The sequence below is a fragment of the Schistocerca nitens genome, chromosome 4, assembly GCF_023898315.1.
Source record: "Schistocerca nitens isolate TAMUIC-IGC-003100 chromosome 4, iqSchNite1.1, whole genome shotgun sequence".
NCBI classification, from domain to species: domain Eukaryota; kingdom Metazoa; phylum Arthropoda; class Insecta; order Orthoptera; family Acrididae; genus Schistocerca; species Schistocerca nitens.
The window spans coordinates 281,397,366-281,541,544 of record NC_064617.1 but is presented as its reverse complement, the minus strand read 5'-3'; the positions used below and the strand labels follow the sequence as shown (position 1 = coordinate 281,541,544).

Below are 144,179 nucleotides of genomic sequence, written 5' to 3'. Positions count from 1 at the left end.
GAGCAACGAGCATTCCTCGTGCAACGAAGTACTCTTGAATCGTATCTTATGATGTACTAACAAATAATTGAAAGAACAAATAGACTTCGTATGAGAACCAAAAATAGTAGGAGAGAAATTAATCTATTTTTTTTTTAATCTTTGAACCCTTAACATGTCGCGATCACGGCAATGAACATTGGAGATGCTCGCGAATGATGAGTGAAACCAGTAATAAAAGAATACACGAATTGTGGTATATTTGAACATCAAATTAATCGGTGCGTCGGTGTCATAGGATCCAGCGGGGAAATAAAGAAAAAGACGAAGGTTGATAGTACTTTATGTTGACACTTAATTAACCGACGTATGACGCCAATGTCAGCGTCATTTTAAATGCAATCGTGCTTCCAACTCGAGCACCTCTCCGCCACTCAGGTCGTTGTGTTACTGACTGCATTACGTTTAAAGTCGTTCAAGTGGTCCTCGGTTTAACTTTCGTATGTCAGAAACTGCAAGCGGCTCGGAAGAACAGTTGAACGGAACGGATAGTGCCTTGAAAGGAAGATAAAAGAATTAAACCAGGCGACGCTGAGGGAATTTGTTTGGAAAACAAGACACTTAAAGCAGTAATTCAGTTTTGCTATTTGGGAAGCAAAATAACTGATAGTGACCGAAGTAGAGAGGATATAAAGTGTAGACTGTCAGTGGCAAGAAGAGCATTTCTGAAGATAAGAGATTTGTTACCATGGAATAATGATTTAAGTGTTAGGAAGTCTTTTCTGGAAGTATTTGTATAGAATGTGGTCATGGATGGAAGTGAAACATGAAGGATAAACAATTTAGATTAGAAGAGATGGCAGCTTTGAAATTTGGTGCTACAAAATAATGTTGCAGATTATGTAGGTAGATGAGATAACTAACGAGGAGGTACTAAATACAAATGGGAAAAAAATCAGTTTGTGGCCCAACCTGTCTAGAGGAAGGGATTGGTTGATAGGACACATTCTGAGACATCAAGGTATTGCCAGTTTAATATTGGAACTAAGTATCAGTGTAAAAATTTTAGAGGAAGACCAAGAGATGAATACACTAAGTAGATTTTCAGAAGAATATAGGTTGCAGTAGTTATTCGGAGATGAAGAGGCTTGCACAGGACAGAGAAGCATGGAGAGACATATCAAACCAGTCTTATGACTGAATACCACAACAGCAACTACGTGCTTCTACTTACTGTCCATGAGCTACTTATAACTAAGCAACTGCATTTCAATATTTAGGAAAATATCAGCCCAAAACAACGAGCTAACTGTTTTCTAAGTGGCCTGCAGTACAGCAGATGAAGAGAAGCCAGCATGAACCCGCATTCAGGCATTCCCGTAGACTCTCGGCTAATTCCGTTCACGAGGAATCAAAGTCCATTCCGTCTCCAGGCACATAAACCCTCCCTGCCAGTAGTGCAGTTGCTAGGCGACGAGCCAGCTCTACCCTGCTGACGACAGCTCTGTTTTGTTTGTCCAGGCTCCACAAGGGCAGCGGGCTCCCTTATCTCAGACAAATATTTATGCACCAGGCTTGCGACCAGTTGCATGTTTTCAGAAGAAGGGACTGTCACGTAGACACCAGGCACGTTTCTTATCTGGTTTCCCTATTCTGTGACGAACTCTGAGAGCTGCTGCCTATTACAATGAAAACTGTAGTTCATACCGAGAGACAACGTCCCTGTGAGTTTGCCTCCTGTCTATCAGGGCGTCCTCGATTCGACTGGTCAGTGGTAGATTCAGAAGCCTTCTTCGTGTGTACAACACTTATACTTTTCCTATTCACCATTCTAATGCCGGCCCCTGGTAGCTGAGTGGTCAGCGTGACGTAACGTCATACCTAGCGGCCCGAGTTCGATTCCCCGCTGGGTCGGAGATTCTCTCCGCTCAGGGACTGGGTGCTGTGTAGTCCTTACCATCATCATTTCATCCCCATCGACACGCAAGTCTCCGAAGTGGCGTCAACTCGAAAGACTTGCACCAGGGGAACGGTCTACCCGACGGGAGACCCTAGTCACACGGCATTTCCACTTCCATACCATTCTAACACTTCAAATGGCTCTCATTTTCTATCTATGGGCGGTTTCGCTCCTTTAGTGTAGTTGGTTCCTAATCTACGCAGTACCTAGTTCTCCGGTAGTTCTACCCAGGAGTTTATATTTTGACTGTACCGTTTCCTGTCTATCGCTTTCATTGCTTCTGTATATACTTTCTCCAGTTAATTTCTAGCTTCGTGGGTGCACAGCATACTATTTAGTTCCCTTTACTGGTCAGACCTTCTACATCTACATCTACTTACGTACTCCGCAAGTCATGGTCTGGTGCGTGGCGGTGGGTACCCTGTAGCGCTACTAGTCATTTCCTTTCCTATTCCACTCCCAAACAGAGCGAGGGAAAAACGACTATCTACGAGGGGCGTTCAGAAAGTAAGCTCCGATCGGTCGCGAAATGGAAACGACTATGAAAATCCGATAAAGTTTTGCACAGATGTGTTGGGTAGTGTCTCTAGTATAACCCCAGTTAGAATCACGTCGCTCTTCTCATTTCTGAGCTCGCAGTGAGTGCGTAAAGATGTCTAGAAAATAGTGTCTGCCGCCAAGTACGAGGGCCTGGTGAGAAATTTCGCCTGAAGCTATGCAACTAACATTACACAACTGTTGTGCTGTTTCTTCTTCAAGACAATTCTCAACCGCATTCTGCAGGGGCAATGAAGATGCTCCTGCATCGTTTTCAAATGGAAATGTTAGATTACCCACAATACAGTCCGCAATTGTCTCCCCCTGAGTTTCATCTCTGGTCACATGAACCGCTGTCTTTGAAGACAACATTTTGACACAGACAACGAGGTGTAGGCCAGCGTGGAGAATTGGCGGAAAGCACTGGCGGCTGCCTTCTATGATGAGGCTATTGAAAAGTTGGTACAACGCTATGACAAAAGTCTAAGTCAGAACGGCGACTACGTAGAGAAGTAGCTGAAAGGTGTAGCTAATTGTTACAAGTAAAACATTTCTGATGTTCACTGTGGTTTCAATTTGGCAATCAATCGGAGCTTACTTTCTGAACAGGCCTCGTATATGCCTCCGTATGAGCCGTAATTTCTCGTATCTCATCTTCGTGGTCCTTACGAGCAGTGTATGATGGCGGCAGTAGAATCGTTCAGCAGTCAGCTTCGAACGCCGGTTCCCTAAATTTTCTCAATAGTTTTCCTCCGAAAGAACGTCGCCTCCCCTCCAACGACCCCCATTTGAGTTCCCGAAGCATTTCCGTAGTACATGCACGTTGTTCGAACCTACCAGTGACAAATCTAGCAGCCATCCTCTGAATTGCTTCGATGTAATCTTTTAATCCGATCTCGTGCGGATCCCAAACACTCGAACAGTACTCAACAATGGGTCGGATTAGCACCCTTTATGCGGTCTCCTTTACAGATGAGCCACACTTTCCTAAAATTCTCCCAATAAACCATTCGCCTTCCCTACCCCAGTCCTCACATGCCCGTTCCATTTCATGTTAGCTGAAGCGGTTATTAATACCCAAGATGAATACTCATAACTGTAGTTGTCTGCAGTGTGATTTCAGTTATGGGAGTGTCGGTTCTGACCTCCAACGCAGAGGGTTGAGGCGTGGGTAAGGGGATGTGGTGGTCTTCCCATCGTGTGACACGTCCACGGTGGCGTTAGCCGGAATTGTGACAAAATTTAGTCCCAGTCTGATAACATTAACCCACCTTATACTCACATGAACTTCTGAACTCTGGCCTTTTTTCACATGTGTGGACACAGCACTGTTTGAAGTGTCGCCGAGAGCGAAGGTGACGAAGCAGGGATCCATGCTTTCGCACAGATGTAGGTTGTAGGCTCCTTTGAGACAAATTTCACACTTTTCCGTCGCAGTGGGGGTATATCTCTTCTGAATAGCACGTTGCAGGGTACCCCAGATATACTCAATAGCCTTCACGTCTGAGAAGTGTGGTGGCCAGTGGAAGTGTTTAAACTCAGAACAGTATTCCTGGAGCCACTCTGTAGTAATTCTAGACGTGTGGGGTGTCGCATTGTTCTGCTGGAATTGTGCAAGTCCGTTGGATTGAACAAGGACGTGAACGGATGCAGTGATCAGACAGAATGCTTACGCACGTGTCACCTGTCAGAGTCGTGTCTAGACTTATCAGGAATCCCACATCACTCCAACTGCACACACCCCACACCATTACAGAGCCTCCACCAGCCTGAACCCTGCTGACATGCAGGGTCCATGGGTTCATGAGGTTGTCTCCACACCCGTACACGTCCATCCACTCGATACAATTTGAAACGGGACTCGTCTGACCAGCAGTCCAGTCATCAACAGTCCAATTTCGGTGCTGACGGGCCCAGGCGAGGCGTAAAGCTTTGTATCGTGCACTCATCAAGGGTACACGAGTGGCCCTTCGGCTCCAAATGCCCATATCGATGTTTCGTTGCTTCGTTCTCACACTGACACTTTTTGATGGTCCAGCATTGAAATCTGCAGCAATTTGCGAAAGAGTTGCACTTCTGTAGCAGTTAACGATTCTTTTCAGTCGTCTTTGGTCCCGTTCTTGCAGGATCTTTCTCCGGCCGCAGCAATGTCGGACATTTGATGTTTTACTGAATTCCTAATTGTCACGGTACACTCGTGAAATGGTCGTACGTTAAAACCCCCACTTCATAGTTACCTCGGATATGACGATGTCTGGTTTGTGAGGCGTTCAACAGCGCGGTCTTCAGCGCCCGTACAAAGTCCCAATATTGACAGAGTCCAGCATTGACACAGTCCAATTTGCCACTGTCACGAATGACGGTGATGAAATGATGACAACACAAACATCCAGTCCCCGGGCAATGAAAAGCCCCAACCCGGCCGGGAATCCAACCCGCGACCCCGTGATCCAGAAGCAGCAACGCTAGACCACGAACTGCGGACCGCTACCTCGGGGATGCTCACTTTAATCTTGGTAATCTGCCACTGTAGCAACAGTAACCGATCTAACAACTTCGCCGAACACTTGTTGTCTTACACAGGGTGTTACAAAAAGGTACTGCCAAACTTTCAGGAAACATTCCTCCCACACAAATAAAGAAAAGGTGTTATGTGAACATGTGTCCGGAAACGCTTAATTTCCATGTTATAGCTCATGCTCTCTTTACGGATGAGGCTTCATTCCAACGTGATCAAATTGTAAATTTTCACAATCAACATGTGTAGGCTGACGAGAATCCGCACGCAATTGTGCAATCACGTCATCAACACAGATTTTCTGTGAACGTTTGGGCTGGCATTGTTGGTGATGTCTTGATTGGGCCCCATGTTCTTCCACCTACGCTCAATGGAGCACGTTATCATGATTTCATACCTGTGCTGCTAGAACATGTGCCTTTACAAGTACGACACAACATGTGGTTCATGCACGATAGAGCTCCTGCACATTTCAGTCGAAGTGTTCGTACGCTTCTCAACAACAGATTCGGTGACGGATGGATTGGTAGAGGCGGTCCAATTCCATGGCCTCCACGCTCTCCTGACCTCAACCCTCTTGACTTTCATTTATGGGGGCATTTGAAAGCTCTTGTCTACGCAACCCCGCTACCAAATGTAGAGACTCTTCGTGCTCGTATTGTGGACGGCTGTGATACAATACGCCATTCTCCAGGGCTGCATCAGTGCATCAGGGATTCCATGCGACGGAGGGTGGACGCATGTATCCTCGCTAACGGAGAACATTTTGAATATTTCCTGTAACAAAGTGTTTGAAGTCACGCTGGTACGTTCTGTTGCTGTGTTTCCATTCCACGATTAATGTTATTTGAAGAGAAGTAATAAAATGAGCTCTAACATGGAAAGTAAGCGTTTCCGGACACATGTCCACTTAACATACTTTCTTTCTTTGTGTGTGAGGAATGTTTCCTGAAAGTTTGGCCGTTCCTTTTTGTAACACCCTGTATAGGCGTTGCCGACCGCAGCGCCGTCTTCTGCCTGTTTACATATCTCTGCATGCCTATACCAGTTTCTTTGGAGCTTCAGTGTTTATTCACGCAATCAATGTTTCGATTTTTTTTTTTTAATTTCGAGGACGATTGTTATGAACGTTCATTTAAAAGAGCCTGGATAATTTTGTGTTCCACGTAGGATGTATACCTCAGTTCACCGGGAATGCTCTGAGAAATTAATAGGATGGATATCGGTAGCGCAAATGCAGACCTTCGCAGAGAAACGCCACATAAAATGCTCTCAGAAATGAATAACGAAAAATATAGTGATAATTTCACATGCAGAACACACTATAAGCCCTTTGATTTATTAAAAACAGCACTGAACAGCAGTCCGGTCATAATACAGGAAATTGACTAAACAAAAAAATCTGTGTTTTACAAATCCGAATTTTTACCTTCGCCTGCGCGTTTAGAGTCGTTAGAGTGTACCTATCACGCTTGGCAACGTGAAGCTGATATATGCATTCGTAAATCTTCGTCCCTTTTCAGCATTTTCGTAAAGGGACACTTTTGCACCAGTCGTTTATGTCCGCGTTTGCAGAGAGGAGGTGCATGCAGTTAGGCTTTGTGTGGGCGACTGCATTCCGCCGGAAGGTCGTTATTCCGTCTGGGGCTGTGGCGGACGCTAATTTTAGTGCCTTCCAGAAGGGTCGTCAACCTCCGCGCTGACGAGGTCACCGCCGGCGAGCCGTGCTTCTCTTGTTTTGGTTCGCCGCTGCTTCTAGCGGAGACAGCCGCCGGCTCGCCGTAAATACTGGAAACCTCCGCCCTGGAGGGGCAACCGTGCCGGCAGGCATATGGCGCTACTGTCGGGCGAGAACACGGGGCGTAGACTGTGTGACCGAAACTATCCGGACTATTTGTCGACAGTTGGCTTTAGGAGAGGAAAAGGCACTAGAAAGGCAATTCTGACGTTGCGGTCGATAATGGAAGCGAGGCTAAAGAAATATTGAGACACGGTCATAGGATTTGTCTACCTGGAAAAACCGTTCGACAGCGTCGCCGTCTCCGTCGGGGAGACGCCAAGCACGAAGTGATGCAGGCTTGTTCACAGCTGACAGCGTGCCTTCGATTACTACCACAGGTCCCACGCAAACTCAGAGAATGTTTCCCACTGCATAACACTGCTCCGACCAGTCTGCGTCCGTGGTGCGCTGCACGTTTCGAGCCGCCGTTCACCTCGATGACGGCATTTGTGTAGCAAAAATGTGCTTACTCGAAGAGCCGACGCGTTTCCATTACTCTACGGTCGAATCCCGGTGGTCCCGTTCTCACTGCAATCGTAACTGACGATACCGTTGGATCAACATTTGAATACATAGGGGTGGTCTGCCGCGAATCTCCATGTTCAATAACGTACGATGAAGGGTGTGCTCCAAAGCACTTGCGAGGCGCCGGACCTGAGCACTTTGGCTGAGATGCCACAGATCACCATCTAACCTACAGTTCTGGCCATTAAAATTGCTACACCAAGAATAAATGCACATGATAAACGGGTATTCATTGGACAAATATTTTATACTACAACTGACATGTGATTACATTTTCACGCAATTTGGGTCCATAGATCCTGAGAAATCAGTACCCAGAACAACCACCTCTCGCCGTAACGGCCTTGAAACGCCTGAGCATTGAGTCAAACAGAGCTTGGATGGCGTGTACAGGTACAGCTGCCCATGCAGCTTCAACACGATACCACAGTTCATCAAGAGTAGTGACTGGCGTATTGTGACGAGTCAGTTGCTCGGCCACCATTGACCAGACATTTTCAATTGGTGAGAGATCTGGAGAATGTGCTGGCCAGGGCAGCAGTCGAACATTTTCTGTATCCAGAAAGGCCCGTACAGGACCTGCAACATACGGTAGTGCATTATCCTGCTGAAATGTAGGGTTTCGCAGGGATCGAATGAAGGGTAGAACCACGGGTCGTAACACATCTGAAATGTAACGTCCACTGTTCAAAGTGCCGTCAATGCGAACAAGAGGTGACCGAGGCGTGCAACCAATGTCACCCCATACCATCACACCGGCTGATACGCCAGTATGGCGATGACAAATACGCGCTTCCAATGTGCGTTCACCGCGATGTCGCCAAACACGGATGCGACCATCACGATGCTGTAAACTGAACCTGATTTCATCCGAAAAAATGACGTTTTGCCATTCGTGCACCCAGGTTCGTCGTTGAGTACACCATCGCAGGCGCTCCTGTATGTGATGCAGTGTCAAGGGTAACCGAAGCCATGGTCCCCGAGCTGATAGTCCATGCTGCTGCAAACATCGTCGAACTGTTCGTGCAGATGGCTGTTGTCTTGCAAACGTCCCCATGTGTTGACTCAGGGATCGAGGCGTGTCTGCACAATCCGTTACAGCCGTGCGGATAAGATGCCTGTCATCTCGACTGTTAGTGATACGAGGCCGTTGGAATCCAGCATGGCGTTCCGTATTACCCTCCTGAACCCGCCGATTCAATGTTCTGCTAACAGTCATTGGATCTCGACCAACGCGAGCAGCAATGTCGCGATACGATAAACCGCAATCGCGATAGGCTACAATCCGACCTTTATCAAAGTCGGAAACGTGATGGTACGCATTTCTCCGCCTTACACGAGGCATCACAACAACGTTTCACCAGGCAACGCCAGTCAACTGGTGTTTGTGTATGTGAAATCGGTTGGAAACTTTCCTCATGTCAGCACGTTGTAGGTGTCGCCACCGGCGCCAACCTTGTGTGAATGCTCTGAAAAGCTAATCATTTGCATATCACAGCATCTTTTTCCTGCTGGTTAAATTTCGCGTCTGTAGCACGTCATCTTCGTGGTGTAGCAATTTTAATGGCTAGTAGTGTACTTTAGAGAGCAGACCCTCTTGGGGGGCGGGGGGGGGGGGGGGGGGGAGGAGGTGGGGTGTGAATAGAAGACAGATAACGTCCGATGTGTAGACGCATTAAAGCCATAATCAGCTCAGCAGCAGCCATGAGCTTCCTCTCCTGGTTGCTCTCTTTCAAATACTTACGTTGGATTTTCTTTCTTTTGACCTTTACGTACTCCGGATATCTTTCTGTCTTCAACAGCGCGCAGATTTCATAACAATAAAGGAATTCGCTCCACATGAACGTCGAAACGAACTGTTTTTACCTTCAGGTATAAAATGTGTTCTTGAGTAATACTTGTCTTGTTTCACTGAAAGCACATTCTGTTGTCAGGATTCGTCGTATTCTGCAAATGATCTTCCTATGCTCCATTTTATTGTCACGTATCGTCATCGTTTTGATATGCTTACTAACATAATTTCGCTAACGGCCTTGCAGCAGCAGTAACGCCGGTTCTCGTCAGATCTACAAAGTTAAGCACTCTCGTGCTTGGCTAGCACTTGGATGGGTGACCGTCCGGCTCTGCCGAGCGCTCTTGGCAAGCGGGATGCACTCAGTTCTTGTGAGATCAATGGAGAACCTACTAGTAGCGGATGCGGTCATGAAAACTGACAATGGCCGCGAGAGCGGTGTGCCGACCACATGGTTCAAATGGTTCAAATGGTTCTGAGAACTATGGGACTTAACATCTGTGGTCATCAGTCCCCTAGAACTACTTAAACCTAACTAACCTAAGGACATCACACACATCCATGCCCGAGGCAGGATTCGAACCTGCGACCGTAGCAGCCGCGCGGTTCCGGACTGCGCGCCTAGAACCGCTAGACCACCGCGGCCGGCTGCCGACCACATGCCCCTCCGTATCCGCATACTGTCGGATGAGGATGACACGGCAGTCGGTTGCTACCGCTGGGCCTTCCATGCCTAGTTGAGCTTTTTAACTATAATGATTTCGGGGTTAACTTTAAGTTCAGTCTCCGAGATTGTGTAGGTGATTATTCCTTCGAGGGTGCTCTTGTAGGCTGCTGCCATCCCATATGTCAAACGAAGTTCCACTTCTTGTGAGCAAATGAACCGAAACAGGATGCTCAGCGCCAGCACCACAAATATATCGTTCTGCTTTTACGAGGAGTAGCCGCAAAGTTTTAATTGTCATTTAGATGAAATCGTGAAACTTGGTGACGGTTTTCCCTGCATACATCTCCAATTGCAATACATTTTACCAAACAACAAATGACCTCGTAAATCACCTCCTCATGGATCCGGAAATGTCTGCCACGCAGCGGTTTCTTATCCTAAGAAAGGGGAATAAGTCGCTGGATGACTGAGGCAAAATTTGGCAGCCAAAAAAATCAGCATGTGTGTCTGTGTCATATGCAGAAAGAGCTGGAGCGTTGGCATGAAGTGGCCGGCGACCTTCACCGGGTTCAACATGTCGTACATAATGTTGAAAACTTAATCATGATTAATGTCCACGAGCACACGCCCTTGAACCGTTCCCACAATTCGTCTTGACAGCCTCCAGTAACCTCGCTAGGAGCTTTCCACATTATGCTGCTGTGACGGTTTGCCCTTTACGGGCTTAATTTCTTAGCACCACACTATGGCCTTGCAAAGAAACATTCAGTGTCACCTTTCCCGATGACGGTTCTGTAATCGCATTTATCGGCGGTGGTGAATCTATGTGTTTCCACTGCTTACGTTGGTCTTTTGTCTCCAAGTCACAGTGATACAGCACTCGTCCATGGCGACAGGCGGCTAAAAAAGCCATCTGGATTTGCCTGACACATCTCAAACATTTCTTCTGCCACCTCGGTTCGTCGAGATTATTGAACTGGTATGAGCAGCCGCAGAACACAGTGGTCGGCGAACTATATCAGGTTTAAAATGTCGTGCATCCGATGACTGTTTTTCACTTCTTGCACTGTCGTTTCGAGTGGGATACGTTGGTTTTCGTGTACCAGCTCATCTACTTGTCTTGTGAGTTCCGGGTCTTCGAAGAGGGAAGGGGCTCCAATTTGTTCTTCGCCGTTCAGACTCCTTTGACTACAGCGGAAACGCCTGCGGTGCCAAAATATGGTTTAATTTTATGGTACACGGCCACCAGCACAGCGTTGATTGTTGAATATTGTTCCCTCTTCAAACGCACAAAATGAACTATAGCGATTTATCTATGATCTGCAACATTTTTTTCTTGGCTTCTCAAGCGGCATATTGCGGATCTTTGATGCTGGATTTTCAATAACTATCGAGACTGCAGTCCTCCAAACAAACAAGTATTAACTACCGGATGTGACATTATTTTTTGAGGTAATTAGCATATATAGCTAGGGGAAATACAGATAATGCCTGTGTGAAAATTAGAGAGACCTTTGGAGAAAAGAGGAACAGTTGTATGTATATCAAGAGCTCAAATAACAAGCCAGTACTATGCAAAGAAAGGGAAGCTGAAAGGTGGGAGGAATATACGGAGGTTCCTCATAAACGGAACAGACTTGAGGACAACATTATATTCTTAGAATGAGAAGAAGATGTAGGCGAACAGGAGATCAGAGATATAATACTGAGAGACGAATTTGACAGAGCACTTAAACGCCTAAGTGGAAACAAGGCTCTTGGAGCTGACGAAATTCCCGCAGAGCTACTGAGATCATTGAGAGGGAACTATTCCACATTGTGTGCAAGATATACAGGGTATTCTTACTTGTAGAGGGGAGTGAGTAGATAATATTTTGAATTGGAATGCTGCAACCATTTGGAAGCTTCTTGGTGACGCTACCGCTTTTACAAGTAATTCATTAGATGTGACCAAGTACATCACTTGTTTTACAATTCCAGTCATTAATAGCCAAAGAAATTCCTCGTGTACTCATTGTCGGGTCCTCTTCAAAGTGATGCATTACGGTTTCTTCCAGTTCGGGTGAGCTGCGTCTCCTTGGAGCACCACATTCACGCCTGCTGACGGTGCAGGTACCCATCCTCGAAGCCGTTTGGTAATTGTGGCGACAAGGGTATGCTCGGACATTGTAGAGAACGATCTTGATAAAGGCAATGAGCAGCTCTTCCAATACCGTGAGCTTCGCCGTACACAAGGATCATGTCGGCGTATTCTGCAAACGTCTACTCAGCCATGTTGCTGTAACACACACAGACACGCGAATGAGGCTCGAACCATATAACACAGGTAGGAAGACGTCAAATGACATCAGGCGATCCGACTTAACCACCCCCCCCCCCCCACCATGACTAACCTGTTGCACGGAAACGGTACGTTTCCGGACGTGGGTTCCTGTTCAAAATATTACGTACTCACTCCCCTCTACAAGTCCTAGAAGTTTATAATGGCAATTTCCGAACATCCTGTATGAGACACCGAAATACCTTCAGAATTCAGGCCAAATGTAATAATTCCAATTCCAAAGAAGACAGGTGATGAGTGGTGCGAATACAAGCGAAACATCAATTTAATAAGTCATGATGGCAAAGTATTGACAGGAATAGTTCACAGAAGAATGGAAAAAGTATCAGTATACGTTCTGGAGAAATGTAATACTGACCCTACAACTTGTCACTGAAGCTAGGTTGCGATCTGGGGTGCTGGGATCGCGTTGCGAACGGGAGACTGAGCACGGAGTGTGGGTGAATGGTCCACTTCACGCCCGAAGGCGTCAGTGTCACAGTGATTCTTGCAACAACATTTATTTCTAGAGTAAAATGTACAGAAATGTGTAAGTGTCTTCAGAGCTGCGGCTGTGCGTAACCGCGTGTGCCACGAAGTAGTGCCGTTGCCTGAACAACGAGACGTCAGTGCCACGGTCGGGTTCTTGCTGGTGGCAGCGGTAGGAAGAGGAGGCGTCGCCTGCCCAGACAACGCAGCTTCCACCACAGCGCACTCAAAGACAGCTCGTCGCGCGATCAGGTAGAGCCTGCCGACTGTGGTCCAGAATGTTGGTTGTCGTGAAGACTAGAGCCTGCCCTTCCGTCATAGATCGACCAAGACTACAGCGGGTACTCACGAGTCAGCCATGAGGCTGCATGAACGCACCAAGCCTGATCGGCGTGGATATGGCTGCCTGCAGATCATCTGCGTTAACCCTTAGCGGAGGAGGGCTGGCTGCAGGCCACTCTTCTCATCTGCCGTGACCTAGTGGACGGCAACGGCAGACTACAGTTCTGGCATGCTTAACGTTGGGACGAAGTCAGCAGGCAGACCTGCTGAGCAGGCAGGCCATCGTCGATCAGCTTGAGATGGTTCACTGAAACTCAGTAGACTGTTATTCTCTCTGGTTCTAGCGACATAGAGAGAATGCTGGACAGGCGAAGTATCATTGAATAGGTTGATGTGGTTTCACTAAAACTCAGTAGACTGTCATTCTCTCTGGTTATAGCGACATAGACAGAATGCTGAACAGGCAAAGAGTCATTGATTAGGTTGATGTGGTTTCACTAAAACTCAGTAGACTGTCATTCTCTCTGGTTATAGCGACATAGAGAGAATGCTGGACAGGCGAAGTATCATTGAATAGGTTGATGTGGTTTCACTAAAACTTAGACTGTCATTATCTCTGGTTATAGAGACATAGACAGAATGCTGAACAGGCAAAGAGTCATTGATTAGGTTGATGTGGTTTCACTAAAACTCAGTAGACTGTCATTCTCTCTGGTTATAGCGACATAGAAAGAATTCTGAACAGGCAGTCAATGATTAGGTTGATGTGGTTTCACTAAAACTCAGTAGACTGTAATTCTCTCTGGTTATAAAGACATAGACAGAAAGCTAAACAGGTAAAGAGTCATTGATTAGGTTAATGTGGTTTCACTAAAACTCAGTAGACTGTCATTCTCTCTGGTTATAGCGACATAGACAGAATTCTGAACAGGCAGTCATTGATTAGGTTGATGTGTTTTCACTAAAACTCAGTAGACTGTCATTCTCTCTGGTTATAGCTACATAGACAGAATTCTGAACAGGCAATCATTGATTAGGTTGATGTGGTTTCACTAAAACTCAGTAGACTGTCATTCTCTCTGGTTGTAGAGACATAGACAGAATTCTGAACAGGCAATCATTGATTAGGTTGATGTGGTTTCACTAAAACTCAGTAGACTTTCATTCTCTCTGATTATAGCGACATAGACAGAATGCTGAACGGGCAAAGAATCATTGATTAGGTTGATGTGTTTTCACTAAAACTCAGTAGACTGTCATTCTCTCTGGTTATAAAGACATAGACAGAAAGCTGAACAGGCAAAGAGTCATTGATTAGGTTAATGTGGTTTCACTAAAACTCAGTAGACTGTCATTCTCTCTGGTTATAGCGACATAGAAAGAATTCTGAACAGGCATTCATTGATTAGGTTGATGTGTTTTCACTAAAACTCAGTAGACTGTCATTCTCTCTGGTTATAGCGACATAGACAGAATTCTGAACAGGCAATCATTGATTAGGTTGATGTGGTTTCACTAAAACTCAGTAGACTGTCATTCTCTCTGGTTATAGAGACATAGACAGAATTCTGAACAGGCAATCATTGATTAGGTTGATGTGGTTTCACTAAAACTCAGTAAACTGTCATTCTCTCTGATTATAGCGACATAGACAGAATGCTGAACAGGCAATCATTGATTAGGTTGATGTGGTTTCACTAAAACACAGTAGACTGTCATTCTCTCTGATTATAGTGACATAGACAGAATGCTGAACGGGCAAAGAATCATTGATTAGGTTGATGTGGTTTCACTAAAACTCAGTAGACTGTCATTCTCTCTGGTTATAGAGACATAGACAGAAAGCTGAACAGGCGAAGAGTCATTGATTAGGTTGATGTGGTTTCACTTAAACTCAGTAGACTGTCATTCTCTCTGGTTATAGAGACATAGACAGAATGCTGAACAGGCAAAGAGTCATTGATTAGGTTGACATGGTTTCACTGAAACGCAGTAGACTTATTCATTCCTGTTCCAGCGACATCGACAGAATGCTGAACAGTCAGAATGCAGTAGACTGTCATTCACTCTAGTTCTAGCGACATGGACAGAATGCTGAACAGACAGACCATCATTGATTAGATGATTTCGCTGAAACGCAGTTGACTGCCATTCTCTCTGGTTCTAGTGACATGGACAGAATGTTGAACACGCAGACTGTCATTGATTAGGTTGATGTGATTTCACTGAAATTCAGTAGACTGATATTCTCTCTGGTTCTAGCGACATGGACAGAACGACAGCACGGCTGCATGTGTCTTTGAGCTCTGAAGGCCTTGTTCTTTAAAGGGCTGAAACCGTGCCTGTGATGTGCAGGCTCTACATGTATGAGTGCTTTTATCCTCTTTCATCAGATACATCAGAGCTCCTTGCCTCGCTGTGGTAATTCAGTAATTATTCTGGGTCGAACTCATGTTCAGCTCCCTGCGTCTGATTTTGCACTGGCGCTTGAGCAGTGTAGTTACTTAGTGTTACCTCACAGTGCCTTGCCACGTAACAGATAACATTTGTGTTTTTGCCCGCCTCACTCTGAAGTTGTGTGGCACGCTCTGCCTCTTTCTCTGGCCCTTGTTACCTTGGTGGTACTATTTATTGATATTCCGACTGACACACCGGTCCAAAGCTAACCTTCTCTTATTTAAGCTCACCTTACAGAATTAAAAAAAAAAAAAAATCAAACATGTGCGTCGGCCGCTGTGACCGAGCGGTACTAGGCACTTCAGTCCTGAACCGCGCTGCTGCTACGGTCGCAGGTTCGAATCTTGCCTGGGGCATGGTTGTTTGTGATGTCCTTAGGTTAGTTAGGTTTAAGTAGCTCTAAGTCTAGGGGACTGATGACCTCAGATGTTAAGTCCCATAGTGCTTCGAGCTATTTGAACCATTTTTTCTAACATGAGCAATAAAATTATTCTGCTTCGCAACAGTTTATAGGGTTTATAAATTTCGAGAAAGCTTTTGACAGTGGGTACTGGACTGCTCTCTTTGAAATTTCAAAGCTAACAGGGATGAAATACAAGGACCAAAAGATTATTTACAACTTATACAAAAGACAGACTATTGTTACAAGAGTCAAAAGACATGGAAGGGAATCGGCTGTTGAGAAGGAAGAGGGACAGGGCTGCAGTATATTCCCGATGTTATTCGATCTGTACATTGAGCGAACTGTGAAAGAAACCAAGGAACAAAATCTTGCGGTTTGCGATGACATCGTAATTCTGTCAGGGACAGATAGGTGCTTGGAAAAGCAGTTGAACGTAATGGACAGTGTGTCGTAAAGTGATTATAAAATGAAACTCAATCAAAGTAAATGAAGTGAATTGGAATGCAGTCGAAGTAATGTTAACTCATTCTTCTGTCGCTTCTACGTAGAACAAAATAAAAATTGAAACTCACAACACTGTGTATGTTCTATAGAAATTAATTTGTTTGATTAACTGGTTTCGGCTTATAGGGCCATCATTATTGGATAGTCAGTTAAAGTCATATGTTGGGCTTGTTGTTGTTGTTGTTGTGGTCTTCAGTCCTGAGACTGGTTTGATGCAGCTCTCCATGCTACTCTATCCTGTGCAAGCTTCTTCATCTCCCAGTACCTACTGCAACCTACATCCTTCTGAATCCGTTTAGTGTATTCATCTCTTGGTCTCCCTCTACGATTTTTACCCTCCACGCTGCCCTCCAATGCTAAATTTGTGATCCCTTGATGCCTCAAAACATGTCCTACCAACCGATCCCTTCTTCTAGTCAAGTTGTGCCACAAACTTCTCTTCTCCCCAATCCTACTGAAGACCTCCTCATTAGTTACGTGATCTACCCACCTTATCTTCAGCATTCCTTTGTAGCACCACATTTCGAAAGCTTCTATTCTCTTCTTGTCCAAACTATTTATCGTCCATGTTTCACTTCCATACATAGCTACACTCCATACAAATACTTTCAGAAACGACTTCCTGACACTTAAATCTATACTCGACGTTAACAAATTTCTCTTCTTCAGAAACGATTTCCTTGCCATTGCCAGTCTACATTTTATATCCTCTCTACTTCGACCATCATCAGTTATTTTACTCCTTATATAGCAAAACTCCTTTACTACTTTAAGTGTCTCATTTCCTAATTTAATTCCCTCAGCATTACCAGATTTAATTTGACTACATTCCATTATCCTCGTTTTGCTTTTGTTCATGTTCATCTTATATCCTCATTTCAAGACACTATCCATTCCGTTCAACTGCTCTTCCAAGTCCTTTGCTGTCTCTGACAGAATTACAATGTCATCGGCGAACCTCAAAGTTTTTACTTCTTCTCCATGAATTTTAATACCTACTCCGAATTTTTCTTTTGTTTCCTTTACTGCTTGCTCAATATACAGATTGAATAACATCGGGGAGAGGCTACAACCCTGTCTCACTCCTTTCCCAACCACTGCTTCCCTTTCATGCCCGTCGACTCTTATAACTGCCACCTCGTTTCTGTACAAATTGTAAATAGCCTTTCGCTCCCCGTATTTTACCCCTGCCACCTTCAGAATTTGAAAGAGAGTATTCCAGTTAACATTGTCAAAAGCTTTCTCTAAGTCTACAAATGCTAGAAACGTAGGTTTGCCTTTTCTTAATCTTTCTTCTAAGATAAGTCGTAAGGTTAGTATTGCTTCACGTGTTCCAACATTTCTACGGAATCCAAACTGATCTTCCCCGAGGTCCGCTTCTACCAGTTTTTCCATTCGTCTGTAAAGAATTCGCGTTAGTATTTTGCAGCCATGACTTATTAAACTGATAGTTCGGTAATTTTCACATCTGTCAACACCTGCTTTCTTTGGGATTGGAATTATTATATTCTTCTTGAAGTCTGAGGGTATTTCGTTTGTCTCATACATCTTGCTCACCAGATGGTAGAGTTTTGTCATGACTGGCTCTCCCAAGGCCATCAGTAGTTCTAATGGAATGTTGTCTACTCCCGGGGCCTTGTTTCGACTCAGGTCTTTCAGTGCTCTGTCAAACTCTTCACGCAGTATCTTATCTCCCATTTCGTCTTCATCTACATCCTCTTCCATTTCCATAATACTGTCCTCAAGTACATCGCCCTTGTATAAACCCTCTATATACTACTTCCACCTTTCTGCCTTCCCTTCTTTGCTTAGAACTGGGTTGCCATCTGAGCTCTTGACATTCATACAAGTGGTTCTCTTCTCTCCAAAGGTCTCTTTAATTTTCCTGTAGGCAGTATGTATCTTACCCCTAGTGAGACAAGCCTCTACATCCTTACATTTGTCCCCTAGCCATCCCTGCTTAGCCATTTTGCACTTCCTGTCAATCTCATTTTTGAGACGTTTGTATTCCTTTTTGCCTGCTTCATTTACCGCATTTTTATATTTTCTCCTTTCATCAATTAAATTCAATATTTCTTCTGTTACCCAAGGATTTCTATTAGCCCTCGTCTTTTTACCTACTTGATCCTCTGCTGCCTTCACTACTTCATCCCTCAGAGCTACCCATTCTTCTTCTACTGTATTTCTTTCCCCCACTCCTGTCAATTGTTCCCTTATGCTCTCCCTGAAACTCTTTACAACCTCTGGTTCTTTCAGTTTATCCAGGTCCCATCTCCTTAAATTCCCACCTTTTTGCAATTTCTTCAGTTTCAATCTGAAGTTCATAACCAATAGATTGTGGTCAGAGTCCACATCTGCCCCTGGAAATGTCTTACAATTTAAAACCTGGTTCCTAAATCTCTGTCTTACCATTATATAATCTATCTGATACCTTTTAGTATCTCCAGGATTCTTCCAGGTATACAACCTTCTTTTATGATTCTTGAACCAAGTGTTAGCTATGATTAAGTTATGCTCTGTGCAAAATTCTATCAGGCGGCTTCCTCTTTCATTTCTTCCCCCCAATCCATATTCACCTACTATGTTTCCTTCTCTCCCTTTTCCTACCGACTCCCTTTTCCTACCTACTTGGACTTGTAAGTCGAAAACCGGCTGTTAATTCCTCTTGAGCCGCGCGGGATTAGCCGAACGGTCTCGGACGCTGCAGTCATGGACTGTGGGGCTGGTCCCGTCGGATTTTCGAGTCCTCCCTCGGGCATGGGTGTGTGTGTTTGTCCTTAGGATAATTTAGGATAAGTAGTGTGTAAGCTTAGGGACTGTTGACCTTAAGTCCCATAAGATTTCTCACACATTTGAACAGTTTTTGATTTCCTCTTGAACATACACAACATTGTAGTTTTCATTTATTGGTGGATGTGAATGAAGCTATGCTGTGGGAATTAGAAAAAAAATGGTTCAAATGGCTCTGAGCACTATGGGACTTAACATCTATAGTCATCAGTCCCCTAGAACTTAGAACTACTTAAACCTAACAAACCTAAGGACATCACACACATCCATGCCCGAGGCAGGATTCGAACCTGCGACCGTAGCAGTTGCGCGGCTCCGGACTGAGCGCCTAGAACCGCTAGACCACCGCGGCCGGCTGTGGGAATTAGACTAGGATATGAAACAGTATGTCCTTCGCGTAGGTCACACTGGTCACAGTGCCGTCGACACTCACCAACTGTGATTTGTGGTTGTACCCAATAGCACCCCACACCCTATGGCCTTGAGTTGGCGCCGCACGTCTTTTGCGTATGCTGTCACTGTGATGCCGCTGTCCCTGCATGCGGCACACCAAAATGCGGCCATCAATTTGCAACACACAGAACCTGGATTCGTACTGAAACACTACCTGATGCCATACCTGTCCACAGTGATGGCGTTCCATACACCACTGCCGTCTAGCATGATTCTGCACACTCGTCAAAGGTAGGCGGAGAAGTGGACGGCGCGCACGTAACACACGATGTAATAAACGGCGAGCGGGCTGTCACCCCTGGAAGTGTACGATGTGTTACACTGGTCCACTGTTACTCCAGAGCCGAGGAGAAAGCAGATCTGTACTGCAATGCCATTTGCATGAGATATCGATCTTCTCGGGGTGTGGTCTGGGTGGTGGGACCTGACCCATCTCGTCATGCCCGTGAGAACCATTCTGCAAACGGCCATTCCACTGCCGACACACATCGTTCCACAGGAGCAGCAATTTCCCGGATGATGCATCACATTGTCACACACCAATAATGCGCCCTCTTTCAGACTCACTGATTTCAATGTACGTTTCGTGCATTCGTATGCGAGGCAGCCTGCACGACTGCTCAAGTCACACCGATCCACTGCCTTCGGTTTATAGCGACAAAGAGAGCCGCAGGTACAGCTGACCTGTACATGTCCTGTGAATATAAACGTCCTATTTCTAGTCGTTCAAACTATTCCGTTTCTCCTTTCTTTCTTTCTTTTATTTTTTTATTTTATTTGGATGTGAGTGCAGTTCGTGGTAGTTACACAGATATGAAGAGGCATGTTCAGGATAGACTAGCATGGAGACCTACATCAAACGAGCCTTCGGACTGAAGACCACATGTTGTTGTTGTTGTGGTCTTCAGTCCAGAGACTGGTTTGATGCAACTCTCCATCCTACTCTATCCCGTGCAAGCTTGTTCATCTCCCAGTACCTACCGCAACCTACATCCTTCTGAATCTGTTTAGTGTATTCATCTCTTGGTCTCCCTCTACGATTTTTACCCTCCACGCTGCCCTCCAATACTAAATTGTTCTCCCTTGATGCCTCAGAACATGTCCTACCAACCGATCCCTTCTTCTAGTCAAGTTGTGCCGCAAACTCCTCTACTCCCCAATTCTGTTCAATACCTCCTCATTAGTTACGTGATCTACCCATGTAATCTTCAGCATTCTTCTGTAGCACCACATTTCGAAAGCTTCTCGTCCAAACTATTTATCGTCCACGTTTCACTTCCATAAATCGCTACACTCCATACAAATACTTTCAGACACGACTTCCTGACACTCTAATCTATACTCGATGTTAACAAATTTCTCTTCTTCAGAAACGCTTTCCTTGCCATTGCCAGTCTACATTTTAATATCCTCTCTACTTCGACCATCATCATTTTGCTCCCCAAATAGCAAAACTCATTTACTACTTTAAGCCTCTCATTTCCTAATCTAATTCCAGCAGCATCATCCGATTTAATTCGGCTACAGTCCATTATCCTCGTTTTCCTTCTGTTAATGTTCATCTTATGTCCTGGTTTCAAGACACTGTCCATTCCGTTCAGCTGCTCCTCCAGGTCCTTTGCTGTCTCTGACAGAATTACAATGTCATCGGCGAACCTCAAAGTTTTTGTTTCTTCTCTATGGATTTTAATTCCTAATCCGAATTTTTCTTTTGTTTCCTTTACTGCTTGCTCAATATACAGATTGAATAACATCGGCGATAGGCTACAACCCTGTCTCACTCCCTTCCTAACCACTGCTTCCCTTTCATGCCCCTCGACTCTTATAACTGCCATCTGGTTTCTGTACAAATTGTAAATAGCCTTTCGCTCCCTGTATTTTACCCCTGCCACCTTCAGAATTTGTAAGAGTATTCCAGTCAACATTGTCAAAAGCTTTCTCTAAGTCTACAAATGCTAGAAACGTAGGTTTGTCTTTCCTTAATCTATCTTCCAAGATAAGTCGTAAGGTCAGTATTGCCTCACGTGTTCCAGCATTCCTACGGAAGACCACATACCAGCAACAATAATTACGACTTTACCCCCGCTCAGTAGCTGGCAGAATCACAGTCACGCGCCGCTCGACGAGGCCGAGTGTCTACCGGTGCACGGGCGGCTCTAGCAGATGGCTGGTGGATGACCTTGGCGCGCCCTGGAGGGCGGCACGCGACGCCTCCGCGGGACAGACGCCTGTGGCGCAAACAGCGTCGCGACGACCGGCCGCGTCGCGCTTACCCAACGGCGTGACGCAACGGCGCGCCGCCAGCGGTCACCGCGTCGAGGACGAAGCCTCAAGGTGACGACCGCGGCTGCCGTTCCACTCTTGCTGGTCCTCCCCTCGCTACTAGCTTAGGGTCGGCCACATTCCGTACGGTTGTACATCCTTTCACAGTCATTGATTCGTGTCTACATATACACCATTCATACTCTTCATGTCACCTTCGTGCATCAACTCTGAATGCTGTTCATTAGAAAATGTCTTTCGAATCATTTATCATCATGTGAGATATCAGTCGTTGGCAAAGTGTGAAGACATACAATGCAAGGGTTTTGTCTGTTACAAATGCCATCATGGACTTTATTACATCAGCAGGGTGTGGCAGAGGGAACAGCCAGTATTCAGGGATTAGACAAGAACGCTCATTCGAAGTGAAAAACTTATGGACGTTCTATTCCGGATGGTTTCCGGCCGGCCCTGTGGCCGAGCGGTTCTAGGCCCTTCAGTCCGGAATCGCGCTGCTTTTACGGTCGCCAGTTCTAGGCGCCATAGCTTGGAGCAGCGCGACCACTACGGTCGCAGGTTCCAATCTTGCCTCGGGCATGGATGTGTGTGATGTCCTTAGGTCAGTTAGGTTTAAGTAGTTCTAAGTCCAGGGGACTGACGACCTCAGATGTTAAGTCCAATAGTGCTTAGAGCCATCTGAACCATTTGAACTGATGGTTTCCGAGGTAGAATACTTTTGTAAGGAATATGAGTGGACCCAAAATTGAACCCTGTGGGACTACGTTTGTCATTTTTTCCACCATTACAACTGAATAGCCACTAAAATCGCCAGACCTTACACCATTAGAGTCCGTCTATGCCATTGGATCAAATCTACAGCGTACTAACTAAAAATGAATACATGATATGAACTGCATAATCAAAACAGCGATGCTGCTACATTTATCAGCGAAAATGCAGAGACATTCAGACAAGCAAAACAACATGTTCTCTCAAAAGCGCGCAAACTCATTGAAGGTGCCGGTACGATATTCCAGCATTTAGTTTGAACCGTAGAACAGTTGCAATGTAACGTGAGTGACAGTGCTCAGAGGTGGATGGCCAAAGAAACTAGTACACATGTGTAATATCGTATAGGATCCCCGCAAGCACACAGAAGTGCCGCAACACGACGTGGCATGGCATGGATTCGACTAATGTTTGAAGTAGTGCTGGAGGCAACTGACACCATGAATACTGCAGGGCTGTCCACAAATCCGTAAGAGTACGAGGGGATGGAGATCTCTTCTGAACAGCACGTTACAAGGCATCCCAGATATGCTCAATACTGTTCATGTCTGGGTAATATGGCGGCCAGCGGAAGTGTATAAACTCAGAAAAGCGTTCCTGGAACCACTCTATGGAAATTCTGGACGTAAGGGATGTCGCATTGTCCTGCTGGAATTTCTGAGTCCGTCGGAATGCACAATGAACATGAATGGATGCAGGTGATCAGGCAGGATGCTTACGTACCTGTCACCTAACACAGTCGTATCTAGACGTATCAGTGTTCCCATTCACTCCAACTGCACACGCCCCACGCCCTTACAGCTTCGTCCATGGGTCATGAGGTTGCATCCATACCCATACACGTCCATCCGCTCGACACAATTTGAAAGAGACTCGTCCGACCAGGTAACACGTTTCCAGTCATCAACAGTCAAATGCCGGAGTCGACGGGACCAGGCGAGGCATAGAGATTTGTGTTGTGCAGTCGTCAAGGGTACACGAGTGGGCCGTTGGCTCCGAAAGCCCATATCCATGATGTTTCGGTGAATGGTTCGCACGCCATTTATTGATAGTCCGGCATTGAAATCTGCAGCTATTTGCGGAAGGGTTGCACTTATGTCACGTTGAATGATTCTCTTCAGTCGTAGCTGGTCCCCTTCTTGCAGAATCTTTTTCCAGCCGTAGCGATTTCGAAGATCTGATGTTTTACCGGATTCCTAATTTTCACGGGTCACTCGTTAAATGGTCGTACGGAAAAATTCTCACTTCATCACTACCTCGGAGATGCTGTGTCCCATCGCTCGTGCGCCGACTGTAACAACACGCTCAAACTCACGTGAATCTTGATAACCTGCCATTGTAGTAGCAGACTCTTGTCTTAGTGAGGCGTTGCCGACCGCAGCGCCGTATTCTGCCTCGTTACGTATCTCTGCATTTGAATGCGCATGCCTGTACGAGTTTCTTTGGCGCATGCGGGGTGTTGGATTATCTGGAGCAGAGTTGAAGGTCAAAACGAAAGGCTCAAACGACTATACGATGATATTGGATGCGAATTTGTCGACGTTTTCTAGCGAGTGGAGAGTTGTAGTGTTCACCTTAATAGGTCAGGCGCGCAATATACACAGGAAAGAGAGTATGCGTGGTGTGCACGTGAAGTTTTTTATGTTAGGGAAACCTCTCCCCCCTTGGAATCAGAGGTGAACTTCCTGCCAAAAGCGAATTTACATCATTAACAGATCGGATATAGAAAATAATATAGTACTATGTAAGTAAACTGCAAGAGCATTCAAGGAAAGGTTCCAGAATTAGTACTGCTAACTGAAGGTTATAATGCTCAGATAGTATTAGGAACAGAACGTTGGTTGAAATCAGAAGTGAACAGCAACGAATTCTCAAGCTCAGATTGCAATATTTTTCGTAAGGATAGGTTAGTCGCCAATGATGGCGGTGTATTTTTTACACTAAAGAATTCAATAACATGTAGCGAGGTTATCACAGATTCCGAATGTGAATTAATCTGAGTAAAGCCAAGCATCAAAGGTCGGTCAAGAATGGTAATCGGATGCTTTTATAGGCCGCTAGGGTCCTGAGATATAGTACTAGAGCGCTTCAGAGAAAACTTTCAGAATATCGTTAGTAATTTTTCCACTCGTGCCGTTGTAACAGGAGGTGACTTCAGCTTGCCAGATAGTGATTCGGAGAATTATGCTGTCATAATTGGACCCAGAGACTGGAATTTGTGTGACATTATTCTTATTGTCTTGTCTGAAAATCGCTTTGACCAGATAATTAGAGAACCAACTCGTGTACATAACGTCATAGGCCTACTAGCAACAAACAGACCTGAGCTTTTAGAATCAATTAACGTACAGTAAGGTGTAGGTGGTCATAAGGCTATGGTAGCAACAATGACCACGGGTTTCACAGCCGTCCGGGGTGGCCGTGCGGTTCTAGGCGCTACAGTCTGGAGCCGAGCGACCGCTACGGTCGCAGGTTCGAATCCTGCCTCGGGCATGGATGTGTGTAATGTCCTTAGGTTAATTAGGTTTAATTAGTTCTAAGTTCTAGGCGACTGATGACAGAATACAAACTGTAGAGTGCCTGGGTAGTCAGCATCATATAGTGTATTCGACGGCTGAGGCTCTAGATGTGGATCACAAAAGCTAAAATTTAAAAAGGATCTGAACGATCACCGCGAAAGTTCGCAACTTGGTCCCTCTTTTCAATCATCGTACGAACGTCGAAATGACAGATAAGCCTTAGACTAGTACATTCCGAGTAAGGTCTTAATGGATGGGAAACCCACCATCGTTTAATAGCAGTGTTAGAAAACTGCTCCGTAAACAAAAAGAGCTTCATCTCAATTTCAAGAGAAGACAAAAACTAGCTGACAAATAAAAGTTGAAAGAAGCGAAAATGAGCGTAAAGAGAGCAATGAGAGAAGCGTTCAATGACTTTGAAAGTAAAATTTTGTCAGGCGATCTGAATAAAAACCCTAAGAGCATTTTAGTCTTACGTGAAATCAATAAGCAGTTAGAAACCCTCTTTTCATTCACTCAGTAACCATAATGGCACCGAAACTGAAGATACAGAGATTAGGCCGAAATATAGGATTCCGTCTTCCACAAGTGTTTCACCACGGAAGATCGCAACTCGGTCTCTTCTTTTCAATCATCGTACGAACGTCGAAATGACAGATAACCGATCGTGGAACCGAAAAGCAACTACAATCGCTCAGTAGTGGAAAAGCATCAGGACAGATGAGATACCTATAAGATTCTACAAAGATTACGCGAGAGAACTTGCTCACCTTCTAGCAGCAGTTTATCGCAGATCGCTTGAGCAACGAAGGATACCAAGCGACTCGAGAAAGGCACAACTAATTTCCGTTACCAAGAAGGATGGTACGACAGATGCACTTAATTATAGACCAACATCGTTGGCGTAAATCTGCTGTCAAGAATTATGACTTTTTGGAGAATGAAAATTTCCTCTATAACATTGGTTCTGCAAACAAAGATCTTGCGAAACTCATTCGCTCAGTTCTTACATGAGATCCACGACGCTGTAGACAAGAGCGCTCCGGCCGATGCTGGGATACTTGACTTTAGGAAGGCATTTGATGCCGTCCCGCACTGCCGTTTGGTGAGCGTCAGACCAGATTTGCGACTGGATTCTAGATCTGCTTCCAGGTAGAACTCAATATGTCGCTCTTAACTGAACAAAATCGACAGATATAAATATCGCGGACGCATTTACTATCTTCATGTGCTCAACTGCTTAATATTGTACGGAGTGTCCCAAACAGGATGACCTGATTTTAACTTGTGATAATATTGAGACAAATGTCACTACGTAAATGAAACAGCGCTAGATGTACTCGGCCTGGTCTACGCTCTAACAAGGGAACCTCCCCATCGCACCCCCCTCAGATTTAGTTATAAGTTGGCACAGTGGATAGGCCTTGAGAAACTGAACACAGATCAATTGAGAAAACAGGAAGAAGTTGTGTGGAACTGTGAAAAAATAAGCAAAATATACAAACTGAGTAGTTCGTGGGAAGATAGGCAACATCAAGGACACTGGAAACGCAGGAGCGCTGTGTTCTCGTGGTAACGTGAGCAGCTGCGGAACGAAAAGTCCTTGGTTCAAATCTTCCATCGAGTGAGAAATTTAATTTTTTATTTTCAATTTATGTGACAAACTCTTATGTTTTCATCACTTTTTTGGGAGTGATTATCACATCCACAAGAAAACCTAAATCGGGCAAGGTAGAAGAATATTTTCACCCATTCGCCAAGTGTACAAGTTAGGTGGGTCGACAACATATTCCCGTCATGTGACGCACATGCCGTCACCAGTGTCGTATAGAATATATCAGATGTGTTTTCCTGTGGAGGAATCGGTTGACCTATGACCTTGCGATCAAATGTTTTCGGTTCCCATTGGAGAGGCACGTCCTTTCGTCTTACTAATCGCACGGTTTTGCGATGCGGTCGCAAAACACAGACACTAAACTCATTACAGTGAACAGAGACGTCAATGAACGAACGGACAGATAATAACTATGCAAAAATAAAGAAAGTAAAATTTTCACTCGAGGGAAGATTTGAACCAAGGACCTCTCGTTCCGCAGCTGATCACGCTACCACGGGACCACGGCACTCCTGAGCGCACGTAGTCCATGCTGTTGCATATGTGGCCCATGGACTACTCAGTTTGTATATTTTGCTTATTTTTTCACAGTTCCACACAACTTCTTCCTGTTTTCTCAATTGATCTGTGTTCAGGTTTTCAAGGCCTATCCACTGTGGCAACTTGTAACTAAATCTGAGGGGGGTGCGATGGGGAGGTTCCCTTGTAAGAGTTGCAGAAAGAAATCCGCTAGATGTCGCTACGAGCGCTGACCTGGAGCGTGCAGCCAGTCTCGCGCAATATGGCGTCCGCGCAACAGAAGGCGTATTGTGTTACTGAATTTATTCGTACTCAGTCAGTGATCGCAGTTCAGCGGGCGTTTCATATTCGATTTCGTGCTAAACCACCACAACCAAAGAACATTCTACGGTGGTATAAACAGTTTGAAGAAACAGCCGGCCACGCGTTCCTGAACGAACGGGACAATCATATCTTGCAGTGCTACGGAACTGGTTATTCCCACAACTTGACTCTGACAATTTCATCCGTCAGCAAGATGGAGCACCACCGCACTGGCACAACAACGTGCGCAGTTTCCTCAATGCCAACGTGCCTCAACGTTGGATAGTGCGTACAAGACCGCGAGACCAGGCTCTACACTCTTGGCCTCCTAGGACCCCTGATGTAACACCATGTGATTTCTTCCTCTGGGGATATGTTAAACAATGTGCTTACGTTCCTCCCTTACCTCGTGACATTGATGAACTAAAAACTAGAATATCAGCTGCTGTAGCTTCAGTGACAGAACACATCTTACACTCAGTTTGCGATGAATTCGGCTATTGGCTAGATGTCGTCCGTACAGCTAATGGAGGACATATCGAACATTTATGACGGAGTTTTATAAACTTCTGTCCTTTCTGAGTGACTTAGTATGCAATTTGTTGGTTTTAAGCCCTTCTTCCTAATAAATAATTCTATTTAAAATCGGGCCATTCTTTTTGGGACACCTTGTATAATTTCCAGAGTATTCCAAGAAAGTGTGACAGGAGCGTTATTGCGTACAGCGTATATTAACAAACTCGCAGTAAGCGTCTGAGGCTCATTAAGGCTGCCCGCAGGTGATACGATTGCCTGTAAGAAAGCAGCAACGCCAGAAGACAGTATCGATTTGCAGAACGGCCTATAGAGGATTGATGGATGGGGCAGGGTCTGGCAGTTGACCCTGAACGTAAATAAATGTAACGTATTGCTCATACAAAGGAAAAGAAATCCACTACTGTACAACTAAACTATTGATGACCAATTGCTGGAACCATTATCTACAGTAAAATATCAAGGAGTAACCCTCCAGAGTGACCTTAGGTGAAATGACCACATAAAACAAATAGTAGAAAAAGCAAATGCCAGACTGAAAGTCATTTGAAGAATCTTAAGGAAATGTAAGTCATCCACGAAGGAAGTGGCTTACAAGGCACTTGTTCAGCCTATTCTTGAGTACTGTTCATCAGTTTGGGATACTTATCAGATAGCAGTGATAGAAGAGACAGAAGATCCAACGAAGGGCGGTGCATCTCGTTCACCTCTCGCCCTGATGCAAACAGTTATTTGGCTTGGCACTGATGGATACAGTTTTTGGAGGGATATCGTGCCAAGTTCTGTCGAACTGCCGCGTTAGACCGCCAAACTCACGAGAGGGCTCGTGAGCACATGATTCTCCATTCTAAACTGTGCAGAGATTCCGCGATCTTGCTGACCAAGGGTTTGGCAAGCACGGAGACAAGCAATAGAAACTCTGGCAGTGTGCGTGTGGGCGTCATCGTGCTACAACTTAAACCCACGGCAGCTTACCTTGAAGGACAACGCAACGGGGCGTAGATTATCGTTGTGCTGGAAAGCTGCCGCAGGTGACATTATCGCTATGAAATGAAATGGCATCCCAGACCATCGCTCTTCGTTGTCGTGCCGTATGGCGGGCGACAGCCAGACTGATATCCCAGCGCTGTTGGGGACGTATCCCGACAGGTCTCGTGTTTATTGGAGCTCAGTTTGCAGCGGGCCTCTTCACTGGGGACAATCTGCTCCAATCAGTTCTTTACCAGGCCGAAGACGTGGTGCGTCGTTTCTCTTGTCTTAGATTTTATGACACTCGCCCAGGAATTAATTCTTTTCACTGACAAATTTCAGACAGTCTTACGTGATAGTTTGTGTGGCTGTGCAATGTGTAAATATCCAATAATGACACAGGATAATGTTTGAAGAGATTCAACGACTTCAGATGCTTTTTCACGCTACATGTAGTGCGACAGAAGACCACGTTATAGATCCGTTTCAAAAACCCTTTTCAGGGTGACCAACGTAGTTGTGATATGCATTAGCAGATCCAGGGTTAGATTCCGGCGGAGCAGGTGTAACAATTTGTTACTATCTCTCTTCTCTCTCTCTCTCTCTCTCTCTCTCTCTCTCTCTCTGTCTCTCTCTCCATCTCCACCCACCCCACCCCCATCCCCAACACACTAGCAAGGTACAACTGTTTCTCATCCCCGTTTTAACTTGCCAAATATACCTACGATGTCAATAAGAATAGCAGTGAAATAAATGAAATATTTTAATGTTATAAAAAGACATCATTTTATTGTAAAAAATATACAAAATGTTTTATACTGTAACAGTTATAACTAATAAATTATTCACATCAATGCTTACTACAGATTGAGCAATACGTCCAAGAAATTGTGCGAAAAGTATATATCAGATCACACGCCCATCCAGGTGAGCTGGTCCGCACTCAAGAAATCGTGAAGCGTCCTGTGTCAAACTTGGCTTGCAATTTCTTGAACTGCTTGCCATTTTCAAATCATTCCATTCTCCAAGAGTTAGATGCGAATATTTGCACTGAGACACGTAAAAATATAAACGCTTGTACTAAAACTGCGTTTTATGAGCGGACGACGGGCTCATAACTCTCACAACAACCTTCTCGCTTTGGATCTGTTGCAACCATCAGCACACCATCATATCAAAAGGAACTGTTTGAAAATCACGATCTGAGATGAATTATTATGTCCAGGCGTTAGTTCCACAAAGACTTTTCAAGACGCTTAGTGTAGTTTTCTCGATGGTTGTGCTATGCATCAGTACACATCTGTATCAAATGGCGAAGTTCAGAGACTTACAACGATAGCAGGCACATGTTTTCTAATGTGTAGCACGACAGACAACGGGATGTTTCTCTCGTTAAGCTTTTTCAGGGTATGTAGTGTTACATCGCGGTGCCTGCGGTATGTATCAATACATCACAATATCAAAAAGTGATACTTGAATATCTGCAGCGACCTCAGATGCCTCTTACCTCGTGAAGCATATGACAATCGTTCAGGCTGCGACATTACGCATCCTTACGTAAGTGTATTTGTGTTATTAATAGCCAGGTATTAACTTACCCATTCAGGAACGAAACTGATTTCGTTTTTGTGAATGGTTTTTGCATAGAGTGGGAATGCTGAGCAGCCAGCGATACTCCGAATTGTCAAGGGGTGGCAACACATCAGTTCAAAACACCCGAAAAATTGAAAACAATGCATTTCGGACAATACCAAAGTTAATACAGGGGAATTACGAAATAATTTTCACTAAAACCGAATTATCTTACGTAAAGTGTTCCTCGTCATTCATTGCGTAAAAGCAAAGCGAATGAGAAGCTGATTCTCATTACCCGCAAACGATCAAAATGCCACTTGCTAACAAGCGACTTTGAACTACCGATGTATGAATGTCCAGGCTAAAGCTGACTTCAAAAAGAGATTTCAGCTGCATTTCTTACAATTGCAGTACATGTCACACAAGTGTAAAATGCCTGAAAACATTGAGCTGCCCACACGGAAGTCATTTAAGTCTGACACCAACAAAGTATTGCGAAAATTAAAGTACTAACCAGAGAAAAACTATTTTACATCTGCGGCAAGTTTTTAAGAAGTGACACTAAATTCCTCGGATGCGAGTAGCAGAGCGAAAATCGTCACAACACGCGTAGCGCCATCGAGATATTTCGGAATGCTGAAATGCACTACTCAAAAATGATACTACGCCCACAAATACATTTCCCCGTAAATGCTGCGGAAACTGGGGTAGATATTAAATGTGGAAAATGGATCCACAACAACTATCCAACGACCGTTAAAGTTACTCTTGTAGAACCTCCACCCCTTCCCACTGGAGGAGAAGGACAAGGACTAAGACAAGGAGAAGCTAATGTGTCAGGAGAAGGAGGAGGAGGAGGAGAAGGTAATGTGTCAGGAGAAGGAGGAGGAGAAGGAGAAGGTAATGTGTCAGGAGAAGGAGGAGGAGAAGGAGAAGGTAATGTGTCAGGAGAAGGAGGGGGAGAAGGTAATGTGTCAGGAGAAGGAGGAGGAGGAGGAGAAGGTAATGTGTCAGGAGAAGGAGGAGGAGAAGGTAATGTGTCAGAAGAAGGAGAAGGTAATGTGTCAGGAGAAGGAGGAGGAGAAGGAGAAGGTAATGTGTCAGGAGAAGGAGGAGGAGGAGGAGAAGGTAATGTGTCAGGAGAAGGAGGAGGAGAAGGAGAAGGTAATGTGTCAGGAGAAGGAGAAGGTAATGTGTCAGGAGAAGGAGGAGGAGGAGGAGAAGGTAATTTGTCAGGAGAAGGAGGAGGAGGACGAGAAGGTAATTTGTCAGGAGAAGGAGGAGGAGGAGGAGAAGGTAATGTGTCAGGAGAAGGAGGAGGAGAAGGTAATGTGCCAGGAGAAGGAGGAGGAGAAGGAGAAGGTAATGTGTCAGGAGAAGGAGAAGGTAATGTGTCAGGAGAAGGAGAAGGTGATGTATCAGAAGAAGGAGAAGGTAATGTGTCAGGAGAAGGAGGAGGAGGAGGAGGAGGAGAAGGAGAAGAAGGAGAAGAAAATGCCTCATCCAAATTCTAGGAACTTCCTGCAATGGACCAGAAATTGCAGCATCGTTCATTTCGGAAAAGATAACGAACTAATTAAGATCTTGTAATGACTACTATCCTGCTGTAGGGTCTACACAGTGTTATTGTTATTATTCTTATTAATCTTAGTTAATTATTATTATTAGTTGCAGTGTTCAGACACAAAACATTGACAGCTTTAAGTCTTCTAATTTCTACCACTTCAGAAGTAAGGAGTCCAGAAATCGCGTGATTTACAAACAATAAGCGTAGAGCATGCGATTTAATTTGGTCGATTTTAAATGGGGGTGCAGGATATGAGTGAATCAAATGTGATGTAGAGAAAGCATGTTTAGTAGCTACCCTCAATGTGGATGGTTAGCTTTCTTTTCTCAGGTAGCACTTACAATGCACTGAGAAGTGCTTCATCATTCTATAAGAAAAGGTTGTTTGAAACAGGTAGCACCAGTTGTTTCAATGATTCGATAGCTCGTGGTTTAATAAACTACCTACTAAAAATAAATATCATTTCTCTTTCATAATTTTAAAAATACAGGTGTTCGAAGAAAATTCTTTTTTGATTCCGAAGTTTAGGCGCTGGTGTAGACCATGGTGGGGGAAAGTTTGGAGTGGTACTTCATAATGCCTGATTGCGCTCAGGGCTGATGTGTGTCAGAAAGGTTGGAAACCACTGACATAGATAAGAGACGGATGGCTGATTTTTTAACCACGCTTCTTCCAAGTATGAGGTAAGTGTGTTGAGCAGTATGTGTCGTGAACGATGAGACAAGGACGCAGAAGTAGGCTGAGAAAGTCGAAAAGAGTCATCTGAATTCAGAAAGAATACGAGTTTCCACGCGATCCGAAACGACATTTTTACTAGTTACATCGGTTACTTCTCAAGACTTAACGACAAGGTGTGTACAGGCAGAAATCGAGCAAGAACGACAGACGCGTGTAGAACGAGCAGCACACAGTACTGAAACCAGAGAGTGACCTTTCGTGCTGGAATAATGACAACTGGACCGCAGAAATAGCGCGCGTGGCGAGGAAGTTAGGAGACTTTTTAATAGCCATTGTAATCCCGAACAATCTGCCGGCGAATATTAAGTGCGGCGATAAAGCGCCAAAGGTCGCCGCGTGGCCCTGGCTGACACGTGTGGTACATTCGGTCCTGTCGTAAGGACGGCAGCTGGCGTCAGCGAGCACTGTTCCCTCCTCTGTGCACCACCGCCGCTTATTCAGTTCAGCGCGCGTCTCTTACCGCTCAGGGAACACAGACTGTGCAATTATTTCTAACACCCCGATATAAACTTGTTTTCACAGTTTGATGTATTTCCTAACAGTAACGCATTCTGAATAAAGCAACTAAATTTTCCGGATGAGTCTGCGATTATTTTGATTTTGTTGTGTTTATACATACTTTGAATTACACTTACTAGTTGCCCGCGTACACCATTCATTTCTCATAATTTAACTCTGTTAACTTTATAAAAGAATTCTCAAGGTCATAAAGGCTATGTGTTTTTCAATAACTTGGCCGACTTGATAAATACTGTCTAAGCAAAAACTTCTCATCCGAAACCCATTCTGTTCTTAAGAAACGTTCCGCATATTGTATCTTGTATCCAGAGTTCAGAAAACTAATACCCCGATAACTGTCACATTTTCTGCCATCTCCTTTCTTAAATAATGGGATAACATCAGCTGTTTGCCAGTTCTCTGGTATGTTGCTGTATTTCCAATAAGCATATAAAAATTCAGTACTTTTATGAACAATGATTCCCAGTATTTCATTTGCCAGAAACATCTCTCAAGGAGTGAGACAAGTGTGTCCTTTGTCACCCACATTGTTTAATATATAAATAGTTGACGTCATAAAGACAAGACAGAATAAAATGGTACACTATTATTAGCTAAATTACAAAGTCATAAATACAATCCTCTTTGCAGATGATCAAATTATCTTATTGAACTCAGAAATTACAGAGAGCAGCTTGGTCCTTGCACAAGGTAGCAAATGATTATAGTATAACAACATCTAAAGGTAAAACTGAGATAAAGGCAGTCCACAGTAAGGAGCATTTAAGACCAAAAATAATAAAGAATGATAAACCGCTAGCAAAAACCCATACTTTTAAATACCTAGATGCGAGATTTCATATATCGCATACAATGATCAAGGATATACAAATTGAAAAAAAATCCAACAGTTGGTAAATACTAAAAACCGCACTCTCCTTAAAAATACTAGAAAAGAGACAGTATTAAAATTTTATCATGTGATCGTAGTACCAGTTCCAGTGTATGGATAAGGGACCAACCGCAAATCAAAGGAGAAGTATTGAGATAGCAGACATGAGACTCGTAAGACCTCCACCTGGTTACAAACTCATAGATCGGATTAAAAATAGTGAAATAAGGAATGACGTATCAAAGGCATACGTCAGAAACTAGAGCAGTACAGAAAGAACTTGCATGAACAATATTAGAAGGACGAATACCTAAACTAATATTCAAATATACATCTCAAGAGAAAAGAAATGTTGGGCATTATAAGGAGAGATGGAAAAATAAACCGCACTCTACTTGGAATTGGTACAGGCGGTGATATCTAAACGAAAACTGGATGTGATGATGACGGTGAGTTCGTGACCGTTGTAAATATTTCGTCAATAAAACTGACTATATCGGTCAGTAAAATTCCTTTATTCATTGCGCCGTTTCGGCAACTGCCGTCAGCAGATACCAAAAAGCTTAGGACAAGCAAAATAAGGTTAGCGTCAGTATTAAAACCTATATGCAATCTGGACGTCACCTCAACTTGATTACCCATAGGTTTTTAACACTGAAACTCAACCTTGTCTGGCAAGTTCAAGACCCCACAATCCCGTACGCGTCTTTGGTGAACAGAGAAAAAAATTGAATAGCGGCCACTTTGGTGGTTAACTTACGGGCTAAATCGTTTGGTTGCCATTCACGGTCTCTAAAATTCTATAGTTAAAATAAAAATTGGCTAGGACGTATGGTTTACAAAAATAATTTACATTCTGCTGCATACGGTTCGGAAAACGAAATATAGATGGAAAAGCACTTCTTCCAGGCTACTGTAATTTATGTAGTTCACTAGGAAATAACTCCCCTCGAAATGTTTCGATAATGGAAAGTGGTTTTCTCTTGATCGGAAATCTCGGTTCAACACAACATCTAACCATTTTTCTAAAAGCTGTGGCTTTGAAACAGGAAACATGCAATTAAAGGGTCGTTTATTATATCATCACGTTATAGGCCCATTTATCAGGCAAGTGCAGTAACACACAAAGCATCTAAAACTTACACGAATCTATTATTGGCAATAACGGTCACTTCATCCAATTTATTTGTGCAATTAAACGCTGCGCAAGTCCTCACATGCTTTTCACGTGAACTGGAATGCGTAGACAGTATAATTACGACTAACAAATGCGGTATATATATCCCCCGATAACTAAACAATGTTCGATCTGTGTCCTTAAAAGCCACAATAACCTTCTGCGTAACAGGCTTTTACTACCAAAATAGAGTCCAGCGGAAGGTTCAAAATATCCCGCGGCTGAGCGCCTTCGCGGAGTCTAATTATGTTTAAAAGGTCTTTGGACAAGATATAAGCTTTTTGATATCTGATGACAGTAGTAGCCGAAACGGCGTAGTGACTAATGGAGTTTTATTAAGCGACCTAGACTGTTTTACTCACAAAATAGCTGTGACGCATTCACGTTGCCTTTGGTTTTCCCTTGTCCTGCAACATATTAGCTAGTGCTCTCAGGTGTCAGCGTCACACCAGTTGAAGAGTTGTGTTAATTTACTGCCACATCCGTGCTTACTGACTACCAGTGAGGGAAAATTAACGGTTCTTGAATACGTGACGGACCTGTGACACATGAATAGGCTGCCTATGACCTCCGTATGTGGACTTACAAAAGCAGATGGAGGCAAACAGAATACTTCGTTTGCTGCACCAACCGTGAGTGAAAAGCAACTTTAATCCTGAAAAATCAGTAACTTAAGCGAAAATGACTGCTGTGCGAGGGAAACTGCACAAATACAAAGTCTGAAAACTAATGACTCCTATTTTTTCGTTGTGTTCTCAGTGTCGGTTGAAGTGTTACGTCACGCATATTACTCGGTCGACTTCCCAGATTCGATGTCGGTGCGTGAGAAACAGCGTGTTGTAATCGAAAGAAGGGATTCGAAGAGTTCGTCCACACGTGGAGCACCCTCTTCTTCAATACGAGCCCTGCGACATCTGCAACAATCCGACACCTTGGGTTCACTGCCATCGATCATCCTCTATACAATCCCGACTTGGCCCCATCCGATTTTCATCATCATCATCATCATCATCATTTAAGACTGATTGTGCCTTTCAGCGTTCAGTCTGGAGCATAGCCCCCCTTATAAAATTCCTCCATGATCCCCTATTCAGTGCTAACATTGGTGCCTCTTCTGATGTTAAACCTATTACTTCAAAATCATTCTTAACCGAATCCAAGTACCTTCTCCTTGGTCTGCCCCGACTCCTCCTACCCTCTACTGCTGAACCCATGAGTCTCTTGGGTAACCTTGCTTCTCCCATGCGTGTAACATGACCCCACCATCTAAGCCTGTTCGCCCTGACTGCTACATCTATAGAGTTCATTCCCAGTTTTTCTTTGATTTCCTCATTGTGGACACCCTCCTGCCATTGTTCCCATCTACTAGTACCTGCAATCATCCTAGCTACTACAGATTTTCATCTGTTTCAAAAATTTTAAGAACACCTTCGAGGACATCACTTTGATAATGACGAAGCAGTGCAAGCAGAGGTGGCGCTGTGATTCCGTCAACGAAGTGAAACATTCTACAAACTGGTCTCTGGTTGGGAGAATGTGTTCGTCGTCAGGGTGACTACGTCCAGGAATAAATACGAAGACATGAAGGAGATAGGTGTAGAATGGTAATAAAGTATTTTGTAAGAGATATCAAGCAAAAACTTCAGAGGCATTACTTTTCTCGTAAATCATCAGTCATTCCCTCATAAGCAGTTGAATGAGACACATATGTGGTGGAGTTTGGCATCCTCTTCCGGCTTGATGACGACGACGGCGGCATCGTGGCATGGGCTCTGCTACACACTGCAAACTTTAGAAAGCAATCTTCTTTCGTGAGTGTTCAGTTTAGGACACTGGTCCGAGCTGGTTTAAAGGCGCTCAAATCCAGCTACCTGGAGAAACACACGTGATCACCAGCACCGATGTCAGATCACCTGAAGTGAATATAATCTCCATCAAGTCTGTTTGTCGTTCTCAAACTATTTTGATGTAAGTCGGGAACTATGAGGTCGACATAGTTTTATTAAAGGCGCGGATTGACTGTCGGATGCTACAGGAGATCGAGAGGTTTTGATATCTTTCGTTGATACCATGGCAATCAAATAAAGACTGCCACTTCTTCTCATGTAAACATCCTCCGCGACACTACATTTTTGTACAATCCACCTTTCCAGGTAAACTTCTTACGCATTCGACTGTGTTTGTTAATTACGCTAAAATTGTGAATGTCATGTGATTAGGGCCTCCCGTCGGGTAGGCCGTTCGCCGGGTGCAGGTCTTTCGATTTGACGCCACTTCGGCGACTTGCGCGTCAATGGGGATGAAATGATGATGATTAGGACAACATAACACCCAGTCCTTGACCGGAGAAAATCTCCTACCCAGCCGGGAATCGAACCCCGGACCTTAGGATTGACATTCTGTAGCGCTGACCACTTTTTTTTTTCTTTTTGTAATCTCATTGTAGTCGTTTTCGTTCGTTGCACCTGCTCGGGGTGAATGTCGCAAGACAAGTTCTCTGAGTTTCTTTTAGCAGGTTAACAATGGGATCTGTACTAACTTCGGTGATACCATTTACCGCAAAAAATTGTAACATTTTGTCTACATAATCGTTTTTATCCAATTTATATTTTGTACAACTGTACTGACTTTATCAGCTTTAGTTATTAAAGCTTCATTATTTTTCAATTTACAACAAGTATCATAATTAATCACTTTCTTTTCTTTAGCGCAAATGCTACTCATAGCTACCATTTATCGTTCTATAATGTTGTTACATTCATCAGCTACCCTAACTTATTGGGCCTTATCTACCTTAGCACTGTCTAGACCACAAAGTTGTCTATTACTATAGAGACGCTAAGCCTATGGGCTACATTGTACTTTAAACCTTTCTGTAAAATTAAGCTTTCTTCCTCCGAAAAGTTAATTTGAGTCTTATTTAATACTTATTCAAAAAATTGATGCCGTGTTTTGTTATTTACTCTAACTTCATCATTATTTATTGGCATTCTGGTCCTAGGTTTTGACAATTTCTTTTCGCGTCAGGTTTCAATTTGACATTTACGAGTATACAATGAATCGCTGATACCGTTCCAGATAACATCAACTTGAAAATTAAAATTTTCTTTAAAAGCCTTAGTTAAAACAAAATATAAATCGTAAGCTTCTACATTCAATCTCCCTTTCTTTTTATACAGCTCAACTGTTCTGTCAGGTAAAGCGTGTTGCACTGTTTTCTTCTTAACTGAAGCCGTTTCTTCGCATTGCTTAACGTTAATGACAGCTTTAAAATATTCTGGCATCAGGTTAAACTTTTCTCATTGATTATTAAAATCAATGACCTTACCTGTTTTTAAATTTTTAAAACTAATATCCATATATTTGCTGACAGCCTTTGATACATGAGCTGGCACATATTTCAAAATCTTAAACGTGGCTGCGATTCAGCAAGTGTTAAATTTGAGGAGTTTGAAAAAAATTAGGCAACCAGTTGCAAACCAAACGTTTATTGAGCCCTTGATCTTGGTTATGATATTTATAAAAATTTCTTCGTCAGAAGGAGTGAACCCTAACAATGAATATAAACAATCACAAACTATTTTTACATACATAAACAAAGTATTAATATTAGAAAAATATTGGCGAGGTAAGAGTATTCACTTGTTATATCACATGGTCGTAAATTACATAGTCTGACGTCGAGTGGCTCTTGTCACACATAAAACTGATATAAAGTCCAGAAACACCAAAGGCCACAGCTTAAGACAACGGCTAGATTACACTCAGCGTACATCAGAATAAATGCACAAATGTATGCGCCCACTGGCAAAGGCTCTTGTCTACATTAAATTATAACAGGAGTCCAAAGTATAAAATATTTGCATAACTCAAGTATTCACTTTGCCAGAGACTAAGGCAAACTGTTCAAAGGTAGTAGCTCAAGTGATAAGGGTTCGCGAGGGTCTCCACGTCGGAGGTTCCAGTCATCCCTCGGGCACGGGTGTCAGTGTTGTCCTTAGTTTAAGTTAGATTAAGTAGGGTGTAAGCCTAGGGACCGATGACCTCAGCAGTTTGGTCCCACAGAAACTACGGCCAATTTCCAAATTTTGAAGTGATAAGGAAAAATTGGGATGCAGAGGGCGCTAAATACAATGTTGTGCAAAAGTAAATCAACAAATTGAAATATTGCAAGGTTGCGTTTATTTTGCCACAAAGCAGTTTAAAAAGGTGATAGTAAAGTAGGAACAATGTAAAGAAAACGAAACGTAAACAACTGCAACTTGGATAGCTTGTAGACAAAAATGTTCTTCGTGTTAACGGAGTTGAACTTTTCCGAGTTAGCCAACCCAGTCGTCGCACGCGCAAATGCAAGTGTCCCGCCAGATAGAATTACTGTCAGTTGTTCTCTCATTGCATAGATGATAGTGTTCGAGACTGCTCAGTCTTTGGCTCGGGTTGGACCCTTACTGCCACACACACACACACACACACACACACACACACACACACACACACACACCTCCCCCTCCTCCCTGTGCAATTTTTGTATCACTGTCTCTTTTGATTTCAGGAAACCAAACGAGGAACACGTTTGGCGACTGCGTCTGTTGCCGGCCACTTGAATTTGCGCGAGTAACGGCCTCATTGCGTAACTTCAATGGAAATTAGCTCGGAAACGGCGCAGTGCAACGAATTTTTTCCTTAACATTTACCTCTCAATACAACCTACTTTTCAACAGCCTTACAAGCTTTCCAGCCTGTTTCTGACCACCCTGTGCGTATGCCAGTGGCATTCAAAAGATAACGCAACACTCTTTTTCTAAAAGCAGGTTGGTTTTATTCAGGACTCCACCAACCATATTATTCCCCACTCTTTTGGCTGTAAAACGGAATTTTTCAATGTAATCTCTGTTCTATGCGACCGACTGACGTCATCTTACTAGGAGAGCCTGTACGCGCGCATTGAATCACTCTACTCGTCGATCTGGGAACCAACGTCTTACTGCATTAACAGCCTCCCCCTCATCCATGTACTGCTTGACGTGGAGTGCTTGCTTCATTGGGCCAAACAAGTTAAGTCGGAAGGTGAGAGATCCGGGGTGTTGGGTGGCTGAGGAAGGTCCCACGAATGTTTGTAAACTCCTCTCGTACGCGCAGACTTGTGTGAGGTTTTGCGTTGTCACGGAGAAGGAGAAGCTCGTTTGCTTTTTGTGACAACGAAAAAGCTGAAGTCGTTTCATTAATTTCTGAGGATAGCAAAATAAACTACCGCGATTTATCATTGACCACGAAGGAGGATATCAAACAGAATAACGCCTTCACAGTCCCAGAAGACATTCACCATGACTTCACTGGCTGATGTGGTGTGACGTCACTCCATGGATTGTTTCAGGTTCTAAGTGATGAACAAAAGTTTTGTCACCTGTGACGATGTTCGACAAAAAATTGTCGCAATCAGCCGCATAACATGCAAGCAAACCCGCACAGGTGGTCCTTCGTTGTTCTTTATGGTTTTCTTTTCCGGGACAAAAAACCCAGCGGGCACACAACTTTGAGTACCGCAACTGGTGGACGAATGTGTCAGCACTATCAACAGATGCCTCCAGTTGTGAGGGTCGATCACCTCAGATGAGAGTGTCCGCACGTTCCGCCATTGCTGGCCGGCACGCGGGAGATTGGACAGGTTTGCGCGACCTTGTTAAGATGATGGCACACGTCTCGCCCAACAACTCATCGTGCTTTTGTTAACTGTCAAGTCTCCGTAGACTTTCTCGTAGCGCCTTTGAATATGAGCGATGCTCTGGTTTTCCTCAGAGGAAACTCAATGACAGCTTTCTGCTCGGAATGAACCTTCGTTAAGGCAGACATTTTGAAGGTAGCGTATAGCGCCACCACCGATAGGAATTTAATGAAAATATAGGGGTTGAAGCCGGAATATTCCACGATGTCCCGCAAAAAATTCCAACCGAAATTGTCGGGGAAAAAGGTATTGCATTACTTATTGAACGCCTCTCGTAGATGCAGAGGTCACATATCTAATAGTGGATGTGGAAATTCTAAGGAGGAACAGAACGGGAGGAAGTTATACGTCGGGCGAAGAAACAGACAGTTGCGAAGCCCGCAACGTTGCGTCCCGGCTGTGGGTGGTGCACGGCGCAAGCCGTTGTTCCGGTCTGCATGGCGCGACCTCCGCAGAGCGCGTCCAATCGCCTGGCGGCTGCACGGGTCGAGCACATTCGGGGCATGGCCGGGCCGGGGCTCGAATCCCGGCCCCAGATTTACGATCTGGCAGCTCTCCAGGCAGGCCGCCGCGCCGCGCCGTCGCCTGCCCTCGCTTCGTGTCGCTCCAGTAGCCAAGTGTTCGTGCCGATGTTGGCCGGGCTGCTTACAGCATCGCCCTGTTCACTTTCCTACTGGAGGCAACTCTGTTCCGAGACACGTCAGTGTAGTATTTTGAACAGCTACATCGACATCAATATCTACACTGCAGTCTTCTTCTCCTCCTCCTCCTCCTTCTTCTCCTTCTCCTTCTCCTTCTTCTTCTTGTGGGTAACCCCTCCATGGATTGCATTTTCCTCTTCCCAGAACTTCATCCATTCTCTTACTCTCTCCGTATCCTAGTCTCCTGTGTGCTCCAGTGGTAAACCTTTTCCTGTATAAATTCCTGTCGTCGATTTCCGGCCTATTGGTGTCGTGTGTGTACTTGCTACTCCGGTTTTTCTGTCCTTTCTCCTTGAACCTCAACTCTAACCAATAATTCCTGTCTTTCCTCTTTTCCTCCCCGTTGTTCCCCATGCTCTTCTCGTCATTCTACCACTTTCGCCCTGACCAGATGCCCAGCGAACTACTTTGCCCTTTGCAGTCTGATTTCTTCTAATATTGTCCTCATCCTCTAGTATATTTCTTCCCTACGTTCTCACATCTATCTTTCAGCATCTCCTTTAGCACCTAGTATTTTCCTCGGTATTTTGCTGTCTTCTTTCTGTAATTGTTTTCTACAATGCATCCTAGTGTTGTCATCTCATCCGCATATAGTTCCGAATTCCTCACTGTTGTCTTGTAGCGCCAGACCTTTGTGTCATTACATGCAGGGTATATCATAATTAATGGCATAAACGCCAACAATTAAAAGTACACGACACTAGAAGAAAAAAATGACTCATTAAACGAAGGTCCGCAAACAAACTGGTTTCGAGATAATTACGACTTTGCTGTTACCAGAGACCACTGACTTGGTTCCGTATAAACGACCCCAATGTTAGGAAAAGGTAACAATACTGTGCAATATTTCTAAAAAAAAATCGCCCGAACGGGTAATGAAGGCCCAAAGGCACCGACCGACCGGCGTGTCATCCCCAGCCCACGGCCGTCACTGGATGCACATATAGAGATTGATGGGGCCAGTACACCACTCTCCCGGCTATACGTCAGTTTACGAGGATGGAGCCGCTACTTCTCAATCAAGTAACTCCTTAGTTTGCCACACAAGGGTTGAGTGCACGCCGCTTGCCAACAGCGCTCGGCATACCTAATGGTCACCCATTCAGGTGCTAGCCCAGCCCGACAGCGCTTAACTTCGGTGATCTGACGACAGCCGGTGTTATCACCGCGGCAAGGCCGTTGGCACTATGCAATATTAAGAAAATTAATTAGCGGTACTTTGGTAGAAGTACAAGTGTTGTGAATGAACAAATAAACAATGACATTATCGTATTCATGGTTAAAGTGTCGTCCTCGTACACGGATGCAGGCCTGTATCCGTCGCCGTAGTGAGTTTCGAATCTTTTCAAACAAGCCTGAATCAGTACGACATTCTTGATTAGCAGTGACAAGTCTCTGCTTCAGTTCTTCAACTGTGTTCACCAGAGAGGCGTACACCACTTGTTTATGGTGGCTCCAAACACTGAAATTCTTGGGTTTGAGATCAGGCGATCTTGGAGGCAACGCTGCAGGTGATACTCGCACAATCCATCTTTGACCATATCAACGGTTTAGATGTCTCACCACAGCAGTCGGTTCTCCGTCATCCATGTATCATACCCTCTGACGTTGCTCGAAGGGCATATCCTGCAACATAATAATGGTGTGTGACGAGGGCCTCCCGTCGGGTAGACCGCTCGCCTGGTGTAAGTCTGTCGATTTGACGCCACGTCGGCGACTTGCGCGTCGATGGGGATGAAATGATGATGATTAGGACAACACAACACCCAGTCCCTGAGCGGAGAAAATCTCCGACTCAGCCGGGAATGGAACACGGGCCCTTAGGAGCGACAGCCCGTCGCGCTGACCACTCAGCTACCGGGGGCGGACATCCTGAAAGATGATACCACAGAAACCAAAAAATGTGTTCAAATGTGTGTGAATTCCTAAGGGACCAAACTGCTGAGGTCATCGGTCCCTAGACTTACACACACTACTTTAAACTAACTTAAACTAACTTATGATAAGAACAACACACACATCCATGACCGAGGGAGGACTTTGACCTCCGGCGGGAGACGCTGCGCAGTCCGTGACACGGCACCTTAAACCGCACGGCCACTCTACGCGGCCCGCAAAACAAAGGTGATTCGAGTTTGTTTGGTAACGTGTACGGAACAATTAGCCGATCACCTACAACCCCAAACAGTATATTCAAAGAGAAACGTCGCTGACGTGGAGACTCATGCACAGCGTGTGTGATGGAGCCTAGATGCCCCCAAACGTAAGAACTGCCATAAACACAGCACCACTAGTGAAAGCAGGCCGAAGTGCATTAACACACAACCCCGCTTCTTCCGTACATAAGATGTTACTGTTGAACCCAGGTTTCTCTAGAGCTTGTTGTCGCATCCATTGTCAGAATGTTACTCAGGGGCAAAAGTCTACATCAATAAGAAACTGAACTGTTTGGAGATGGTAGGGGTATATTGCACTATGGTGCACTATCCTCCAAACACTACAGTAGCTCATTCCACAAATGTGTGTGACAAGTCACCTTGTCGAGATTCTTGGAGAGTGTTCGACTGTTTGCAAATGGCTCTGAGCACTATGGGTTCAAATGGTTCAAATGGCTCTGAGCACTATGGGACTAAACATCTGAGGTCATCAGTCCTCTAGAACTTAGAACTACTTAAACCTAACTAACCTAAGCACATCACATACATCCACGCCCGAGGCAGGATTCGAACCTGCGACCGTAGCAGTCGCGCGGTTCCAGACTGAAGCGCCTGGAACCGCTCGGCCACCTCGGCCGGCAACTGTTTGCAGCACCACATCTTCAAGCATAGGTATAACTGGTGCAGGCCTACCCGCTCTCGGAGCATTTGCAAAGATTCCAGTTTCTCGGAGTCTGTAGCCTTCCAAACTTTGACTCTCGGGGTGCCTTCTTGGCATAAGCGTGCAGCCTTCCATGCATTGCCATTAATCCTACCATACATGAAATGCATGTCCGAGTACTCTTAGTTACTGTGATGTTCGATGTTACTACCGACACTTGTACAACAACTGAGATGAGTCGTGCTCTGCCGGCCGGGGTGGCCGAGCGGTTCTGTGTCTGCAATGCCAATTATGTTCGGTGATCTCGGTGTCCATTGATCGTCCAGTGATTCGAGCACAGACTTTTCTACATGTGCGTGATACTCCAGTCCGCCATCAACAACGGAGGATGAAGCGTTGATAATGCCAGCCACTCGTGCTGGCGAAACGTCAGCAAAAGTCATCAAACGTCGCCTGAAAAACCCGAGACAGAAGCAAACAGGCAGTTTGTCAACAAGTGGACACGAAAGCTTCAGAAATTTCGTATTCAGGATTATCATCACTATTAATCGTATGGAAATCACGCATCTCTTTAGAAATACAAATACAATGTAATACGGCGTGTACGTAATTTACAAATTAACAGACATAAGCTCCTTGTCTTTGAGAGAAAAGTGCTTCGGAAGATCTTCGGTCCGGTTATGGATGCAGATACAGGGGAATGGAGGATCAGATACAACCAAGAGCTTGAGGAACTATACCAGCAGCCCAACATAGCAGGAGCTGTCAAAGCCAAACGAATGCAGTGGGCCGGCCATGTGGCCCGGATGGAGGATCACAGATGGCCTCGGAAGCTCCTGGATTTCACACCTACAGGAAAGAGACCGCCAGGGAGACCCAAGAAGCGTTGGAGAGATGGACTCCACGAAGATTTAAACCAAGTGTCAATAGATGTGGACGGATGGCGGATATCTGCAATGGACAGAATACAGTGGAGGAGGAAACTTGTAGATGCGTGCGGTCCACTGGGCCTGATCACATAGTAGTAGTAGTAGTATTATCTATGTAAATAAGAATGTAAATGATCGTTTGTTCATCGGCGGTCGGAGTGGCGGAGCGGTTGTAGGCGCTTCAGTGTGGAACCGCGCGACCGTTACGGTCGCAGGTTCGAATCCTGCCTCGGGCATGGATGTGTGTGATGTCCTTAGGTTAGTTAGGTTTAAGTAGTTCTAGGTTCTAGGGGACTGATGACCTTAGAAGTTAAGTCCCATAGTGCTCAGAGTCATTTGAACAATTTTTGAGTCGTACTCTGTGTGCTGTACAGTCGTGTCCATTCTGTTTACTACCGCCGTCTCGAAAATATAAACAAAGACTAAACCACCGACTGGCATGCTGTGTTTACACAGAATCACTTCGGTAGTGGCTGATAAGTACAAAGTCGCAATGATCTCGCAACCGGTTCGTCTGCAGACGTTTGTCTACTGAGACATTGTGTGAGAATTCTGCCTTGTGCAAGACACCTTTGGAATTTTGTTTTATCCAGACATGTTTCAGCACTTTTTGTGTTATTTTCGGTGGCCTACTTTATTTATTTTCTGTAGAACCATAATTACGTATTAACATTCAGAAGAAACATTTGGTACAACGTATTTATATTTGTGAATGAGGTGACTTGTCGAATATTATATATGGTTTGTTTGCAGTTCACAAAAAAAATTGCTCTGAGCACTGTGGGACTTAACTGCTGAGGTCATCAGTCCCCTAGAACTTAGAACTACTTAAACCTAACTAACCTAAGGACATCACTCACATCCATGCCCCAGGCAGGATTCGAACCTGCGACTGTAGCGGTCGCGTGGTTCCAAACTGAGGCGCCTAGAACCGCTCGGCCACTCAGGCTGGCTACAGTTCACAATTGAGATATATATTACTGGGCTGATGCACTGTATGTTGTTCATTTAAAATATGTCCAAAGTTCTGGTTTTATAGCTTAATTGAAAAAAGGGTGGCTGTATGCATTAGTTTATATACGTGGGCGGTTCAGAAAGTAACCTCCGATTGGTCACAGTGCGGGTTGTGGGGGGAGTAGCGACGCCATCTGTGCGTTCACGCACTCAACAGGTCAGTCGGCATCAAGCCGTGGTCGAGTGAACGTCGTACCTGCGCTAGTTTAGTTTTTGTGGCAGTTTGAAATGTGTGCTGCAATAGAAAACCCCGCCAAATGTGAAGTGCGTGCTGTCATAAGGTTTTTTACAGCCAAAGGATATTCTGCAGCAGCTATTCATCGTGAGCTTTGTGCCATGTACGGACCAAGAGTTATGAGTGAAGGAGTTGTCCGTGAATGGGTACGTTTATTTAAAAGTGGACGAGAAAACGTTCATGATGAAGAGAGGAGTGGTAGACCATCATTGGTGACTGACGAACTCGTTCAGACAATTGATGCAAAAGTTCGTGAAAATCGACGTTTCTCAATGTCGGAGTTGTCTACTGGTTTTCCACAGATTTCTAAGACTCTCTTGTACGAGATAGTGACAGCAAGATTGGGTTACCGTAAGTTCTGTGCACGATGGGTGCCCAAAATTCTTACCGACCACCACAAAACTCAAAGAATGGCCTCTGCATTAGACTTTCTGTCACGTTATGAGGACGAAGGAGAACCATTGTTAAACAGAATCGTGACCGGTGACGAAACCTGGATTAAGTACGTGAACCCTGAGACAAAAGAACAATCAAAGATGTGGGCACATTCAAATTCGCCTACCAAACCAAGAAAAGCCTCGCAAGATTTTTCTGCCAGAAAACTGATGGCAACGGTGTTTTGGGATGCCAAAGGGGTGTTGTTGGTTGAATTCATGGAACGTGGTACGACCATTAATCAAGACGTGTACTGTGAAACAATAAAAAAGTTACGACGGGCTATACAGAACAAACGCCGTGGTATGCTGACTTCCGGTATCGTTTTTTTGCACGATAACGCCCGTCCTCACTCTGCTCGCAGAACAACGGCCCTTCTTGAGTCCTTCAAGTGGGACGTTATCAACCATCCACCTTACAGCCCAGACCTGGCGCCAAGTGATTATCACCTCTTCATGCATTTGAAGAAATGGCTCGGGTCACAGCGGTTTGATGACGACGAAGAGCTCAAAGATGCGGTCACAGGCTGGCTCCAGGCACAAGCGGGTGATTTTTATGCAGAAGGAATTTCAAAGCTTGTGAAGAGATACCATAAGTGCCTCAATCGCTATGGAGACTATGTAGAAAAATAGTGCAAAGATGTAGTTGTATGATGTATATATTAAAATATTTTTGTTTAACTTGGTGTATTTTTTTAAATCAACCGGAGGTTACTTTCTGAACGGCCCTCGTATTTTACATGACGCTGTTGAATGTTTATGTTGGAACCCGTTAGTGAGACATTTTTGCTTCTAGTTTCACGTACTTTCAATTGCTTGAGTTTACGCCATTAATTGTGATGTATCCGGTATTATATATCTCTCTGGTGACAGCAAATGCTAACCTCATCTTCTTCATTCTCTTTACACTACAGTAGAATAGAGAAAGCTTTATACATTATCGACTGAGTGCAATACATTCTCTGAAATTTTGAAGGCAACAGGTATAAAATACTCGAAGCGAAGAGATTATCTGGAACTTCTACAGAAACCTAATTGTTTATAACAGTCGAAGGACATGAAAAGGAAGCAGTAGTACTCAATCTGTAGGTTGAGGAAGCAGCGAGGGAAACCAAGGAGAAGTCTGAAAAGCGAATTAAGGTTTCACGAAGGAAAAAAAAAAGAAGCATTGAGGTTAGTCGATGACACTGTAATTCCGTCAGGAATTGGTGACGTTCTATTTGCAAGACCGGTGCGCCCGCTTCAACCTTCGCGCGGTCTGGCATCTAAAACATTGTCCTGATAGCGCTAAACTTGCTATCATTGACGTCACAGGTGGTAGCGTAGCTAGTCAGGGATGGAAGCAGCAATCACTCGAAGTCACCACTAGGTGATGACCGAGGAGTATTCGATAGAAAGCAGGTGGACTTTACTTTAAGCGGCTGCAAACCCCAGAGAATTTCGTAAGTATCGTATGCAGCCGAGAAACCATGCATTTATATATCATGCGTGGATTAAGTTGACACGAAAGTTTTCTGAGTTACGTACCGCGACATAACGTAAAAGGCAGTACTGGGAAAATCAACGTTTCGGCCACGATTACAGTGGCCTTCTTCTGAGTCTACTGACGCAGTACGATACAAATAAAACTTTTACGTCAACTGACTCTGGCCGCGGACGCCCACGCAATTATATGTGTGGATTAGTTTCAGCTGCTCTTCGCATCACATACTGATGATGACCTATCGATACTAGTGACATATACAGGATGTAACTAAATTTCCTTTACAGAAATTGAGGACTTGTATTAGGGACCAAGACGGTTAAGCTTAGCTTTGGAATTCATGTCCGGAAACGTGCCTTTTTCCTCAACACGAAAAATAACACGACATGCGTTGCTCCCTGAGTCCTGCAGCTTGTCTTCTGGGTCCACTTACGTGTAGGGCTCCGTGTGGCGACCACCGACGTCAACAGAAATACGATACCTTCGTACTAAATCTGGAACACACGATCACCAACCGTTGGTCCTCCAGCATCTGCTGCAGCCATAAACCGCGCCAGTGGGTCTTCCTTGAATGCCTCAGGGGTCTCGTACATCAAAAATTTAATGAGACCCCACAGTGGTGGATTCAAGTCCGTAGAACGTGCCGACCAGAGAAAAAAAGTCTCTCAAACACCACAGTCACAACAGCAGGTGCAAAACTCTCTGCTCAGACAACAAATTCAAGTGAATGGCATGTAAACGAACCTGTAGTGGGCGTGAGACAGCAGGTGATAGGTGAATGACGTACATAATACCCTAGTCAATGGCGCCGAAAATGCGGGAGATTCGAACATGCGTTCTGGTACTTTGAGAGAAGCGGGAAAACAGCACGTTTCCGGACATGAGTCTCTATGCTAAAGTTAATCCTAATGGTCCTCGCTAAAAGTTCTAAAACAGTAGTAGCCAACCTAGAGTAATTACCCTGTGAGGCGTAAAAGGTAATTTTCTGAGGGGTAAAAACAAAAGGATTGGATTGTTTCTCGCCCACGAAACCGAAATATTATTAAAAGATCATTACTGTTACACTGTTTCGTAAGACTCTAAAACTGGTTACGTAAGTCACCAAAAAGCATTTTTTTTTTGTCTCCAAATACTAGAAGTAGCGTGTGACACAATATGGTGTCATACATCACACATGAAAATGCCTCCTCCTAGTCGTAAGTAGTTCCCGCAATAAACCAGGAACTGATTCATAACTTAGTGGATTTTCCTTCGTGGGGCCCCACAGCTAAGAAGAGTTTTTTGAATAAATTTCCGCCAGTTGAGTGTTAATTGTTCATTTATTTTTCATAAACGTGATTTCGGCTTTGTACCAATTCTCAGGTGGACGTTGAAATATTAAAATATGTCTGACGTGTCAAGGATGACATGTCACAGACACGTCAGCATATTTTAATATTTCAACGTGCACTTGAGAACGGCTAAAAAGACGAAATCAAATTGCTTCATTGTTCACTTCGAAACGGATAAATGGATTAACTGAGAGCACAAAACAACAGTTAGTATGTAATGGATACTGCATTGCTGTAGGTCCACTGTATTATTATTATTATTATTATTATTATTATTAGTGGTAGTGGTCATACACAACGCGCTGTCGGACTGTGGTCTTCAGTTTCAGTTCAGAAATAAGGCATGGAGCCTTCAACTGACTTAAGAAATGTAGCTTATCTTTTAAAAAAAAGGTTAAAGATAAGCAGTACCGATAGTCTCATTAGTTTGTGGTTAAATAAAAGACCTACATGTCATTTATCCTTCGTCATTTTAAAAATGTGTGTTGCCAAAGGATATTCTTTTTCATTCCACATTTTACGCAGACACTAATAAGGACGATTTTGCGGGTAGTAACTAATATCTGATTACACCCAGGTGTCACGCTGTCAGGCAGGTAGGGTGTCACTGTTGTAAAACGTGAGTAAAGTGAATTTAGCTACTACCTGTATTTCTGTGTATACATGATGCAGAAATCAATGCTGTGACGGCTAATGAAATAACGCATATCTTTGCATTACAGCATTTCCATGTACCATCACTGTACGTTAAAACATGTGATGTTAAATTGAGAGCAGACTGTTCATTGTCCTAGTTCAAATGGTGACCTGTTCTATATTTTAACTCGAAACCTCGGTGATTGTGGTGGTAAAACCACGCAGTACAGTGCCAAATGACACATAACCATACATCTCGTTACACGAAAACTGGAACTTTTAGAAAATGGACACCTTCATTTTAAGTATGGGGAGGTTATAATTAAAGTGCAGGTGTTGACAGAGGTCCAGTGCGATCTACAATTATCGTATGGCAGCGAAACTTGGTGGATTTTCTAATGCCTTAATGCTCAGCCGATTTACGGTGGAAAAAAAATTAGTTCCAGTGTTGGCCGCCGGGTGCAAATATGGCGCTGTACTTAAAGACGTTTAGAAATGTTTACATATGCAACGGATCAGGAACGGGACATGGGCAGGAAACGTCAAACAAGCTATAAAGGCATAATGGTGATTTTATTATCAACCGCCGCTTGAGCAGTTTGTTCAAGACGAGCACCGGAGACGTCGAAAAGATGCTGTACAGTGACAGATCTGCGCCTCGTGGCCAAACTTGGAACTAACTTTTTTTTCCAGCGTATATTGGTTTCGCATTAACGCATTAGAATATCTACCACGTTTCGCTGCGGTTCAATAATTGTGGCCCACACTAAACCTCCGTGAGTACCTGCAGTTAAATTATTACCACTCGGTACATCTGTGTACATTTATTATCATCTCTTTTTTTCTGACTTATCTTTACTCTTGATTTTAATTTCCATTTGAAATATATCTCAACTTAAAACTAATTTTGGTTGTAGAGCACCGACAACGTGCAACAACTGATTAATAGTTCGTCCTGAAAACGCAATATAGCCGTGTGATCATGAACTAAATGCTTTGGTAGTTGACAACTGTTCTAAAACGCGTCCTTCCAGATTTAGTTTCTTTCGTTGTTTCCGTGAATTTCTTTAGGTAAATGCTGGAATGATTCCTTTGAAATGGACGCCGCCGAATTCCTTCCTCGTCCTTCATATTCCGAGCTCGTGATCTGTCACCAATAGCCACATCGTCGACAGGACATTAAACGCATGTCTCCCTTCACGAAATGGCCAATGAGTGGGGCGCGCCAAGTGTATTGAGACCAGTCTCAGAGCTGGACAGGAAAAGTGTCTCATAAGCTCCCGCGAGCTAGCGTCCTTGGCCTTCTATAAGCGAAATGCTATTCAAACTCTTCCAGCGAGACACTACAGCAGCCTGCTGCGCCAGCTCAACCGTTGAGTCACGCCTGCATTCCGCAGCCAATTGCAACCGGAAATTGTATATCAGACGCTGTCGTGACGAGGACGTTACGATCGGCCGAAGGCTGCAAGGGGATCTGTTGCAGCATTATACGTTGCCTCAGTTTCGGGCGGTGCAAGTAACATTGCTGTGCTTTGTCGGTACTTCCTGTTTACAATTACCACTAATACATTAGTTAAAAGCACTAAATCGTAGCTTTCGTGGCTCAACATATACGACATTTCATTCACACATAACACAGAATGTGCGCTGCACGCTGTCACAATCGCAGGATTCTTCACTGCTGGCAGTGTCTTGGACAACGCCTTCAGTAACTTTCACAGCTTCCCCGAGGAAAAATGCGACCCTCTTATCTATTGTAGAAACCATCCCAGTACAGTCTGATGCCATCTTTGTATGTACCGAGAGGTTGCAATAAAAGTTTCCTTGACATCTTGGGTTGTCGGGTGTTCTGCTGGATATCAGCGTCGTACTTGCACGATATTTCGGTCACGTAGCTCGTAACCTTCATCAGGTGCGACCTGAGACTGCTCCTCGAGTGGACCTGGTCCAGTATTTATGCCTGTGGCATAAATACTGGACAAGGTCCACTCGAGGAGCAGGCATAAATACTGGACCAGGTCCACTCGAGGAGCAGTCTCAGGTCGCACCTGATGAAGGTTACGAGCTACGTGACCGAAATATCGTGCAAGTACGACGCTGATATCCGGCAGAACACCCGACAACCCAAGATGTCATTAGATCGCCGGGAAAGCCTGAAGAGTTACATCAAAAGTTTCCTTATTTAACACGGGAACTAATTACCGTACAAGTACCAAACATGGTAGCATTAATGTCAAGGACATCGGAAAGAGAAGTAATGCAGAACCAATACAATTGAAACACTTTTAATTTGCTGCTACGGTACATCATACCATTATATACCGGAACCTTTAATACTACAAGAGGGCCTCAATAAGGAGCCCATTAGCGTCCAAAAGAGTCTGAAAGCGCAGGATTGCATTCTGCACAGTGGAACGAGGCATGTCCGTGGGCATGCTGTCTACCTCTCTTGATATGCTGCGCTTCAGATCAGGGCATGTGTGAATGTTCCCCTGATAAACCATGTCCTTCAGGGAGCCCCACAACCTGAAATCACAGGGAAAGAGATCAGGTGATGTCCAGGCTAAGTATTTGTAAACCATGAGCTGATAATTCGATTGTTTCCCAATGTACTTCGAAGAAGCAGGTGAATTTCATGAGCGATCTGCGGTGGGGCCCCATCTTACACGAAAACTGTTGAGTTCAATGCGTCTCTCTCCTGCAGGGCGGGTATGACACGCTGGCGAAGCATATCGCAGTAACTCTGGCCAGTCACACTGTACGTCTTCGGTTCTTGAGCACCAATCTGTTCAAAAAGAATGGGCCAATGATGAACGTAGCCGTGAAGCCACACCATACTGTGACACGTTCACCATACGGAGGAACTTCATGCACAGTGACTGGAGGTGAAGATCCCTATACTCGGCAATTCTCTGTGTTCACCTCATCGGTCAGAGCAAAACGAGCTTCGTCTGTCCATACGATGGTCCAGTGCCCGCCGTCGTTAACTTCAATCCTTGCGAGAAAGTGGAGAGCGAAGTCAAGAATCCTTGTCGCGCTACTGAGCGAGACTAAACTTAAACCGCACAAACAATTAAACTTTCCTGGCTATTGTGTCTATCGTACCGACCGACCGGGCGACGCCGTGGCAGGTGGAACTGCAATCGTCATACACAAAGACATTGAGCACACAAACATAGAGCTCCCTGAACTGGAAAAAAATCGAGGCTACGGCCGTCAGAGTCAAGTTCAACGGGGCCTACACCACACTGATATCGGTATACAACAGCCCTGTAGGCATTTCAACACGCGATATCAGCACATTACTCAACATTTCACCGCGAGTAATAGTCGCTGGAGATCTGAACGCAAAACACCCAGAATGGAATTCACGCATACGAAATCCCAACGGCAAAAAACTGTACGAACATACACTAGGCAGAAACTACATTATACTAGCGCCGACTGAACCGACGCACATTCCCTATCAAAGGGGACACAGGCCAGACGTGACAGACATGGCCCTCATCAAGGGCATTACAGCGACACTCAACGTCGCCGTTGAAAACGATCTGCCCTCAAACCACCAACCTGTAATACTATACATTGAGGAAACACTGCAGCACACGGAACAACGCAAGATGTTGGACTACGGGCGTGCGAATTGGACATTGTTCAAGCAAACGCTCGATAGCCACATCTTACCTATACACGAAATTAACGAAACAGCACAAATTGACGAAGCAGTAGAAACCCTCACCAACGCCGTCCAGGACGCAATGGCAGGCACCATACCTGATCGCACCTCACAACAACGCAGTGCGGCCCTGTCCCAGGAAATCCTGGGCCTAATCTCAATGAGGAATCGCCTCAGGAGACAATGGCAGCGCACCAGGCGTCCGTACTTCAAACGGCACATTAACAGACTACAGGGCATCATACACGATAAAATACAAACACATAGAACACAACAGTGGAACCATAAACTCGAAGGGCTGGACACCACACGACCTGGCGTGTGGCAACTAGCCCGACACTTCACCAGGGAGAAAATATACACCCCAACGCTTCAAGGGCCTGACGGACCTGCATACTCAGCGGAAGAGAAAGCAGAACTAATGGCCCGAACACTCGCAGCGTCATTCACACCGAACCTGGTACCGTCAGATCCAGTGTTCACACTTGCTACTGACCAAGAGGTTACACGCATTCTAGCCCAACCATCGCGCGACGACATTCGACATGCTAGCACAGCCGAAGTCTCCTGGGCTATAATGCATTCCGCTGCTAGGAAAGCCCCTGGCCATGATGGCATTCAAAACCGTGTCCTCCAGGAGTTCACGGATAAAGCAACTGAGTACCTAACACACATAACGAATGCCATACTAAAACACTAACACTTCCCCGCCTTTTGGAAGACGGCCAAGGTCCTGATGTTCAGGAAGCCGGGGAAAGACCACAGCCTCCCACAAAATTACCGACCCATCAGCCTTCTGAGCTCGCTCAGTAAGGTTGTTGAGAAGGTGATTCTCAAACGCATCACTAGGCACTGCATAACAAATGACATCCTGAGACCGGAGCAATTCGGCTTCAGGAATCACCACTCCACAACACAACAACTCCTACGGGTCGTTGAACATGGCTTCAACATAAACAAAGCTACAGGGGCAGTGTTCCTGGACATCGAAAAGGCTTTCGACTGTCTATGGCACAACGGCCTCATCCGCAAACTCAGCGACGCGGGATTCCCCGACGGGCTACTGCGCCTAATACACTCATACCTCACAGACAGGAGTTTCAACACTGACGTGCAGGGAAAACAATCAACACGACACGGTATACATGCGGGAGTACCCCAGGGAAGCATCCTAGGGCCCCTACTGTTTAACCTCTACATAAACGATCTCCCAACCACACACAACACAATGATGGCAATCTACGCGGATAACACAGCCATCCTTGCGCAAGATTGGAAACCATCAAACATTACGTCACGCCTACAGACTGCACTCAGAGTGGCCGAGCCTTGGTTGGAGAAATGGCGTGTTAGAGTTAACGTTGACAAGTGCGAAGCCGTTCTGTTCACTAAAAGACCGAAGCAACTGCGCAAACACCGCTACTGCAGACCAATAACTCTACATGCACGTCCAATACGTTTCCGCGAGAAAGTCAAATACCTCGGTGTCCGGCTGGACCGGAAACTACTCTGGGGGGACCACATACAACACATGACCAACCGAGCTAGCGCGAGGCTCAAACAGCTCTATCCTATGCTCAACAGGCGTAGCACACTGAACAGAAGGGTGTCGAGGTCCATGTACATGACACTTATCCAACCCCTGATGATGTACGCAGCTCCCGTCTGGGGATACGCTGCGCCTACACGCCTGCGCCGTCTGCAGCTCATCAAAACAAAGTACTCAAAATCATAAGCAATGCTCCACGATACACACGCATCGCGGACCTTCACCGGGAATACCGACTTGAGACTCTCACGGAGGTAATCCACAAACTCACCACAAGACTATACAGAAACTCCAGAACCCGTTTATTCTGAATCTGGGGAACTACGACCACAACCATAGATGGAAACATAAAAGACTAAAAGACATACTTGCAAGGACATAACATCAATGGCCAAGCATACGCAAACATAACGGCACAGACGAGCCCCTGTTAATCAGACTCATTTACTGGATATCCAGCTGAAATACACTGCCGAATAACTGGCACCACACAGGGAAGCCGTACCGTACACTGCATGCAAACAAGCTCCACACATCCCCCACACAGTGAGATGATCTATGGCCGATCTCCCACTACTGTATAACGATCTTGATTGTTCCAGGAATGTAGCAGCTGCAGCAACTGGGACACATCGCCATCGCTTGTCACGGTAATGATGCATGATACCTATACTAACAAATCCAACCTTGCATGAGCTATCGCAGCTAGTAAGCCACTACTGCTCTTACTACCCATCCCACTGTCGCAGAGGTTTTTTTTTCCACGGCACGAGCCATGGCACTTTTTTCCCTCTGCTCTTCAAATCACTACCCTCACTCGCGTTTCGTCCACTATCTATCACCTTAGCCTTACCCAGACACACGGACAACATCACAGCCCAGCATCCTGTGATCCACTTACTACACAACTAACATGTTTACGGAGGTGACAGTAGAACTTTTGGTTTGGTCACTACGTTGGTGCGGGCGTGGAGGGGCCCCTCTCTACTTTAAAGGTGATGTACGAGATGGATCTTGCACGGATACCATTTGCGAATGGTTCGAAGCACCTCCGTGCAGTGCACCACGGGATGTTCAACTGTCGTGACACAGCACGCGTACTGCCTGACGATCGGTAATTGCTCGCAACGTTGTCTACCAAAGTAACAGCGATTTCATCAACCACTTGTGGAGGTCGGCCTCTTCCCGGAGCGACGGTCAGTTCTCCAGCTGATTCGAGCTTCTTCATCATGCTCCGCACAGCAGGTGAAGAGAAAGAGGATCCTTCCGTAATCCTTTCAGCCGGTGATGTTCTCGAAGCGCAGCTGCAGCATTACTGTTGTTTTGGTAACAGAGCTTCGCCAGTAATGCCCTGCTCCTTTTCTCCAAGCTCAGGTGACACGTCAACAAGTGCACTGCGGCTGGTCAGGTGTTTGAGGCTATGTGTCACGATGACTGATCATGGCACCTAGTGGCCAAAGTTGGAATTGGACGGTGCTGCTGTAATGCATGAAAATCATGCAGCCATACTCTGGACATTAATGCTACCAAGTTTGGTACTCGTGCGGTAGTTAATTTCCGTGTCATAACGTGTTAAACAGGGAAAGTTTATTTGTAACTACCTGGTATAATTCAACGCCACTTCCATATCCTTTAAAAGCTGGAAGGAATGCCGCTGGTTATCTATACTGCATCAGCCCCGACCCATTCAAAACCTCCCACTATATCGACTATGCTACTGACACGGGATGCTCATGCAATGCAAATCAAAAAATTTGGCAAATAACAGCCACAGCTCTATCATATAAATCACTGAGTCACCCTCATCAACTAAATTTTGTAAATTATTAGATTAGCAAGAATATCTAGATTCTCCAAGTTCTCTGATATTTCATAGCAATCTTGCACTCTGAAATGTTTTCCAATATCTATTTTCTGCCCTCGCTTAGAGTGTCGTTTTACGTAAACTCTTTAATGAGGTACCTAGTTAGAAAAATCACTGTTAACTACGCCAAGCGCTCCATGGAAACCTCAATATGAACAGCATACCACTAGTAACTTCATTGCACTCATGTTGACAGGTGGATCTATGTGCAGTTCGGTAGTAACCTATCCCATATGTTAACTAAGACAAAGTGGTATTTATAATTTAAACACGTGCACAACAAGCTGTTGATAAATAAGTTAGTTTTGTAATGACTTGGCGAAATGGTTCGTCCTGGAAACGAATTCAAACCCAGCCTCTAACTGCAACCGTAACTATGCCAAGCTTTCTTGTCTGGCCGAGACTCGAACTCAACGCCGATCGTCATTCCTGACGTGGCACAATGAGACGCGAATTATTTAATTTTCGGCCAGCATTAACAAGTCTGAACTTGAAACTACATTTTTCTCCTGTATGGGCATTCCAGTCAAGAAACACTTGTCCTTGTTGACTGACCACGAAAGGTGAAGAGTATGCTTTTATTCACAGGCAACAAAGAGTGAGTGTGTTTGTTTAAACTCGAAATAACGCGCTACAAAGTTTTTTTGTTGGGCGAGTATTTGAATACAGCCCATGATCGGATTCTTAGCCAAGCACGGTCAAACGTTAGATGAATTTTTTTCACAAGTAGCAAGATGTTTCAACCTGGAATGTCAATACAATGGCTTACCCTCATTCAAACCAGGCACCTGCTTGCTGTTTTTTTCTAACAACGAATGAAGTTAAACATCGGTTTCTTGCACCACTAGCGAGATGTGGACTTTTTTTTGGCTAGAAGTACCTTACGAAAAGTTCCGTGCTAACTGGGAGTCTAAACAACGCGCATATCGTTGCTCTTGACTACACACAAAGAGATGTTAACTATCGAATTCTTTTTCGTCAGTAGCGAGGTTTGTGCATGATAGAACTTGGAATATTGTGATGAAAAGATCTGAGCATGACGGAGTCGAAACCGGCACGTCTCCTTATTCTACATCTACATCTACATACATACTCCGCAATCCACCATACGGTGCGGGTCGGAGGGTACCTCGTACCACAACTAGCATCTTCTCTCCCTGTTCCACTCCCAAACAGAACGAGGGAAAAATGACTGCCTACATGCCTCTGTACGAGCCCTAATCTCTCTTATCTTATCTTTGTGGTCTTTCCGCGAAATGTAAGTTGGCGGCAGTAAAATTGTACTGCAGTCAGCCTCAAATGCTGGTTCTCTAAATTTCCTCAGTAGCGATTCTCGAAAAGAACGCCTCCTTTCCTCTAAAGACTCCCACCCGAGTTCCTGAAGCATTTCCGTAACACTCGCGTGATGATCAAACCTACCAGTAACAAATCTAGCAGCCCGCCTCTGAATTGCTTCTATGTCCTCCCTCAATCCGACCTGATAGGGGTCCCAAACGCCCGAGCAGTACTCAAGAACAGGTCGTATTAGTGTTTTATAAGCGGTCTCCTTCACAGATGAACCACATCTTCCCAAAATTCTACCAATGAACCGAAGACGACCATCCGCCTTCCCCACAACTGCCATTACATGCTTGTCCCACTTCATATCGCTCTGCAATGTTACGCCCAAATATTTAATCGACGTGACTGTGTCAAGCGCTACACCACTAATGGAGTATTCAAACATTACAGGCTTCTTTTTCCTATTCATCTGCATTAATTTACATTTATCTATATTTAGAGTTAGCTGTCATTCTTTAAAAAAGCACTCCGTCTTGAGGCCACAAGTGGCCCATCGGGACCATCCGACCGCCGTGTCATCCTCAATTGAGGATGCGGATAGGAGTGGCGTGTGGTCAGCACACCGCTCTCCCGGTCATTTTGATGGTTTTCTATGACCGGAGCCGCTACTATTCGGTCGAGTAGCTCCTCTATTGGCATCACGAGGCTGAGTGCACCCCGAAAAATGGCAACAGCGCATGGCGGCTGGATGGTCACCCATCCAAGTGCCGGCCACGCCCGACAGCGCGTAACTTCGGTGATCTGACGGGAACCGGTGTATCCACTGCGGCAAGGCCGTTGCTTGTCATTCTTTACACCAATCACAAATCCTGTCCAAGTCATCTTGTATCGCCCTACAGTCACTCAACGACGATACCTTCCCGTACACCAAAGCATCATCAGCAAACAGCCGCACATTGCTATCCACCCTATTCAAAAGATCATTTATGTAGATAGAAAACAACAGCGGTCCTAACACACTTCCCTGGGGCACTACAGATGATACCCTCACCTCCGATGAACACACACCGTTGAGGACAACGTACTGGGTTCTATTTAAGAAGTTTTCGAGCCACTCACACACTTGGGAAACAATCCCATATGCTCGTACCTTAGTTAGGAGTCTGCAGTGGGGGCACCGAGTCAAACGCTTTCCGGAAGTCAAGGAATATGGCATCCGTCTGATACCCTTCATCCATGGTCCGCAAGATATCATGTGAAAAAAGGGCGAGTCGCGTTTCGCAGGAGCGATGCTTTCTAAAGCCGTGCTGATGCATGGACAGTAACTTCTCTGTCTCAAGGAAATTCATTATATTCGAACTGAGAAAAAGTTCGAGAATCCTGCAACAAACCGATGTTAAGGATATTGGTCTGTAATTTTGAGGATCCGTCCTTCTACCCTTCTTATATACAGGCGTCACCTGCGCTTTTTTCCAGTCGCTCGGGACTTTACGTTGGGCAAGAGATTCGCGATAAATGCAAGCTAAGTAAGGAGCCAATGCAGTAGAGTACTCTCTGTAAAACCGAATTGGAATTCCATCAGGACCTGGCGATTTATTTATTTTCAACCCATTCAGCTGCTTCACAACCCCAGGGATGTCTATCACTCTGTCCTCCATACGGGAATCTGTACGAGACTCAAACGGCGGTATGTTTGTACGATCCTCCTGCGTGAAAGATTTCTCAAATGCTAAATTTAAAATTTCAGCTTTCGTTTTGCTGTCTTCCGTTGCCAGGCTAGACTGATCAGTGAGTGACTGGATGGAAGCCTTCGACCCACTTACCGATTTTACGTAAGACCAGAATTTCCTAGGGTTTTCAGCAAGATCTTTTGCTAAGGTATGACGGTTGTAGTGGTTGAATGCTTCGCGCATCGCTCTTTTTACAGCAGCACGAATCTCTACTAACTTTTCCCTATCCTCATTCTCCCGATTTTCTTGTACCGCGAGTGCAACTGCCTTTGCTTCCTGAGCATTCTCCGAATTGTGCTGTTAAACCACGGTGGGTCTTTTCCGTCCGTAACCCACTTTTTCGGCACATACTTGTCCAATGCGTGATTTACAATGTCTTTAAAATTTGCCCATAATTCTTCCACGTCCATCGTACCGGAAGTAAATGAAGTCGATTCATTTACTAAGTGGGGTGCTAACAACTGCTTATCTGCTGTTTCTAGTAAGAATACTCTCCTAGCCTTCTTGACCGACTTTTTAACTTTCGTAACCATAGTCGCAATGACAACATCATGATCACTAATCCCTGTCTCAACACTGACACCGTCGATGAGGTCTGGTCTGTTCGTGGCTATCAGATCTAAAATATTTCCATTACGCGTTGGCTGTCGATTTAGCTGCTCAAGACAGTTTTCGGATAATGTGTTCAAAAGTAATTCACACGACGGCTTGTCTGTGCCACCTGTAATGAATCCATAGACATCCCAGTCTATACCAGGTAGGTTGAAGTCGCCTCTGACTAATATAGCATGATCCGGGTACTTCTGCGATACAGAATGTAGACTCCCTTTGAATGATTCTAGAACTGCCACGGTGGAACCTGGTGGCCGGTAATAACACTCCACAATTAACTTTATTTCCCCTAGCCCTGTTAAACGTGTCCAGATAACTTCACAATCACACTCTACTTCGACCTCAGTAGACACAATATTTTTGTCAACTGCAATGAAGACACCACCTCCTACGGTGTCTAATCTGTCTTTCCGATACACGTTCCAACCCTCACTAAATATTTCAGAACTTCCTATATCAGTCCCGAGAATAATTTGCGCGCTACACGCTTCCTGGAGGGCAGTAAATTCAGGAAATTTATTGCGAACACTCTGAAAATTTACTGCTAATATCTTGATAGCTGAAGTGTCTTTACACTGAGCACGTCCTGATTTCCCTGCCTGCACGTCGACTGGTGAGTGTTCATCATGACACCTCGCACTACTTCCTAGCATAAAAAAACCCCCATGTGCACGCCATAAGTACTCTGCTACCAGAGTAGCCGCTTCCTTTGTGTAGTGCACCCTTGACCTATCTAGGGGCGTCCTACAATTCCCCACCCAATAGCGAAAGTCTTTAATCTGCAGCCAAGACCGTCACAGAGTCGACGAAGCCTCTGGTTGAGACCCTCACTCGGCTTCAAACCAAAGGACCCCGATCCACTCTGGGAACGATGCTGCAAATAGAGAGCTCTGCTTGCACCCCGCGTGCGAGGCCACGGTCTTCACCAAATCCGCCAGCCGCCTGTACGAACTGAGGATCGCCTCAGAACCCAAGTGGCAGGCATCATTGGTGCCGACGTGAGCAACTACTTGCAGACGACTGCACCCCCGTACGCTCGATAACCGCAGGCAAGGCCGCCTCCAAATCTTGGATGAGGCCCCCCGGCAGACAAACCGAGTGCACGTTGGATTTCTTTCCAGCCCTATACGCTATTTCCCTAAGGGGCTCCATCACCCGCCTAACGTTGGAGGTCCCAATAACCAGCAAGCCTTTGCCCCGTGTGCCTGCTCGGGCCCTGCTGAAGGAGCGGCCACCTGCCCACTGACAGGATGAACGGGCGAGGCCAGCCGGACAGCCTCCACATTGACCCTCCGCCTCGAGCGACGCGAACGCTTTGCAGTCCGCCACTCACCCTGAGGTGAGGCCGGCCCCAACGTGCCGGGTACACCAGAAGGTGCCTCGGCGGCTGAGTCAGCGGACACGTGGGGTGTCTCAAGCGACGCGCCAGACCCTCCGCCGTCGCTGCACCTCGAGGCAGCAGCCTGAAGGCGGCTGACCGTGGCCAACAGCATGCTCAGCTGCTCGCGAACCGCGGCCAGTTCCTCCTGCCCCCGCACACAGCACGCACACACCCAATCCATCCTACTGCTAGTATCTAACGACTCTGCGAATTTATACTCTACGGCTATCAATAAGCAATATTACTCCTCTCAGATTCGAAAATACGCAAGGATTTTATGTAATATGCAAGCGCACAAATACTCGGAAAGAAATTAAGAATCAATTACAAAACAAATATGAAAGCTAAATATGCGACTCGCCACTACACTGCTGCTGCACTGATACTTCACCAGCGGCTGCTACGTACGAAGAGACGATGTTACCAAATTTGCTTTCATCAGTAATTAGGTGCGCGTGTGGCAGAGTTTGAGATGTCATGATGAAGATTATTGTGCCACATCAGGATTCGAACCAGGCACTCACATTTCGTGGAAACCTTGAAGAGTTTGGAATCTTGGGGAAACAGTGAAATGATGGGACTGAACCGTTCGGAAGGGCTTAAATAGGGCGAAAGTGAAAATCCGAATTCATTAAAATCCGTTTGGGTGTACCGTCACGTTAGCTTATCAAGCACTTAACATAATAAAATAAGCCGACGTTTCGGTCGGTTTGACGCGACCTACCTCAGGGCAAAGACTAATTAGCTGAGGAGTGGCTGCTTCAGGGTATCGCTTTTCTAACGGTGTCCCGTAATTCGAATACTTCTGAGCATGATGGTATATAAAGTAGTTGAATGGAACAGAAAAAGATGGAGGATAAATTACGGTTGCCAGCATAGTAGGGTGTTGCTATACGAAAATCAGTTGGCTACTGGAAAGCGTAATTTGTGGGACATGTACAATGGAAAAATTTTAGTTTAGCGATCTAAGGTTAATGACTGCAATAGCTAAAGACCTCTAAATGCGTTGTCTCACAGTAACGTTTATGTTCTTTGAAACGTCACTGTCCGAAATTATCCCAGTCACTTCTCTAAATGCACCCTGAAATTCTTTATGAAACTTAATGATTCTGGTAGGACGAAGTGAAACGCCGCAACAAGCAGAATTCAACTTTGCTTCATAGTAAATTCCGAGACAGTTAATATTTCAAATAAAGCAATTTCCATTCATAAGTAACATTAATTATGCAAATGCTTTCATTATCATATTGCAAGTCTAATCAAGACATTTAATTATGTAAACTTATCAGTAAATTGTGTTTGCGTTATTAATCTGACAATAACATGAAAAAGAAATAAATTATATTCGCTGTTAAATTAGTAAAACTGTTTGGGGCCTTCATCAAGGGCACACTGACGTCAGTTAACAACAATAACAAAATGCAGAGAGTATTAAAGAACACACATTTGTATTGCAGTTATCCTGTAAATAAAATGCAGGCATCCCTTTCAGAGATGAAAGTACCAAAGATGTTCCACGCGGCAGATACTCCTGGGTCGGACATCCACGATAGCATCCAGTCGTCTCCAGAATGACTGTGCAGACTCAGTGCGGACGGCCTTCTAACTTGGCTCTCGATATGAAAAATTTTCTAGTAACATTCGAAAGCTCGATGTAGCAACACCGGCTCTGAGATGTGTGAGCGTACTACATCTGCTAAACTTGGCTCTGAGCACTATGGGACTCAACATCTTAGGTCATAAGTCCCCTAGAACTTAGAACTACTTAAACCTAACTAACCTAAGGACATCACACACACCCATGCCCGAGGCAGGATTGGAACCTGCGACCGTAGCAGTCCCGCAGTTCCGGACTGCAGCGCCAGAACCGCACGGCCACCGCGGCCGGCTGCTAAACTTGCAGCGCGCCTGAAGATTATTTGCAAAAACAAAACATTTGAAAACTGAAATAGCTTACATTGTACAAGGCCACATTTGAGTGCAAAATAACCCTGATTAGGGTCAGTGTTACTGTTAGTTACAATCCATAACAGCTCGACAATAGCTTTAAATACAACATTTATTTTTCTACATCGCGATATGATTTATTTCGACTGTGCCAGAAACCGTCTTCAGATGCAAAATAGATAGAAGAAATATTGATCATGAAAATTTCTACATACAATATGTGCAAACAAAAAAAACAGGAAATGACAAAGCTCATAACATAAAATGTCGATACAGAGTGTAACACGTCACATGTTGCACAATTAAGTACTGAGTCATGGAAACTACTGTGTCTTTTGTGATGTTGCCATTTAAGACAAAATAAAAGAGTGCATCTGCTACAGGGCACCACTGTATGCGCAATTACAAAATAGAATTTATCATGTTAAAACAAAGTTGCACAGTATATAACATAATATTAGGAGGTTAACTCGCAATAGTAAGACAGTTCAAAATTGAACATAATACACCAAAGAGCCAAAGAAACTGGCACACCTGCCTAATATCATGTAGAGCTCCCACGGAAGTGCCGCAAGACGACACGGCATGAATTCGACTAATGTCTGAAGTAGTGCTGAAAGGAACTGACACCATGAATCCCGCAGAGATGTCCCTGAATCCCTAAGAGTACGTGGGTGTGGAGATCTCTTCTGGACAGCACGTTGCAAGACATCCCAGATATGCTGAATAATGTTCATGTCTGGGTAGTTTGGTGGGCAGCGGAAGTCTTTAAACTCAGAAGAGTGTTCATGCAGGATATCTGTGGCAGTTCTGGACGTGAGATGTGTCGCATTGTCCTGCTAGAATTGCCTGAATCCGTCGGAATGCACAATGGACACGAATGGATGCAGGTGATCAGGCAGGATGCTTACGTACATATCACTTGTCAGAGGCGGATCTACACGTATCAGGGGTCCCATAACATTCCAACTGCACACACCCCACACCATTCCAGAGCCTCCATCAGCTTGAACAGTACTCTGCTGATATGCAGGGTCCATGGATTCATGAGGCTGTCTCCATACCCGTACACTTCCATCCGCTCGATACAATTTGAAACGACACTCGTCCGACCAGGCAACGTGTTTCCAGTCATCAACAGTCCAATGTTGGTGTTGACGGGCCCAGGCGAGGCGTAAAGCTTTGCGTCGTGCACTCATCAAGGATATACGAGTGGGCCTTCGGCTCCGAAAGCCCCTATCCATGATGTTTCGTTGAATGGTTGGCACGCTGACGGCCCAGCATTGAAAAACGCAGCAATTTTCGATTGGGTTACACTTATGTCACGTTAAACAGTTATCTTCAGTCATCGTTGGTCCCCTTTTTGCAGGATCTTTTTCCGGCCACAGTCATGTCGAAGATTTGATGTTTTACCGGATTTCTGATATTCACGGTACTCTCGTGAAATGGTCGTCGGGCTGTGTCCCATTGCTCGTGCGCCGACTATAACACCACGTTGAAACTCACTTAAATCTTGATAACCTGCCATTGTAGCAGTAGTAACCGGTCTAACAACATTGCAAACACGAGTTGTCATATTGGCGTTGCCGACAGAAGCGCCGTATGCTGCCTGCTTGCATATCTGTGTATTTGAGTACACATACCTATAGCAGTTTCTTTGGCGCTTCAGGAAAAAATGTAGGAAGAATGTATGAGACGCTAAAACAATAATTCTGATGTGCAGTCTGCTAATTGATAATGGAAGGTGCTCCTTAGTAAATCACTAAGTAACGAAACAATTAAAACGCAATGTATAGAAACAACTGTTGCTCCGTCAAAAAATTGATTGCACATCAGTAAGTTACGGAATAAGTTAACAAATAAAAGGCGAAAGACAGAAGGAGACAGAGTGGACGTTGCACCACAGATGTGTTTTATTGCAGCCACCAGATATCGCTTCCTTCTGGCTCACCTTATGTTGTTGCCACTGGTCGCCGACGTACTGTGGCCAAGTGAAAATGGGTCCATGCGGATGCAGTCTTCTCGTCTTCACACGAGGCAATAAGCACCAGAATCGCTCTCGTTTCTGCAAGACGCTGTGTCACATTTTAACACGCGACGTAAAAGCATCAGATCACTACAGCGACTCCATAGAAATGTTAAAGTACGCGTTCTGAGTAAACTCGCATTGTTCTCCGAAAAATATTGTGAATGAACACTGCAAGCTTTATCGGAACGAGTATTTCAACATTTTGAGGAGCTTTTGCAGTGACCTAATAAAAATGGTTCAAATGACTCTGAGCACAGACTGAAGCGCCTAGGACCACTCGGTCACAGCGGCCGGCCGCATACAGAGGCTTACTACAATCTTCCCTCGTTCAGCATTTGTCGAAATGAAGAGCGACAGTTGCAGTCGGTGAACGGATTTCGGCCTCTCGTGGAGTCATTGTTAGGAAGCGTCACCACCACCATCATCTTGATAAGAGGTGATACACGCTACTACGTGGTTGCCTCTAAGTTCACGAGTGAACATGCTGTAATGGTCCACTTGTATACAGTTCCTTCATTCTTCCTAAAATATTAGTCTAAGTCAGTAGTAACAGAAAGAGCCACCCCTTACTACCAGTATTCCCAAAGCCAAGATTAACACGCTGACCCGTTGAAGATAGGATATAAAGGCCACGAAAAAGAAGAAGAAGCAAGGACAGTTGTTTATTCTCTGGAATTACAACTTTTACTTCAATTTTTTGCGGAGAGTCTCTGCGTAGCGGCGAAATAGTATCATTATACGTTCAGATGCTTATTTAGGGTCTCGCAAGGGAGCCTAAACATCCTTCATTGTTTCTATTTTGCTTCTTTTCTCTTAGTTCAGAACACTTTCTTCTCGTTTGAATGCTTGATCTGTGTTCAGTATTTGATCGGCTATCCACCCGGCCATTTTACCACTAAATCTCAGCAGGGGGCGATGTGAAGTTTCCCTTTGTCAGTAACGTATTTTGTGCGTGTTAAATAGTCCCTCCAGAGAAATTTTACCCAAGGCGCATGAAAACGGTGGTTCACTGATGCGTAACTATACAGACAGATTTATATTTTATGACAAATGTTGATGGTGTTGGGACAGCAACCAGCTACAAATTTAATTTCAGTTCCTTTATTAAAAGGGTACCGTTACCGGTTTCGAATCGTTGTGATTCATCCTCAGACGATTTACACGCTTCCTTTATGACATGTGGTGTGGTTTTTACAGATTAATTGTCCTAAAATATAAATAATACATAATTATAAACATGCCACACACAGATGGTTGCGTTACAGATTTTCATTGCATGTGAAATGTCGGTTTGTTTTCATAAGTGTTTGTTATGAAAACAAACACTCCAAACCGACATTTCACGTAAGTCACATGCAACGAAAATCTGTAACGCAACCATCTGTGTGTGGCATGTTTACAATTATGTATTATTTATATCTTAGGACAATCAATGTGTAAAAAACACACCACATGTCATAAATAAAGCGTGTAAACCGTCTGAGGATGATGAATCAAAACGATTCGAAACCGGTAACGGTACCCTTTCAATAACATCTACATCTACATCTACATCCATACTCCGCAAGCCACCTGACGGTGTGTAGCGGAGGGTACCCTGAGTACCTCTATCGGTTCTCCCTTCTATTCCAGTCTCGTATTGTTCGTGGAAAAAAGGACTGTCGGTATGCTTCTGTGTGAGCTGTAATCTCTCTGATTTTATCCTCATGGTCTCTTCGCGAGATATACGTAGGAGGGAGCAATATACTGCTTGACTCTTCGGTGGCCGGCCGCGGTGGTCTCGCGGTTCTAGGCGCGCAGTCCGGAACCGTGCGACTGCTACGGTCGCAGGTTCGAATCCTGCCTCGGGCATGGATGTGTGTGATGTCCTTAGGTTAGTTAGGTTTAAGTAGTTCTAAGTTCTAGGGGACTGATGACCACAGCAGTTGAGTCCCATAGTGCTCAGAGCCATTTGAACCATTTGACTCTTCGGTGAAGGTATATTCTCGAAACTTTAACAAAAGCCCGTACCGAGCTACTCAACGTCTCTCCTGCAGAGTCTTCCACTGGAGTTTATCTGTCATCTCCGTAAGGCTTTCGCGATTACTAAATGATCATGTAACGAAGCGCGTTGCTCTCCGTTGGATCTTCTCTATCTCTTCTATCAACCCTGTCTGGTACGGATCCCACACTGCTGAGCAGTATTCAAGCAGTGGGCGAACAAGCGTACTGTAACCTACATCCTTTGTTTTCGGATTGCATTTCCTTAGGATTCTTCCAATGAATGTCAGTCTGGCATCTGCTTTACCGACGATCAACTTTATATGATCATTCCATTTTAAATCACTCCTAATGCGTACTCCCAGATAATTTATGGAAATAACTGCTTCCAGTTGCTGACCTGCTATTTTGTAGCTAAATGATAAGGGAACTGTCTTTATGTGTATTCGCAGGACATTACACTCGTCTACATTGAGATTCAATTGCCATTCCCTGCACCATGCGTCAATTCGCTGCAGATCCTCCTGCATTTCAGTACAATTTTTATTGTTACAACCTCTCGATACGCCATAGCATCATCCGCAAAAAGCCTCAGTGAACTTCCGATGACATCCACAAGGTCATTTATGTATATTGTGAATAGCAACGGTCCTATGACACTCCCCTGCGGCACACCTGAAATCACTCTTACTTCGGAAGACTTCTCTCCATTGAGAATGACATGCTGCGTTCTGTTATCTAGGGACTCTTCAATCCAATCACACAATTGGTCTGATAGGAACTGAAAGGAACTGAAAGTAAATTTGTGGCTGGTTGCTGTCCCAACACCATCAACATTTGTCTTCAAACAACAGCCACGGTCTCCATCATGTCATCATATGACAAAACTGCATTTAAATTTTATTCCCATCTATAACTCTTGCGATGAAGCCTACCTTTCCCACAGAGATAGACTTAGGGAATCGAGGCAGTGTGACGTAATGAACGATAGTTCCGTAAATGGTGATGATGCAAGAGGACACAATCATTTTGACGCTTCGTCATTCTACTCTCAGTGTCGGAGCACGTGACGGGACGCCGGCTACGTCGTAACGGTACAGAGAGAGGGACTGTGGAGGCGCAGCGTGTGAGAGCGACGCGCTGCTCTGCGGTCGTCGGCTCCCAGCAGTGAGACGGCGCTCTCCTCTTTAACCAGTGACGTCACAGAGGGGCGCCGGCGGCGCGCCGCAGGACGGAATTAGCGCTGGAAGGGAGGGGGGGTGGGGGTGGGGAGTGGGAGAGGAGGCACAGCCGCGCCGGGGCGGCGGCCAGGGGTCAGTGCGCCCGCCTCCTCCGCGGCCGCGAATTCCCACCGGCGCGTTGCACCCTGGCTACCGAAATCCCACACCGCTCTCACGGCGCAGTATCGAGAACGCCAAAGATTCGAACGCTGCTCTTCACAACCAAAACAAATCAAACAAGAACCTTTACGAGCACAGCCTAGATGCCAGAGATACTATTTCCGTAAAAGTTCTTGGAAGTGTACTTAAGGGGGGTAGGACGTCAAACGGGACGACTTGGAGCAGGAGAGGCACTACAGGACATTTTATTTTCTACTGTCTATACTTTTACAAATAAATTCATAAAACTTTGTCAGCATGACCAGGAAGGATTCAGGATTCACACTCATAGCTGTGGAAGGGCAAAAATATAACAAAATATTTTTTTTTTAGATATGAAATTTCATCATTTTTTCACTTACTGTTGGTTGCATTTGTTGCTATAGGTACATCTTTCTTCACAAGTCAGAGAGATTCTTTGATGAATTTTGCACAGCATACAAACCATACTTACAGGTGTATGCAACTCTAGAATTTCCCAAATATATTAAAAACTGTGGTAAAAATTGAGATAATTAAGTACAAAATTTGATTTTTTTCTAAACATAAAGTTTAAAACGTAACAGCTCATTCATTTTTTCATAAATTCGATATATTCTAGATTTTCAGACACCTGTATGTATGGTTTGTATGCTGTGCAAAATTCATCGAACAGTCTCTCTCTTACTTATGAAGAAAAGTGTACCTATAGCAACAAATGCAGCCAATAGTAAGTGAAAAAAATGATGAAATTTCACACGTAAAAAAAATTATTTTGCTATGTTTTTGAACTTACGCTGCTACGAGTGTGAATCCTGAATCCTACCTGGTCATGCTGACAAACTTTTATGAATTAACTTGTAAAAGTATAGACAGTGGAAATTAAAATGTCCTGTGTTGCCTCTCCTGCTCCAAGTCGGCCCGTTTGACGTCCTACCCCCTTAACGGACTTCGGTCCACACTGTCTTCTGCTCCTTTAAGGAAAACACTTCTGTGTAAACGAGCAAAAGTTACAGCCCTTCCTGAAGTTAGATTTGCCGGATAACGTTTTCCTTTTCACGAACTTCCTGCATGCTGGAGTAATTGCAACGCAGCAACTTGTGTTAATCAGTTCAACGGGAAAACAGCCAAAGTTGTAAATTTCACTTTTATTTACTTGATGACTAGTTTCGGATCGGGACTCATTTTCATGTCATCCAGATACACAAAATATTACCAGCCAGATAGACAAAATTGTATTTCTCAAAATAGAAAATTGGAAATTTGTGGTAAGTTCTATAGGGCCAAACTGCTGACGTCATCGGTTGGTTGGTTGGTTTTGGGGAAGGAGACCAGACAGCGAGGTCATCGGTCTCATCGGATTAGGGAAGGACGGGGAAGGAAGTCGGCCGTGCCCTTTGAAAGCAACCATCCCGGCATTTGCCTGGAGCGATTTAGGGAAATCACGGAAAACCTAAATCAGGATGGCCGGACGCGGGATTGAACCGTCGTCCTCCCGAATGCGAGTTCAGTGTCTAACCACTGCGCCACCTCGCTCGGTGACGTCATCGGTCTCTAGGATTACACACCACTTAACCTAACTTAAACTAACTAACGCTAAGGACAACACACACACCCATGTCCAAGGAAGGACTCGAACCTGAGACGGGGGAGCTGCGCGAACAGTCGCAAGGCGCCCAAGACCGCACAGCTACCCCGCGCGGTTCCAAAATAAAATAAAATAAATCATGTCAAGATAACAAATATATGCATAACGCAGTGCAAATCAACAGATACAAACTCAAAAGTATCCTCTGTAACTGTTCATTTCCACTTTGTTATGCATATACAGGGTGATCAGTATAAATTTGAAAACTTAATAAACCACAGAATAATGTAGATAGAGAGGTAAAAATTGATGGTTCAAATGGCTCTGAGCACTATGGGACTCAACTGCTGAGGTCATTAGTCCCCTAGAACGTAGAACTAGTTAAACCTAACTAACCTAAGGACATCACAAACATCCATGCCCGAGGCAGGATTCGAACCTGCGACCGTAGCGGTCTTGCGGTTCCAGACTGCAGCGCCTTTAACCGCACGGCCACTTCGGCCGGCGTAAAAAATGACACACATGCTTGAAATGGCATAGGGTTTTATTAGAACCGAAAAAAAACAAAGTTCACAAAATGTCCGACAGATGGCGCGTGAAAGATCTCTTGCGGGCGTCGTTTGGTGATGATCGTGTGCTCAGCTGCCACTTTCATCATGCTTGGCCTCCCGGGTCCCGAGACCTCAGTCCGTGCGATTATTGGCTTTGGGGTTACCTGAAGTCGCAAGTGTATCGTGATCGACCGTCATCTCTAGGGATGCTGAAAGACAACATCCGACGCCAATGCCTCACCATAACTCCGGACATGCTTTACAGTGCTGTTCACAACATTATTCCTCGACTACAGCTATTTTTGAGGAATGATGGTGGAGATATTGAGCATTTCATGTAAAGAACATCATCTTTGATTTGTCTTACTTTGTTATGCTAATTGTTGCTATTCTGATCAGATGACGCGCCATCTGTCGGACACTTTATGAGCTTTTGTATTTTTTTTTCCTAATAAAAACCCATGTCATTCCAAGCATGTGTGTCAATTTGTACCTCTCTATCTACATTATTCCATTATTTATTAAGTTTTCAAATTTATACTGACTTTTTCATCACCCGGTATGTTTGTTGTTTTGACATGATTCTTATATTTTGGGAAATACCGTTTGGAGTCCACTCACAACATACTGCTTCGATTGTCACACACTAAGTCACAAGGAACACACGAGGACATTGTAAAGCACACATACCAACAGCGTACCTAGCTACTAAGCAGGTTGAATGGCACAGATAAGTGTCCACGTGGAAAATTTTCAAAATGCGCTATCTCGTGAACGATTCGTACTGGAACCCCTGACCACCAATCCATTCCATATCAGCAGCATTTTCCGTAACACTTTCCAAATCCGCATTATTTGCGGTGTAAGTTTTAAGTGATTTTAAGTGATTCACCCTATGTATATGAGGTGTTTCACTATTCGTATTACACGCTTCTGAAGGCTGTAGAGGGAACTTAGTAGATGAAGTTTTACGTAGGAACCCATGTCCGGAAACCTCGTCCAACGACGATATAGAGCTTCAACGTTTTAGGCGCCGCCGCTCGTGTGTACATAGGAGGTTGGTTCTGTGATAATGTAACAGACATTCTAGGATGGCGGACAAGACTATATGTATCAGTTTGAGGTGAGGGCCCTCGTACCGGAAAGGAACGCGTCGAAAGTTATATACGAAAACTGTTCTGATAACCTCTGAGAGTGAAGTACATGTAGTGGTACTGTTGCTGCTGGAATTGTAAGTTAGGCAACTTTCAATGGTGGTAGTACGGACCAAGACAAGAAAAAATGTGCTGTAAACATGGGCTCTAAAATGCGTACCTGCGGAGCTATGAGCACTTGTCGATCTTCGTTACTATGAGACACACCTCTGTTAAACAAGTGCTCATAGCTCTTCAGGCATGCATTTTAGAGTCTATATCTACTACATATTTTTTCTTGTTTTGGTCCACATTGCCACCTGTGAAAGTTGCGTACCCTACAATCTTAGCAACAACAGTATCTGTACGCGTATTCCACTGTCAGAGGTATCAGAAGGGTTTTCGCTTATATCATTCGTTTGTTTCCTGTACAAGGACAGTACCTTAAAATTGATACATTTACCCTTCTATATAATCTAGAAAGTTTGTAAGATCGTCATGGAATGATTCTGTAGATACCGGGTGATCAAAAAGTCAGTATAAATTTGAAAACTTAATAAATCACGGAATAATGTAGATAGAGAGATACAAATTGACACACATGCTTGGAATAACATGGGGTTTTATTAGAACAAAAAAATATAAAAGTTCAAAAAATGTCCGACGGATGGCGCTTCATCTGATCAGAATAGCAATAATTAGAATAACAAAGTGTGACAAAGCAGAGATGATGTTCTTTACATGAAATGCTCAATATCTCCACCATGATTCCTCAAAAATAGCTGTAGTCGAGGAATAATGTTGTGAACAGCACTGTAAAGCATGTCCGGAGTTATGGTGAGGCATTGGCGTCGGATGTTGTCTTTCAGCATCCCTAGAGATATCAGTCGATCACGATACACTTGCGACTTCAGGTAACCCCAAATCCAATAATCGCACGGACTGTGGTCTGGAGACCTGGGAGGCCAAACACGACGAAAGTGGCGGCTGAGCACACGATCATCACCAAACGACGCGCGCAAGAGATCTTTCACGCGTCTAGCAATATGGGGTGGAGCGCCATCCTGCATAAACATCGTACGTTCCAGACGGTGTTATCAGCCAGGCTGGGGATGATGCGATTCTGTAGCATATCGGCGTACCTCTCACCCGTCACGGTAGCAGTTACAAAACCAGAATCACGTATTTCCTTGAAGAAAAGACGCCTGATAACGGTTTTTTTTGTTCTGATAAAACCCCAAGTCATTCCAAGCATGTGTGTCAATTTTTACCTCTCTATCTACATTATTTCGTGGTTCATAACGTTTTCAAATTTATACTGACTTTCTGATCACCCGGTACATTCATTTACAGGCGCTGGCACCTATAACTTTGACGCTCTGTAACATCACTGGATAACGTTTGTGTTCCTATGTAAAACTTGACCTACTAAGTCCCCTCTACTACCTCTAGAAATGTGGAACATGAATTGTGGAACTGCATTTAGCCTGGCAAGAAACAAAGCCAAAAAAAAAAAAAAAATGTGGCACCGAGAAGACATGATCGGATGTCAATGTAACTTCATACAAGACCACTCCATTTGGCAGGCATGTAAATTAGTGTCACAGTTCGTTGTGATTGGTAGAAGCGCTGCATAATGCACTAGGTTGATTGTGTTTGGTGCTGTGGCTAGGGCTGGTACGACACATAACGGGTGCGAACGGTGTGAGGTGTTGAGCGATCACTATGAAGGACCCGTCTTTGCAACCGAAAGCGCCGGCAGAGTTGCCGAGCGGTTCTAACCGCTTGAGTCTGAAACCGCGCGACCGCTACGGTCGCAGGTTCGAATCCTGCCTCGGAATGTGTGTGCTGTCCTTAGGTTAGTTAGGTTTAAGTGGTTCTAAGTTCTAGGGGACTGATGACCTCAGATGTTAAGTCCCATAGTGCTCAGAGCCAATTTTTTTTTTCAACCGAAAGCAGACCGCCAACGTCACTTACAACAGTTCCAAATGAAATGATTAATCTTTTTTTTTTTTTAATACAGAAAACAATTGGAAGAAATGAGCAAGCTAAGTGGCTTCTTTGCAGCAAGTCCAGAATAAAATACTTTTACATACGCCAGCTTTTCCCAACTCGTTTGTCAGTACACTGTCCCTTTTTATATTACAAGTGAACAAGCTATAGCCTAAATTTCCATAGTAAGAGGAAGCAGGAAACAAACATAAACAGATGCACATCAAACAACTTTTTATGAGAATAGGCGAAAACTGCGATGGCAACAAGAGTAGTGAAACGATTCTGGCTTATCGTCTTTATACTCGAAGTCAGTTCTCCATAACAGCAGAAGGACATTTAAGTAGAGAAGTTCTTATTTTGCCAAACACACTCTTTAAAGGTACGAGGCTTATGAGTCTGAAGTTCCTCGTTCCTTCCCGTTGGAGACAGAGTTTAAATTCAGGCCAGACGATAAGAATGGTTCACATCTGAAAACGACAATGTGAGTAGTAATTGTAACGCATTTGCACAGATGTAAGAGAATGTCGTCCATAAGCCTGAAAATTGTCCATCTAAGGAGAGGGATAAGCACAAACTGAGACCATGAAACTTGGTGACAGTGATAGTCCTTCTCTGCGTATTCACCCTTCAAAGCGATACATTTCTCCCAGCGATGAATGACTTGACAGAAGCCTTGTTTGTCGCAATCTGCATTTTGGCTGTTCAGCAAACGATAGTCGTCCGAAATCACCTGAGGGTTCGCTGGACGTGGTCCTACTTGGTGATGGTGACAGGCCATCAGACACCGGCGCTTAACATCGTCGTTGTCATCCTTCGACTTATTTATCTGCGCTACGGTATTGCTGCCTTATGCCGGTGCTAAAGACTGGATAATAATGCCGCAGTCCCACAAGGTGCGAGTTAACAGACATTTTCTCTTTTTATGATATTACGCCAGCTGACGATGTGTTCAAACTCTTTATTTTCTCCCTTGGACGCTGCAGACTATCTTGATAGTGCATATCGTCGCAAAGACTAAGAATCCTTCACGCTCATTTCAGCGCTCAGTAAAACCTTGGTTTGTTGAGATGCTGCAATCGTCATTGCGGCTACTATTCGCCAAATCGTATCGTTATGACATGGGGTGGCAGGGGTAAAATACAGGGAGCGAAAGCCTATTTACAACTTGTACAGAAACCAGATGGCAGTTATAAGAGTCGAGGGGCATGAAAGGGAAGGAATGGTTGGGAAGGGAGTGAGACAGGGTTGCAGCCTATCCCCGATGTTATTCAATCTGTATATTGAGCAAGCAGTGAAGGAAACAAAAGAAAAATTCGGAGTAGGAATTAAAATCCATGGAGAAGAAACAAAACCTTGAATGATCGCTGATGACATTGTAACTCTGTCAGAGACAGCAAAGGACCTGGAAGAGCAGTTGAACGGAATGGACAGTGTCTTGAAAGGAGGATATAAAATGAACATCGACAAAAACGAGGATAATGGAATGTAGTCGAATTAAACTGGGTGATGCTAAGGGACTTAAGATTAGGAAATGAGACACTTAAAGTAGTAAAGGAGTTTTGCTATTTGGGGAGCAAAATAAGTGATGATGGTCGAAGTAGAGAGGATATAAAATGTAGACTGGCAATGGCAAGGAAAGCGTTTCTGAGGAAGAGAAATTTGTTAACATCGAGTATAGATTTAAGTGTCAGGAAGTCTTTTCTGAAAGTATTTGTATGGAGTGTAGCCAAGTATGGAAGGGAAACGTGGACGATAAATAGTTAAGACAAGAAGAGAATAGCTTTCGAAATGTGGTGCTACAGAAGAATGCTTAAGATTAGATAGGTAGATCAAATAACTAACGAGTAGGTACTGAATAGAATTGGGGAGATGGGAAATTTGTAGCACAACTTGTCTAGAAAAAGGGATCGGTTGGTAGGACATTTTCTGAGGTATCAAGGGATCACGAGTTTAGTATTCGAGGGCAGTGTGGATGGTAAAAATCGTAGAGGGTTACCAAGAGATGAATACACCAAGCAGATTCAGAAGGATCTGGATTGCAGTAGGTACTGGGAGATGAAGAAGCTTGCAGAGGATAGAGTAGCATGGAGAGCTGCATCAAACCAGTCTCTGGACTGAACACCACAACAACAACAACAACAACAATGACATGACACGATTCTCGCCTGTAAACTGCTCGTAAGACCAAACCGTCACAGCAGCATACTATCCAAATCTCTTAACGAGGCCACGGGAAACTGGCTACACGAAACGTCGCTGAAGCTGTGCGATGTGGTGACTTTGCTCCACGATAACGCCGCGGCTCATTTAGCCCAGGATGAAGTCACACAATTCTACTTCTTTAAGCCACTGTAATTTTACCTCCCCCACCCCTTATTCCTTCCCCGCGTTCTCCTGACATTGCACCCACTGACTTTTGCCTCATTACTTAGATGACAAAACCATTGCATGGCAGGCATTTTCAGCACCTCATCCAGAATTTGATTCGAAAGAAAGAATGTTACCTAGTAGGGCGATTGCAAGGCGGATGAGAAAGATATAAGAGGCGATCCAAAAGCTTCCGTTCGAAAGCCGTACAGTCCAGAATCGGTGTACCAGTCATGAAAAATCACCGTGAACATGGAGGTAATCGTCCCACCGCCGTACCAGGTTGTGATACCCGCTTGGTGAAACACTGTTTTGTGTTGCCTGTAGGGGTCCGTAACTGTTTGCTGCACATCCTGGTCCCGCAGGAGTTGTCAGTCCTTCAAGGCCATTTTTAAGGGACTGAAGGCGTGATAATCGCACGGGGAGAGATCAAAACCATAGGGCGGGGGCTCGAATGTCTTCCACTTGAGTTCGCGTAAGCTCTGCATTACGAAATATGCGATATGGTGACGTCTCGAATTGCGACCAGCATGGAATTTGGCGCACCATTCCACAATGGTGATTTTCGAAAGGCATGCACCACATGTACATTCTCCATTCTCCAATGAATGTCTACCGGTGTTTGTCCTTTGGCAACCAAGGAAAGAACAACAGCACGTTGGTCCTGTCTGGTAGCATTTGGTAATAACATCGCCATCATTCATGTTCCCACATTTAGTGCATACACGTAGCAAAGATACAAATGCCACACTAATCTCTTGTCTACATGTCAGTGCTTGTATATCAGCATCGGGGCGGCGCTACGTTTCATATACTCAGCAGCAATGTCCTCAAACGGGAACTTTTTGATCGCCCCCTGCACTATTGTTGGAGGGCATGTTATGTGAAAAGCCCGCCAGAGTAGCCTGTCACCGTTAATAACACTGACTAGTCTTTCTAGCACATGAATCTATTCAAGCTGTAAACACGTATCATTATGTCATATTGATAATTAATGCCCAGTTTTTTAATGACTTAAAAACCAGCGAAATACGCATGATTTTCAGACCTAAAACTTATACGAATAGCACCTTAACACATAAAATGACTTTATATCAGTTTATTTAAAAACATTGTAGCTGTTCTTTCTGTGTACCATGTAATACATAATCGCTTCCGAACAAGTTACCAGGCCTACATACTTTTTACAATATTTGAAACTAACTAGCACTTATTTTTGAAATGTCTGCAAGTCCTTGAAAAAAGAAATGAAAAAAGAAAGGAAAAAATGCGATATGCAGTGAAAACAATAACACCTATCCAGACAAGGAAACCATGTTTTTACTACTGCATGCCACTTTGAAAGGTCTCTCTTGTATTCCTTTCATGTTGATTTTTTAAAACTGTTGTCATTTACGGCATACATTCCACTTCTAAATTTACTGTGGTGTTTGTGACTACCTGGAAGGAGACTGAGCAGTGGAACGTGTTACTTTTACACATAATCAAGAACGATCTGTCACACTACTACACTTTAAAACACAGTTTATATATAATTCATGTCACACAGTCTCATACGGAACCTACATCTGCTTTCTTTTATATACTGTATATGATAAGATACTGTCATCCCCCTTCCCTTCAGTGTGAGAGGATGAATGAGCAAATGTACTTCTAGTTGCATGCTTGATGGCAGCAGACAAGCCTGTCTGCTAGAGAACAGTAGGACCAACTTCGGAACAGGTAGCTACGCTTTCTAAAAGTAAAGAGGTTTCTATTCTTAGTATGGTCCTGTCTGTCCCTTGTCATGTTGTTATAGGAAGCTGCCTCTCTGGTCACTTCCGTTTTGTATCTGGAAGCACCCTCGGTAGGGGTCCACGGCAGTCTGTCCGCGGCGAGCGTCTGAAGAGGTAAGATCTCCACCTAAGCGCGTGTCTGCTAAGTCCGTAGGACAATGGATTTCTTAAGTTCAGCCTAACTGAAAATTTAATCACCTTAATTTCAGGTTTAGATCTAAAATATGTTATCTTAAATTGCAACGCAGTGTAATTCGAGTGTGAAGTTCAGAATAATATTCCGGTAGTTGCTTTGTCACTACTTTGTGTTGTGTCGATTCCCTAAGGTCTCGACACAATGAGTGGCTAGGTGCACGCGAAACTAACGCAGACGGGCGTAAATTCTGAAACAGGAGACTGGATGAAAAACTATAAAGAAAAGAAGAGAGATTGTCATCTACTTAACTTTTAATAATGTTCTTCTTGTTGAAATACATCTCTTGCATAGTAGTAAGCAATTAGCAATGATACACATGGCGCCTTGCTAGGTAGTAGCGATGGACTAGCTGAAGGCTATTTAATATGTCTCTCGGCAAATGAGAGGAATACTTGATAGGTCTAGTCGCAAGCTATGTCGTCCGTACAACTGGGGCGAGGTCATGTCCGTGTCTTGTGACCTGCCCTGTGGTGGCGCTACGTTTGCGAATACACAGTGGCGACACGCGGGTCCGACATGTACTACAGGACCGCGGCCGATTTAAGTTACCACCTAGCAAGTGTGGTGTCTAGCGGTGACACCACATTCCTCCCCCGCAAATCGGCGAACGGTCGTGAGATAAGGCTTCCGCCCGCCGTGGGGAGGACCCCATGTTGACGTATGCGATGAGGTGGGGAGCCTAACAACAGGCGAGGCTGTGCCACCCGCACCCGGCCATTCGGTCCGAGGGGAGCTAGGAAACGCCTGCAAACCTAGTCCAGGGTGCACGTCAACATGAGGTGTTTGCGCACGTAATGATATAAGAGGAGCCGCGGGGTCGACCTCCATGTGGTCGGAGCACCCGACGGGCGAAGACGACATCTGGTCCGGAGCGGGCAAGAGGTCCATGGCGGAGGACGGCTGGTCACGGGAAGCAAGCGGCGGCGCGTGACCCAGGGAGGCGCGAGGCGGCTGCAGCGAAGCGTCCGCTGCTGGCGGCGCCGGCGGCGGCTGCGGCGGCGCGACGCCATGAGGCAAAATGGAAGGCATCGTCGGTAACACCTGGGGATGAGGCGAGCCAGTAGATGGGTCCCCAAGGCGCGGACCGGACGGCTCCGTCGCTGAAAGCAGACGGGGAGCGGCAGAACCCAGGCGACGACAGAGGCGCAGCTGATTGAGATGCCGACGCACCTCACCAGAGGCTCCCAAAACCAAATACATCGCGCGGCCGAGGCAGCGAAGAATGCGCCCTGCGAGCCAACGCCGTGAACCGCGATAGTTGCGATAATAGACAACGTCGCCAGGAGCAAAAGCAGGAGTCTGCCGCTGCACAGGAACCTGATGTGGCGGATGCAGCAAAGACATCAGAGTGCGATGAGGACGACCATGGAGCAACTCAGCCGGCGAGCGACCATCGCGGGGCTGAGAGCGATATGAAGACAAAAAGAGCAACAAAGCGTCCTCCCGAGAATGCGACTCTTTCAACTTCAACATCTGCGACTTGAAAGTCCGGACCAATCGTTCAGCGGCACCGTTTGACTGAGGCGAAAACGGCGCGGATGTCAGATGTTGAATACCATTGGCCTTGCAGAACGACTGAAATTCTGCGGACATGAATTGTGGGCCATTGTCGGAAACAATAGTCTGCGGAAGACCTTCAATGCAAAAGATAGCAGACAAGGCTTGGATGGTGGCAGAAGACGTCGTGGAAGACATCCGGACAACAAAAGGAAAATTACTGAAAGCATCGACCACAACCAACCATCGAGCATTCCAGAACGGCCCAGCAAAATCGATGTGCAATCGTTGCCAAGGGGAAGTGGCTTTCGGCCAAGCAAAGAATTTCCGCGGCGGTGCGGATTGTTGTTCGGCACACGCCACGCAAGAGGAGCACATATTCGTAATCGCAGCATCGATTCCGAACCAAGTACAGTGCTGACGAGCAAGTTGTTTCGTGCGCACTATACCCCAATGTCCTTGGTGAAGAAGCTTTAAGACAGAGGACTGTAACGAACGTGGGACTACGACTCGGGATTGATCATTATCGGAACGCAACAACAAAACACCACGTCGGACAAAAAGTCTCTCCTTGTGAGCAAAAAATCTGCGAACCAAAGGATCCTCGATCCGTGACTTTGACAAGGGCCATTGCGTAGCAACAAAACGCAAAACAGAAGCAAGGACAGGGTCAGCAGCTGTGGCTGTAGCTACACGACGAAAATCAATCGGAAACGATGTGACCACGTCATCGGCTTCCGAATCAATGAACATGCAAGCAAGTTCGGAAGAATCGAATGCTTTATCCTCAGCAACAGGCAAACGGGACAACGCATCAGCGTTTCCGTGCTTAGCAGTGGACCGATACAAGATATCGTAGCGGTACTGCGAGAGAAAAAGTGACCAGCGAATGAATTTCTGCGCTGTACGTGGAGGTACAGGCTTGTTCGGATGAAAAAGCGATGTCAAAGGCTTGTGGTCCGTGATGATGGTAAAGTGACGACCATACAAGAAATCGTGAAACTTTGTTACACCAAACACAAGAGCCAAAGCTTCCTTCTCTATTTGGGAATAATTTCTTTGCGCAGATGAGAGCAATTTGGACGCAAAGGCAATAGGGCGATCATGCGAGCCATCCTTGTGCGCAAGCACAGCACCGATCCCGAAATCCGAGGCATCTACCATCAACAAAAGGGGTTTTCGGGGATCGAAGGGCGTAAGGCAAGTATTTGAAAGTAACGCCGATTTCAACTGGCGAAAGGCGCGTTCGCATTCCGTTGTCCAGACGAACGGAACACCTTTACGGCGTAAGCGATGAAGCGGAGCTGAAATAGAAGAAGCATTGCGCACAAACCGATGATAATAATTTACCTTACCCAGCACACTCTGTAGCTGTTTTAAGTTCTGCGGTGACGGCAAGTCCTGAATGGCACGAAGGTGCTCTGGACTCGGATGTATACCTGGGGCGTTAAGGACATGGCCCAGGTACGGTAAGTCACGAGCAAAAAACACACATTTGTCCTTCCTCAAGCGAAGACCATTCTGACGCAAGACCGGAAAGAAGGTCCGGAGATTCTGCAAATGTTCGGCTTCTGTCTTTCCTGAGATCACAATATCGTCCAGATAGGTCGCAGCAGTAGGGACCGACGCACAAATAGTTTGTAAATATTGCTGAAATAAAGCAGGGGCGGATGCACACCCGAATGGCAGTCTTGCAAATGTTCTGCTTCTGTCGTTCCTGAGATTACAATATCGTCCAGATAGTTCGCAGCCGTAGGGACCGACGCACAAATAGTTTGTAAATATTGCTGAAATAAAGCAGGGGCGGATGCACACCCGAATGGCAGTCTTTTGAAGCGAGACAAGCCAAGATGCGTGTTAACCACTAAGACGCGCTGGGATTCTTCGTCCACAGGTATCTGCAAGTACGCATCTGCTAGGTCCAATTTTGAAAAATATTTTCCCGGGCACAGTTTGTCAAAAAGATCTTCCGGGCGGGGCAAAGGAAAAGTAGCAGTCACAAGTTGTGGATTCACCGTTGCCTTGAAGTCCACACAAAGTCTCAATTTTCCGGAAGGTTTGGGCAAAAGTACTAAGGGTGAGGCCCAGAGAGAAGCCTGCACTCGTTCAATGACACCTTGAGATTCTAAGTCGGCTAATGTTCGTGCGACCTCATCACGCAATGCGTGGGGAACATTGCGCGCTTTGAAAAATTTCGGTTGCGCGTTATCTTTCAGTTCCAAATGCGCTTCATAGTTCTTAGCGCAACCCAGGCCCGGTGCAAAAATGTCTGCAAATTCTTCACAAAGACTAGAAACACTGGCGGAAGGCACAGTCTGATTCACTGAAAGGACCTGATTTACAATAGACATATTAAACAATCGAAACAAATCTAAACCAAACAAGTTCACTGCACTAGAGGAACGAAGAACATAAAATGACACAAGTTTTGTCTGTCCCTTGTATGTGGCAAGAAGGCTGCACTGTCCTAACACAGGTATGTGCTGTCCTGAGTAACTAGTTAACGTAACATTTGCGGCACGCAACGGCGGGGCGCCCAGTTGTTTGTACGTGTCGTGATTGAGCAAGGAAACTGCAGCTCCGGTATCGAGCTGGAATGGTATCACTTTTCCTGCAAAGTCTAAGTCCACAAAAAGTTTATTGTCTTGTTGACGACAAGAGCGACCGTCTCGTGCAATTTGAACTGATACAGGTCCAGAAGCACTTGCAACTTTACGGGATTTCCGGCGACGTCGACGCACACTTTGGGTGGGACGAACACAGTCACTGTTAGCTAAAGTGTCACTGGACGGGTGGGAATGAACTACATGGATGTCCATGGGTGAAGGTCCACGAGCCTGATTGTCCTGGGTTCGATTCCGGCGCGAAGCAAAGGGCCTGGAATTTGCGTGATTGTCTGATCTAAGCTTTTTCTGGCAAACACTTTGTACATGTCCTTTCTTGTGACAGTAAAAGCAAATAGCTTGGCGTGACGGGCAATTGTCACGCGAATGTCTAGTCGCACACCGCGGGCAAGATTTCACTGCATTTGCTTGCTTACGCGGCGCACGTGGTTGCAAGCTAGGCGGCCGCAGCGAAGTCGGGCGCGAGGGCCGCTTAGCGTCCCGTGCAGCGGGCCGGGCGGGCCGATTAATGTGACACACTGCTGGCGAAGTTTCAAATGATTCCTGAGCAAAGTCAAGTGTGTCTTGCCTGTCCAATATGTCTATCACTTGTTGCAGGGAGGGATTAACTAGTTTCAAAATCTGTTCCCTTATGCGAACATCAGAAACGTTCTGTGCAATTGCATCACGCACCATAGTATCTGAATATGGGAGGCCACATTCACAGGCAAACGCACAGTCTCTAGTAAGTCCTTGCAAAGTTGCAACCCACTCCCTATTAGTCTGACCGGCCGTACGTTTTGTACGAAAAAACGTATACCGTTTGGCAACTACATTTACTGTTTCTTTGAAATAGGCATCTAAAGCAGACAAAATTTCCTCGTAGGACAGAGTTGCTACGTCGCGTCGGGGAAACAATTTCACTATCACCCGGTAGGTAGACACACCGACACAAGAAAGCAAAAACGGCTGCCGCTCTTTACCTTGAATTCCATAAGCAGTGAGGTGGAAGTTGAACTGATCGGCCCACTCAGTCCAGCTCTCGTTATGGGCCTCAAAGGGCCTAAATGGCGGTGCGACAGCGGTGTGTGGCTGCGGTAGCGATGAAACGGCTGCCGCCGCATCGGTTTGCAGCGCACGTTGACCCTGGACGAGCTGTCCAAGGGCTTCCAATAACGCCTGCGTCTGCTGATTCTGCAAGCGAAAAAATTCGGACAGTACATCTGGAGAATGCGGCGAAGCCATGACACAAGCAAATTAGAGCAAGTATAACACAAAGACTGCAACGTGGGCGCGGCACCACTCCTCGGCGCCAAAATATTGTTGTGTCGATTCCCTAAGGTCTCGACACAATGAGTGGCTAGGTGCACGCGAAACTAACGCAGACGGGCGTAAATTCTGAAACAGGAGACTGGATGAAAAACTATAAAGAAAAGAAGAGAGATTGTCATCTACTTAACTTTTAATAATGTTCTTCTTGTTGAAATACATCTCTTGCATAGTAGTAAGCAATTAGCAATGATACACATGGCGCCTTGCTAGGTAGTAGCGATGGACTAGCTGAAGGCTATTTAATATGTCTCTCGGCAAATGAGAGGAATACTTGATAGGTCTAGTCGCAAGCTATGTCGTCCGTACAACTGGGGCGAGGTCATGTCCGTGTCTTGTGACCTGCCCTGTGGTGGCGCTACGTTTGCGAATACACAGTGGCGACACGCGGGTCCGACATGTACTACAGGACCGCGGCCGATTTAAGTTACCACCTAGCAAGTGTGGTGTCTAGCGGTGACACCACACTTTGTGAGTAAAGTGGAACCACGTGTTGATGATACGTAACTCTAACTAAGATCATCAATCTTAAATGCGAATGGGCGTGAGATTATAACGTCTCGTCTTGACAATATTTTTCAATATAGAAAATTTTCTTTATGTTCAACCCATGTGGAGTGTACTTTGTGAGACCAGTACCACGTGCTTATACAGTTGTTTGACCCATCAGGTTAATAGTAAGCCGATAGTAACCAGTTCGAGGTTTTTCTTTTGTAAATTGCGTTTCGATGTAACTTATTTTAATTATCAAAATAACTGTGGAGTTACACTCTTTGTGTAAACCAAGTTGACCACGTGAAGCATGTGCTGTAATCATCAAAGTAGCCCTCAGCTATTCTTTTCGGGAAGATTTCACAGAGAGTTAGTATGAATTTAGTGTACCAGTGTGTGGAAATTTCATGACGGACAGGATTGCGCTACGAACGTAACTTCTTTGGGTGAAAATTGAATCGGTTGGTTGTGGTTAATTTCCTCTTGCATATGTTTCAACGTTCTTCATGTGTTATTTTATGAATGCAGTGTTGTATGCAGTCTCCCAATCTTGGCTCCATATTTGATGTGTTCCGTAAGATTACAAACTCACATTTTCACAATCTTAAATAAGGCACCAGTTTAGTTATGAATCAAGTTTAATATGCTGAAATTTTAACGGAACAATGATCAACGTTAAAATAAATGTCCAAATGTAAACTGATTTATTTCTTTTTATTTAAATTCTCTTTTTATATATTTATCACCGTAAGATGACTACTAAAACATTATAATTAATTTAGTCTGGTTGGGAATTTGGTAAGCAAGACTGTATACCTGGTGAAACAGTTGCTCAGTAACGCAAGGTTAACTTCCCCAGATAGCTCACAGCTTTTAACCCGCTTTTACTGTCTTGAATATCAGCACCGCATTCAGAACAAATTAATGCATCAACTTTACAACTTATTTAAAGAAAGTATTCCACATTAGTTAACACGTCCTGTCAATATTCACTACCTGTGAAGTTGCAATGGATCACAAGATGTACTTTCAGTTTTCCGTTTTCAAGAATCTACGGTTGCCACTGAGGATAGATTTGTACCAGGAAAAGCTCCTCTCCATATCACTCCTCTCCATATCACAGGGCGTCTCAGGAGCATGTTTGAAGGCGGGGAGGCCACTGCAGGCCAGCGCTACACTAATATTAACTTCACATAGTTTACAAAATAATATTTCTCCGTCAATGTTGAAGAATTTCTCTCCAAAATCACGAACAAAACCTCGCAGCTTCGTGCCGTTGGAGCACTTTACTTCGGGCATGTTGAACCATGCTGAGTCTTTATCCAAACCGAATAACGGGACCACGTATGCGATATTTATTATGTCGGCAGCCGCCTTTGTTGGCTTCGAGAGCGTTTTTTTGACCCCGAGCAACAGTGTCTTACGTCAGCAAACCGACTAGTGTCTTAGCTGCTCACCTACTATAGTCCTGATAAATAAAGCTTTGAAGTTATTACTGAATTTATTTCTGATACTATCGCCTGAAACTTTGGCATGTGAGCACATTTTTAAAATTTTATTCTTATGTCGTTAAAGATACGGCAAATACGAGTAGGTCCTGTATGCGTTTTGGGCAAAAATCGGCCAAAATATGCATTACACTGATGGAAAAAAAAGATTGAAACACCAAAAAATAATTAATGTAGAGTAATGATATTTCAGGATTTCAGGAATACGTTTGCTTAGGTAACATATTTAAGTGATTAACATTGAGAGCTCACAGGTTAATGTACTCGCGAGATAAGCCGCTGCAAATGTGAAATGCTGGACATTAATAACCAGTGTAACAACCAGAATTTTGATTGCGAGCATGCAAACGTACGTGCATTGCATTGTACAGGTGCCTGATGTCAGTTTGTGGGATGGAGTTCCATGCTCGTTGACTTCCTCGGTCAATGCAGCGACTGTTAATGCTAGTTGTGGACGACGCTGGAGTTCTCATCAGATGATGTCCCATATGAGCTCGACTGGAGATAGATCTGGTGTTCGAGCACGTCAAGATATGTCGACACTCTGTAGAGCTTGTTGGGTTACGACACCGGTCTGTGGACAAGCGTTACCCTGTTGGAAAACAAGCCCTGGAACGCTCTTCTCCAATGGCAGCACAACTGGTCGAATCACCAGACTGGCGTACAGATTTGCAGCCTTGATGCTCCTGCTGTCATACCGAATCGCACCCCAGATCGTAAATCCAGATGCTGGTCCAGTGAGTCAAGTATGCAGATAGGTTGGTTGCAGGCTCTCAGTTGGTCTCCTTGTAACTAACAAACGGACATCACTGGCGCCGAGCAGAACCATCTTTCATCAGAGAACACAACGGACCTCCACCCCGCCCTTCAACGTGCTCTCGCTTGACACCACTGAAGTCGCAGATGGGGATAGTTTGGGGTTAGTGGTGTGCGTGCTACTGGGCGTCTCGCCCTCATCTGTCCTTGAAGTAACTGATTTGTAACAGATCGTTGTGTCACTGTGGTGCCAACTGCTGCTTCAAATGCTGCTGCAGACGCAATACCGTGGGCCAGAGCCTTACGCCGAACACGATGGTTGTGACGTCAGATGTTTTGTGACGTCAGGTGCGCAGAACGAACCTAAACTCGGCCGCCGTCATAAATGACGCGCACTTTACTATAGCTCGTCTCACGCTTCCGCCCATAGAGGTGGAGCAGTGGAGTAATAGAAGGCAGATTTCAGACTACCTAACAGATCAAAACGAAAATTTCTGTTTCGACACTGACAATGTTGAGTGTTTATGGAAAAAGTTCAAGGCAATCGTGAAATGCGTTTTAGACAGGTACGTGCCGAGTAAAACTGTGAGGGACGGGAAAAACCCACCGTGGTACAAGCACAAAGTTAGGAAGCTACTGCGAAAGCAAAGAGAACTTCACTCCAAGTTTAAACGCAGCCAAAACCTCTCAGACAAACAGAAGCTAAACGATGTCAAAGTTAGCGTAAGGAGGGCTATGCGTGAAGCGTTCATTGAATTCGAAAGTAAAATTCTATGTACTGACTTGACAGAAAATCCTAGGAAGTTCTGGTCTTACGTTAAATCAGTAAGTGGCTCGAAACAGCATATCCAGATACTCCGGGATGATGATGGCATTGAAACAGATGATGACACGCGTAAAGCTGAAATACTAAACACCTTTTTCCAAAGCTGTTTCACAGAGGAAGACCGCACTGCAGTTCCTTCTCTAAATCCTCGCACAAACTAAAAAATGGCTGACATCGAAATAAGTGTCCAGGGAATATAAAAGCAACTGCAATCACTCAACCGAGGAAAGTCCACTGGACCTGACGGGATACCAATTCGATTCTACACAGTGTACGCGAAAGAACTTGCCCCCCCTTCTAACAGCCGTGTACCGCAAGTCTCTAGAGGAACGGAGGGTTCCAAATCATTGGAAAAGAGCACAGGTAGTCCCAGTCTTCAAGAAGGGTCGTCGAGCAGGTGCGCAAAACTATACACCTATATCTCTGACGTCGATCTGTTGTACAATTTTAGAACATGTTTTTTGCTCGAGTATCATGTCGTTTTTGGAAACCCAGAATCTACTATGTAGGAATCAACATGGATTCCGGAAACAGCGATCGTGTGAGACCCAACTCGCTTTATTTGTTCATGAGACCCAGAAAATATTAGATACAGGCTCCCAGGTAGATGCTATTTTTCTTGACTTCCGGAAGGCGTTCGATACAGTTCCGCACTGTCGCCTGATAAACAAAGTAAGAGCCTACGGAATATCAGACCAGCTGTGTGGCTGGATTGAAGAGTTTTTAGCAAACAGAACACAGCATGTTGTTATCAATGGAGAGACGTCTACAGACATTAAAGTAACCTCTGGCGTGCCACAGGGGAGTTTTATGGGACCATTGCTTTTCACAATATATATAAATGACCTAGTAAGATAGTGTCGGAAGTCCCATGCGGCTTATCGCGGATGATGCTGTAGTATACAGAGAAGTTGTAGCATTAGAAAATTGTAGCGAAATGCAGGAAGATCTGCAGCGGATAGGCACTTGGTGCAGGGAGTGGCAACTGACCCTTAACATAGACAAATGTAATGTGTTGCGAATACATAGAAAGAAGGATCCTTTATTGTATGATTATATGATAGCGGAACAAACACTGGTAGCAGTTACTTCTGTAAAATATCTGGGAGTATGCGTGCGGAACGATTTGAAGTGGAACGATCATATAAAATTAATTGTTGGTAAGGCGGGTACCAGGTTGAGATTCATTGGGAGAGTCCTTAGAAAATGTAGTCCATCAACAAAGGAGGTGGCTTACAAAACACTCGTTCGACATATACTTGAGTATTGCTCATCAGTGTGGGATCCGTACCAGATCGGGTTGACGGAGGAGATAGAGAAGATCCAAAGAAGAGCGGCGCGTTTCGTCACAGGGTTATTTGGTAACCGTGATAGCGTTACGGAGATGTTCAACAAACTCAAGTGGCAGACTCTGCAAGAGAGGCGCTCTGCATCGCGGTGTAGCTTGCTCGCCAGGTTTCGAGAGGGTGCGTTTCTGGATGAGGTATCGAATATATTGCTTCCCCCTACTTATACCACCCGAGGAGATCACGAATGTAAAATTAGAGAGATTAGAGCGCGCACGGAGGCTTTCAGACAGTCGTTCTTCCCGCGAACCATACGCGACTGGAACAGGAAAGGGAGGTAATGACAGTGGCACGTAAAGTGCCCTCCACCACACACCGTTGGGTGGCTTGCGGAGTATAAATGTAGATGTAGATGAAGGGTGAGAATTGCGCATGCGTGGCAGCAGAGAGCGGCAAAGTCCACGTTGCCGAACTGCGTGCTGCGGACAACAGTCGGGCTCATTTGCCTACAGTACATCGTATTATACGTTCAAATCTATGAGGGGAATTGTAAATACTGAAATAAATTTCGATCAGTCGTCATGACAGAAATATTAATTTACGTCTTGACGACGTTGCGTCCAGTGCTCCACAGATGAACTCTGCGTCTCACTGGGAGGCGAGTACAGCTGACACAGCTTTGTGAAGGCGTGAAGAAAAATTTTTCTCAACATGACAATTGTCTAACGACAAGATTATTGAAACTGCTTGCAGTAACTATCATTTATTGCGATTTGAACTGAATGATAATTGAAAAATTTAATACACAACAAAACTAACTTCAAGCCCAAACGAAATCATTATACTTGCTTCACAACTGCTTACACTCAATAGAACTTTTAAAAATGTGTATAAGGTGTCTGTGTTATGTGTTTGACTGTAGTTAAGTGTAATCACTGCGCGTAAAAAAGAATTAGTGGTAGTAAAGACTAATGAAGAGACTATCGTAAAAATGGTCAGTAAGCTGTCCATTTTTCGCTGTTAACGGGCATTATGAGTGTAAACTAACTCGTTCGACATTACAGTGAGAGACCGCATATATAATCCATTGAACGTGTAAACAAAAAACCATCAACTGCGAATAAATCCAGGAAATGATGACCGATAACATCGAAAACTACCAATATCACGACCAGTAACAGTTACTGTCATTTTAGGGCCTTATCCAGTTAAATCCTTGAAAATGACAGGACTTTATATGTGGATGTATCGGACTTTTGACCAGTTCATCCAGCTGCATTCTCGCGTTTTATTAGAGCATACAACATGGTGGGAGAAACTTAACTTCTCCTTGGACAGTATGTTGAACATTATAGTCTGTATGATTCAAAGGATACAAAGTCGTTACCAAAAAGGCTAGGAAGTTCTATTATTATGTATGCAACTGATGTGTTGACAATCACATTTTTTAAACCACAAGTCTTAAAACTAAGAAATATTATTACTTTGTTCCAAAGTCTACATTATAATACCACAGTACTTCTGTCTGAGTCTGTTTCCGAACAATCACATTGTAAATTTACGATGACAGGTTCAAGGCTTATATCCACAATCACTTCCCTGTCAAATTACTCTTTCTGAAGCTTTTTTCTCCCATATAGGCTTATCCTTTGCCCAAACTAATTCCATAGGGCTACACTGACAGAGACACATGGGTAAAAGCAAGCAGTGGGACAAAGAGAGCGTCACACCAATCTGCATTGGTGCCATATTTATTCGAGATAGCGGATCGAAGATGGCGACGATGGTCTTTCTTCTCGGCCTTATTGCGGTTCCGCACATTCTCATGACCACCAGCGCAGCAATATGTACAGTGGCTACATTCCTGGCAATTCCTGCAATATCGATGGAACATTCAGCTTCTCGTGGCCCTCTTACACGACCTTGTTCAAATTGAATGGGGTCACTTTAGAGGCATTCTTGACTAACATCAACTCATAACGTGCAATCTCAAAGGCAACTAACGCTCACGACCGTTACAGTGTGTATGTAACGAAAATCTGATTTGCCACATCATAAGGCGAAACTAGCGACATTCTTATACTACAGGTGTGAAATATGAATAGACATCATCTTTCAGATGTAAAAACACACCTACTATCTTTCGTTTATGCCGCACAACTCCTTCTTGGTGCCGTGATGTATTTTTTTTTCGCAAGTTTATTTTGACAAAAGATGGTCGAATGATCTATTACTAAAGGACGTGAGTTTTATGTACAAATACCTTTTTCTACATTACGGTAATGGGTTCGTGCATCAATTTTTGTAAAATCTTTCTAAAGCTCAGGAAATAATGTGGCTTGTGATTAAAATCCCGGTCCTATTGATAAATAAACAACTTATCCTAAAAAATACAAAGAACGTTTGAGAAATACTTCATGTTGAGGTATTTTTCTTCGATAAAGCTTACTATTGGCACCAGTGTTTCCTTGAGTAATAACTACATTTTGAGGAAACCAGCTTGCGTGAAACACAAAAAAAATGGTTCACATGGCTCTGAGCACTATGGGATTTAATATCTGAGGTCATCAGTGCCCTAGAACTTAGAACTACTTAAACCTAACTACTATAAGAACATCACACACATCCAATCCCGAGGCAGGATTCGAACCTGCGACCGTAGCGGTCGCGCGGTTCCAGACTGAAGCGCCTAGAACCGCTCGGACACTGCGGCCGGCGGGTGAAACACAGACTCTTATTTCTCTCCGATTATCCACACATGTTATTCAGTCATAAGTGGGTTCCATTTTATTCATCTGTAAAACATGAGTAAGTGTTGTCTGCAAATACAAGCAAGTTGGTTCTTTAGTCGTAAGATCCCGCAAAAACCGTTGCAAAGAAAGTCAAAAAAATCGGTACTGAACGACACATTCACTACGTCGTGTTGACTTTAGCCCTCATTAATCCCTGAGTTGAATGCCCCTGCTTCTACAAAATTCACATTTTCATACACACTGACTTAATTATATTTGACGGGGACATCTGTATAGCTGACTTTGACCATCCTGGAGTCCATTTCCGAGAACGGAAGAAACGTCTGATACGTGCAGTAGCGAAATGAGCGTTGTTTCACATTTAGCTGCAAGAATAGCACTACCTGAATAGCCGTGGCCTTTTAAGCACGTTACGGGGTTAGCGTCATTACGAAGTGTGCTGGTGAGCGAAAATAATGTCTCCCGGAATAGGCGTGACCTTTCAATCTCGCTCCAGGATTGGGGGTTATTTGTTGCTGGCTTTCATACGCCATAAGTCACAGATATCGTCCAGATAAAGTTACACGCAACACGTGCAAGGCACCTCTCCTGGTGTGGGACTCTTCAGTTCTTTAACAAGTGTGTCCATGTAGAGACAGGACTAGTTCCGTATTTACGATATTTTTTTCTGTTGTCTGGCATCGAATGCATATCTGTAGTTGTTGTGTCCCGAAATGAATCGTGTAATACTCATTATACAAGCACTAAAACCATTACTTACCACACAGATGCTATTCTCTTTTTGTATTTTGCCTCTTTCATTCTGCTTCATTATATGTAATCGTTCATTAAATCGTTTCCCCTTGTGTGATAAATGCATGTATCAATATAATGTAATCCTAATTATTATAGGTATAGAATCACGTTCGTAACGTTTCAAAAAATTAAAGACGTTAGCAAGATTTTCGCTTTATGTTAAAGTCTTCTTATAACAAAGAAGCTTCTATAAATTTAACCTTGTTGAAGCGCTCACTATCCTATACAATTATGAACAGAAATATTCTAGACACTTAATGTAGTAACTGAGAAATATGTCAAGTTCTATGACAAATTGTAGTCATCAATGAAATACATCTGCTGCATGGATCGTGAAAGGCATTAATAAAAATAAGTACAAATGAATGTAGCTAAGTTTATTTCAGTCAAATGCTAAATCAGTTTCGACTGATCCGTCTTTCCCAGAGCTACGCGTAAAATAGAATGTAACAATTCCAGACAACGTCAAGTTAGGTTTCTTCGATATTGTTAAAATTTATACTGCGGAATAGCGAAGGAAGGTTGCATAGGCGGAGGAGACCTGGAGGCACTGGAAGTTTCAGGTAGACTGTGTAATGTTAAGACAAATATTTAGAAACCAGGTTTTAAACTTTATGACATATTCAGGGGAAAACGTTGACTCTGGCCATAATTTATCGTTTATGAAGTGTAGATTAAAACTTAAGAAACTGCAGAAGAGTAGTAAATTAAAGGCATGTGACATGCATTAACTGAACCAGACGTTGTTGAAAATTTCAAAGGGAGCGATGGGCAAGAATTGACGAAAAGAGTGGAAATGAGTACAGTAGGAGACGATTGCGTATGTCTGAGGGGTGGAATAGTAAATGCAGAATAGGTTCAAATAGGCAAAAAGATAAGGCCTACAAAAAAATCCTTTGCTAATATGAAAGATACTGAATTGAATTGGCGAAAGGAGGAAATACAAAAATGTTGAAAATAAAGCAGGAAAAAGGGTATACAGCCGTCTAAAAATGAGATTCACAGAAAATGCAAAATGGTTAGGGAGCTATGGCTAGAGGAGAAACGCTATCTTGTTAAAATATGCATGACTAGGGAAAAGATAGATGCCACGTAACTTCCTGAGAAAAGAGAATCGGCTGTTTATAAATACTTCAGATGGCAAGACAGATCTAAGCGTTGAAACGAAAACTAATAGGTGGATTGGATATACAATGAAATTTCAAAAGTCTTGAGATACTCCCTAATATCGTGTCGGATCCCATATTCCCGCCGGCCGGAATGGCCGAGCGCTTCTAGGCGCTTCATTCCGGAACCGCGCTGCTGCTACGGTCGCAGGTTCGAATCCTGCCTCGGTCATGGATGTGTGTGGTGTCCTTAGGTTAGTTAGGTTCAAGTAGTTCTAAGTTCTAGGGGACTGATGGCATCAGATATTAAGTCCCATAGTACTCAGAGCCATTTGAACCATTTTGAACCCCTTTTCCCGACGTAGTGCAGCAACTCGACGTTGGAAGTCCCCTGCAGAAACATTAACCCATTCTGCCTCTATAGCCGCCCATACTTGCGAAAGTATGCAGGATTTTGTGCACGAACTGACCACTCTATTATCTCGCATAATGGGATGGGATTCACGTCGTGTGATACGGGTGACGAAGCCATTCGCTCGAATTGTCCAGAATGATCTTAAAACCAACTGTAGACAGCTGTGCTACGGCGACATGGCGCATTGTCATCCAGAAAAATTCCATCATTGTTTGGGAACATAATCATTAGCAGTCAATGAGCGGTACAGTTAGACCAGAGGACCCAGTTCATTCCATATAAACTCAGCCCACTCCACTGTGGAATCACCACCAGCTTGCAGAGTTCCTTGTTGACAACTTGGGTCCACGACTTGGTGGGGTCTGCGCCACACTAGAATCCTACCGTCAGCTGTTACCAACTCAAATCGGAACTCGTCCTGTTAGCAAAGGCATTCGTGTCGGTCATCTGCTGCCACAGCTCATTAACTCAAAAATTCGCCGCACTGTCTCAATGGATACGTTCGTCGTACGTCCCATATTGATTTATGCGGTTATCGCACGCAGTGTTGCTTGTGTGTTCTCACTGACAACTCCACGCGAACGTCGCTGCTCTCCGTCGTTAAATGAAGGCCGTCAGCCACTGCGTTGTCCATGGTGAGAGGTAATGTCTGAAATTTTATATTCTTGACACATACTTGACACTGTGGATCGCGGATTATTGAATTCCCTAATGATTTCCGAAATGGAATGTCCCTTGCGTGTAGCTCCCACTGCCATTCTGCGTTCAGTGTCTTGTAATTCCCGTCTTGCGGCCGTAATCACGTCGGAAACCTTTTCACATAAATCACCTGAGCACAAATGACAGCTCCGCCAATCCGCTGACCTTTTGTGTCGTGTGCACGTGATTTTACACCCATCTGCATATGTGCATATGGCTATCCCATAACTTCTGTTACCTCAGTTTATACAGTGTCTGTGCTAGGGAAGTGAACCTGAGGACAATATTATAGAAAGGGAAGAAGAAGTAAATGAATATTAGTTGGAAATCAGATATCGCGAGAAGAATTTGACATATTACTGAAAGACCTAAGACGAATCAAGGCCCCTGGAATAGATGACATTTCCTCAGAGTTACTGAGATTCCTGGGTGAATCATCCTTGATGAATCTATTCCACCTGGTGTGCAAAATATGTGGACTAGCGAAATGTCGTCAAACTCTCCAAGCAGACTGTAGTAATCCTAGATTAAAGAGAGGCAAAGATACATTTACAGTATTTTTAAATTTAGAGAAAGCTTTTAATAACGTCCACTGGACTACGCTCTCTGAAATTCAAGGGTAACAAGGGTAAAAGACAGGGAACGAGAGATTATCTGTATTTTGTACAGACAGCAGACGGTTGTTATAAGAGTCGAAGGAGGTTTGCTGATTATAGTGTTTTTCTCTCAGAGACAACAAAGGACTCCGAACAGGCGTGCAGCGAGAAGTATAGTGTACTGAAAAGAAGTTGTTAGATGAAAAATAAAAGTAAAAAACCGTAATGGAATGTAGTCGAATTAAATCGAGTAAATGAGACTCTAAAAGTAGTAGATGAGCTCTGTTATTTGGGCCACAAAATAGATTACAGTGGCTGAAGAAGAGTGTGCCGCATGTAAGGAAAAAAAAAAAAAGACTGCAGTAAGAGAAAAGCATAAATTGTTAATACCCGTTATAAATTTAAGTACAAGGAATTTTTTCTGAAGACATTTGCCTGAAGTGTAGCCTTGTACAGAAGTGAAACGTGAACAGTAAAAAGTTCAGAAAAGACGAGAAAGCAAGCCGTGAACAATTGCATACCTCTAGGTTAACTTCTGTTTACGGTGTCATTCAGAAGTATTGATGATCATTATTTTGTCTTTCCTTCTCCCTTGGATACAAGTTGAGTAAGCCACAGGAAGATTTTCTTTGACCTATCACGGAAAGCCCTTCCACATAACTGATGGACGGTTTCCTCTTCCAGCACGTTTTCGTGCATGAAAGTGTGAATAAATTACCGGTGGTTCTTCAACTTAATGTATCTTGCGTCTATGTTTACCTATTTATAAACCAGAGTTCGTGTGGTGCATGTTTAGCAGATCATAAATATCTTTCCAGTTTTTAAAGCATGAAGTAAAGACCGTTGTAGTCGACAATCAAGGGTGAATAGGAAATACTCAGTTTTATATCGTGCTACCTCCACGTATTGAGATCGAACATTCACATCAAACCAGATAGTCTGGTAAGGTACATCAAAACTCTTGACAAAGAAACAAAGTTCTTTATGATTCAACGAAACTAAAGTTGAGAAACACTTTCACGTACTTCCGGCATAGTTTGACAAGCAGAACTAGTTTCTACGCCACTGTCTCGTAAAGTATCTAATTATCATTCTACACGGTCCAGTCACATTACCATGACCACCACCCATGTTTCACGTCAAAGAGCAATAACCACTCACTGACAGCATGTGGAAGCACTAGCAGTGGAGGGTACATGAAGCCTGTAGGGGGGAGGGTAGGAGGGGGAGGAACGCTGAAATACGGTGCAATCGTTGTGATGATGCAGAAACGAAGCGATTTACACTGAAGCGCCAAAGAAACTGGTATAGGCATGTGTATTCAAAAAAAATGGTTCAAATGGGTCTGAGCACTATGGGACATAACATCTGTGGTCATCAGTCCCCTAGAACTTAGAACTACTTAAACCTAACTGACCTAAGGACTGGAGGAGGAAGCATTATGTTCTGGGAAATGTTTTTGTGTTATTGCCTGGATGATCTCGTCATTCTGGAAGGCACAATGGATCAACACAAGTATGCATTTATCCTTCAAAACTATGTCGCCGGCCGCGTTGGCCGAGCGGTTCTAGGCGCTTCAGTCCGGAACCGCGCGACTGCTACGGTTGTAGGTTCGAATCCTGCCTTGCGCATAGATGTGCGTGATGTCCTCAAGTTAGTTAGGTTTAAGTAGTTCCACGTTCTAGGGGAGTGATGACCTCCGATGTTAAGTCCCATGGTGCTCAGAGCCATTTGAACCATTTTTTTGAGACCATGTCCGCCCCTATGTTCGTTTTTCCACGGAACGACGGCATTTACCAGCAGAACGAATCAATGGGTCTCACAGCTCGCAAAGTATGTGTGTGCTTCGAACAACATGGGGATGAATTTGCAGTATTCCCCTGCCGATCAAACTTTCCGGATTTAAACCCAGCAGAAGATCTGTAGAGCCAGCTCGATCAGGCTGTTCGCACTATGCATCCTCAGCCGAGAAACCTACTTACAGAAGTCGCAATGCCCCCACGTGTCTGTCGGTAGTTTCCAGAGCCTCACTGACGGTTTTCGAACACGTCTCGCAGTGGTCAGGCGTTTAACAGGTTGTCATATTAACGTGATTGTACAGTGTAGTACAGACATTAGGAAGAGCGAGTTCAAAAGACTACACGTCATCAGTCAGGTGGACGTCCAAATACTGGAGTGTCGGGACCGATGAAGCTATAAGAAGACCGCACGGAACATTAGTCACTCCGCTTTACAAAGGGCGCAGATCGCTGTGTAGCGCTGCAGACGGCGTAGAACTGATACCAGGCTCTCCACTGAACCTTCATCGCGGACATAAGTCATGGCAGTGAAGCAGTGTTTATGTCGCAGTAGGCTGTTAGAGAGCAATAAGACGCATCGTTGAGACGTCACAGAATGCAGAAAGCAGCTGTACTGTTGGTACTTGCCCAGGCTCAAATGGTTCAAATGGCTCTGAGGTCATCAGTCCCCTAGAACTTAGAACTACTTAAACCTAACTAACCTAAGGACATCACACACATCCATGCCCGAGGCAGGATTCGAACCTGCGACCGTAGCGGTCGCGCGGTTCCAGTCTGAAGCGCCTAGAACTTGCCCAGGATCACACCGTGAATAATGTTGCACGATCTGCTGCTGTATCACTGTGGATCTCAAATGCGTCAACAAGGAATGGTAAACACGTTGCAGACATGTAACACGGCATAAGAACGATAGTCGTAAGAAAACCCTCGCCGATATGTACTGGAGACGAGTGTCACACCTCGTCAATGGCAATCGAGTTGAAACCCGACAGGAATATATGCTGTCAGTGAGTGTAAGTCCTTCCCAACCAGTAAACGAGCAAACATCCCGAAAGTTACTGCGTGTCACAGACATCTGGATTCGGTTACCTCGTAACCAACGAAAGGATAACGTTCTACTAGTCGGGACGTGGAATGGCAGAAGTTTAAACGTGATGGGGAAGCTAGAAAATCTGAAATGGGAAATGCTAAGGCTCAGTCTGTGCATAGTGGGGGTCAGTGCAGTGAAATGCGAAGAAATCAAGTATTTCTGGTCAGATGAGTATAGGGTAATATCAACAGCAGCAGGAAATGGTATAATGGTAGTAGAAATCGTTATGAATAGGAAGGAAGGGCAGTTCAGTGATAGGGCTGTTCTCATCAGAGTGGACAGCAAACCCATACCGACAACAATAGTTGAGGTATACATGCCGACGTCACAAACCGAAGACGAAGGGACAGTGAAAGTATATGAGGATATTTGTAAGGTGGCAGAATAAATGGTCAGATTCGCACCTTACATGAGACCTTCACAAATCGCAATGAGAAGGTGAAGATGACACCTAATGTAAATCGACAGTTATGAGATCATTTGCCTATCAATATGTAATGCAAAAAGGGATGACAGTCAATCAACTAAAAGCGACTCGACTCGCGTTCCCTGTTATACCTTTCGCTCAAAGACATGCATTGTATAGGAATGGTGTGTTAATCATCGTCGATTGACCGTCATCCCGTTTTGCATTACATATTGATAGGCAAATGTTCTCATACCTTCCGATGTACGTTAGATGTCATCTTCACCTTCTCATTGCGGTTTGTAAAGCCTCAAGGCAGATGAAAAATATATGTCAGGTACATATGAAGAAGTAATAGAGGCGTTTAACAACGATTATGCGAAAATAACTCCATCCCAAAAGATTAAGATGACAGGGGGTCAAAGTATTGACGGAAATAAAGTAATGGTAACAGACGTGGGAAAATCAAGCCAAACATATCGACAGATTAACCTATGATTCGATCGAAGAGGCATTAATGCACGAGTATGAAACCATAGCTCCTCATGAAGTGCATCCGATCATTCGGATTGAATTAGGGAGCATACTTGTAGACGCCATTCTGGAAAATTCAGCAAAGGCCAGATTAGTTTTGTAGGAATTTCAGTGGAAGAGAGCGGCATTGCAGACAGAAGCACGTCGCAGCTTAAGGTAAATACCGCGTGCAGAGGAGTAAAGTTTGTTGGTTCACCAGCTTGCGTCCACTGTAAACTAGAGCAGCCTTGGGTAATCTTGCGCTCAAATTTGTCACTCGACTAACTATCCACCGTAGACTTGATTGTCATCCTAAATAGTACCGAATTTTGAACCGGAATCGGACGATTTTCGTAGTACTGACCAACATCATGACGTATGTGTATGAACAATTTTGTAAAGAAACTCCCAGTTAAACTTTCATATTATTGTGCTTAGGATTAATGTAAAGAAACTTCCAAATAAACTTTCATAATATTGTGTTTAGGATTAATGTGCTTTCACAGAGTTAATATTTAACATTGTCGTGTATAAACTTATTTCACTTTTTGATGTTGGCAACATGCGTTATCCATTGCGCTGTTTTTATGTTGGCGAGTTGAAAACTGTGTGAAAAGCTGTAATTTGTTGAGAAATATTGCGACATTAAACCTGTCATTTCACCTCACACAGTTGTTCTCAAATCTAGAATAAGCAGAAATAAACCAAATCCCACCCTTACATATTGAAAGGATAATACTGTACATAAAGGGAGATGAACATCTAATAATCATGTGGGACTGAAATGCAATAGTAGGGGAAGGCGTAGAAGAAAAGGTTACCAGAGAATATGGGCTTGGACAAGAAATGAGAGAGGAGAAAGTCTAATTTATTGAGTTCTGTAATAAATTTCAGCATGTAATAGCGCATACTCTGCATAAAAAACATAAGAGAAGGAGTTATTACTTGGAAAAGGTAGGAAGATAAGGAAGATTTTGGTTAGGTTACATAATGGTCAGGCAGAGATTCCGAATCAGATACTGGCTTGTAAGAAGTACCTAGGAGCAGATATAGACACAGATCACAATTTAGTAGTGATGATGAGTAGGCTGAAGTTTAAGAGACTAATCAGGAAAAATCAATGCCCAAAGAAGTGGGATACGGAGATACTGAGGAAAGAAGAGATAAGCTTGAAGTTCTCTAAGGCTACAGATTTTGCAATAAGGCATAGCTCAGTGGGCAGTACAGTTGAAAAAGAATGGACATCTGTAAAAAGAGTAATCACAGAAGATGGAAAGGAAAACATATGTACAAAGAAGGTAACTGCGAAGAGATCAAGGGAGCACAAGAAATACATCAGTTAATCGATGAAAGAAAGAAGTACAAAAACTTTTAGGGAAATTGAGAAGTACAGAAATAAAAGTCGCTGAAGATTGAAATAAATAGGAAATGCAGGGAAGCTAGGACGAAATGGCTGCATGATAATGTTAAGAAATCGAAAAAGAAACGATTATCGGAAAGACTGACTCAGCAAGTAGGAAAGTCAAAACAACCTTCGGTGAAATTAAAAGCAGCGGTGGTAACATGAAAAGCGCAGCGGGAATTCCGCATGCAGACGAGAGAACGGATATGTGGGACGAGTACACTGAAGGCCTCTACGAGGGGAAAGATTTGTCTGATGTAATAGAAGACGAAAAGGGAGTCAATCGGCAAAGGATAAGGGATACAGTATTAGAAATAGAATTTAAAAGAGCTTTTGAAGACATAAGATCAAATAAGGCAGAGTAGATAACATTCCAATAGAATTTCTAAAATATTTGGGATAAATGGTAACAAAACGACTATTCACGTTTATGTGTAAAATGTATGAGTCTGGCGAAAAACATCAGACTTTCGGATAAATGTCATCCACACAATTAAGAAGACTGCAAGAGCTGACAAGTGCGAGAATTATCGCACAGCCAGCTTCGCAGCTCATGCACCTAAGTTGTTAATAAGAATAGTTTACAGAAATACGGAAAAGAAAATTGACGATCTGTCAGATGACAATCAGTTTGGCTTTAGGAAAAGTAAAGACACCAGAGAGCAGTCCTGACGTTGCGATTGATAGTGGAAGCAAGACTAAAAAAATAAAGACGCGTTCATAGGATTTGTGGATTTGTAAAATGCGTTCGATAGTGTAAAATGGTGAAAGATGTTCGAAATTCTGAGGAAAGCAGGGGTAAGCTTTAGGGAGAGATATATACAAGAGAGATATATACAAGAGCCAAGAGGGAATAATAAGAGTGGAAGACCAAGAACGAAGTGCTCGGATTAGAAAGGGTGTAAGGCAGGATGTAGTTTTTTCGTCCCTACTGTTCAGTCTGTACATCGAAGAAGCAATGGTGGAAATAAAAGAAAGGTTCAGGAGTGGAATTAAAATTCAAGGTGAAAGAATGTCAATTATACGCCCGCTGATGACATTGATGTTCTCAGTGGAAGAGAAGAAGAATTACATGATGGAATGGACAGTCTGATGAGTATAGAAAATGAGTTGAGAGTAAATTGAAGAAAGACGAAGGTAATGAGAAGTATCAGAAATGAGAACAGCAAGAAACATGAGGATTGATGGTCAGTAAATACATGAAGTTAAGGAATTCCACTACCTAGGCAGCAAAATAACGAATGACGGACGGAGCAAGGACATCAAAAGAAGACTAGCACTGTCAAAAGGGGCATTTATGGCCAAGAGAAGTCTACTAGGATCAAATATAGGCCTTAATTTGAGGGAGACATTTCTGAGAATGTACGTTTGGAGCACAGCACTGTATGGTAGTGAAATACTTACTGTGGGAAAAATGGAACAAAATAGAAGCGAAGCCTCTGAGGTGTGGTGCTGAAAATAAGGTAAGAAATTAGGAGGTTCTGTGCAGAATCGGAGAGGAAAGGATATGTGGGAAACACTGACAAGAAGAAGGGGCAAGATTATAGGACATCTGTTAAGACATAAGGGAATGACTTTCATGGTACTAGAGGGAACTGTAAAGAGTAAAAGGCGGGGATTGGAATACTTCCAACAATTAATTGAGGACGTAGGTTGTAAGTGCTACTCTGAGATGAAGAGGCTAGCACAGGAGAGGAATTCGCGGAGAGCCGCTTCAGACTTGAAGAACATATCGACTGTATCATGAGGAGGGATCTGTCGCAATAGATTTATCTGTAGATACAAGTAAATTACTTGCGTTTACTTAAGTTTTACGCGTGCGTTTGTGCCTTTGGTGGCATGTGAGCTTTTCAGATTGGGGCGATGGATGTCATAATATGGTTTATATATGGGGTAACAAGCAGACTAAAACTACAAGCAGACTAGGCATCAGAAATGTGGACACCATGAAAAGTGGGCTACTTCGAGCGGAAATGCAACTTGTTCAAATGTTCAGATGTGTTGAAAGGTGGCTACACTGAGTCACGGCGCCAGAGATTGCGCCAAAGAGTTTTATTCCGCCGCCTCCACTGGCAGTGCTTGTTCAGAAGTTGCTGTGGGCAGTAGTAGTTCTGAGGTTGCAGTGGTCAGTGCTTGTTGAAAGGATGTCGATAGCAGTACTAGTTGTGAGCATGTCGTGTGCAGTTGTTCTGATGGGCTAGACAGCCGATGCTGTTCGAATGGGGATGTTGTAATGGTCAGAGTGTATTTTTCGTCAATATATATGAAGGTAAAAAACATTTTTTTTATTTCAAATTTCCTAACTAACAATGTCTCTTGGTCACAGGTTCAGTCAACAAAGCACCTGGCTTGTGTTCATGTATTAGAGTGTAATTCTGGTTTCTATGTGCAATTATAGTATTTCCGTTTTTTTTAATTACTTCAGAGTAAATGGTGCTTAAAATACCTTGTCTTATTGAGGAAGAACCGTGCCAGATGTGTACGTTGAATCACACTTCCACACACAGAACAGTTACACTTGTGCTTTGTTGTTTCGTAGTTTTTGTTTCGTAGCTTTTATAGTTGCTGGGGACTTAATTAATTAATTGTGTAACGGAAATTTCCTTTCATTCTTTGTTGTTATTCTATGCAGTCAGATTGCGGAGTAATACTAGTCAGGGCCAACCGGTTACGAGACTGCGTAACCGGACAGTCAGCTACTAAACTTAAAAATATTTGCATTATAAATAATTAAGCCCCCATGCAGTGTGTGAAATCTTATGGGACTTAACTGCTAGGGTCATCAGTCCCTAAGCTTACACACTACTTAATATAAATTATCCTATGGACAAACACACACACCAATGCCCGAGGGAGGACTCGAACCTCCGCCGGGACCAGCCGTGCAACTTGTAACTGAAACAGGAAAAGCTGCTGAAAGCGTGACTAAGGAGGCCAGAATAACAAAGAAAAGAAAGAAAACCACAGAACTTGAATAGGACACTCAGAATTAACAAGATCATAGTTGTTTGGTTGGTTTCGGGGAAGGGACCAAACACTGAGGTCATCGGATAGGGAAGGATGGGGAAGGAAATCGGCAATGCCCTTTCAAAGGAACTATACAGGCATTTGCCAGAAGCGATTTAGGGAAATTACGGAAACCTAAATCAGGATGGCCAGACGCGGGTCTGAACCATCGTGTTCTCGAATGCGAGTGCAGTGTGCTTACCACTGCGCCACCTCGCTCGATGAGAAGATTATTGAACTGGAGTGTTTTGATATGTTATCATTGAGAAGAAAATGACATGCACATCTTTATTTTCAATTTCCCATTATCAACGTTTTTACATGTTTAGGTATTATTATCATATCGAATATTAAAGATACAAAAACAAAATTTTGCATGAATAATAACATAGTGCTTGCCCACACAGTGAACCACATTATTCAACAACATATTAAATATTTTAAGCTGAAGCATGTCATACGCTCTTAAATTATTAAGAGACAAAATTGACTCCTAAAAAACAATTTTTACACACACAAAACAATAAATTGGTAAAAATTCCTGGTTTACTGTTTCAAAAAATTAATAATTAAAGGAATAAAATTTATTTGACCCTTTATTTTGAATAATGTGGAAGTACAGTGTACCTAAAATAAAAATTACATTCAACTCAGTAAGCTAGATAAGAACCATATTCATTCCTCTAAGAATTCCACTGTTTTTAATCAAATTTTTCCGCATGGAGGTCACATTACACTAATTAATTGGTCAAAGTTTCATTCCAATATTAATATTTTTGAGTTATTAAATTTCAAGATACTAGTAAAAACTATAGGTCATGACGTCCAGGTCCTCGTAAAGGATGGTCAATTAATTCAATATTTGTTATGTTATGATACATATGATCAACTCAAAAGTTCATTTAAGGAATAGTAGGAATTATCAAGAAGAAATTATTATAGTTCGCTACTAGAACATTCATTATCTGCTAGAACAAGTTTCTAAATGGGTACCTACTTGAAGTTCGACGATGGAAATCTGATATCCTTACAGCATAATTCTGGACAATGAATACGTTGTGTGTATTTGAGAAACTGCCAGAGACAATTATTCCACACGATATCAAATTATGGAAATATGCAAATTACGGTAATTCCTATTGCTTCTGTCACCATAGAGAGCAATTACAGGTCAATGAAATATGGCTGAACTCAAATGTTTGTAAAATGTGTTTTCCCATTCAAGTTCTGATGAGTATGAACATCGAAAAATTTTCATGGAACTGTTTTATATATTTGTGATCCCTGTCCTGTATTTTAGTTCATGCTTATATATCGTAAATTTCTTAATTTGTGTAACCGGCCATTTACCGAGAACCGATCAGTGATGTGTCGGAGTATTTCATTTAATGCTTGTTGCATTGTTCCAGCATTTTGGGATTGATAACGATGCTTCCGTAATCAACAACAATCCCAATTTCTGCTTTAATCAACAACAAGCACAATTTCTGCTTTATTTGTGTTAGATGGAAGATCGGAAGTACAAGAGTCGTACCGGAAGTGAGCCTTGTGGAACGACAGTAGCAAGTGGCTCATTCAGAAGAAGATTCTTCACGAGGATTGCATGAGCTATCTAGACATGACCCGCTGTTCACTATCTCTACAATCTTCGCACACGCATGTACAATGTGCTATTTTTTTTTTCTTATGAGTAGGCTGTCTAGGTTTTTATGTTGGTAACGCCACGTAGCGCGCTCTGTATGAAAATCACTGACTTTGCTCTATGTAAGTAGGCTGTTTAGGTTTTTACGTTGGTAACGTCACGTAGCGCTCTGTATGAAAATCACTGACTGTGTTGTGTGCAGTCTGTGGCTAGATTGCATTGTTGGAATATTTGCTATTGTAGTGTTGGGCAGTTGGATGTGAACAGCATGTAGCATTGCGCAGTTGGAGGTGAGCCGCCAGCAGTGGTGGATGTGGGGAGAGAGATGGCAGAGTTTTGAGAGCGGACGATCTGGACTTGTGTCCATCAGAAAAAGTGCATTTGCAAGACTGGATGTCATGAAGTGATATATATATATATATATATATATATATATATATATATATATATATATATATATATATATATACTCCTGGAAATTGAAATAAGAACACCGTGAATTCATTGTCCCAGGAAGGGGAAACTTTATTGACACATTCCTGGGGTCAGATACATCACATGATCACACTGACAGAACCACAGGCACATAGACACAGGCAACAGAGCATGCACAATGTCGGCACTAGTACAGTGTATATCCACCATTCGCAGCAATGCAGGCTGCTATTCTCCCATGGAGACGATCGTAGAGATGCTGGATGTAGTCCTGTGGAACGGCTTGCCATGCCATTTCCACCTGGCGCCTCAGTTGGACCAGCGTTCGTGCTGGACGTGCAGACCGCGTGAGACGACGCTTCATCCAGTCCCAAACATGCTCAATGGGGGACAGATCCGGAGATCTTGCTGGCCAGGGTAGTTGACTTACACCTTCTAGAGCACGTTGGGTGGCACGGGATACATGCGGACGTGCATTGTCCTGTTGGAACAGCAAGTTCCCTTGCCGGTCTAGGAATGGTAGAACGATGGGTTCGATGACGGTTTGGATGTACCGTGCACTATTCAGTGTCCCCTCGACGATCACCAGTGGTGTACGGCCAGTGTAGGAGATCGCTCCCCACACCATGATGCCGGGTGTTGGCCCTGCGTGCCTCGGTCGTATGCAGTCCTGATTGTGGCGCTCACCTGCACGGCGCCAAACACGCATACGACCATCATTGGCACCAAGGCAGAAGCGACTCTCATCGCTGAAGACGACACGTCTCCATTCGTCCCTCCATTCACGCCTGTCGCGACACCACTGGAGGCGGGCTGCACGATGTTGGGGCGTGAGCGGAAGACGGCCTAACGGTGTGCGGGACCGTAGCCCAGCTTCATGGAGACGGTTGCGAATGGTCCTCGCCGATACCCCAGGAGCAACAGTGTCCCTAATTTGCTGGGAAGTGGCGGTGCGGTCCCCTACGGCACTGCGTAGGATCCTACGGTCTTGGCGTGCATCCGTGCGTCGCTGCGGTCCGGTCCCAGGTCGACGGGCACGTGCACCTTCCGCCGACCACTGGCGACAACATCGATGTACCGTGGAGACCTCACGCCCCACGTGTTGAGCAATTCGGCGGTACGTCCACCCGGCCTCCCGCATGCCCACTATACGCCCTCGCTCAAAGTCCGTCAACTGCACATACGGTTCACGTCCACGCTGTCGCGGCATGCTACCAGTGTTAAAGACTGCGATGGAGCTCCGTATGTCACGGCAAACTGGCTGACACTGACGGCGGCGGTGCACAAATGCTGCGCAGCTAGCGCCATTCGACGGCCAACACCGCGGTTCCTGGTGTGTCCGCTGTGCCGTGCGTGTGATCATTGCTTGTACAGCCCTCTCGCAGTGTCCGGAGCAAGTATGGTGGGTCTGACACACCGGTGTCCATTTCCAGGAGTGTATATATATATATATATATATATATATATATATATATATATATATATATATATATATATAATGACTTTTGAACACTATTCAGGTAAATACATGGTTTGTTCTCCATCAAAATCTTTCAGTTGCTAACTATGCCTATCAGTAGTTAGTGCCTTCAGTAGTTAGAATCTTTTATTTAGCTGGCAGTATTGGCGGTCGCTGTATTGCAGTAGTTCGAGTAACGAAGATTTTTGTGAGGTAAGTGATTTATGAAAGGTATAGGTTATTGTTAGTCAGGGCCATTGTTTTGTGGGGATTATTGAAAGTCAGATTGCATTGCGCTAAAAATATTGTGTGTCAGTTTAGTGATGATCAGAATAAGTAAAGGTTCAGTTTTGCTCCGCTGTTTGAAAAACAAATAACGTAAGAGGTTTACCAGCACAGTAATTTATAATTGTCCAAAGGGAACGTTTCATAGTGTTAGAGAGAATGTGCAGAAGTAGTAACAGAACTGAGCCTTGAGGAACGACAATGGGAATTTGACTCATTCAGAAGGAGACTCTTCATTATAGTTGCATATGTCAACATAACCGTTTGTTTACTATCGGTGAAATCTTGCCACACGCATGTACAGTGTGCTCTTTCCAGGAGAATTTACGGATGTTGAAGAAACACAGAAGTTTATCACCCCTAGCGCTCAGGTATCACTGAGGCTACAGAAATGCTCTCTGTTTTGTTGTCATTGATTTTGATCTTATTTCATTCTTGGCCACTACATGCAAACTAGGGCATTTGTAACGGTAGTCCGTCTCCGGTCCGCGCCCGCACGCCGATCGGCGCGGCTGGGTGCGCGTCGCGGTGGCCGCTGCGGCGGAAGCTTTGTCGCAGGACATCCGGCGGCCGTAACCGCACCCTCCGCGCCACAAAGCGCCGAAACTGGATCCTCGGCCGGCCGGAAGCCCGCCGTGGCCGTGTCCCTGGCCCCGTCGCCGCATGTCCATGTGCCAGGGGCGCTCCGTGCTGCGTAACGAACGCAGAGCATAGCTTCAGGCAAGTGGCGAGCTAGCGTCCCAGCCACGCTGTTAGGGCCATCACTTCCTGAAGCCGGAAACGTTTCGGGCACAAGATGCGTAAATCTTTACGTCTCTGTAGAACTACTTCAACTTACATCTACACTACTGGCCATAAAAATTGCTACACCGCGAAGATGACGTGCTGCAGACGTGAAATTTTACCGACAGGAAGAAGATGCTGTGATATGCAAATGATTAGCCTTTCGGAGCATTCACACAAGGTTGGCGCCGGTGGCGACACTTACAACGTGCTGACACGAGGAAAGTATCCAACAGATTTCTCATACACAAACAGCAGTTGACCGGCGTTCCGTGGTGAAACGTTGTTGTGATGCCTCGTGTAAGGAGGAGAAATGCGTATCATCACGATTCCGACTTTGATAAAGGTCGGATTGTAGCCTATCGCGATTGCGGTTTATCGTATCGCGACATTACTGCTCGCGTTGGTCGAGATCCAATGACTGTTAGCAGAATATGGAATCGGTGGGCTCAGGAGGGTAATACGGAACGCCGTGCTGGATCCCACCGGCCTCGTATCACTAGCAGTAGGGATGACAGGCATCTTATCCGCATGGCTGTAACGGATCCCTGAGTCAACAGATGGGGACGTTTTGCAAGACAGCAAACATCTGCACGAACATATCGACGATGTTTGCAGCAGCATGGACTATCAGCTCGGAGACCATGGGTGCGGTTACCCTTCACGCTGCATCACAGACAGGAGCGCCTGCGATGGTGTACTCAACGACGAACCTGGGTGCACGAATGGGAAAACGTCATTTCTTGGATGAATCCAGGTTCTGTTTATAGCATCATGATGGTCGCATCTGTGTTTGGCGACATCGCTGTGAACGCACATCGGAAGCGTGTATTTGTCATCGCCATACTCGCGTATTACCCAGCGTGATGGTGTGGGGGCCCTTGGTTACACGTCTCGGTCACCTCTTGTTCGCACTGACGGCGCTTTGAACAGTGGACGTTACATTTCAGATGCGTTACGATCCGTGGCTCCACCCTTCATTCGATCCCTGCGAAACCCCACATTTCAGCAGGATAATTCACGACCGCATGTTGCAGGTCCTGTACGGGCCTTTCTGGCTACAGAAAATGTTCGACTACTGCCCTGGCCAGTACATTCTCCAGATCTCTCACCAACTGAAAACGTCTGGTCAATGGTGGCCGAGCAACTGGCTCGTCACAATACGCCAGTCACTACTCTTGATGAACTGTGGTATCGTGTTGAAGCTGCATGGGCAGCTGTACCCGTACACGCCATCCAAGCTGTGTTTGACTCAATGCCCAGGCGTATCAAGGCCGTTATAACGGCCAGAGGTGGTTGTTCTGGGTACTGATTTCTCAGATCTATGCACCCAAATTGCGTGAAAATGTAATCACATGTCAGTTCTAGTGTAATATATTTGTCCATTGAATACCCGTTTATCATCTGCATTTCTTCTTGGTGTAGCAATTTTGATGGCCTGTAGTGTATATCTACATGTGTACTCTGCAGTTCACAATTGCCTGGCAGTAGCTTGATCGAACTTCTCTACCGTTCCACTTTCGAAAATCGCAGGGAAAAAAACTCAAATCTTTCAGTGCAAGCTCTGATTTCTCTTATTTTATTATGAATATCGCTTCTCCCTATGTAAATGGACGGCAAAAAAGTATTTTCACACTCTGAGAAGAATGTTGGTGCAGTATCTTGCCCGATCGTCTAATACAGGATGCCTCGGAAGCTGTTTTCTCGGATAGCTAGATAACAATTCGAGCGAATCAAATTAATGGAGTTTATTACAGTAAGTTAAACTGACAATACTTAACTCTGAGTATTCACAAAAGTGTCGCAAGCAAATGGTGACATGCAAATAATGAATGTCCTTCGGTATATTATTTAGAGTCGACTGCCACTTTTTTTTGTCCAAATAGATATCTTGTCTAAATCATTTTGCAACTACTATTGCTCATTTGATGACTTTACAAGACGGTAAATGACAGCATATCTGCAAACAGTCTAAGAGGTCTGCTCAGATTGTTCCCTAAACCGTTTATGTAGATTAGGAACGCTAGAGAGCCTATAACACTTCGTTGCAGAACACCACATGTTAATTCTACTTTACTCGATGACTTTCCGTCAGTTACTACTAACTATGAACTTTGTGACAGGAAATCACGAATACAGTCGCACAAGTCAGACGATATTCCATAGGTTCGCAGTTTCATTAAAAGCTGCTCGTGAGGAACGGTGTGTGGAAATCTAAAAATATGGAATCAATTTGCCACCCCCTGTCGATAGCATTCATTACTTCGTGAGAATAAAGAGCCAGTTGTGTCTCACAAGAAGGACATTTTCTGAATGCATATTAGCTATTTGTCAATAAATCGTTTTCTCCTAGGTATTTCATACTGTTCGAAAACAAAAAGTGGTTCAAATGGCTCTGAGCACTATGGGACTTAACATCTGAGGTCATCAGTCCCCTGGACGTAGAACAACTTAAATCTAAGGACATCACACACATCCATGCCCGAGGCAGGATTCGAACCTGCGACCGTAGCAGCAACGAGGTTCCGGACTAAGCGCTTAGAACCGCTCCTTCACAGCGGCCGGCTTGTTCGAAAACAGTATATGTTCCAGAATCCTACTGCAAATTGACGTTAGTGATATGAGTCTATAACTCAGCGGATTACCCTTACTTCCTGGGTATTGGTATGAACTGTGCAACTTTCCAGTCTTTGAGTACGGATCTTTCTACGAGCAAGTGGTTGCATATGATTGCTAAGTACGGAGCTATTGTATCAGCATACTCTGAAAGGAACCTCACTGGTATACAATGTGAACAAGAACCTTTGTCTTTCCTAAGTGTTTTACGCTCCTTTGCTGCACCGAAGATATTCACTTCTTAGTTACTATTGTTGGCACTTGTACTTTATTCGAATTCTGGAATATTTACTTCGCCTTCTCTTGTGAATTAATTTCGGAAAACCGCTTTTAGTAACTCTTCTTTAATGGCAGCCAGCGGCCTTGCCAGAGTGGTAACATCGGTTCCCGTCAGATGACCGAAGTTAACCGCTGTCGGACTATCCGGTCTGCCGAGCGCTGTTGGCAAGCGGGGTGCACACACCCCTTGTGAGGCAAACTGAGGAGCTGCTTGACTGAGAAGTAGCGGCTCGGGTCTCGGAAACTGGTATACGGCCGGGAGAGCGGTGTGCTGCCCACATGTCCATCCATATCCGCAAAAAAGTGACGCCTGTGTGCTGAGAATGACACGGCGGCCGTTCGGTACCTCTTGGCCTGTTCGAGAGAAGTTTAGTTTAATTTTTTTTTCTTTAGTGGCACTGTCATCAGTAACAACACCATTGCTACAATGTAGTGCATGTATTGTTTACATCTTACCACTGATGTACTTAATACGACCACAATCTCTCTGGGTTTTCTGCCAGATTTCGAGACACAGTTTCTCTTTGGAAACTATTAAAAGCACCTCGCATTGAAGTTCGTGCTGAATTTCGAGCTTCTGTAAAACTTTGCCACTCCATTTGTAGCTGCCTACTGTAGTCGAGACTTAGCCTTTCTCTGCAGTTTCACTTTACCCTATCTCCCCCCCCCCCTCCTCTCTTCCCTCCACTCCCCCCTCCCAACAGACACACACACATGGCTCAGTTTTCAAAATGATTCCTTCATGACTTACGGTGCCCTATTAACCGAACTCTTAAAAAATTTTTTTTCTTCCCAATTTAAGTGCCTTCTCATAAGTTATCGGTTAACTTTTATCATCATCATAATTCTCAAAGTTGGCTTTGTTGCCTGCACGACCGGCAATAAAGATTCATTTTGTCAACTTTCATCACGATTCCAATACTTCGTCAACCTTCAGCACACGTGATGCACTATCTGAACTAAAGTATATGGATACCCCACCTTAATGCGGGACTGACCACTAGATGTCACTGCGGATTCGCCAGTTTTAAAAGAGGCGGAGAGCATTGCGTTGTCATAGGAGAAGCTGTGGACTGTTCAGGAGATCTCAGTGACTTCGAATGTAGGCTAGACTTCAGGTGTCACCTGAGTAACAAATCTATCGAGGATGTTTCAGTCTTTCTAAAGCTGCCAAGTCGACTGTTGTTATGTGATTAAGTGAAATGCGAAGGAACAAACACAGCTAACCCAAGACCGGCCAGAAGTGTTGACGGACAGGGATCGTCTGCCATTGCGAAAGTCGGTGGTACAAAATCGCATAAAATAAACGAAAGGGCATCACTCTTGAGTTCCAAAGTGCTACTAGAAATCCAGCCAGCACAATGACTGTGCATGATGAAGTACAGTGGTCGAGCAACTCCCTATTAGCCACACATTTGTGTAGTGAGAGCTGAGTAACGCTTGGGATGGCGTAAAGAGCAACAGCACCGGGCAGTGAAGGATTGGAAGCGAGTGATTGGGAGTGGTGAATCACGTTACGGCCTGCGTTAATCCGACGAACGGGTTTGGGTTTGTCGAATTCCTGGAGAACTTTACCTGCACCCGCTGTGCAGTGCCACGAATGAAGCATAGAGGACGTTTTATTACGGAATGGGGATGTTTCTCGTGGGTAGGGTGTGGTCCCCTTATTACACTTAAGAAAACGCAAAATGCAGAGGAATATGAAGGCATTTTATTGCACTGTACATTGCGTACAGTAGAAGAACAGCTTGGAGGCTATGACTGTATCAGCATGGCAGTTCAACCCGTCGTAGCTCAGCTTGCGTGTAGAAGAGGCTTGTGGATAATAACATTCCTGTAATGAACAGGCCTACCCAGGGTCCCAACCTGAACCAAACGAAACACCTTCGGTATGAGTTACAACGCCGACTTCGCTACAAATCTCAATGTCCGGCATCACTGCCTTCTCTGTTTTCAGCTCTTGAGGAAGAATGGGTGCCATTCCTCCACAGATATTAAGACACCTCACTGAAAATGTCTCCAGCAGAGTTCAAGCCGTCATACAGGTGAAGGATACATCCCACATTAATGTCCACTAATAGGTGTCCGAGTACACTTGATCTAATAGAGTATCGGCTGAAGCAAACATTGTGTGTCGGCACTGATATTCCGAAGCAGGAAACGTTTTGGGCACATAAGTAGACTTACCAAAAATAACTAGACCGCTCACTGGCGCTGGTGTAGCGTTCCCTTATTGAATATGAAAAGAGCTGCCATTTGTAGGGCAGCGTTACTCCTAATCTTTGCAAATGACGTGCAATGTCTGATAAAACGTGATAACACGTCGCATACGCAATGTCTTAAGAAATACAAATGACTTTCGTAAAGACTCTGTATCCACGTTGGAAACAAGTGTGAGAATTGTGACGCCTCTGATTAATGTTAAAAGTAATTACAGTGACATACGCTTAACAAAGAATGTTTATCACAAGTAGTGTATCTAAACTTTAGATTTTTCGGAGAGATATAAACATTCCATGAACTACTATACAAAGGAAAGACGCCATGTTATCTTCTTCGTATCACTTATCTTTTTGATTTTGTTGCTTAGGCCGGTATTACACTATCAAATTTCTTTGTCCAATATCTTTGTCAAATATCCTTGTCAAAGAAATTTGATGGTGTAATAGGGACCTTTGTCAAATGTCGTCAAATATTTGATCAAATCTAGGGCCTCGCTGTATATTTGATCAAAGAAGTCGCTTGTCTTCTGTTCACAGCAGTGTGACATATTACCACATGGAGCGCTAGCATCGCTGCAGCGTATGCCATCTGTAGTGTTTCTATAAACATTGCCAGTAAATATAATTGGTGTGTACCGGCAACTACAAAATTAATAGAGGTGTATACAGATGATGAGGCGCTTTACAACGTGATGCACCCTGAATACAAAAATAGATTAAGAAGATTGGAGACCTGACCTAACCTAACCTGACCTAACCTAACCTAACCTAACCTAACCCTCCCCTTTGGCAAGTACTCGGAGTGTCGTAGTGAGCCTGTCTTCTGCAGATATAGCAGTTCTTGAGTGAGTATTGTGCTTTGTGATATGAAGATACACTTCACTGAGCACATACAGAAATGTTTGCTCATCCATTCTTAAGTAATTGATGTACAACTTGACGTCCTCCACTATAAGCTCACGTAACAAGTTTTGTTGAATGCTTTTATCGTATCGTCGTAAAACCCACGGCTTCCCCCAGGTACGTTTCCTTTTTTCCCCAGCTTCACTTTCGCAGGTGCACAGAGTGCAATTGTGGTACATGCAACTGCTGCAGTTAATAACAAGTTGTTGTTGTCAGCCATCTTGAAATTTGACGAAAAATATTATGACAGTGTAATACCCCTCTTTAGCGCCACGTCAAAGATCTTTGTCAAATATATTTGACGAATATTTGATCACATCTCTGATCAAATCTTTGGCGAAGAAATTTGATAGTGTAATACCAGCCTTAGCTCTTGTCCTGCGCTCGTGGCTCTTTTCACATTCAATGCAAAGACGCTTGCTTCTGTTCACGTTATTTAAATTACATGAATTTGAATTTTAAAAATTTGTTCTTTCTGTGAAACAGAAACCTTTCCCTTTCCTCACTATTTACGGGCCAATGTTTCGTACTTGTGGAACTCCTGTGGTATTTTATTTTGAGTCCAAAGATAGCTTAAAATTAGTTTCATTTCTTGTGCTCTACATTCTCAACAACCTGCATATTAAAGTTATTTATGAAGTCCAATTTTCAGTTAATATAGCACGGTTATCTTTAATTGCTGAAAATTTATCTTTGCGTAAAACCACACTAGCAGAAGCTTGCATTAACTTTGGCTTGAGCCTGAGGAAGTAAAATTTCAAAATTAACAGAATTTTCAATTTATTTCGAGTCAGCAGGAAAAATATTTAAAATCCATACCAGAGGCAATTTTTCGTAGCTATAAAATAGCCTATGTCTAAGATCTCATAATAATAATTCCTAACATCAAGATATTTTCCCTTTCATACAAAGGATATATCTGAAGTCATACAAAGGATATATCTGAAGTGAAATTTCCATTGTTAAATGTAGGTATCTTCCTGAATTTTGAAAGTGTTGCTGTTGATTCTACTCATGTTGGCAAAACACTGTAATTCTTTCTTTCTGCTAGTCAAACGTTTTGACGTGTATGTACCATCTTAGTGAGTCGTTTCATTTCTTAACCCTTTGTTTCCTGACATAAGAAAAAAATTACTTTTTAACATTTTCTTTGCAGAATTTATGCTATTGTGGCCTCAAATGACGGTAGGATTTTTTGTAAAATTTTATTTTATTTTTCACAACTTTTTTCTCACCTGGTACTCAGAAGTACCGTCAGACTCCATGGACAGAATCACAACATTCGCAGAAAAATGCTCCAATTTTTATAATTTGTACTTTATTCCAGATAAATATTAAATATTTTTACATTTGAAAATTAATTTACAGAAATATGATGTTTCTGAATTTCTTTTAAATTTCGCATAAATTTATTCTAGAGCAACTTCACAATACATAGTAACTTAGCTATACATTTTCGACAGTATATACATATCACATATTTAGTGATACCTCATGAAATTGTAGGAAACAGTTCTTTTTCTTATTGCAGCACAAATACACTTTACATGTACTACATTGTGAATGTGGTCTCGACTGAATTTTATTTTTCGCACACATTTCGCATCGTCCTCTTTTACAACTGAACACTACAAAATGGTTTCCTCGGTTGCCAAGACGTACATCCTTCGGAAGAGAAAAGTTATCCTTCCTTCTCTTTGGGGGAGTTATTTCATCTTTACAAGAGTTTCTCTTCTTGAGATTTGGCACTTGCTGTTCATTCATTAGCCCTAGTGCCACAGCACGCCTGAATTCCAGCAGTGGCAGTGCCCCATGTAAATCACTGAAAATGACGTAAGCATTGACAAAAGAAGTTTCTATTGCTCCCCAGAAGAGACGGTGCCACCATCTCTTTGATCGCTTGTCAAGACCATAAGTTGAACGTAATCTGTCTGCATGATCCACACCACCCATGTTTTTATTGTAATCACATACAATAACTGGACATGGTATAGTCATACTAGATCCATCTTTCTGTTTTCTTGTCTCTGTTCAGTGCCATGGAAGTCTGACGCAAAATACACTACTTTATTTTCCTTCCATTGAAATACTGTTAGGTCTAAAGATGACTCTCTGTGATTGGATTTAGACATTTTTCTTTAGGTAAATTCCCTGGCAAACCTATCCTGTTTGTTCTAATTGTTCCACAGGCAAATGTATTTACCGATTTCTGTGTGAGAAAAAGTGGACAGAACAACTAGTGAGAGGTAATGCATTGTTGCTACAATAAAGTGTTCGCACAACCTGACGGTACTAATAAGTCCGCCTTATATTTTCCACTTTATGTCATTCACTTGTAACGTAATGCTTCAAACTATTATAAAAAAACAAAGAAGGTAAGTACGTACAATGGAAAACTCAACGGAAGTTTCAATAAATTGCGCACAAATTCAGGCAACTCCATGGAAACAAGCACATACAATCTTCTGTTTTCACAGCAGCGCGCGAAAAACAATTTCAAGCTCTGACCGCCAGAGAGGTCTATGTATTGCACAATAACATCTATGAAACAGTAGAGCAGAGTTACTGTTACGTACCGACAGGCTCTCAGATCACGAAACTGCACCACGAGAAAATAATGAGAGTCAAAACTTACTGGTACTTTTAAGTACCGTCAGGCAACAAAGGGTTAAAATGTATTTTTGAAGAATGTGACTATCTGCCGTAGATTACGGACTGACAGCAGGTCATATTTCCTGCCATGTTGTTCACGCCTGGTCAGCTACCTGATGCATCCTCAGACTTTGTTTTCACAGCTTTCAGCTTCACTGTTGCCTTGTTTTGTCAGTTCGAAACAGAAAAAAATAAATAAATGAAAAAAGGCATCATGCGGCAGATTCAATACATGTCTGTTTCATAAAAGGAAATAAAAAACACTTGGTGTTTTCCACAGACGGCGATGGTAGAAAAAAGCCATACTTCTTAGTTTTGCAATCCAAATTGCGTAACCTTGGTATCAGTTACCTTGGCTGTGACGGCTTGTTGTCGTGATTCTTAGGCGACACAAAAGATGTGTTCCGTCTGTTTCTTGCGACACAGATTTCCCTCCATCGTCGCAGGATATCCTCTCCCATCAAGTCACCTTGACCGTTTATCCTGCGCGTCGCACAAACAAGCAGGAGCAGAAATGCCCTACCGTTCTACTGCAATAGTAACTGGAGTTTTATATAAATTGTGTAAGTGCAGGAGAATAACGTACCTTCCGTAGGTTATTTCATTATTAATACGTGTAGTGTTAAATAACGAAAACAACCCGTGCCTATAAGATGCTAATCACCAGAAAGTAACAAATTGAATGAAGTGTCAAACTATTAATAACAAAAAACACATTAGCAGACGGAAACTAGATTATTTCCTTTAAAGGTTAATGTTGCTCATCACCTTAATGACTTTATTTCTTTCCTTTATGCGAAATCTTGTTTGAGCGTTCACCCCTCTTTGGTTAGTTTTACCCGAAGCGTCATATTTGTTGTCAGTTTGTCGATTGCATTCTGAATGCTGCAGCTGTCTATCTTGATGCATTAGATAGAGTTTACCTTCCGGGACAATTGTGGCTAGGATTTTCCACAACGATGCATATAAAATAAAGTTTCTTTTTGCTCTGCATGTTGAGATTCATTGAAAGTAGTAAGACTGGTAATGCTTTCTATTTTCGTAAATATTATGAGGAAAAACGAGACGTTAATACAGAATAACGGGCACAGGAACGATGCACATTATTACACTCATATTTGACTGCGACTTTTTACTGTGTAGCAAATTATTACAATCAAATTTCTGCGAAACAAATATGATTTACTTTCTATTAGCGCCTGAAATATTTTTACAACCGCATCAGCCTGCATTTACAGCTACGGCTTGACGTATACTGGCATTTAATTATAAGACTTTTATTTTCACTTAATACAGCTCATGTTCATGCCATTAAGCTAATAGTCACTTCACATGATTTAATATCTGTTTTTGCCGGGAAGTAATGTTGCATCCTTTTGGTCTTTTATAATTTATTATTGCTTGTTGTTCACACCTCACAATCATGCGTTAGGCGAAAAATTAAAACAGGACAACATCAATGCACACCAGAAGCAAATTTGTTAGTGAATAAAAGTAAAAAGTAAATTGCGTAGCATGATATAGTAATTACAACTTAATAGTAAAAACTGTAATCATCAAATAGTTTGGTAGAACCATTACCTATCGCAGTCTCTGCGTCGAAATACATTTGAAGTGATAATTTACCAGGACTAGGCCCAGATAATTGTAATAGTTGGCATCAACATTCTTGCGTTTAAACATAAATGTTTCCCATCATCTGAAGTCACAGGAAAACCATTTACTTCCTTTAACTTTGAGATAAATAGCGTTTAGAGCTCTCCTTAATCCTTAGCTAGCGTTATACTGTTACATGCTTAGCAGTCTCTCATGCTGCACGTGTTATATAGACTTATAATGTCAGATGAAATCGACTTCGTTGTTTTTTGTTGCAGGGCCAGCCAGGCACATCACCCACTGCTGATGCTCCGTTTTTGACTCGATGTGGTGAATCAACATCTCATTCACAGTAGAAAATTAGTGCCAAAAAGTCAGTTAATTTATAGTAACAACGATACAAATTTTGCTGAGAAAATAATTTTTTCTTCTGCCTTAGGCAACCATCAAAAATGTGTTCAAATGGTGCAAATGGCTCTGAGCACTATGGGACTTAACATCTCAGGTCATCAGTCCCCTAGGACTTAGAACTATTTAAACCTAACTAACCTAAGGACAATACACACATCCATGCCCGAGGCAGGATTCGAACCTGCGACCGTTGCGGTCGCGCGGTTCCAGACTGAAGCGCCTAGAACCGCTCGGCCACCAGAGGCCGGCTCAAAACTGTTTACGTTTCATTTAGATAATAGTGCACTCTCTCCTGAAAAGTCTATGACGTCGTCTGTTACTTACAAATTTAATAATCCATAGTCCATTATTATATATGTACACAGTCTTAAGGATGTCAGGCATACTTTTTTCAGTTTTTAGATTCACCTTCAAGAAAGCGGAGAATACGTTGAAATTCAACAATCTGTATTTTCAAGGGCAGGACTCTGTATAAACATTTACTAACACAGAATGATTTTCCATTGATGACAAGGATCCAAAACAGACTGTTACTATGTCACAATATACCGATTTTCGCTTTTTAATGACATAAACACAGCTCGTGTACTTTAAAAGTTTTATGAACAGAAGTATTCCACTGATCAAGTTCACAATTGACACTTGTTACTGCACAACACGTGCTAACACCATGTTTCTGCCCGACCAAGAACTTTTGACCATTCTACTGAAAACAAAATCTAATAGTTTCTATGAAACTGTAAGTGCACTCAACGATCCATTCCAATAGTATGTGACAGTGTTTAAGAGAAGTATTACATGTATCAGTCGGCAATGCGCCGATCACTAATGACTGAATTGTAGAAATCTGAAAGAAAGAGGTTCTTGTGAATTTACTGTGTCAGCTACTGATTTGAACACACTCTTCGCAACTGCAACGTTCTGAACTCCTTATAGCTACAAAGATTACCAGATGTCGACTCGCAGACAGAATCTGGATTCAAATACGCTACACCCTCGAAGTGACCTCTGAATTCAAATCCTGCTACTGTCAGCGATTAATGTGTTTAGAAACGGCCAGCGTTTCCTGTGGGTGTACCAGAGGTGGGTGAGATTTTCACGAAGAGTGATGAAAAACGATCCAACGTTTCTCGTCTCTATGGGCCCCGACTGCTGTAAACATCTTCAGTGTGAAGGCCACAAGAATCTCCCAGCTCATTTATAATACCTAAAGCTAAGTAAAAAATACGAGAGATAACGTAATGTAACATTAGAATTAACCCTCTTTCCATAAATTGTATTCCGCCTCAGTCTGCTCGTGTACTAGCCGTTATAGGCAACTGAAAAGAATTGAGTGGACTACTTTTACATTTATTTACCTACATCTGCGGTCCGTCATGCTGTTAACTTAACGGACGGCTTTTTATACATTACATTATGAAATAAGTCACATGCTAAAATAAAAATACGTTTCCATTGCAACTCCTCATCAACTGCTGGTTTCTTCTTTAAGCTAATTATTACTAATTTAGCCATTAGAATTACCATACCTTCCATCTAATATTGGAGAAATAACTAATACTAATAACCAAGAACTATAACAGTAACAAGTGAGAGAGAGGTAGGAAACAGAAAGAAGAGTAGAAATTAATAGGAAACAGATATTTTTAATTGTAATACAAATACGTGATGGAGGCGACAAGCACTTGACAGCATTTTTTTTTAAGTAGTGTTCAGTAGTTTCATGGGTTAGTGTACTCTACGTCCAGTTTCCTGGATGTAAGAGCCTTGTGGATCTGAAAGACATTCAATTGTGTACTGCGGTATTTCTCATTTCACTACGTGGTTGGTATGAGAGATACTAAAGATCCAGTCTCCCTTTTAGACTCGACTTTGTATCCGAAAACAAATTGGCTTCCGAAATTAAGACAAGCTAACGATCCACTAAAATTTTTCCCCTCATTCTTATCGAGCCAGCCCCCTTTCCTATGGCGGCACGTCACATCCTTCTGTCCCTGGCACGCAATAGCTTGTGTTCGTGTTTTGTCAGTCTGGTGAAGACTGAAGCCACTACATTCAAGACATAAATTTTCTGCTCATTGCGCACTGCATCGTAGATAGGAAAGCTCTGAAGCTGCAGTGTCCCTTCTGCCGTCAAGCACTTACAAACTGGACAGCAGAGATGGATTACTCTGTTCCTTGATTCTATGTAGATAATCTGGCTATGAAGCACGTCCTGTCGAAAGTGTGTGACGTAGGCGACTGGTAAACCTGACACGTTTGGAGTCTCTCCCTGACCTACGAGGAAAAGCAATATGTCCATCTCCCAATGTCAGAAGAGTCCTATCCACCCCGCCACAAATTCATAGTGCGCTCTCTGATAGAGATGCTACTATCTTCGTGAGTTCAAAGTATTTCATCTATTTAACGTCGTCTATTTCTACTGACCCAGGAGACAGAAGCTTCCTCTCTCACACAAAAATCAGGGGACAGGACTCCAAAAATGTCAGCTGACGTGTTAAATGCACCTGAGCAACGCAGGAGAAATGCATGCTACAGCTGTCCCACAGGCAGTTTCTCAAAAAATTGTTCAAATGGCTCTGAGCACTATGGAACTCAACATCTGAGGCCATCAGTCCCCTAGACGTAGAACTGCTTAAACCTAACTAGCCTAAGGACATCACACACATCCATGCCCGAGGCAGGATTCCAACCTGAGACCGTAGTAGCAGCGCGGTTCCGGACTGAAGGGCCTAGAGTCGCTCGGCCACAGCGGCCGGTGCAGTTTCTCTGTGGCCACTTTGTCTCTGTGCTCATGCACTAGCACCATAACTCACTACAGTCGCTAGTGTTGCCTTATGATAAAGATGAAAATTTTTTAGAGGTAGACCGAATCTTCGTTGAGTAATTTTGTTCAAAATGTTCAAATGTGTGTGAAATCTTATGGGACTTAACTGCTAAGGTCATCAGTCCCTAAGCCTACACACTACTTAACCTAAATTATCCTAAGGACAAACACACACACACCCATGCCCGAGGGAGGATTCGAACCTCCGTCGGGATCAGCCGCACAGTCCATGACTGCAGTGCCTCAGACCGCTAGGCTAATCCCACGCGGCAGTAATTTTGTTCATAATTGTTTGACTTTTAGAGCATGCTGCATTTACATGGATATGAAAATATAGTATCTCATAAAAGGGCACCCAATAAATTTACAGATGGAACTTTTGCGTACCGGCAGGTAATTAATTCCGATTACAGAACTTTGGTTTTAAATTTGTCTGTCTTTTAACATTATACAGATTGACTTCTGAGGTGCGGTGGAAAGTTTATTTACTCTGCACCTTCCCTGCAGCGTGACCAGCATAACTTTTACAGTTCTTTCTAGATGTAGTCTGTTGTTCCTTTGGACTAGTAGCAAGAGCTGCGGGTTCTTCCCGTAGGCTATTCAACAGCGGCTCGAGGCTAAGGTACCAAGATGTAGGCCCAAGCACTGAGCCCTGAGGTAGTCTTTGGGATTATTCTCTTTGGGATTCAATAGGGTAACTTCTCCATGCACACAGTTGTCTAGAAGATGTTTATAACTTACTGCGAGTCAGTTAATATGAGCCAACGAAGTGGCACAGGGATAATACCCACTGGAATTGCATTGTCAAGACGGCGCTGCAAATTGCCACCTGGCTACCCCAGTCAGATTTGCCCGACTTTCCCTATAGAGTTCGAGACAAATTCGGGGACGGTACTGTTGAATGTCAGTTACCTTTCTTCCCTCAAATAATTGCTTGGGAAGAGTACAATGATTATTTTGATCAGATTTATCACGGTAGTTGTAGGAATGGTTGTGCGTGTGTATTGGGGGGGGGGGGGGGGGGGAAGCAGAGGGATCTCAAAAATTAATTACGTATACCAGACAAACTGAGGCCTACCTAGGAGTGTGCACTCCTCAGGATTTGCTTCCAGGAGCTGGGCTGCAGCTTAAATAAGGGAGACAAAATCGGTCCTGTCGATGATGAAGTCATTTGCGGCTGAGCTACTGCTTGTATAGAACAAAGATACGGAAAAATATCAAGACAGCTGTTTTCAAATCAGGCGTCCCGCCATTTGCCTTACGCAGTTTTGTGGTACGATATAAAGATTAAATCTGGATGGCCGGACAGCAATATTCTGCCGTCCTCAGAAATCCAAGTCCATTGCCTCCAGCACTATGAGACCTCGTTCAGTCGATTAACGAGACAGTTTGATGGAACTGTGTAGTCATAAATAGTAAACGAGTGTTCAAGAAGGAAGTTTTGCTTATTTTTGGTATATTTTACTTGTCAGTTACCCTGCTTTAGCAAAGAAATAATTAAAAGTTTTACGGCCATTTTTTACTTCCTACTTGCGCAGGAAAGTACCTAACACGAGATGTACCCGTAAATAGAGGAACAGACTCAAAATGGTCGAAGTGTCTCAGGCTTTCAACCCAATTTTAACAAATTGTTTCCATTAATTTCTCTCAAATATAATTTGCAATTACAAGTTTCCTGCAAAACATCTGTTCTCTGTTAATTATAAAATCAATAATGCTGAGTGCAACTGTCGTTTTGCATTTACATCATAAAAGCCAGACCAGCTGGGAGGCTGATCTCACTGTCCGTCGCACTTCCTCCTCTTATCTACAGGTAAGATGTAATTATTATGAACAGAGAACCAAATTATTATCTTCCTAAATTGGCTGTGGAAGATATAATACACTGTTATCCATTCAAGTGCAGCACCATTTAGACGAAATTCCGCAAATAACAACTGAGATAATGTACAGTACAAGCTTGGATATGCAAATGATTAGCATTTCAGCGCAATGAAACCAAACATGTCGGTGAGACACATTATTAGCGTTTTAGGGCACTAAACGACGAGGGCATCATCGGTCTTGGATGACAAGAATGGTGAAAATCTACTAAAGAATAACAATGAATTTTAAAACAAAATTGTTTGTTGATACAAGAATGTAAAATACAACAATGACATCAGGGAATTCGTATAAGATTATCCACAAAATTCAGATAGAACACAGCAAATCAACTAGATATAATCAAGTATAATATACCAATAAAGACAAATTTAAATGTAGGCCAGATTACTGTGGCTGGACTGGATGACTACTTAGTAATAATAGGTGACAAACTCACATCGTGATACACTGATATCGTCGCACTCCTAATACTTTGTAAAGGGTCTTGACGTGACACAGAACCATAATACACGAACCAAGCCAGCAATTAAGATAGAGGACAGGTCTTGTACGAGACTCAGGCCTGCCCTCACGTCGTGATATAAAAAACACTCAATTAAAGTATGTCACACTGACAGCTGTGTCCTAAACCACGTAGGAGTAAAGCCTTCTGCAGTCTGTATAAGGGAAGATGACACCGTGGGATTCTCTCATACATATCACATTTGATTGTTTGTCTTTGTGATAATCGTGTTATACCTTGTGTAAGAAGTTAACGAGGAGCTCAGAGTGAAACTTAACTGAAATACTCGAGCATCCTAAGTACCTCGCTGTCACCCTTGACCGCATCCTTCCATACAGAAAACGTCTTGAAGTACCGCTACCTAGATAAAAAAACTCGTAACAGTATTATTCAAAAATTATGTGGAATGACATGGGAAGCTTCAGCAGATTCTTTGCGCACATCATCCATTGCGCTGGTCTTCTCTGCAGCCGAGTATTGTGCTCCGGTGTGGCTAAACAGCTGCCACAACAAGCTGATCGACTTTCGCTGAACCACACTACTCGGTTAATAACTGGGGCAATCCACCAACAACGATTTATTGGCTTTATCTGCTGAGCAACATCTATCCACCCCCAATCCACAGAAGCGAGGAAATACCGCAAGCTACAGGAGACCCTGGAATTACCCATACAGAAGGACATACCAAGTTTATGACGAAATAGACTCCGTTCAAGAAACCCACCGTTACGGCAAGCAGAACAGCGAGAAGCCGGTAATACCGGGGTAACAAACCTGTGGGACCAGAGCTGTCAACTTACTGAAAATCCTGAAGAGCGTGAGTGGTTCCGAAAGTATAACAGTGATACTGCTGGCACAGAATTCAACAGGTTCAAAATGGTTCAAATGGCTCTGAGCAGCATGCGACTCAACATCTCACGTCATCAGCCCCCTAGAACTTAGAACTACTTAAACCTAACTAATCTAAGGACATCACACACATCCATGCCCGAGGCAGGATTCGAACCTGCGACCGTAGCAGTTGCGCGGTTCCAGACTGAAGCGCCTAGAACCGCTCGACCACACCGACCGGCAATTCGACAGGAAACTGTGGGTCAAACTGAACAGAGCTCGTATTGGGCATGGACGATGCGCAGACTATCTTTACAAATGGGGTCCTACAGAGTCTCCGGTATGTGGGGCTCCGAATCAGACAATCAACCACATTAGAGATAAATGCCCCTTGCGTTCCTACCAGGGGAGTTGGAGCGAGCTCATGAAAGCTGATGATGCGGCTCTTATAAGGATTAGGAACCTTGATACTGACATTTAGTTGGTTTTATCTGTAGTTTTGTATTTTCACATTCCTGGTACGCATAGTATTACTAATGTTATATGCCTGTAATTTTAAACTACATATGAGCCATACGAATAAATAAATAAACCTCGTGTGAGAAGGAGAAACATCTAGGAACTGGTGTCGGAACTGAGCAGCAGCGGGGTCGTGGTCTATTGATACTGTGGATTATCATTATATTGCTACTCGCAATGATCGGTATCCCATGACTGTCATGGGAATATGGAAACGATAGGTTCACGTGGGTCATACTCTACGCCATGCAGGATTTCAACGACCCCAAGAGACTAGCGCCTGAGAGGGCAGGTAACAGTTTGCTCGGATATGCAGAATCGTACAGCTAAATCATGTACCTTGAGACAGGACGTGGGCTTGTTTGCAGAGATAAAAGTGTTCCTACTACCAGTGCGTCGATGTCTACAGCACCACAGACAGTCGTCGCGGTGACCTATGTCACGGCTTCCCTTGGCGCGCCGGCAGCGAGAGGCGTGCTGACATCCGGACGCCCAGCGATAGCACTGGATACGGGACCGACGCTACGTTTCTTTCCAGACGAGTTACGAACTGCATACAGCATCACGATGGACGTATCCCTACGTGGAGATCAGAGGAGAAGGACTTAAGGACTTTGCCAAACTGCACTCGTCATAGTCATACAGGTCTGCCATCTGGCGTTATGGTATTAGGTGCCTTGGGTAAGAACACACAATCACCTCACGTTCACGTAGTTGGCAAGTTAAACGGCTGAAGCTACAAGTATTACGTGTGAAAGCCGATAGCTGTGTCCTGTCTTTGAGATTCCCGTGAAGTTATTAGTCAACAAGATAGCATGTTGCCTGTGCTACCCTGATGGGTTGGCAAGAGAATGACAGACCACTACTCGTCATCCACTACTATGGGTAAGCTCTGCCAATGATTTGCTGTAGTTTGGAATAATGCACGCTAATCTTTCATCCAAGCTCGATTTGATACCCAGCCGAGTGACGGCCGTTGCTCGTGCTAGAAATGGCAACAGTGTGTACTAAATAACACAAATGAGCACCTCATCGATAGGACAAATTCCTATTTTCCCTCTCTTATTTGATCTGCAGCCTATCTCCAGCAGAAAGCAAATCCGAAGTAATCCACAACCTTCCACATGATTTGGTTGGTCTTAATTTGTCTGGTATACATCATTTTATGCTCCCCCCCCCCCCCCCCCAATGGCATATTCCATGTAAAACACAACCAGATTTCTCTGCTCAAGCCATCAGTGGAATGAAGGAAGCTAGCTGGTCGTCTCCTTTTTCAAGACGACCACCCCGGAATATTCCTTAGATGATTTACAGAAATCACTGATGATCTGATTCTGGATAGCCAGACAGAGATTTGAACCATCGCCTAGTCGAATGTGAGTCAAGTCTGATTACCGTGCCATTCTGTTGATCCATTGTTAACTGTAGACACAATTCCAAATGTCTTGAGAATACTAAGGGCATAGAGAGGTTACTCCCAACGATAATCTGACAAAAATAGTAACCAAAGACTACCTCAGGGATCAGTCATTGGGCTTGTATTTTGAGACATTAAGTTCGAAACACTTTAGAATAACCTACAGGTGAAAACCTGAAGCTTTGGGCATAAATGCGTATGTTGATGATCTCTTCTTACTGCCCAAAAATTGCCTATAAATTTAGTCATGCATTATTCATACTATCTTGTATACGGACAATAAGTACTGTTTCTTGATGAAAGAAATTTCCGACTTCAAAATGGAGCACTGAGATAAAACCATGACGACAGATGAAAATCTGTGCCGGACCGTACTCAAACCCGGATTTCCCGCTTTACCGAGATGCCGCCTTACCAATTTCGGCTATCCGTGCACGTCCCCGTTCCCACCCAATCTCCTTTTGCCTCATATCCGAAAGAGCAAACATAGATGTCTGAAAGAACAGACGATATATCTATATAAAGCATTGTGTTCGTACATAAGTCCGAAGCGTTTTTGTTTTGCATGTTGGTATTCCGGTTGCTATGGGCTTATTTATCGATTGTCGTTTTTTATTTGTAGCTCACTGTTGCTATTTGAGTTTACATGTTGTCAGTTGGTCATTTAGAACAGTGAGTGGAGCTGTGGACGCTAGAAAATGGAGTGCCAAGTGGAGAAATCGAAACATTTCCGACAAATTCTGCTGTTTTAATTAAATAAAGGGGTTACAGCAGCAGCGCAGGCAGCTAGAAACATTTGCGTGTATGGGGATAATGCAGCTGGACAGGAAACGGCCAAAAAAATTGTTTTCTCCTTTTAAGGAGAATCGTTTTGACATTAGTGACTCCACGTTGAGGAAGACGTTTGGGGGCAGATGAAGATCGTTTAAATGTATTAATCCAGAACGATCCTCGTAACTGTACACGAGAACTGGTAAATATGATGTGATTATTTCAGCAACATGCTACATTTTCTTGCAGTCGGATGTGTCGTACCATCGCATGCACTAAGCCCAAATCACAAAAATCAACAGGTAGCCATATGTGCATCACTGCATACTCGTCATCAATTGATTCGTGAACAACAAAAAGGTTCAAATGGCTCTGAGCACTATGGGACTTAACTTCTGAGGTCATCAGTCCCCTAGAACTTAGAAGTACTGAAGCCTAACTAACCTAAGGACATCACACGCATCCATTGCCGAGGCAGGACTCGAACCTGCGACCGTAGCATCAGCGCAGTTCCGGACTGAAGCGCCTAGAACCGCTCGGCCACAACGGCCGGCTCACTTTATTCACCTGATCTTGCGCCCTCAGATATTCACCTTTTCCGCTCTCTATCGAACAACCTTTAACTTCCTTTCCCCATGAGAAAACGTTCTGAACATGGCTCGACGAGTTCTTCGCCTCAGAATTATGTGACTTTTACAGTCGCGAAATCGGAAAATTACTCCAGCGTCGGCACACTGAAGAGAATATATTATTGATGACTATTTTCTCTGTCATGTGTATCCACTGTGTTTATTAAACTTACGATCCGCCTCGATAGCTGAGTGGTCAGCGTGGTGGATTGCCGTCATACAGGTCCGGGTTCGATTCCCGGCTGGGTCGGGGATTTTCTCCGCTCAAGGACTGTGTGTTGTGTTGTCTTCATCATCATTTCATCCGCATCCGGCGCGCAGGTCGCCGAATGTGGCGTCGAATGTAATAAGACCTGCACCAAGGCGACCGGACCTGCCACGTAAGGGGCCTCCCGGCCAATGACGTCAAGCGCTCATTTCATATCCGTTAAACTTACGGAGAAACGCTACCAACCTATGCACCAATCAAACAGAGTTCCGTTCTTTGCTTACCTTTGCGACGTTCCAGTTTTACACTCCTGGAAATTGAAATAAGAACACCGTGAATTCATTGTCCCAGGAAGGGGAAACTTTATTGACACATTGCTGGGGTCAGATACATCACATGATCACACTGACAGAACCACAGGCACATAGACACAGGCAACAGAGCATGCACAATGTCGGCACTAGTACAGTGTATATCCACCTTTCGCAGCAATGCAAGCTGCTATTCTCCCATGGAGACGATCGTAGAGATGCTGGATGTAGTCCTGTGGAACGGCTTGCCATGCCATTTCCACCTGGCGCCTCAGTTGGACCAGCGTTCGTGCTGGACGTGCAGACCGCGTGAGACGACGCTTCATCCAGTCCCAAACATGCTCAATGGGGGACAGATCCGGAGATCTTGCTGGCCAGGGTAGTTGACTTACACCTTCTAGAGCACGTTGGGTGGCACGGGATACATGCGGACGTGCATTGTCCTGTTGGAACAGCAAGTTCCCTTGCCGGTCTAGGAATGGTAGAACGATGGGTTCGATGACGGTTTGGATGTACCGTGCACTATTCAGTGTCCCCTCGACGATCACCAGTGGTGTACGGCCAGTGTAGGAGATCGCTCCCCACACCATGATGCCGGGTGTTGGCCCTGTGTGCCTCGGTCGTATGCAGTCCTGATTGTGGCGCTCACCTGCACGGCGCCAAACACGCATACGACCATCATTGGCACCAAGGCAGAAGCGACTCTCATCGCTGAAGACGACACGTCTCCATTCGTCCCTCCATTCACGCCTGTCACGACACCACTGGAGGCGGGCTGCACGATGTTGGGGCACGATGTTGGGGCGTGAGCGGAAGACGGCCTAACGGTGTGCGGGACCGTAGCCCAGCTTCATGGAGACGGTTGCGAATGGTCCTCGCCGATACCCCAGGAGCAACAGTGTCCCTAATTTGCTGGGAAGTGGCGGTGCGGTCCCCTACGGCACTGCGTAGGATCCTACGGTCTTGGCGTGCATCCGTGCGTCGCTGCGGTCCGGTCCCAGGTCGACGGGCACGTGCACCTTCCGCCGACCACTGGCGACAACATCGATGTACTGTGGAGACCTCACGCCCCACGTGTTGAGCAATTCGGCGGTACGTCCACCCGGCCTCCCGCATGCCCACTATACGCCCTCGCTCAAAGTCCGTCAACTGCACATACGGTTCACGTCCACGCTGTCGCGGCATGCTACCAGTGTTAAAGACTGCGATGGAGCTCCGTATGCCACGGCAAACTGGCTGACACTGACGGCGGCGGTGCACAAATGCTGCGCAGCTAGCGCCATTCGACAGCCAACACCGCGGTTCCTGGTGTGTCCGCTGTGCCGTGCGTGTGATCATTGCTTGTACAGCCCTCTCTTAGTGTCCGGAGCAAGTATGGTGGGTCTCACACACCGGTGTCAATGTGTTCTTTTTTCCATTTCCAGGAGTGTAGTTAGGTTAGGTTAGGTTAGTGTTGTTTAACGTCCCGTCGACAACGAGGTCATTAGAGACGGAGCGCAAGCTCGGGTTAGGGAAGGATGGGGAAGGAAATCGGCCGTGCCCTTTCAAATGAACCATCCCGGCATTTGCCTGAAACGATTTAGGGAAATCACGGAAAACCTAAATCAGGATGGCTGGAGACGGGATTGAACCGTCGTCCTCCCGAATGCGAGTCCAGTGTGCTAACCACTGCGCCACCTCGCTCGGTCCCAGTTTTAGTAGCCAGCTGTGTACCATCGGGAAATAACGAATGTTTGCTCTCAGAGACCTTTGGACTACCCCCCTTCGCGTTTCAAGAGACTGAAACGGGTCAGAGCTAGAGCAGATGTCCACTTGATTATTAGCGAGGAACTGAAAAAGTGTCGCAGGCTCTGGCACGCAGCTGTGAGAGACTGGTTACTTACGTACGAGAGCTCCGCGTGGAGATTGCGCACAGTGTAACACATCGGCCAGCACGTGCGCACCGTGTTGCTGAAGGGGGCACTCCAGCCAGAGGTATGGCGACAGTTATGGGCAGCCGCCGCGGCGCGTGGCTCGCTGACTTGTACTCACTTCTGTTTGCGTCTGCGGCAAAGTGCGACACGAGACACAAGGCCGAGGACGGCGAGTGCAGGCTGCAGGAGGAAGGGAGGCAGTGAGGTGTGTGCCAGAGGAACACACGAGCCCTTGGAAAAAGTCGAAGGACTGGGAAACGTCACCACACTAAGTACAAAGAGAGAAACTCACGTTCGATTATTTGCCATCTAGGCCCTTCTTGGGCCCGTATTTCTAGAGTATATCAGAAGCGACAACATGTTCCAGCTGGACTGTTATTGGATTTATTTATATCAGAATTGCAGTTTCGGCATCTATCATTCTCACATGAGAACTCAACATAATGTGAGGAAATAAACACGCTTTACTGCTAAGAGAATGTCTCGATCTACATCTACATCTATATCTACATGAATACTCTGCAAATCATACTTAAGTGCTTGGCAGAGGTTTCGTCGAACCACCTTCACAATAAATTAACTTCTTATACCTGGGATTCACAGTCATGTAGAACTTTATAAAAGACATCATATTTACGCCAGTGACTGTAACACTGTATTTACTTCACGATTGTAGTTGCCGAAATTGTAATCGCGAAATAAAGGAAGTGTTACAGTCACCGGCGTAAATACGATGTCTTTTATAAACCTTCACAATACTTCTCTATTATTCCAGTGTCGAACAGCGCGCGGAAAAAAAAAACACATATATCTTTCCATGCGAGCTCTGATTTCCCTTATTTTAGTATGATGATCTTTTCTCCCCAGGTAGGTCGGCGTCAACAAAATATTTTCACATTCGGAGGAGAAAGTTAGTCATTGAAATATAATGAGAAATTCCCCGCAACGAAAAACGCCTTTGTTTTAATTATGTACATCCTATATCCTGTATCATGTCAGTGACACTCTCTTGCCTATTTCCCGATAATACAAAACGCGCTATTCTTCTTTGAACTTTCCTACCTGGTAAGGATCCCACACCGCGCTACGGTACTAAAAAAATGGTTCAAATGGCTCTGAGCACTATGGAACTTAACTTCTGAGGTCATCAGTCCCCTAGAACTTAGAACTACTAAAACCTAACTAACCTAAGGACATCACACACATCCATGCGCGAGGCAGGATTCGAACTTGCGACCGGAGCGGTCGCGCGGTTCCAAACTGTAGCGCCTAAACCGCTTTTTTTTTTTGTCGCGAACCACCACCGCCACAAAAAGCTTATTTCCAGACAGAGACGCTACTTTTTTTTTAATGAAATGCATCCTCTGCCAAAAAGAAAGAAAACAAAAGATTTTAAAACAAATCACAAATTGAAAGGAACAGGGATGTTGTTTTTATTTATTTATTTATTTATTTTCAAGAAGGATCACTCTGTTAAAAGGAACATATAGACCATTTCGTCGTATAGTATGTGCATTACATAGTGAGTGGTGAGAGAAGCGTGAGGTTCATCATCAGCTGTCAAATGTGCACACCGACTGCACCCGGCACATTCCAACTGCGTGGGGGGTCAAGGAAGACTGCCTGAAGATAATTGGCAAAGGTTTTCCGATAGTGGGACCATCTATGAACCTCACTGTGGGCTTGCTGCAAGAAATACCAAAAGTCAAGTCGCGACGTGGCAGTATCCCCATTGAGGTACCAGATCGTCCAACCTTTGATCCAGATGATCGACTGCGATTTAGTCGCCGGAAAGTAGTCAGTCTCCGGATGTAAGAAGGAAGCAGGTGTAATATGTTGCGGGGTCACACGGAGGTAGCAAGCCACCATCTGTCTTCCTAGGAGCCAGACGTCCTCCACCGCGATACAAGTTAAGCGGTGATGGTCGTCATCCACTTGGTGACATTTCGGGCATAGTGGAGTGTCCACTAGTCCAATTGCATGGAGCCGTTGGTGGGTGTTGAACTTGCCACAGGCGACAGAGAACCACAGTGCCCGAACGAAGGTAGGAAAGAATTTTTGGTGCACATGTCTCCAAATCTTCGGCCAATGCAACCTGGGGTGTTTCAGTTCAATTACATTACAACTTATCCGTCGTAGCAGCCAAACATAAAAATCCTTCGCGCATGGCGGTCTCGTGCGCGGAAGCTCGTCTCTGATATAACTAAGTTCCACGATAAATGTTGAGACATGCGTAAAATGTGGCGTAATGTTGCCCACCGCCACCGGAGGTGTGAGGGACGCTGGAACCAGGAGATCCAGTAGGCGGGATGTAAGGGAATCACGCCCGCTACGCCATTGCTTATACATTGTGGCTAGAAGGAGCGCCGTCGCACGGCAGTGAACATTCGTAATTCCGAGTCCCCCCTTGTCCGTAGGGAGAGTGAGCGTTTCGTATCGCACCTTGAGGGGCGATCCAATCATCACGAAATAGCCTAGTGCTGATTGAAGTCGACGTCCGAGCGTGAGTGGTAGGGGCAGGATCTGCGAAATATGCACCATTCGAGAAACCACATAAGTGTTCAGGTACTCGACTCGCTGCAAAGGATCAAGGCGCCGTAGGAGATGTTGTCGGACCATGGTACGTGTTGTCTGTAACATACGTCGGTAGTTAACTGCTGCAGTATGTTTTACAGATGAGGTAAAGTCTATGCCGAGATAGCGGAATCGTTGCACATAAGGAAACGGACTGATTTCTTCCGGCGTAAGGCCCCTTCCCACCGGCATTGCCGCCGATTTGTTCATGTTCACTGCACTACCCGCCGTCACACTGTGGTCCAACAACAGTTCAAGGACCGTCTTCACCTCTTCCTCAGAACGAACGAGCAGCAGGAGGTCGTCCGCATAGGCACGACATTTGAAGGTGTAGCCCCGTAGTTCCACCCCAGAAAGAGAATTGGTGAGCCTCCCAATTAATGGTTCCAACGCTATCGCGAACAGCAGCATCGAAAGAGGGCAGCCCTGGCGAATGGATCGTCGAATTTGAATGGGCCCTGCTATACGCCCATTAACCTGTACCAAGGATTGTGCGCCCCCGTAAATCCTTCTAATGAGACCAGTAAAACGGTCTGGAAAACCCATTCGTTCCAGTACAGCATACAGATAGTTGTGGCGCACCTTATCAAAAGCACTGTCAAAATCAACCGCCACCATCGCCGCTTTAAGCCGGCACTCCTCCGCCAGCGCTATCACATCACGGCATTCGCCAGTAGCTGTTTGCACATTCACCGATCCACCCGGTGTCGTCTGTTCCGGAGAGAGAACGCTACGAATTAACATACGACATCGGGACGCTAGCATCCGTGCAAAGATCTTATAGTCGGCATTAAGCAGGGTGATGGGGCGATAATGTGTGACCGTAATTCCTGGCTTCGGTTTATGTACTGGCACCAGGAGGCCTTCCATAAAAGCCGGTGGAATAGGCGCATCGGAATTTAACATCTCGTTGTACATGTCCGTCCATCGCGGTGCCATTTCGTTGCGAAATTCGCGATAGAATTCAGCAGGAAGCCCATCAATGCCTGGGGACCGATTCAACGTACCTTGTGCGATCGCATCATGTACTTCCTCACAGCTAATGGCTTCCAGTAAGGTTCCCGCGGCTTCCACCGTCAGTGTACGGGAGACGGACGTGGCTATACGGTCGAGGTCATCGAAAGAGGCTGCTTCTTCCCGATAGATGTGTTGGTAATGGTCGACGAATGCAGAGACAATGTCCGCTTGACGCGTCACTCTTCGGTCTTCGCGGGTGATTAACTCCCGTACCAAAACTCGTCGTCGGTGCTTTCGTTCATTCACGACGTGGTGCATGGAAGGAATCTCGTGCCTTACCGTATCGTGACATCTGGCGCGCACCATGGTTCCCTGAAGATGTTTCCGAGCTAAAGCCACTAGTTTAGCTTTTATCCTTTTGCGTTCGATCCAGATGTCCTGTCCCGGCGGGCCATCATCCAGGTCGCGTAGTGCTGCAAAGTAAAAGTCGGTGGTACGGCGGCGCCATTCTGCCATTTCCCTGCTATATGAGATGAACGTACGGCGAAGTGCCGGTTTAGCACAAGTCAGCCACCAATCAAGCTTCGTCGCATACCTTCCAACCTTTCGCTCGCACGTCGTCCATGTCTCAAGGATCCGTTGACGGCATTCAGGATCATGTAGATGTTGAATGTTTAGTTTCCACGGGGCCTTACTGTTCCACACCTCTCTACGGGGAAGAAGCACCGTACAGATGTAAGCGCTGTGATCGGAAAATGCCAATGGCCAGCGTTCCGCGTCCTGGACATCATTTGCATGAGCCCGTGAGATATAAATGCGATCTAATCTGCTCGCCGAATGACTTGTCACATAGGTGTATCCCGGTGCAGCTCCATGTCGTAATTCCCACGTGTTGACAACGATTCGCAACTCCTGGCTGATGTTTGCTTGCGGCCATTGGTCTTTCTGGCTGAGAACACAGTTGAAATCTCCACCAATTATTACACATTCAGAACGTCCATGGAATAGTGGAGCAATGTCTTCTGCATAAAATCGCGCCCTTTCCCGCCGCCGATTGTTTCCCGACGGTGCATAAAGATTGATGATGCGTGTCCCAAACGTCGTGAAAGCCATTCCCCTGGCCGACGGAAGATAACACACGTTTTCCACTGGGAAGCCATCTCGCACGTAAACTGCCACCCCACTCCCATTGCGATCTCCATGTGACGAATAGGATTGGTAGCCTGCGATGTATGGGAGTGCAGCTATGTGGACTTCCTGCAGCAAAGCAATATCCACATCAGATGCCCAAACCGTTTCCTTCAATAGGTGTATTTTGGCCGGTGAACGCACATCATTGATATTTAATGTCGCAATACGGTTCGCATGGCGTTGAATCCCACTCTGTCGAGGCGCAAAAACATCTCCCTGCACTGGCGCCGGGGGTTGAGTTAGAAGACGTTCTCTCGCCCCTCACCCTTCACCTTCAGCAATTATTAGTCCGTCTTCGTGAGTGCCGGCTGCCTCTGTATGACGTCCGGCGCCTTCTCAATATCCTCATACCACATCTTTTCAGGCTGTGATATATTCGTGTCCATAGCCACAGCATCTGCGTCTGGAGAGCCAACTGGCTGTGATGTCTCTTCAGCATCACCAAGTACCGGTACCGTCAATGTGACAGACCGCTGTGGGTCGGATCGAACAGTTCCCAGTGCCTCATCCTGTTTCGTAGAGGCTGTTGTGTCGTCTTGGTCCACAGGCACATCGTCGTCGGGGCAAGGGGAGTCATCCCGAGGAGATGTCGTGCGACGCCGCCGTTTCCTCCTTTTCGGGGAACGCTGTTTGCGTGATCTTCCGTCCGTGTCCTCAGATTGCAGGGAATCACGGCTGCCCGAAAGAAAAGCATCCGTAGGAACTGGAAGTGTTTCGAGTCCCATCGTTGAACTTGGCGGGAGTTCGGTCGAAACTAATGATGTCGTCTCAGAGTGCGTTTCAGACGGAACAGCATCCGTAGTGGCTGGAACTGCTTCTTGTACTATCTGTGTGCTTGGTGGGAGTTCGGTCTCATCTGATGTTGTCGCCGTAGATTGTATGCTCGACGGAGCAGCATGCTCTGTCATCCCGACGTCTGCGACAAGGTTTCGGAGAGTGCCATCTTGATCTTCCACCGGGGCTGTGTCCTTTCCGTCATCAGCGGACGCAGTGAGGGCTTTGGCATAGGTGATCGGTAGTACTGTCATCGCCGGCGACGGCTCCCGCACATCTGAAGGCAGTTGCGTAATCCGCCGTTGCATACAGTTCGACCTGAGGTGTCCCTCCTGGCCACATCCAGAAATTGTACGTGGTTGACCATCGTAAATCACCACCGCCCGACAACCACCAATTGTCAGATAGGACGGTACATGCTTCTGAAGATCAATAATGATCTGCCGCACTCCGTTATGAACGGGGTATGTGGCGAATTGTGTCCAGCGTTCTGCTGTGTGACCATGTACTGTGCCATATGGCTTAAAAGCCTCGATAACTTCGTCAGCCGGGAGCTCAAATGGCAGCTCAAAAACACGTATTGTCCGTATACCCAGACCAGCATGTTCTACAGTTACCGTGCCGACATTCCCGTCACTATGGCAAAATCGGAGACCTGCTTTGGTCGCCTGTAGAATTCTCTCACACGCCGCGTCATTTACCATCTTAACATACACCGTGGGACTAACGATGGATAGGTGAATTCCGATAATATCGTTTGGCGGTATCTTGACGTCCTCTCGAATGAATCGTTCCACTGCTAAAGCCTTTGGTCGTTCGTAGTCTTTGCAGAAATTGAATCGTAATGTAGTTTTCCTGTACTTGTTCGCCATGATCGTTGTTACTAGCCCGCGTGCAGACTAAGTCCACAAGGAAACAAACACTCGCACACGCCGCACAGGCGGAAGTATCGGACCTCCGCTTCGCACGGCTGCTAGCGCCGAACTAACCGCTCGGCCACCCCGGCCGGCTACAGCACTCCAAAAGGTGGTGTAGGCAGTTCTTCAGTAGATCTGTTACATTTTCTGAGTGTTCTCCCAATAAAGCGCAATCTTTGGCTTGCCTTCCCCACAGTATTTTCTTTGTGTTCTTTCCAATTTCAGTTGTTCGTAATTGTAATTCCTAGGTATTTAGTTGAGTTTGTGGCCATTAGCTTTAACTGATTTGTCATGTAACCGGAGTGATACTGAACCATATAATATTTTTCAAAAAATATACTTTCGACACGGTCAATTGCTGTGAATATGATTAAAGACTCCCTTGTTGATTTCTTCTGTTTTATTCGTTTTTGTCATTCGTGGAACACTTTACATACGCCTCACACATGTGGTCAAAAACAATTAGCGTCAAAATTTTAGAGTTATCAGGGGATCATGAACTGAGTTAGCTGATATAAACTGGTAATCGGAAACGACTCTTAAGTTTTTTATTGACGTGAGCAACTGAGCCCTTGCAGCGACAGCTTAAGCTCGTAGCGACTGTTGTAAGCGATGTCTCGATGCATGCACAACAACAGAGATCATAAACAGAAACGTCATTTGGCTTCATATCATAAGCATGTTTTTTATCACAGTACTGTCCACTCTGTATTCATCGAAGTTTTTATTTCACAGGGTAGTTGACGATTGTTTGCTGACGGATATTCTTCCAAACGATTCAACAACATGTCCTCAAATTTTATAGAGCGATAAATGGTTTGTCGAAAAATTTGGCCAGCTCCCCGTGATCAGTATGATGTCCTAACAAACTTCTGAGAACGAATAGTGGTAAATATCCGTAAGAGTACGTGAATAACTGTGGTGGTAGATTATATAGAGTTTCATTGATGCTGAACTCATTTGTATAAACTTCATGGTTAGGTGTGACAAACGTGGCCCTTCTTACCGCCGCCAAAATCTTACTTTGTGCTAGTTCTCCTTAATACATTCCAGCATCCTGCGTGACGTAGCATCCACTAGTCCACTCAAAGTATATCAATGGTCAAGATGAGACATATTAATTACTGTTCGTATTTACACGAACGTTGTGCATTGACACAACTGAATGACCAGTTTTTCGTAAGTTTCAACACGGCGATAAATTTCTTCCAGTTACTATTGCAGATCTTACCTCTCTACACTCTTTTTTGCTTTTCGGGACTACATCATGCTGTCACTTTCATTAATGGGATGTCTGCAAGTTCGTAGAACAAGTAAATCCCTATCTTTAACAGACATCAACTGAAACAATGGTAACACGCATCGTCGATGCTGCGGGGAATTGTTCGTTATGAAAGGTAAGCAGCATACAAACAGGCGTATTTAACATGGACTGCTCTTTCAGCCCCCGTACCAAGTGAAATATTCATTTTCAGGCATGGTTTCGCAACCCAAAATACAGATTTTAGGTCCCTCAACAGTTTGTATGATTTTAGTCATAAATATTTCTGACACCATGTAAATCAGCATATGCACTGACGGAAAAAAAATCATAACACCAAGAAGAGTTGTGCGACGGAAACGATGGTTTGTAGGCGTGTTTGTACATGCGAAAAATGACGTTCATTTAAATTCCGCGTCAGCCGCGCAACAGTAGCACCACTATGAGGATTCAAAGCGGGTTTGCTTTAAATACAGTACTGGTCATTAAAATTGCTACACCAAGAAGAAATGTAGATGATAAACGGGTATTCATTGGACAAATATATTATACTAGAACTGACATGTGATTACATTTTCACGCAAATTGGTTGCATAGATCCTGATAAATCAGTACCCATAACAACCACCTCTAGCCGTAATAACGGCCTTGATACGTCTGGGCACTGAGCCAAACAGAGCTCGGTCACCATTGGCCAGACGTTTTCAGTTGGTGAGAGATCTGGAGAATGTGCTGGCCAGGGCAGCAGTCGAACATTTTCCGTATCCAGAAAGGCCGGCACAGGACCTGCAACATGCGGTCGTGCATTATCCTGCTGAAATGTAGGGTTTCGCAGGGATCGAATGAAAGGTAGAGCCACTGGTCGTAACACATCTGAAATGTAACGTCCACTGTTCAAAGTGGTGTCTATGCGAACAAGAGGTGACCGAGACGTGTAACCAATGGCACCCCATACTATCACGCTGGGTTATACGCCAGTATGGCGATGACGAATACACGCTTCCAATGTGCGTTCACCGCGATGAGCGCTCCTGTATGTGATGCAGCGTCAAGAGTAACCGCAGCCACGGTCTCCGAGCTGATAGTCCATGCTGCTGCAAACGTCGTCGAACTGTTCGTGCAGATGGTTGTTGTCTTGGAAATGTCCCCATCTGTTGACTCAGAGATCGAGAGGTGGCTGCACGATCCGTTACAGCCGTGCGGATAAGATCCCTGTCATCTCGACTGTTAGTGATACGAGGCCGTTGGGATCCAGCACGGCGTTCCGTATAACCCTCCTGAACCCACCGATTCCATATTCTGCTAACAGTCATTGGATCTCGACCAACGCGAGCAGCAATGTCGCGATACGGTAAACCGCAATCGCGATAGGCTACAATCCGACCTTTATCAAAGTCGGAAACGTGATGGTACGCATTTCTCCTCCTTACACGAGGCATCACAACAACGTTTCACCATGCAACGCCGGTCAACTGCTGTTTGTGTATGAGAAATCGGTTGCACGTTGTAGGTGTCGCCACCGGCGCCAACCTTGTGTGAATGCTCTGAAAAGCTAATCACTTGCTTATCACAGCATCTTCCTCCTGTCGGTTAAATTTCGAGTCTGTAGCACGTCATCCTCATGGTGTAGCAATTTTAATGGCCAGTAGTGTATATGCTGTAACGGTTGTGAGTGTTAGTTACCTTTAATATTGGGCTTGGTGAGTTCATGTTAGTCAAAAACGCCTCTAAGGTGACAATGAGGCCATTATAAACACATCACCGAGCTTGAACGAGGTCTTGTAATGGGGCTGCGAGAAGCTGTATGTTCGTTCTGCGATACTGCAGAAAGACTTGGCAGGAATGTAGCCACTGCACATGAACCCTGACAGCGGTGGTTACGGAAATGTGCGGTCACGAAAAGACCTGGCTTCCGACGGCTCCGTCGCAATATTCAGAGGGAAGATCTATGCGTTCGGCGTATGGCTCTGACGCATCGTACTGCATCTCGAGCAGCAGTTCGATCAGCACACAGAAAGAAGCGTTACAAATACGTTACTTAAAGGACATCTCCGAGCCAGACGTCCTGTAGTGTGCATTCCATTGACCCCAAACAATGGCTGTTTGCGACTTCAAGGCGTTAAGCGAGAGCTCGTTGGAGGGCAGGTTGAAGGTCCGTGGTTTTCAGATGAAAGCTGGTTGTGCTTGTAATGGTTCTTTATTTACGTGACCATTACGGCACTCCAACCCCATTTCTCGATACCAGTAATATCGTACTGCTTTTCTGCGAAGTAACAGACATATTTTTGTGACAATATTCACATTTGGTTTTATTAATGTATAGGTACTCCGATGTATCGACATATTACAGTGATATGGTTCTTGTGTGTATTCATTTCTGTGAGACTGTCATAATCTTTGACTTACTTGTAACCGTTTTGGCGAAAATGCGCACAGAGCAGTCTTTGTTTCACTTTGCAGAAGTTAAGTTGTTATTTCGCTCTGTAAAAGAACAGTCAAGCCTTGTGTTTGGTTAAAGTAGAAATTAAATATATGAAGATTGATACAAAACTGTTTTCTTGATGATGTGACAATTAAGAAGAAGTATATGTGAGTTTACAAGAAGTTTAAAAAAAATGTGGATCGTGAACACCAAGTCAAAAATTATTTCTACCATACCTTCATTCTGATCTGGGATTGTTTGATCATTAAGAATTTCCTGAAAAACGCTTTTGTTAGGTCTTCAAATATTGCTAAAATACAGATCTGGACCTTCTAGCAGCCAAAGTGGAATCACCCTAGAATCAACAAGATGAGCCATAACAACTTCGACGAAACCTACGTGGGAATCCATTCAAGATAAATGCCTAAATTAATGACTTTTTTACAGTGACTTCATTACTTCCAGTCTGACGATACCATCCACAGTCAATAACTTTGTTGTTGTCTGATAAAGCGAACATATGCTGCGTCAGAAACATTATTAATCTGATTTCTAACCTACTTTGCAAGTGGTGGTATTGATAGATACTCAATGCCAGTAATGGCCAAATATTAGTTATGAGAAGGCCAGTTGAGAGCTGGCAGCCGACCTATCTGCGTGATAAACCCCCTTTACCTACAACTGAAGTTATGGTTTGGGTGCGATTTCGTATGACAGCAAGACCACTCTCGTGGTTATTGCACGCACTCCGACAGTAAATCTGTACTCCAGTCTGGTGATTCGACCTGTTGTGCTGCCGTCTATGATGGCATTCCAGGGGTGTTTTCCGGAAGGCTAACAATCGCCCACATACCGCTGATGTAACCCAATATGCTCTATAGAATGTCGGCATGTAGCTTTGGCGTGCTCGATCACCAACCGAGTACACATCGGACATCATCGGATGACAACTCCAGCGTCATCCACAAACAGCACTGACTGTGTTGACCAGCGAAGTGCGACAGGTATGGAACTCCATTCCACAAACTGACTCCCGGTACCTGTACAAAACAATGCATGCACGTTGACATGTTTGCATTCAACATTCTGGCGGCGGCATCGGATATTAATGCAGCAGCATTTCACCCATGCAATGACTTATCTCCCGCTTACATTAACCTGTGATCTTGAAATGTTAATCACTTAATTGTGATACCTAGACAGATGTTGAAACGTCCCCTAAGAAAAATTATACAAGACTGTGCTTAAACTGACACACAATATTTTTTAGTGCAACGCAATCTGACTTTCAAAAATCCCTACAAAAGAATGGCCCTGACTAACATTAACCTATACGTTTCACAAATCACTTACCTCACAAAAATCTTCGTTACTCGAACTACTGCAATACAGCGAGCGCCACTACTGCCAGCTAAATAAAAGATTCAAACTACTGAAGGCACTAACTACTGATAGGCGTAGTTAGCAAATGAAAGATTTTGATAGAGAACAAACAATGTATTTACCTTAATAGTCATAATTGACATCCAGTCTTACAAATTTCAAAACTCCACCATCTCTCTCCCCACATCCACCACTGCTGGCGGCTCACCTCCAACTGCGCAACGCTACGCGCTGTTCACATCCAGCTGCCGCTGCCCAACACTACAATGGCAGACAACAATGCAAACTAGCCACAGACTGCACACAGCACAGCCAGTGATTTTCATACAGAGCGCTACGTAACGTTGCCAATAAGAAAACATAAACAGCCTACTTACAATGTATTCGTAAAATTTCATTACTCTACCTTAAATAATCTTTTGTGTTGCGTAATTTGTTTCCAGCAGTGTGTTATTTCATCTTACCTCTCTCTTTTGGGTTAGCTGACCTTTAGAACACCCCAACAGCAAGTGCTTCTGTTTCACGGTCTAACAACCCTACGACAACAAAGGTGAAAAATTAAGTATCAGTGTAGTGTTGCTCACGCTGCTAAATATTGCATTTTCGGGAATAACGAAGTTATATTATGTGGCAGGTGTCATTAGAGCACAGTTGATAAAGTCATTTCTTGAAATAATGGATAAACTAGCACTCAACTTTTCGTGTTTCCCACGCTGGTCTCGTTGTGAACTCATGGCTAAATCGTCGAAAACCTAGGTAGTGATGATTCCAAGCTCGGATGCAAAGAGGCCAAGCTGTTATTCTGCGATATTCAAAAATTTTATAGATGTGTTTCATAAACCATTCTTGAAGATTAAACTTTTGCAAGTTAGGACAATGGTGATGTAAAAAAGTAATCAACACTCCGAATTTAAGTTACACTTCGTTTTTATTACTTTTGTTGCAATATCACGTAACTCGTTCCAAAACATCACTTCACAATATAAAACATACTTGAA

General features: G+C 44.3%; 1 protein-coding gene across 1 annotated transcript; it reads left to right on the top strand.

Moving 5' to 3' along the window:
* The first annotated feature begins 31,372 nt into the window (after positions 1-31,372).
* Positions 31,373-131,906, top strand: LOC126252253 (golgin subfamily A member 6-like protein 22). The gene is made up of 2 exons (XM_049953127.1): positions 31,373-31,975; positions 131,613-131,906. Exons 1-2 carry the CDS (start codon positions 31,373-31,375, stop codon positions 131,904-131,906), a joined length of 897 nt encoding a protein of 298 aa, XP_049809084.1.
* The last annotated feature ends 12,273 nt before the right edge of the window (positions 131,907-144,179 follow it).

Coding starts and splice junctions, on each gene's coding strand:
- LOC126252253 (XM_049953127.1), top strand. CDS start 31,373: ATGTGTCAGGAGAAGGAGGAGGAGGAGGAGAAGGTAATGTGTCAGGAG. Junction 31,976..131,612: donor TGTATCAGAAGAAGGAGAAG/GTAATGTGTCAG, acceptor CTTGATTATTAG/CGAGGAACTGAAAAAGTGTC.